This window comes from Camarhynchus parvulus, chromosome 8 (genome assembly GCF_901933205.1).
Source record: "Camarhynchus parvulus chromosome 8, STF_HiC, whole genome shotgun sequence".
Lineage (NCBI taxonomy): Eukaryota > Metazoa > Chordata > Aves > Passeriformes > Thraupidae > Camarhynchus > Camarhynchus parvulus.
In genome coordinates, this window is record NC_044578.1 from 29,955,494 (window position 1) to 30,067,784 (window position 112,291).

Genomic DNA, 112,291 nt, shown 5'->3' on the forward strand with positions numbered 1-112,291 from the left:
TTGGGCTCAGCTCTAGGATGGGCTTTAGGATGGGCCTGTTTGGGCTCAACTCTAGGATGGGCTTTAGGATGGGCCTGTTTGGGCTCAGCTCTAGGATGGGCCTGTTCAGGCTCAGCTCTAGGATGGGCTTTAGGATGGGCCTGTTCTAGAGGGTGCTTGCTCAGCTCTAGGATGGGCTTTAGGATGGGCCTGCTTTGTGCTCAGCTCTAGGATGGGCTTTAGGATGGGCCTGTTCAGGCTCAGCTCTAGGATGGGCCTGCTTCGGCCTCAGCTTTAGGATGGGCTTTAGGATGGGTCTGTTCGGGCTCAGCTCTAGGATGGGCCTGTTCAGGCTCAGCTCTAGGATGGGCCTGTTCGGGCTCAGCTTTAGGATGGGTCTGTTCAGGCTCAGCTCTAGGATGGGTCTGTTCAGGCTCAGCTCTAGGATGGGTCTGCTCAGGCTCAGCTCTAGGATGGGTCTGCTCAGGCTCAGCTCTAGGATGGGCCTGCTCGGGCTCAGCTCTAGGATGGGCCTGTCTGGGCTCAGCTCTAGGATGGGCCTGTTCGGGCTCAGCTCTAGGATGGGCCTGTTCGGGCTCAGCTCTAGGATGGGCCTGCTCAGGCTCAGCTCTAGGATGGGTCTGTCTAGGGTGTCGGGCTCAGCTCTAGGATGGGCCTGTTCAGGCTCAGCTCTAGGATGGGCCTGCTGGGCTCAGCTCTAGGATGGGCCTGTTTGGGCTCAGCTCTAGGATGGGCCTGTTTGGGCTCAGCTCTAGGATGGGCCTGTTAGTTTTCTAGGATGGGCCTGTTGGGGCTCAGCTCTAGGATGGGCCTGTTTGGGCTCAGCTCTATGGGCTGGGCTATCTAGGATGGCCTTCGGCTCAGCTCTAGGATGGGCCTGCTCGGGCTCAGCTCTAGGATTGGGCCTGTTGGTCTGTCTGGGCTCAGCTCTAGGTTGGGCCTGTTCGGGCTCAGCTCTAGGATGGGCCTGCTCGGGCTCAGCTCTAGGATGGGCCTGTTCGGGCTCAGCTCTAGGATGGCCTGCTCGGGCTCAGCTCTAGGATGGGCCTGTTTGGGCTCAGCTCTAGGTTGGGCCTGTTTGGGCTCAGCTCTAGGTTGGGCCTGTTTGGGCTCAGCTCTAGGTTGGGCCTGCTCGGGCTCAGCTCTAGGATGGGCCTGTTCGGGCTCAGCTCTAGGTTGGCCTGCTCGGGCTCAGCTCTAGGTTGGGCCTGCTCGGGCTCACTGCATGCGCTGTTAGGGTCAGGGATGGGCTGCTATGGATGTGGCCTGCGGCTCAGCCTAGGATGGGCCTGTTAGCCAGCCTAGGATGGGCCGGTTAGGAAGCCCGCTAGGATGGGTTTTTAGGATGGTTGTCTGGGTATAAGGTTGGCGCCTCGCACAGGGCCCCGCAGCCTGGGTTGGGCCTGTTGGGACTGGGGGTACGCAGGTTGGGTCATTGTGGTTGGCTGTGGGCCAGTGGGGGTTGCCCTATGTGGGCGACTCTATTCTGCTGCCCTCCGCCACTCATGTTCACCTATGGCCGCAGGAAAATGGGTCACCTCCCGCCGCTGGGGACACGGCCCCCTCGGCCAGGACACCCCCGGGCACTGCTGCAGGGGGCGGACTGCTGCCAGGAAATCCGGGCGCAGGAAGGTCACCTCGCGGGGGGGCGCGGGGGGGGGGGCGCGCCGGGGGGGGGGCGGGGGGGGGGGGCGGGGCCCTGGCCGCTGAAAGGCGCCTTTGTCACCCGCTGCCAGGGAAACTCCAGCTCAGCCCTCGGGCAGGGACGGGCCCCTCCAGTTTCTGACGGAAAATGCATCCTTTGGTGAAAATTATTAATGTGCTCTCTGGGGAGAGGCACAGCGGGGCTCGGGGTGTCCCTCATGTGCCACCACCCCCCTGCCAGCATCCTGTGTCCCCTCGGCAGCGGGCTGTCCCCCCGGCACTGGCCGAGCTGTCCCCACAGCCGCTCGGCCATCCCTGCTGGCTCCGCCTGTGCCGCCCGAGTCACCTGTCACATCCCTGCCCTCCGTGCAGGAGCATGCCCAGCCTAAATCGGGGGAGATTAAGACACGGCCAGCTAAAGCCACTTTGCTCCTGACCAGCATATCCGTTTGGGATTTAGCGCATTTGCAGGCAGGGATTCACACCTTTAGGTGATTTGTCTTAATTCCCCCCAGCCTCTACGTGTGAAAAGCCCTTGGCCGGCACCTTCTGGGTGCTGATTCTGCAGCGTGGCAGTGCCCAGGCTTTCTCCTGGGCCCTCCCCAAACGAGCCACAGAGTGAATACAGCCTTCCTCCTCCTCCTCTTGCACCCCTCAGCCCCCAGGGCTGGAACAGCAGCTGAGGCCGCCTCACAATGGGGGGATTTAGGCAGGAGACCCTTTTCAGGCTGTCCCCTCAGTGTGTGAGCCTGCTTGCAGGCACAGGGATGCTGTGCTGGCTCTGCCCGCTGCCCTGGGGTGCTTTAGGGCGGCAGCCACACCGGGTACACAGGGGCACCCACAGGAGTGCTCTGGGACTGTTCTGGAGCCGGCAGCCGCTCTTCTGGAAATCAGAAGCTCCACAAATCCCCAGCTCCTGCCCTCCCCGGTGGCTGCAGGCCTGGGCTGGGACACGCTGGCTCCGCGGTGGGGCACGCAGGGCTGAGCCCCTGCCGGGGGCCGTGGGGGCAGCGCTGCCACCTGCCCCGCAGGGACCCCGCGGCCACAAAGCCACGCATTGTTGTGACAGCAGCTGGCCAGGGAGTGACAGGGATGCCTGGGCCTTCCAGCGCCGCGGGGTGCAGGGGATGAGGAGGAACCGCTGTCGGGCACCCCCGGCCCCCGTGCTGCCGGCAGGGTCACCGTGTCCCGTCGCGGAGCCCCGGGTTCCCTTCCCAAGGCTGCGCCGGGGCCGGGCGGGCGCTTGGCAGCTGCAGCAGCTGCCGGCAGGGAAAGGAATTCTGTGACAATGGCGGCGAGCAGGGCCAGGCTGCCGCTGATGAATAATGCAGGGCTGCGCTGGCGGCCGGCAGATGTCCTGTTTACCAACACGGCAGCTCCCCGGCCGCGGGGGCTGCGCCCCTGTCACCATCCCTGTCACCACCCCTGTCACCACCCCTGTCACCCCCTGCCCTGCGCCCACCGCAGCCCCGCCGCGGGGCACCATCCGGGCACAGAGGGGCATCCTGGTTCCTCGGGTATCCTCGGCGTGGCTTCACGGCTCCCTGAGCATCCCTTCGCAGCCGGAGGGGTTTTTGAGATGGGAGTTTCCATGGCAACGGAGCGGAATGGCGCCGGGAGTCGGGGGATGCGGGCGCTGGAGCCGGGCAGCGAGCGGGGCTGGGGCGGGCACGGGCTGCGCGCTCCCGCGGGCGGTGGGAGATGCCCGAGCCCCTCTGCGGCGGCTGCCCGGGACCGCCACCCCCCACTCATGTCCCGGACTCAGCCGGGGAGGCTCCCGGCCGGTGCCTTTGGGGCCGGTAAAACCCCACAAGTCGCGTCGCTCAACTACAACCTGTTTATTATGGAGGTTTTTTCCCAGGCAAGGGAAGGCGGGAGCACTCGTGTCCCGACTTTGGTCTTTGGGGATGGGAGACAGGGCAGGGGGTGTTCTCTCGGCCGCCGGGGCCGGGCACCTGCTGCGCTGGGCTGGAGCCGGGCCGTGCCGAGCCGTACCGAGCCCGGCGCCGCTCGGCGGCAGCCCCGCCCCGGCTCCCCCCGGGCGGCGGTGGGCGGGGGCCGGGCGGAGCGGGGCGCACGGCGCGGCACATCACAGCACGGCTCGGCACGGCACGGCTCGGCTCTGCTCCGCTCTCCCGCCATGGCATCCAAGTGCCCCAAGTGCGACAAGACCGTGTACTTCGGTGAGCGCATCCCCGGGGCCCGGCCCCGCATCCCCTTCCCCGCGCCCAGACTCATCCCCGGGACCTCAAACCGGTCCCCCAGCCCAGAGCGGGCGCTCATCGCTGCCTTCCCCCTCCCCGAGCCCCGGTGCATCCCCCTTTGCCCCACGGGGATGTACCGCCCCGGTGTCCGCTCCGCCGCGCTGCCCGCGGGGCTCGCCCGGGGACCGGCCCGGCGGCGGCTCCTTCTCCCCGCGGGGCGGCCGCGGCCCCTCCGCGTCCCGGCTGTGCTGAGGGGGCTGCCGGCCCGCCCTGGGGCAGGGGCACAGAGCGTCTGGGTGATCCCGGCCTTGCTGGGCTGGGGGGGAGCAGGCGGTGAGGAGCCCTGGCTGGGCTGTGTGCCCGCACCTGGGGTGCTGAGAGGGGCTGGCTCCTGTCCCCAGGTGCTGCTGCCTTGGGTCAGGGGGACCCAGCCCACCCCACACGGCCGGTACCGGGATGGGGCTCCCGTGATCCGGAGGATCTCTTGGGGCGGGGAAGTTGGCAGTGGCAGGTGCAAACAAAACCTCGCAGCCGGTTTCTTTGATTCCCTACAAACCTGGCCCCAGGTGTGCCCTTCACCCCTCCCTGTCTGGCCGCGCAGCCAGCCCCCAGCGGGCTGTTCCCAGCTGGGCGAGCTAACGAAGGGTTTGGGGTTTCTACGGGACTTTTTCAAAGGCAGCTCCTGGGCTCGGAGGTCCATCTCAGCACGCCTGGGCTGGGTTAGGGCAGCAGCGAGTCCCCGCAGGTCTCCGAGGGCCCTGCGGGGGTTGTGGCCGGTCAGGATCTCTGGGCAGCGGGGCTGGCGTGTCTCGGTCAGGCAGCGCGGGCTGAGCGCCGCCGCCCGGCCCGGCTCGTCTCGGCTCGGCTCGCAGCGAGCTTGGGGCAGCGGCTGATCCTCCTCGGCCTTGGTGTCCCCGAGGAGCTGCCCCAGCCCGGAGCCCCCGGCGGGGACTCTGCCCGGGTGAGCACCCTCGGGCCTGCTCTGTGAGCTCGGGATGGCCTGGGGATGGATCCAGGACTCCAGCCCGAGCTGACCGCGGGGCGCAGCTGGCCTGGCACTGCCTCCCTACAGCCCTCCCTGCCCATCTCCCGCCCTGCTCCGGGGTCCAGCCCCTGTTGCCTCAGTGTGTTTGTTTGGTGGAGAAATACCAAAGGGTCCTGATGATTGAGCATTGGAGGCATTGGTGCTTTCATTCTTTTCCGGCCATCTCCAAGTAAACACAGGGAAATAGGAATTTGCTGTCTTCCTCCTTTAAATAAACCTATTTGTGTGTGGGTGGGAAGGGCTTGGCCCCTTGGATGTCGTTCTTTGTATGAATCTTTTCCTTTTTAAGCAAAAAATAGTGCCTCCCCAGCCAGCTGGGCACTGACCCGGGGGCAGAGTTGCTCCTCTCGCTCCAGGGATGAGCCTGCCCTGCGTGGGGGGGTCGGGGCTGGGCTCAGGGACCCGAGGAGGAGGCCAGGCTGTGCCAGGAGAAGCACCAGCCCCCAGCAGTGTCCCTGCTCTTTTTCTCTCCCGTGTCCCGGGGCACTTGTGGGTCCCCCGAGGACGTGGTCTGGGGTGGAACAGGGCTGTACCCCTGCCCCAGCTGCTCTCCCCGGAGGGTTTCTCTGGGTGCCGTGTCCCTGCCCGGGCTCTGCTGCTCCCTGCCCTGGAGGCAGGTGCCTGGCAGCGGGGCAGTGCCAGCCCCCATCCCACACCTTCCCGCAGGGAACGCTGCCCCTGAGGGAGACCTGGGGAGAGGGGGTGGTGCTGAGCTGAAACGGGAGCAAAAAACTTCTCTGTGCTTAGAGCTGAGATGGGCAGGAGCATGTCCCTGTTGATGCCTTGAGCTTTCCCTTGAGGAACCGCCCAGGCTCTGGAAGAATAAACCTGAGTCCGTTTATTCAATGCATGGAAGCTCCATGCAAATCCTGAGCCGTCTTTCCGGGTGCGGATCCCGGCGTGTGCTCCGATGGGAAGGCGATGGGAGCTCCGCGTCCGGGCTTTGCTGTCGCTCCTGAATTCCTGGGCCGGCCCGAAGCTTAGCGGGGAGGTGATTCATAAAGCCCCGCTTGTTCGGGAGCCTCCCTGTGCTGAATGAGCGCTGGCAGCTCGGGCTGCCCGAATGCCGGGGATTGCAGCCGCGGTCATGTGTGAGGAGCTCCCGCTCCCGGCCCGCGCAGCGTCGAGCGGCTCCCAGCCCCGCACTCCCGGGTACCCATGGAAATCTCATTTCCAGCGTGCCTGTTGCTTCATGCTCCCTGGAAAAATCCAGTGGGCTCCTCCCTGCGCAGTCAGGAGGATGTGGGCGTTTCCTGAGCTGCAGAATGAGCTTTTTTCCTTTAAAAAGCATGGGGAAATATAAAAATAGTTTTTTGGCTTTTTCCCCCCTTTTTTTTTCCCTTATTTTTGAAAGGAGGTTGAGGTCTGTGACATTGTTTCCAGGAACGGCTGGGGCTAACTTTCCTGCTTTGGGAGGCTGGCTGGATGCAGTGAATGTGTGAGCGCCGGAGCGGGGCCAGCTCCCGTCCCGTCCCCGCGGGCAGGTGCCAGCGCTGGGCTCGGGGCTGCCTTCGGGCTCTCACTGCTGCCAGGAAGCTCCGGAGGAACCAGAGTCTCCCGCAGCCAAACCGCCACACATTTCCCCAGCTCCATTTCGCATTGCTGAGCCTTAAATGAGTTTTGCAGGGTCACCGGGAGCCCTGGCCAAGCCTGTCCGCCTCCCATCCTTTCTTCCCAGAGCAGCGGGGGATTGCGGCAGCAGGGGGTTTCCTGTTTTCCCGTCCCGAGCACGGGGCAGGCACAAGCCCCAGGGATGCAGCGAGCACACGTGCGGCGCCTCCGGCCGCGGGCGGCTCTTGGGGAGCTCGCTGCCCGGGCTGGGGGGCTCTGGGGGGAGGATGATGCTCTGTTTGTTCCGAAAGGGGCATCGCCAAAGCAGGCGCGAGTCACTCAGCAGCCCCCCAGGCGTAAAGCTGCTCTCCAGTGCTGGTTTGCGGGTGGGGTTCCAGAGGGGCACTGAGGACACGGACACATCCAGCTGGGAAATGAGGGGCCCGCAGCAGGTGCCTGGGCACACCGGGGGCACACGGGGTGCAGCCAGGTCCGGTGAGCTCTCCCTGCCGAGCACGGCACCGCCGCGGCCGCCCGGCGAAATTCAAGCTGCAGAAGCCACTCTGCAATTAATGAGTAACCGCTGTGCTTGGCTCCGGGCAGGGAGACGGTGGGGCAGGAGCGGCAGGAGGGCTGGATTCCCATTACAGTGTCCCTACCAAAGGAAGCGGCTCTCCAGGCCGTGTGGGCACAGCCCTGCAGCGCGGAGCGGGATGGGCTCCTCGGAACTGCCTCCTGCCTGGCCTGGGAGCGCCAGGGCACCTCGCAGAGCGGTAACTAAGGATGCTCCGCTTCCCTGCTCCCCGCGCAGAGCCCTGCCCATGGGAGGGATGCCTCTGTGGGAAGCTGAGGAACAGGCTGATTAGCGTTCGTTTTTCCCTCAGGAAAAAAGCACGGGCTACAGAAAATGGTCTGTGGGAGGGTGGAACAGGGCGGTGTGAGGGCTGGGTCCCCTTGCTTCTGTGTCCTGGGCTTTGCTGGGGCTCCTGGCAGGGTGGTGCTGGCAGTGGGAGCGGTGCTGCCCCAGGGCTGTGGTGCTGGGGGCAGCCCTGTGCAACCCAGGGCTGGTCCTGGGTGACTCCGTTGGTGTCTGGATTATGGAGTCCTGCAGCCATGTCCCAGCTTCCAGGCAGACGGAGATCCCCATGTTCCCATCCTCCCTTCCTGCCTGGCAGGAGCACAGGGATGGGGAGAGGTGAGCTGATGGGACTGGAAAGGAAAGGCAGGGAAAGGCGGAGCAGGAACGCCCAAGCAAGGAGTAATGGAAAATCTGTCACAGCAGTGTTGCAATCAAACACAGAGCCTGGAGCATGAGCCATGCTGCCACTCCTGGTTGTGGTGGTGCCCATTGCTCCTGCCAAGGGCCCTGGTGCTGCCAAGGAGGTGATGGTGGGAGATGTGTCCTGGCATGAGGATGGGGAGAGCTGTCCCACCATCCTGCTGTGCACTTGCTGCTGGGGAGCTGCTGTGCTGTGGCCCCTGAGCATCCTCAGTCCTGGGCTGAGCCCTGCTTGGAGCTGTGGGGGGCCAGCAGAGTGGGGAAGTGAGGAGCCATGGGGCAGGAGGGGTGCTTTGACAAGTTTGGCTGCTCCAGCATGTCCCAGAATCCTGCTCTTGCTGAAACAGGCCAGGAAACTGTCTTATTCTCCTGGCACTGCCTGCCAGAGATGACATCTCAGAGTGCAGAAGGAAGGAACAGTGTGCCCTGAGCCAGCAGCTACCCAGGGAGTGTTTGGTGTGTGCCTGCCTGTGCCCTGCCTGTGTGGTGGGTGAGGGCAGGGCTGCAGGTGGGCCTCTGAGTGTTGTGGTTGTGTCCCTTGGCAGTGTGGGCTGCATCCCCTGCCCCCCCTGGGGTCCTGCCTGCCATGCCTCACGTGCAGGGCTGCTATGGAAAGCAGCTGGCTCCTTGGGCTCAGCCCTGGCTGAACCCAGTGCCTGGCTGGAAGCACTGCTGATCCTCCCCCAGCACAGACACAGCCTGCTGCCCGACCTCACACACATCCCATTCAGAGGCTGCTTGATGAAGCCCTGTTGAAAATGGTGGGGGACTTGCTGGAGGCTGCCCTGCGAACCAGAGCAGGAGATTCCTCCTGGCCAGGGAAGTGCCTGCAGTAGGTGAGGCTGTGGCAGAGGAGAGGCAGGGAGCAGCAGGGGCTGGGAGCAGTGCTGAGCACCTAGGCTGGAACTCAAACAACCTCCCCTTGCAGCCGAGTGGCTCAGCTACACAGGGGCTCAAGCGCTTGTCTCTCGCCTTGGCTGGAAGTGGGAGCCCCCTGGGATAGTCCCTGTTCCCCCCAGCTGTGCTCTGCAGCAAGGCCGTACTGAGCTGGCTTTGTTGCACACTTGGAGGGAGCCCAGCGAGCTGGAGGGCTGCCTTGCCTTGCCTTGCTGCAGGGAAGCTAAATATATATGTTTGGCCACAAATCAGGGTGCGGTGTGAGCGTCAGCACCGGCTGTGCATGGGGGAGAGGAGCTATGCCACGGCTGTGCCAGGGCTGGGGGCACGGGAGGGCACTGCAGACCCCAGGCAGGGCAGCGTGCCTGGGATATGGCCTGGCATGGCAAGGGCAGGAAAGCCTCAACCTGTCCTTCCACCTTTACCATCTCCTGGCCACTTTGTGAGGAACTGGGGAAGGGATGAGGCTGCTGGCTCATGGCTCTTGGCTTTGTTTCCTGCCGTTTACCAGGCTGCTTTCCTTGCACTTTTCTTTCTCCATTCCTTTGTGTCTGCAACTGCTCTGAAGTGAATCTACAGTCAGTCTGACAGCATCCCTCTCTGCCAGGGATGCCTGTCTCTGGATCCCTGTGGGGATTTGGCATCCTTGCTGCCAGACTGGCCTTTGTCAGCCTCCCCCGTGCCCTGCCAGGGCTGTGGTGGATGGACGGGGCACAGCCCAGCCCTTGCAGAGACGCAGCTGCAGTTGTGGCTCCTTTCGCTGAATAAGGCTCCGCCTGGGAGCAGCACTGACGTCAGGCTGTGGAAATACCTGTGCCAGGGCCTGGGGCCGGCTCGGTGCGGCCGGCGGCACAGAAACTGGGAGGAGGGATGCTCTCTTCCCACCCTGAGAAGATGCACCCACCTCTGGCCTGTGCCAGCTGCTTTGTCTGGGCACGGCGGGTAATTAAGGGCTGAGCCGCGTTGTCTCTGGGGCGGGGCTGCTGTGGAGCCATGGGATCAGTGCGCCTTGACAGCCCCCTCGGCTGCTTGCCTGCTCCTGCTGTCCCTCGCAGCGTGGGTGCATCCCCTGCACAGAGCAAACCCCCCACAGCCTGCACAGAGCAAACCCACCCCACAGCCTGCACAAACCCACCCCACAGCCTGCACAGAGCAAACCCCCCCACAGCCTGCACAAACCCACCCCACAGCCTGCACAGAGCAAACCCCCACAGCCTGCACAGAGCAAACCCTGCACAGAGCAAACCCACCCAACGAACAAAGCCCACCCCAACTGCACAGAGCAAACCCACCACTGCACAAACCCACCCCACAGCCTGCACAGAGCAAACCCACCCCACAGCCTGCACAAACCCACCCCACAGCCTGCACAGAGCAAACCCACCCCACAGCCTGCGTGTCCTGCAGCCAGCCGTGTCCCCGGCTGTGCCTCCACCTCTCCTCGAGGTGTTTCCTCTCAGGAGGGATTCATCATCCATGGGCACCCCGTGCCCACCCACACAGGGCTGGCAAACCCCCGAGCCACACACTTGTGGCAGAGGCCAAATTCCTGCAGTCAGGCACCCTTAACCCTGCCGAGCTGGTTTAGATTGGCCTGGCTGCAGGGCTGGGTGTGCAGGGGGCATTCGGGGGCCAGAGCAGGATGTGCTGGGCGGGCAGGGGGATCAGCACGGCCTTTGGTGGCAGAGCTGGCTGCAGGGACACGTGTGCCCCGTGCCATCATCCCCTGCTCCCTGCGCGGAGCTGGCACGGCCCGCACTGCCAGCCGGGCTGCTCTGCGGGGCTGCCCCGGCAGCAGGAGGATGTGGCCAGAGCCTTTTCCTCTGGAGCTGATGCAACAGCGGAGCAGCTGTGGCCCAGTGACAGGAAATCTGGGCGCTGGTCCCTTCCCTCGGCGGTGATTTATGGGATGGTGTGGCCGCAGGCTGCTGCCCTGGAAATGGGCCGGAGCGGCTCCAAGCTGCTTCCTCTGCTCGGTGCAAACAATGCCTTCTGGAAAGCCATCGCGGCTGTGCCGGTCCCGGATGCATCCCCCGGGAATCCTTGTTTGCAGCCAGAGGATGCCCGAGCGGCCCCTGGGCGGCATTTCCATCATTTCCATCTGGAGGCGAGGGCAGCCCCCGTGGTTCCCGGGCTGTCCCTGTGCCCGGGCTGCTCCGGGTGCTCTCCCCTCCCTCCTGCCCCGCTGGGATCCCTCTGGCTCTGCGTGCCTCAGGGATGCATCGGCAGAGGGGTGCATCTGGCAGGGAGGAGCCAGGATTTCCATCTGCTGAAATGTTTTTTTTTTTTTTTTTTGGGGGGGGGCCGGTCATTGGGGGAGCATTTTGTATGGCGGGAGCAGGAAGGAGCTGCTGGGGGCTGTGGCCAGCTATAATTGCCATGGCCTCTGGAAAACATCCGCCGGGAGCTTCCTCCCTGCTTTGTGCCCGTGGCGGCGCTGGGTCGGGGCCGGGGGAGCCTGGCTGTGTGTGCATCCACCGTGACACAGCCCAGCGGCTCCTTGGCCCCGAGCCCCTGGCTCGGCTTTCAGCCCATCACGCTCGGTTTCCCGCCCTGGTCAGCCGGGGAGGAACCTTCCTGCTGGAGGGCTGGGAGGATGCAGGGCTCCTGCAATGGCCCCAGGGCAGTGGGCTGCTGGGACCTCCGTATTCCCCTAGTTTTGGGGAATCCCTGGGGTCTGGGGGCTGTTCACCCTGCAGCTGGTTCTCTGCTCCCAGAGACAGATGAGGGCTGCAGAGGAAAAGGAGGGCAGCTCTGGCCCCTTCCTCGTGTGCTGCCTTCTGTGAGGGGCTGGGGAGACATGGGCCCTCCCTGCCCCTGGGCTTGGAGCCAGCAGGGAATAGCCCTGGCAACTTTGGGCAGGCAGGCCCTGGTGGGCCATCCCTTGGCCCTGCTGTCTGCTCCTGCCTGGGTTTGGTTCTACAGCCTGTGTGTCATCAGCAGGAGGTGGATTTGGAGGTTCTTCCAACGATGCGAGTCCCCAAAGTCCATCTCTCATGTGCTTGCTTGGGGTGCTCTCAGGAGTCTCCTGTGCACCCTGGTGCAATGGCTCTGGCTCTGCCCTGTCACACTGCCCCTCCCTCCCGCCCGGCTTTGCACTGGAATGGAATTTTTGGGTGATGATGGCATTTTTTCGGCTTATCTTGGCCCTGTGACGTGCCCTGGCTGCAGCTGTTTGCCTTGGGAGGAGGGTGGCTCTAGAGGCCAGGACCTGCCCTTTGGGGAGCTCTTGACCCCCATCTCAACTGGATGCAAACAGGTGACATTTGCTGAGGTCCTGGGGGGAAACCCGACATCGCGGAGGAGGTCTTCTCATGGAGTGCAGCCAGCTCTGGTTGCACTTTTATTTGCTTGTTAAATATTTTATTTGGCTCTCCTGATTTAGTTTTACGGTGGCTTTAACGGGCTCACAGTGTTTTCCAGCTGTCTCTGCACATGTGCAGGGCCGAGGGAGGGTTAGCAGGAATCTGTGGGGGGCACAAGGCAGCCTGTGGCCGCCCAGGAGCTGGGAGGGAGAGGGGACGGTGCAAGGCTGGGGATGCAAGAGGAGCACTGGCAGCCTGTGCTGCCTCCCAGGGTGCTCCTGGACACCTACAGCTCAGGGCCAGATGGAAGGATTGTATTTGTATTCATACAACCCGTCTCAAAGCGTTTGCCTTGCCTGAATTTGCCCACTGGTGCTTTGTCACTGTTTTCAATGCTGGCAGCCAGTTGCTCTGCGGGTTTGTGGCAGTGCAAGGATAGTGGCTGTGTGCCCATCCACACATTGTGCTGGGGGCAAGGGGCAGGTGTTTTCCAGGCCACATGTCCATCCTGGGTGACAGTGGATCCATCTGCCATCCCCTCCTCCTGCGAGCATCTCTGGAGCTGTGGCTGAGGCTCCGCGGGGAGAGGCTGGCTGTGCGTGGGGGGAGTGTGGCTGCAGGGGCGGGGTGGGCATGGAAACGCCAAATATTTGAATGGGAGTGAAGTCATTCCGGGTAACGTGGCGGGTAAAAATAGCCACGGGGAGCAGGGAAGAAAACGCTACCGTTGCTGGACTGGTGCGTGGGAAAGCACGGCTGTGGGACAGCATGGGGGGTGTCCTGCTTCCAGCTGGGACAGGGTTCATGTTCTTCTTAATAGCTGGTGCTGGGACAGGGTTAATGTTCTTCCTAATAGCTGGTGCTGGGACAGGGTTAATGTTCTTCCTAATAGCTGTGAGGGGTCAGAGACCCGGGGCTGTGCCTACATCCCACAGGGCTGTGGAGGCCCTGGGGGCTGCAGTACCGTGGCTCCTGTTCCCTGCAGCGTGGCTGACGTGCACAGTGTGAGCAGCCCCCCTTGAGCAGCCCCTCTGCGGTGCAGCCCCCCTGGTTCCCCCGGGGCTTCAGCGGGTGCTGGGCAGTGGCTCACCCCTCTCTGTGTCCCCTGCAGCTGAGAAGGTCTCTTCCCTGGGCAAGGACTGGCACAAGTTCTGCCTGAAGTGTGAGCGCTGCAACAAGACCCTGACCCCGGGTGGGCACGCCGAGGTAAGAGCTGCCAGGGCGGGCAGGGTGGGAGCCGTGCTGGCACTCGGGGGGGCCTGCTGGGATGAAAATCCCAAAGCCAGGGCTGGGGCAGATATCTGATGCCATGTGGAGGCGCTGTCCCTGCGGCATGCAAGCCCAGGAGAACACACTGGCTCCAAACGCGGCTGCTGCAACTCGCAGTGCTCTTGTGCACAGCCCTGGGCGAGCCACAGAGTGGTGCTGGCACCGCGTGTGCTGACACTGCTCTGTCACACAGGCAGCTGTGCTGGGGCCTGGCGTGCCCCAGTAAGCCCTTGAAGCTCCATGCACTGGGCAGACTTGTTTGGGCATCACAGAGCTTTGGAGAGGTGTGTGCTGGGAGCCTGCACTGACCTGTGCTTAAAAACACCAAGAACGGGGAATGCCTGGGTTGCCATGGCAACGAGAGCTCGGCGCTGGTGCTCTCTGTGCCGGAGCCCGTGCTGGAGCGTGATGCCCCTGCCCTGCACGGGGGGTGTGAGGCGCCATGCTGCTGCCTGCAGCTGCTCGGGCTCAGGAGCCGCTGTATTTGCTGGGCAGTGTCCCCGTGTGACACCCTGGGTTTGCACAGCACCTGCCATCCCACAGTGTCACCAGCTCCTTAGCTTGGCTCTGGCAGGCAGCAGAGCTGGGCAGCAGCAGGGACAGCCGTGCTGGCGGCCCCCAGCCCCTGGGGAAGCGGGTGTCCTGCCAGCGAGGTGGATCTGTGCTCCACACCGGGTTAAGCCCAGAAGATTTGCTGCTTTTTTTTCTCCATATAAGGTTGGATTCTGTTCCCATAGGGGATGGCAGCCAAGCCCCACACGACAGATTTGGCCCTTCCCTGCTTTTTCTCCCTCCTTTTGAGGAGGCTGGGGTGGAAAGGTGTCGCGGGGAGACCAGTTAAATGTTTACCCTCCCCTCTGGCATGGCAACGCTGTGAGCACGCTCATATTTATGCCTTGCAATATTTTGCAGCTGCCTTTGGCCAGCCCAGAGCCTTCTCCCTCCCTCAGCCTTACCTCTGGCTGTCCTGGCCCCTGCCTTTGGCACGGTCCCTCTGCTCAGCTGTCACCCTGCCCTGTGTAGGCAGCACTCCTTGCCTTGCCGCAGAGGCATGGAGGGCAGGAGCAGGGCTGAGTGGGCTGAGCAGGCCATGGGGTGGGATCCTGCCTGAGCACGGGCTCCCAGTGAGTTTTCTACCCAGGGCAGTGTGTGTGGCAGCCCTGCTGGCCCCCTGGTCCAGCCACAAACACTCTTTCTTTTCCCTTGGACTGGGTTCCAGCTGGCCCATGAGAAACGGGGAGCTCTGGGGCTTATCGCCTGCCTCCTGCCTTCCTGTGATAATCACCCCAGACGATAGCGGGGTCGATAGCAGCTGGGCTGGGACCAGAGCCCATGCGGGGCCTCTGATCTTGGGCCAAGGCGAGGGAAGGGCGAAACTGAGCTCCCACGGTGCTCTGAGCATGGAGAGTGGCCTGGCTGTGCACAGCATGCTGAGGGGCTGAGGCCATGCCTTGCTGGCTCCAGTGCCACGTGGCTGGGCCGGGGCATGGAGGTGCCCATGGCTGAGCTGCCATGGCCACTGGTGCTCCAGCCCCAGGGCATGACCTGTGCACAGCAGCCCGAGTGCTTGATGCAGGTGAAACCCCCGAGTGCTCGATGCAGGTGAAACCCTCGAGTGCTTGATGCAGGTGAAACCCTCGAGTGTTTGATGCAGGTGAAACCCTCGAGTGCTTGATGCAGGTGAAAGCCCTGAGTGCTTGATGCAGGTGAAACCCTCGAGTGCTTGATGCAGGTGAAACCCTCGAGTGCTTGATGCAGGTGAAACCCCTGAGTGCTTGATGCAGGTGAAAGCCCTGAGTGCTCGATGCAGGTGAAACCCCTGAGTGTTTGATGCAGGTGAAAGCCCCGAGTGCTCAGGCTGGGTTAGGCTGGCGCTGCACACCCAGAGCTGGGTGCATTCTAGGGTGCTGGCATGGCCATGGAGGTCTCTGAGCAGCAGAGGATGAAGGTGCTCCTGAGGGAGCCGTGGTCCTGCTCCTAACACTGCCCTCTCTCCCCAGCACGATGGGAAGCCCTTCTGCCACAAGCCCTGTTACGCCACGCTGTTCGGCCCCAAAGGTACGTCCCTGCGTGTCCCCCCTGCCTGGGGTGCTGGGCTCGGGGCTGCAGGAGGGGCCAGGTCCCCTCATCCCTACTGGTGGCCCCAGCAACATCCCAGAAGTCAGGCTAGCCAGGGCTGAGCTTTGAGCCAGCAAATTGCAGTCCCAGGCCAGCTGTCTGCTTGTGCAGAGGGAGAGAAGAGATGCTGGAGGGAAGGAAGGAGGGAGGGAGGGAGGAATCTATTCTGAGAGCTGCCTTTTTTTTTTTAATATTTAAAAAAAACAAATTCCCATTCAAACAGAAGGTGGAGTTAGTCTCCTATCCCAGAGGTGGCTGGAGGAAGCCTGGGTGAGGAGAAAGCAAGCTGGGGCTGAAGTGCAGCAGTGGCCCCTGGCTCAGCGGGGCTGGGAGAGGAGGGACAGGGGGCTGGGGGGACGGTGGAGACCCCGAGGGCTCCCAGGCCACCACTGCAGGCTCTCTGTGCCCCTCTGCAGGGGTGAACATCGGCGGGGCCGGTTCCTACATCTACGACAAGCCGCAGATCGAGGGGCAGACTGCCCCGGGACCCATCGAGCACCCCGTGAAGGTGGAGGAGAGGAAGGTGAACGCTGCACCTCCCAAGGGACCCAGCAAAGGTGAGGGGCAGGGCAGGACAGGCAGCCTGGCCCTTTGCCATGGGGCAGCCATTGCAGAGCCACCGTGTTTGGTGACGGTGTGAGCTGCAGGGTTTGTGTGTGGGTCCACCCCACCCCGCTGTGTCCTGGCTGAGATGTCCCCCCACTTCCCAGGCACATGTCCTCTTCTCTTCCAGCCTCCAGTGTCACCACCTTCACCGGGGAGCCCAACATGTGCCCGAGCTGCGGCAAGAGGGTCTACTTTGGTAAGGTGAAAGTGGGCAGCGTGTGCTTGCCTCGGGGTGACACGGCCCTGCAGGGTGACATGGCCCCGCAGGATGGCATGGCCCTGCAGAGTGACATGGCCCCACAGGGTGACATGGCCCTGCAGAGTGACATGGCCCCACAGGGTGACATGGCCCCACGGGGTGGCATGGCCCCGCAGGGTGACATGGCCCTGCAGGGTAACATGGTCCCGCAGGGTGACACGGCCCTGCAGGGTGACATGGCCCCGCAGGGATGGCATGGCCCCGCAGGATGGCATGGCCCTGCAGAGTGACATGGCCCCACAGGGTGACATGGCCCCACAGGGTGACATGGCCCTGCAGGGTGACATGGCCCCGCAGGATGGCATGGCCCCGCAGGATGGCATGGCCCTGCAGGGTGGCATGGCCCTGCAGGGTGGCATGGCCCTGCAGGGTGGCATGGCCCTGCAGGGTGACATGGCCCCGCAGGGTGACACGGCCCCGCAGGATGGCATGGCCCTGCAGGCTTTATCTGCATTGAATCCCCTCCTGTGTCACCTCCCATGTGGTAGCAGCTGTGCGCAGCCGTCCCCTGTCACCTGTGAGGCACCAGAGGGGTGGGAGGGATGTGGGAGGCTGGAGATCCTGAGGGTTCTCCTGGGATTTTGTGATATCCCTGTGGGGAATGCTCCCCCTCAGCATGTTGCAGGGGGCTGGTGTGACCCTCTCTCCTTGTCCCACTCCAGCTGAGAAGGTGACTTCTCTGGGGAAGGACTGGCACCGTCCCTGCCTACGCTGTGAGCGCTGCAGCAAGACGCTGACCCCGGGGGGACATGCCGAGGTAAGGGGGTGCCAGCCTCAGAGCCCTGGCCTGCACACCTGGGGATGCCAGCAGGGCATGGCTGAGGTGTCCCATGCCACCCTGATGGCACCCACTGCCTTTGCAGGAGGGCAGGGCTGGGAGGAGCAGCCCCTCAGCCTGGGGAAGTGCTGGGGTTGTTGGGGTGTCTGCAGGGGAGGAGCACGAGAGGTGGGTGGGTGGATTTTCCCCAGTCCCCAGCCCAGGTGACAGGTTTTTCTCTCTGCCCCCACAGCACGATGGACAGCCCTACTGCCACAAGCCCTGCTACGGGATCCTCTTCGGGCCAAAGGGTGAGTGAGAGCCTGGGGACACAAGGGGGGACCCAGACCAGGGACATGTGCCCCTGTTGACGCTCGTGCCACCATCCAGAGGGGACATCTCCCTGGAGCATGCCTGTTAGAGTAACCTCCTCGAGCCGGGTCTAATAAACTCTCAGAGGCCTATAACACACCCAAAATAGCTCAGCTACCCTTGGAGGCATAAAAATCAGCAGGATGGCTTCTGTTGCAGCGTTGGAAACAAAAAGGTTTAATAAAAGGCAAAATAACAAACAGAAAAACCGAGCCAGGTGCTAGACGTTCTTGCTCCTGGTAAAAGGCTTTACAAAAGCCTTTAGTTTCTTTGTTCATGTCCTTTTCTAGTTAATTGCCCAGGTGGGACTTTTTGGCTTCTGTCCAGTTTGCTATCCTTAAGTTTGAGGTGAAGTCCCCCAAGTCCTATGAAGTGTCTTTTCACTTAATCGAGAAGAGAAACTTCTGGGCTTCTTTCCTTTTAAGGGGACAAAAGATAGTTTTGTCACTCTGTCAACAAAGAACACACTCCTACAGCTGCCACTTTCCTGCCCTGTCCTCACCCTGCTGTTTCTTACCCCGTGCAGGTGTCAACACCGGAGCTGTGGGCAGCTACATCTACGACAAAGACCCCGAGGCGAAGAACCAGCCCTAGGCAGCGTCCCTGCCCTGCCGCACGCTCTGTGCCCCTCCTGTACTAACCTGCTGCTCCCAGCCCGAGCAGCGCCTCGCCAGGCTGCCCACGGAGCTGTGCCCTCTCTGCTGTCCCTACTCCTGGCAGGACAGCCCTGCCCCTGGTTATTATCATGTCTCTAATATAAGCTTCAGTGTTTTAAGGCTAAGGTAGAAGGGATCTCTGGTGGTTCCCAATGCGCTCTGGCCTCCCCAGCCCTCCCACAGCCCCCGAGTGTGGGAGGCAGCAGGGCAGCTCTGGGGGTGTCCCCGTGGGCAGGGGCTGGCGGGGGGCACCCAAAGGGCCGAGGGTGGGGAAGGTGGTGGCAGAAGTCCCACCACGGGAGGGTGCTCCAGGCTGTCCCTCAGTGCTTGGGGTTGGGGTCAGGGTGCCCAGCCCTCTTCCTCACCAGCTGCTGGAGATGTGTGACACCTGGCAGCACTGCCCTTCTCCTGGCCCTTCCCAGGCTCCATGCCCTGGCTCTCACTGTCCCTGGGTCCCACAGCTGGCCCTGTCCCCTGTTGGGTCTGGCAGCTCCCTACGTCCCTGTCTTTGAATCCCTGAGGGGCACCCAGGCAGGTGCCCCAGCCTGCTCTGTGGGCTGCTTTAGGTTGGTGCCTCAGCCTGGTCCCCCTGCAGGCCCAGCCTGTGCTGGGGGCTCCAGGCAGCTGCAGCCCTGGGGTGGGGAGGGGGCTCTCCTCTCCCCACCTTTGGAGGACAGAGCGCATTGGGCTGCTGGCCTGGGCAGCAGGACCCCCCTGCTTCCCGGTGCCAGAGGTTTCTCGTTGTTGTTGTTTATTTATAAGCAGTTGTAAATGTGCTCCTTGCTTTGGAGAATGACACGTGCCCCCTCTCACCTGTCCCCCGTGCACGCCCAGCCCTGCTGCTGCCCAGGAGAGCAGGGGGGGCCAGCACCCGCTCTCTTCAGGCTCCCTGTGCTGCTGCAGGGCTGACTTTTGTTATTTGCTGACAATAAAGGTTTTGAGAGATGTGCTGTGCAGCTCAGCTCCAGGGGGAGGTGGGGGAGGCTGCGCACACCACACAGCATCCCTCGGGTCCCACGAGCAGGTGGGACCCTGCTGCCCCATCCCAGCCGGCTCCTCCTGGGACCAGCCTGAGCAGCTCCAGCGGAGCCTGAGCTCCTCCCGGGGAGCTCTTCCTGTGCTCTGAGCACAACAGCCTTGTAGGCAGCTGTGCTGGCCCTGCAGACAGGATGGGGTGCGGTGGGATGGGTCCTTCCCACCTTTGGGGAGTGGGAAACCAGTGGAGAGAAGTTAAAGAGCACATGCCATTGCTCCCCCCAGCCCGAGCCTGGTGAGCAGGCACAGAGCCTGAGTGGGGCTGCCCTCGGCACAGCTCAGCCTGGCAGCAGCAGGGCAGGAATGCAGTGTGGGGCATTGCCCAGCCCCTGGGGGCTGCCCTGTCCCCAGCCAGATCGCAGCCCTGCTGCCAGGCCTGGTTTTAGACATCCAGCTGCTCCCCCCGGCACGGAGCTGGGGCTGCCAAGCCAAACAGCGGCTCTGGGAACTGCCGCTGAGCTCGTCCCTCGTGTCACGTTCCTGCAAGAGCCCCGTGGGGCTGCCTGCTGGCCGTGCCCCCTGGGGATGCCACGGGCCCGTGTGCCGGGGCAGGCAGAGCCGCGGTGCCCGCCACGGCCGGAGCCAGCCGCAGCCCCGGAGCCGCTCCGTGCCGTGCAGAAGGCTTGGTTGGCAGCCCCGGGCAGGGCACAGCTGGGGACGGGGCCGGCGGGGAGCAGCGGCTTTTCCCCGCTGGCAGCAATCCCAGGGCACGGAGCCTTTCCCAGGCACGGAGGGCTCGGCAGCGCCGCTCCCGGCCCGGGAACGGGCTCAAACTCGTGTTTTGGTGCGGTTTCCATGGCGACCTGACCCCGGGATGCTTTAGGGACAAGGCTGCCGTGTAAATCGGAGCGGTGTCGCTCTCGGCTCCTCCCCTGACCCGCAGCTGGGCCCTCGCAGCCACAATTTGCCACCGTGCAGCAGCAGCGGTGCTGAGCGGGGGGTGCCCATCGCTCCTCCGGGGCCCAGCAGAGCTGCCAGCAACGCCCTCGGCACCAATCCGCCTCCCCTTGCAACTCTTATTTCCCATCATTAATTAACGAGCTTAATATGCCAGCCTCTCTGCGAGCCTGTGGCCATGGCCTGCAGCAGGGAGCTCCCCTGATGTCCTGCCAGGCTGATTCTCCTCCCCATGCTGTGCACCAGCCAGGCTCAGCAATGCCAGCAGGATCCCACCACGGACTGGCTTCTCCCTCGATTCCTTTCTCTCTCTCTCTTTTTTTTTTTTTTAATCCTTACATTTTCTTTTCCCCATGAGAGTTTTGCTGAAGGAATGCAATGAAATCAAAAATAGACAAAATTCAGCTCTGCTGCACCATGGAGTACTGGGAAGCCTGCAAATATCGCAGCATCCTGCTATGCCACAGGGCACAACCTGGCTGCTCAGGCTCTGGGTGGGCAATGTCCCCCACCCGCAGGTAGGTGGAGGCACTGGGTGCCTCTCGGGACACAAAGTGTCCCCAGGTACAGCAGGGGCCCCGGGGTGGGTGTTGAGAGCAGGAACCTGAAGGCGGTAGGAGGGCTTTGGGGTTCTGTACGGGATTATCTGTGAGTGCTGAGGGGCTGGGGCTGTCCCTGTGCCCATGGGTCAGTGTGGGGAGCAGGGCACAGACACAGCAGAGGGGCACTTTGCTCAAGCAGGGAAGGCAGCTCTGGCCTCTGATCCTTGATGCATTTTTGTATTTATTTTTGGGAGGCCTATGTGAGCTTAAAGCGCTCCTTTACTTGAGGCTTGGAAAACATCCTTCCCCTCAGGGATGTCAAATATTTTATTTTTTTTTCAGCTTGGACTTGCTAGTGGGATAAAAAAGTCGAAGGGCCCTGGTGATTACAGACAAGCTCTCCAGGGTACAGATGAAAACAGAGAACAAAGTGGATGCAGCTTTGCTTGGAAATCCCCCAAGCCCTGTGAATTTGTCCTGGGCCATTTCACTTGCTGGCTCCCAGGTTTCCCGGGAGCCAGCAGAGCTCAGCAGAGAACTCAGCAGCTGGTCAAACTATTCTGAGGGCAGAGTGGGTGATGGGTGCCAGCCTGGGTGTCCCCAGGCTGCAGGAGGAGCAGGATTGTCACCTACTTGTGCTTCTCAACACAAGGCTGAGGGTGCCTGTGCCGCCAGAAACGGGGCTGCACAGCTTGTGCTGTCCTTTATGGCCCAGAAAAGGGATGGAGAGTGCACAAAGGCTGCTCCCAGAGAGGCACAGCACACAGGGGAAACACCAGGAAAGGAGCTGGTGGGGGTGGGAATGATGAGGGCAGCCCTGGGTACCTCTGAGGCAGTCCATGCAGGGAAGGGGATGCAGCCATCACGCTGTGGAGGGCTCCTGAGATGCAGGGAGACAGCAGGACAGGATGGCTCGGGGACAGCGGGGGCCAGAGCAGCACAGCCAGGCAGGGAAGCCAGACAGATTGAAAGCATTTGCTGGGAAGTCAATAAACAGGAGCCAAAGGGATGAAGTGCTGGAAGATGTGATTTAAGATGGGATATTGAAAGTGCCCCAGTAAGAACAGCTTGTTTCCACACGGCCCAGGGCTGGCTCAGCTGCTCCCTGCAGTCAGCAGAGGGGCTCTCCTGGCCCGGCTGAGCTCTGCCTTGGCCCCAGGGGGAGGTCAAAGAACTGGGTGTAAATACTGGAGAGGGTGTGGGTGGGCAGGCAGGCATGAAGAAGAAGGAATGGCACAAAACCAAGCAGAGGAGAAGGACTTGGGCTGTAAATGCCCCTGCCAGTGCAGTGCCCTGGAGTGTCACACAGGCAGAGCTGCAGGTGCAGGCTCTGGCTGTGGCCCTGCTGAGGGTGCTGCTGGCTCCCCCTCACCAGTGTTGCTGCCTGGGGGCACCCACGAGGGAACACCCCAGGATGCAGGTGGAGCTCTGCATCAGCCTTTAGGTTTTCAGCAGGGTGAGCAGCTGGGAACCACCCTGGGGAGCTCGAGGGGCTCCTGGAGTGCCCAGGGACAGGCTGCTGGGGGAACAATACCTGTGCTGGGATGGAGGAGTGCAGGCTGCTAATGCGAGCAAACCTGTGACTCCTCCTCCTCTCTCCTGCTCTGGCCTGGCCCTCTCTCGTGCCTGGGGATGTCAGAGCACAGTAATCACATCCTTTTCACCTTCCTGCTCCACTGCCACGGCGTGACCACGCCAAGCTGCGTGCTCACAGAGAGAGCAAACACTTCTGCACCCCTTTGCCTCACCTACAGTGAATTTTTAACCAGGAATAAAAGGTGTGGCGTCAACAGCCTGGAGCCAGCCCAGGGCAAGTGTGCTGCCAGGGAGGCTGGGGAGGTGATCCCTGGCACAGATCCCCTGAGAGTAGCCCCTGAGTGCTGTCCACAGTCCCTGCCAGCCCCAGCACCCATGTGCATCTCCCCGGCAGGCAGAGAAAACCCCTCCTGGACACTGGGCGGCTTTCCAAAGCAGCAGGCTTTGCTTCCTTGACAATCCTGGCCCCATTTGATAGCCACAATAGAAACAGCCAGGCCATGCCAGGAAAATGTACCAAATCCTCCCCCAGAAGGATTTAGCCAGGAGGTTTCCTTGGGCTGCCACTAATGGAAACTTGCAGAAAAGAGCAGATGGCAGCGGAGACTTTGGCCAGACTGTGCTCAGGAGACTGGAGGAGCCTGGGTGGAATTGGAGGAGATTTTCCACATCTTGGCAGGGTTGGAAAGGCGGACAAGGGCTGCCACACCCTTTTGTCCCAGGGATGGAAGCTGCACCATGTCCCTGTTGTCCCCACATGGGCAGCCCTGCGCGCTCCATCCGCGCTGAGGTGGGAGCAGCTCCGTGTTTGTTATTGCTCGAGCAGTGTAACATTAACCCGTGGTGATAACTCACACCCTGCCTCTGAGGGTGAGAGCTGACCTGACAAGGGGCTGTGGGGGCAGCCAGCTGCCTGAGCTGGCCTGGAAGCGTTTTTACAGCTTCAGCTGGAAGCAGACATGTGATTGCCCGTGCCCGAGGCAGGATGGCTCTGCACTATGTCCCCAAGGGCACAGAGCACAGATTTTGGCGTGGCAGCGAGCATATTTGACAGGCTCAAGCTATTTGGGGCTTTACAGCACAGTGGCAGTGTGCTGGTGTGCTGGTGGGTGTGCCACAAACCCGCAGAGTGCCCCTCTCCCAGCCCCTTCCCCAAGCCCCCCAAGGCCTTTCCTGCTGCTGCCTTGCTCACAGTTAACTGCCTGTCAGCTCTATGAAGATGTATCCCAGAGGTTTTCCTTCGGCTGTAATTTGCCCTGACAGCCGCCTCGGTGCCGTTGTTTTCCTGTCTGTCTGGTAATGGGATTAGCCGCGTGCAGATCCGGGGGGATGGAGGGCAGTGGGGGCAGAGCCTGCCAGCCCCCGTTGCAGGGCACACCGAGAGCTCCTCTCGATGGCATCACGCGCCCGGCAGCTCCCCCAGCTTCTGCCAGGCTTGTTTTAAGCCATCCTGTAATTTTCTTGTCAAATTAGAGTTCCACGCTGGGTTGTGTGGTGCATATTTTACAACAAATATTCTTGGATGAGAGGGCCTTTGACATGCACAAGTGTGGGCTGAACCATGGCCAGGGAGGGAGATTTTGCAGGACTCGCAGTTGTGAGAGTGCTGGGACAATGCTGGACCGGGGTGCCGCTGGCCCTGGGTCACCCCCTCAGTGGTGCATCCTCTCCCCTCTGTGCAAGTGTGCTGGGGGCTGGGAGAACCGTGGAAGCCCCCGCCCCACTCCAGCAAGGTGGGGCAGGAGGGGGAGCCTGGAGCTGCTGCCTGGGCAGATGGGCTGGTCTGCTACATAGCTGGGTTTTTTTCTTGCTGTGTTAGCAAAACAAATCCAAATTGGCTTATGTCACTGCCCTGCCTGCAAAAATGCCAGTGGCTTTCCCAGTTGTTACTGCAGTAGTCACCAGTGGCCAAGATGCTTGAGGCAGGCAGCTCTGGCACACCCTGGAGCTCTTGACTCGCAACTCTGCCCAAGGAGCCCAAGAAACTCTTGGGGGCTGGAGGAGCCTTTCACAAAACAGGGCACAGATGGAGCTGGGGAGCTGGTGCTGGCTCTTGCCAAGGGAGGGGATAGCCCTGGCCATAACAACACCACCCAAACAAACAAATGAGACAGCCCAGGTTTCCCGAGGGCTGTTGCCATGCCATCGGGGAGCGCTGGCGCCTGATGCTTCAGGATAGAGCCTCACCCACAGATTCCTATCAGAGGCCATTGACAGCTGAGGCGTGCTCAGTCTAATGGTTAAATTAGCTGGAACAAGGTCTGCAGATAAGATAAAGCTGTGCTTTCCTGAAGAGGCTGCTCTCCTTGGCGCTGGCTGGGTTGTTTCGCTGTCAGGCTATGAACCTTGATTTGAAATTATGCTTTGGGTGGGACCTGGCTTTGCTGAAAATACCACCCCTGCCCTTCTCCTGCTGCTCCTTGGTGCTGTCTCTGCCCAGCACTGGAGCTGCCCACTGGATGACCTTGTCTGTATGCATGGGCACGGCACCATGGGCAGCACCCCAGTGAAGAGGGATGAGCTGGCTGCTGCCCACTGCCACTCCAAGAATGCTCCCACACAGTTGGTTTTGTGTCCTGGGGGGACCCTGGATGGCAGAAGGAGCAGTGATCCCAAATGTCAGCCTCTGCAGTGTTTCCAGCCAGCTCCCTCCAGCACAGTGGGACTGCTCCATCGCAGAGCGCTGAGGACTTTTGCACACCAGCATTCCAAGTGTTTGTGGACCTGCTCCCTGTAAAATGGGCAAGAGGCTGTATCCCCTGGGCTCCCGAGATGCTACCGTGCTCCAGGAGCAGCTGTAACCCTTCCTCCTTCCCTGCTGGGGCCCTCTGCAAGATGGCTTTGCTGTGCTGCCCCAGCCCTGTGCATGCCTGCTGATCAGGGGACAGCAGTGGGCAGGGTGCAGGCACAGCTCCCATGGGGTGCAGGAGCCAGGGCTGTGTCCCACAGCAGCCTTCCCATCGAGACTGGCCTGCTGGGATTCATGTAGGTTTGCAGGGCACACAGCTCCATGCTTGGGCTCCCTCCTGGTGAAGCAGGCTGGGTGTAGCCCAAGGTCCATGGGCTCTGGTAGCCCAGCAGGGCCAGCCAGGACAACCGAGAGCCACGAGGGGCCAGCAGGCACACAGCCCCGTGCAGGCAGGGTTGGCAGAGAGCACCACGTGGCTTGGTGCTGCCTTCTTTGTGAGAGTGGCCCACGTCCTGTGCCTGCTCTCTTGAGTGAGCAGAACAATCTCCAGAAGGTCCATGGGGACACGGAGAGGAGGGGACAGCCAGGCTGTGCTCCAGCCGGGTCACTCGGTGTGCGGTGCCATGCACAGGCGCCTGCTGTCCCAGCCGGGATGGGAGCATTCCTGACACAGGAGGAGCTGGGCCAAGTGGTCCATGGGGACTGGCCACAGGGCTGGCCAGCTGGAGGGACTCGCAGGAGGGCAGTTTCCAGCTGCTGGCCTGCACAAAACCTGCCTTAAAAGGGATTGCAGCTGGAGGCGTCTGTCCGAGGCAGTCAGTGGCCCCAAAGCAGCCTGGCACCATCTAGGAGGGGGAGCAGGGCCACCAGAGCGGGGAAAGGACATGTCTTGTCCCCTGTATTTCACCAGGGTGCCAGCTGCACCCCTCGTGGTGTGGGGAAGAGTCCTGGCCTGGGTAACCCAGCTGGGTGCTCAGCAGGTGCTGTGCCTGGGTACAGGGGGATGTGATGTGGCTGAAATACGGGTGCCAGCATGTACTGGTGCCGCAGGGCAGGGAGAATGGGGAGGAGGCAGGGTGGAGGCCCTTGCAGGACACTCTGCCTCCCCTCCCATACTGTAAGACACTGTCTCAGCACCTCAGCATGACTCACGCCTCACTGCTCCCGGTGACATCCTGGCCGTGTGGGCGCTGCCCGCCCTGCCGAGCCCAGCGCTGCCCTCGGGGCAGGAAGGTGCCCCCCAGCCTGCAGTGGGGCTGCCAACTGTGGGCTCACAGGCCGGGAGCACTGGCAGCAGCAGGGAGCATCAGCAGGGGGATTGTGCTGGAAGGGAGGCTCCCGGAGCCAGACTGGCTCGTAAAGCAGTCCCAGCTGAACATGAACTTCGCCTCTGGGCACAGCTTGCCGCCTCTCCTCCTGCACCCACGGCTGGGATCCGGTGTCAGCAGGGCCCTGTTTGTGGCGGGAGGGATGCCTCGCATTTCGGGAGGCAGTCACTAGGCGTCCTGGCGCTGGGTTTCACAAGCCCTCATGACCTTTCCAGCACAGCAACGTGCCCTGGGGAGGATTGTTTCATACAAAACAGACCTTTGGATAGGCTTTTCATTTCCTTCACAGCCAAGCACAAAGGAACAACAAGTCCTCCCTCCTAATAAAATGACAAAGTCAGTGACACAGCTGGGCTGGCTCTCCACAGTGAGCGGAGCCGTGCGCCGCACCCACGCCATTCCCAATGTCCTGCAGGAGCGGGGTTACAGTCCTGAAGCTCCCGCCTGCTTCACCCCGCACCCCTAAATTCCCCATGGGCAGGAGACCCTGCCTGAGCCTCGACTTTTACACTCCCTTGGGAGAAAAACTTGTCTGTGCTGGGAGGGGGTGAGCCCTGGTGGGCAGCGCCCCGCGAATCTCTGTCTGGGAGTGGGGTTAATGAGAGATGCCAAAAAACCGCAGCTCCGGCTCGGAGCGGGGCTGCCCCCGCCGCCCACGCGTGGGCAGGGCCGGGCTGCGGAGGGGACAGGGCTGGCCCTGGGGCAGCGGGGCTCGGGGCGCCAGGGCTGCGGGGCTGTGCCCTGCAGAGGGAGCGCAGCTGGAGGGGCGCAGGGGGTGCAGGGCTGGAGGGGGCTCAGGACCCCGTCTCGGGAGCCCCCGCAGGGCCGTGCCCCGGGCTGTCCCCTCCAGCTGCGGGCGGGGCGCACATCTGGGCGGGGCGGGGCGCACATCTGGGCGGTGCTGGCGGGGCGGGGCGGGCGAGCAGTGACTTCGGCGGGGCCGGCGTGGAGCATCCCACAGGCGGTGCGAGCGGAGCCCCGAGCCCAGGCGAGCCGACACCATGCCCAAGTGCCCCCGCTGCCAGAAGGAGGTCTACTTCGGTAAGGGCTTCCTGCCCCGCGCCAGCCGCCCCCACCTCGGGGCACCTGCCGGGCACGGATGCTGGGCTGGGGACCCTCTGGGCACCCCGGCTTCTGGCCCCTGTGCTGCGCAGCCCATCTCTGCAGATTCCTGGGGTGTCCCAGAATTGCTCAGCCCTGCGCTGTGGGTCCCGGGGTGCCCCGGGTGGGGGATCCTGTAGATGCACCCCAAGGAGATCCTGGCTGCAGAGCACGGGCTGCACTGGGTGCTTCCAGAGCAGAAGGGAGCCCAGCCCCACTTCCTTCCCAGCACAGCCCGCAGCCCTGAGCCGCTCTGGAGCCCAAAGGGCCGGCTGGTAAAGCCCGCTGCTCTGAAAGCCGGGGCAGGTGAAGCAAGCACCTTCCCAATGGCAAATCATGCCTTCGGGCAAGTGCCTGGGTCAGTGGGTCGCCCACACGTCGCTCTGTGTGGTTGAGCACAGCAGGATGACACCTCTGGGTGCTATTTTTAAGCTGTTGCAGGGTAGGTGTGAGCTGTTGCAGGGTAGGTGTGAGCCTTGTCGGGCTGCTGTCTGCTGCTGGGCTTCCCGCAGATGTCTTCCCTCCAAACTGGGGCCCAAAGCTCCTGCCCCTTCTGGGGCTGTGGACCTGCTGTCCTGTCTGAGAGTATTTGTGGGGTTTGAGCTTCTCACTTCGCTATCACCTTTTGGAAGGGGCAAGTTCCTCTGCCAGACCTCTCCACTTGCCTGGCATAGCTGAACTCGAGGGGGTTTGCTGCGAGCAGCTTAGAGACACTCCCTGCTCTCTGATTTACTCAAGATGAGGGATCTGGAGCCCAGGTGCCATCATTGACTTCTTCCTCTGCTTTATTTCTGCTCTGCTTGTGCCTGTGCCCCAGCTATTTGTGCTCAGCCAAGGAGTTGGAGGCTCAAACACAGGAGCTGCTCTGTGTGTGTGTCAGCGATGCCCACCCTGGGCAGCTGTGCTGGGGCTGCCATGGGCGCTGCCCAGAGAGCTGCTGGGCTGTGGTTCCTGCGGCTGGGCAGCGCTGCCTTGCCTTGAACTCACTGCTTGCAGCCAGGCTGTGGGATGGCAGTTCAGGCACAATGGAGTTTGTGGCTTGATATCAGATATCAGGAGGCACCGAGGCGCTGGTGTGTGCCTTCCCTTGGTGTGGGTCAGTCAGTCAGAGCTGGGTTTGCTGTGACCGCAGGTGTGGCCATGGAGCAGCTGGGACGGCACCGTTTGACCAAGGAGGGGTTTGACCTTGCACTTATCACGCTTGCACTTATTACGAAATGTCTCTGTTGATGAGAGGCTGAGGAGGGTTCAAAAGCTGTTGGAGGACCAAGCTGGATGCATGGTTTCTGTGCCTGCAGACTATCTAGAGCGCTGGCAGAGGAGGCACAGCAAGCCTGGCTCTGGGGCCCCCTGAGGCTTTTGGTGCCTGGCGGTCCTGCTTGGGCGTGCCTCAGGCTCTGGGCTAAATCGTGTCTGTAGAGAGCAGGGCTGGGGAGGAGGTGATGCTGAGAGGACCAGGGATGGGGTTTGCAGGAATTTTGCCTTCATGCCTGAGTGCTGTACCGAGCCTTAGCAGAGCTCCTGCCCAAGTGCTGGTGCAAGTGCATGTGCAAGAGGTGGAGAGGCTGTACTCCTTGCAGAAACCCTGCAGTGATAGGAGGGTCCTGCCTCGGGCCAGGCTCAGGCTCCTAGGGGCACCCGGGGGAGGACACTTGCTGCTGCCAGGCTGCAGGCACAGGAGGCCCTTTGTGCCACTGGGGAATGGCAGCAGGGCAGCCTTGTAACATTTGGGCTCTGCCCCCGCTCCCACCTCTGCAGCCATCAGCTTGCTCCTTGCACAGGCTGTTGTGGACATATTTGGACTGCAAGAGGTGCTTCAGGCTGCCCAGGGCCCCCCAGGGCATGCACTACCCACACTGGCTTGGTCCCATTTGCAGGCACGGGGAGAGTGCTCAGACCTGGCTTTGACATGATTCCTGCGGACAGCTCTGTTTAATCACTTAATAAATTCCCAGGAGCTCGGCTGCCAATATGAAGAGCACACATGCCTGCAGAAAATACCCTTCTCCCCTGCTGTGCTCCAATTAAAAGGCCCCCTGTGCTCCCCCCTCTCTCCACAAACGTGTCCTGGCTCCCATGTTGTCCCTCCCATGGCTGCCTGAACCCCTGCCAGGCTCCAGCTCTGCTCTGGTTTGCCATGGTGCCAGCAGAATCCGAGCTGTGGCTGGAAGGGACTGGTTTGTGTTGGCAGGGTGTGGCAATGGCTTTGCCTCCCCAGTCCTCGCCAACATCCCCTTTCACCCCTGCCAGCTCTAGTGATTTCTTAGGGTCCAGCTCTCTGGGGAGGAATTAATGCCCTTGCAGGCTGATGTTGGAAGGAGGGAGGTCCTCAGGTCTTTGGAAGATGGGGTAGAAGTCATTCCATCCTCATGGATGCAGCCCTGGTCACCCTGGGTGTGGCACCACTGCTGCAGATCCATGTTCCTGCATGTGCACACTTGGGTCTGAACACAGTGCCCTCTGTCCTGGACTGACAGACTTGAGAAAATGCCCAAGAATGTCCTCCCTAGGGCTGACGGCAAGGCAACCCATCTGCCAAAACTAACTTGTGCCTGTTCAGTGCCTGAACTCACCCACCTCCTTTCCTTTCCATGGCAGCCGAGAAGGTGACTTCTCTGGGGAAGGACTGGCACCGGCCCTGCTTGAGATGTGAGAAGTGCAACAAGACCCTGACATCTGGAGGCCATGCAGAGGTGAGGTTTGCTGCCCAGCAGGTCTGGCTTTGCTGCACCTGGGGGCTGGGACAAGCAGAGGTGGGGCTGATGATCTTTCTCTCTCCCTGCAGCACGATGGCAAACCCTACTGCAACCACCCCTGCTACGCTGCCTTGTTCGGGCCCAAAGGTGGGTGCCTGTGGTGGAGTCATGGAGGGAGTTTGGAGGTTAGAGGCTCCTGTCTGGCTCGGGGATCCTGTCTGGCTCGGAGCTCCTGTCTCCTGGCGGGGTCAGGGAGGGAGTGAGGGGGTTTGGGGCTGCTGTCTGGCTCGGAGCTCCTGTCTCCTGGCGGGGTCAGGGAGGGAGTGAGGGGGTTTGGGGCTGCTGTCTGGCTCAGAGCTCCTGTCTCCTGGCGAGCTGCAGCCTCGGTGTGCTCACCCTGCCATGGCAGTGCTGACCCCGCTCTGTCTCTTCCAGGGTTCGGCCGGGGAGGAGCTGAGAGCCACACGTTCAAATAAACTTCAGGTTGGTCCTTCCCTCGGAGCTGCCCTCCTGTCTCTGCTCCATGGGCTGCCTGGGGCTGTCCTCCCTCAGGCCAGTGGGGAAGGCAGGCCTGCCACAGCATCCCTCTGGGCTGGCTGTGACTCCCAGCCCTTACACCAGGGCTCAGGAGCTGGGTGCCAGCTGCTCCTCTCCTCCAGCCCCAGCTGACTGTCAGCACCCGCTTGGCTCCGGCACCGGGTGCCAAAGGCTATTGCTTGGTGACCCCTTGGCAAAGACAGGATCTGTCCTGGAGCACTGCTGTCCCTGGGACATCTCTGCTCCCAGCCCAGCCTGACTTCATCCACTGCTCTCTTCCATCCCTCTCCAGGTCTGACGTCCAGGGTTCCCAGCACAACCTGAGGACAGCACAAACACACCGCAGCAGACATGCATTTTTGTTTTTAATTCACCCTGTACTAGACTAGCACGTTCAAAGCAATAAGTAACCAAGGCTGGGCTGGTGTGGAGAGAGGCTGTGCTCCAGATGGAGTGCAGCCAGGGTGGGGACGTTGGGCTGCCCTGCCGGGTAGGAAATTTGGCTGAAAATGCTGAAGGCCGCCTGGAGAGGAGACCGCAGCCCTTCCAGCCAAAACCTAGCTCTGCTTCAGGCATCCAGCTCTCGTGGCTGGGCCCACAGTTGTATTCTCAGTCTTTAATAAATGAAAAGATGCTTCCCTCCTGTAGCAGCTGTGTTCTCTGTAATGGGAGTCCCACGGGACCTGCTCGTGAAGTGCTGGCCACTGCTTGATGCCCCTGGCCTTTGGATTGAGCCCCACGCTGTGTGGTGGCCCCACGTGCCCTCAGCTGGGGCAGAGAGGTGTCTTGCTGGGAGGGGAATGACTGTCACATCAGGACAACCTGGTATTCGCTGCTCCTGCTCTGAGCAGCCACCTGAAAAGGCCAAGGGAAGCGGGAGGTTACTGCTGAGGCAGAGGCAGCCTCCCCCGGCAGGGACAGCAGAGCTGTGGTGTTAGAAAGCAAGAGCTGGCTCCAGAGCTTTGCTCTTTCTTGTTTCAACGTTTTTGCCCTACTGGAAACATGGCATTGACAGATGTCCAAGATGTCAGCTTGAGGAATGTTTCTAAAATGATTTCTTAACCATGTCTTTCCCTAACCTGAACAACTCCATTTACATATTCAGAGATATCTCATCACTCACTGGGATATTTTTGTCTACAGTTTATGCATGCATTTCCTTAGAGGCTGCTCTGCCTTTTACTGTGACATCAGCCTTCCTGGGCCTTGGCCAAAACCCTCAGGGGTTAGAGACACATGTCCAGTGTCAAAATCCTTGGTGTCAGAAACAGCCTGATCTGATAAGCATCTTAAAACTTCCAATTAAAACTTGCTTGATGCTGCAAGGCGCTGCCTCGCCTCCCACCCCGATAGCACAACAAACACAGGCGTCTGTGTCAAAGGCAAACCCTGGCTATTGCTGCTCAGTGTCATCAGGCTTCCCAGCAGCCAGGGCTCGTGGGGACCTCCTGCTCCCGCTGCTGCCTTTGCCAGCAGCCTCCCGGGGATGCCAGCAGCCTCCCGGGGGTGCCAGCAGCCTCCCGGGGGTGCCAGCACCCATGGACCCGCGGCTCCTGGCCATCCGCACCCGTCCCTCTCTGCCAGCCTGCCTCTGGACACTGGGACATGGCTTTCCCCTGCCAGCTGAGCTTCAAAGCAAACTAGTTATAGAATCTCAGCAGCCTGACTGTGCCACTGAGGTAGTGTTTTCCCTCAGGCATTTACAGTAATGGCAAACACAATCCCTGTCATCCTCAGGGTTGCATAAGTGTGTCCAGCTGGGCAAAGGACCTGTGGATTTGGCTCAGGGTCCTTCCCAGCAGGGCCCTGCACTAAAATTTCAGAAGCAGGTTATTCCAAGTACAAGGGGCCAGGCCAGCAGGGATAAGGAAGGAACCAGGGGAAGGTATGGAAAAGTAGGGGCTGCACAGGGCTGGGCTGGGCTGATCCAGCCCTTTTCAGTGGCAGTGGCTGCAGCTGGGGCAGGAGGCAGTGTTCTGCTGTTGGGTGTGTGCTGCTGTTTGCAATGTGTGCTGCCCAGGGCTCCCTTTTGCTTCTGTCCCTGGTTATGGATTTGCAGTGTACTTGTGGTGGCTGGGGACATCTCTCCATGTCCTGGGAGCATGCAGGGATGCAGGAACTGAGCTGTGCCAGGACTGTGCAGCTGCAGCTAAGCCTGATCCTGTGGGTGCCTCACTCTGTGCTGCAGAGGGGAATATATGTGTGCATTAAAAAACAGGGGTCCCTCAAACATGGGCTGCAGACAAACCCCTTGGTATTGATTGCCAAAACCTCCTTCTTAGAGTCCTGTTTTTCTGCTTGCCCAGCAGTAAGAGCTCCCACTGAGATGGCTTTTAGCCCCAGGACTTTCTGCTGGGATATTCTTTTCCAAGAGCCGTGCTTGTACAAGCCACACTCTCTGCCTGATCCAGCCTCGATGCTGTGAGGTCAGGCAGTTCAGGCACAGGCCACATCCACAAGGAGCCTTGGTCAAAGAAAATATATGAGAAATTGATTTTTTTATAAACTCACTTTGGTCTTTGGAGAGGAAGCAGGAACAGCTGTATCTCATTTGATGGGAAATCCACTGCTGAGCCAGGCCCCCCTGGATGCTCAGTGAGGCTCAGCAGCGGCCGGCGCGCCGGGGAGGTGGGCTGTCAGCAGACACAAACCTTTCTCCTTTTGAACTGTAAATCTCTGTGGCCCGAGTGTGACTGCACAGACAGGCAGCAGTGTGGTTTCCAGAGCCTCTCATCTGGGATGTTTTTGGTTCTGAGCCTTGGCAAGAGCTTGGACAGGCAGGGACGGTCCCTTCCTTCCCAGTGTGGTGATGCCCTGGCTGTGCTGCTCCTGCAGCAAGGAGAGCAAGATGCTGAGGGCAAATCCCAGCTTTCTGCCCATATGGGACAGCAAAAGTTGTTGGGTGATTTACAGCATGGTTATGTGCAGGAGTGGCTTGGGGTCTCCTGCACGGTCGGGATGGACGGCGACAGATCTCTGAGGCTAGGTCGTGGACATGCAATTTATTGCAAGGGCGTGGGTGCAGAGCCCTGCTGGGAGCTGCCAGCTGCAGCTCAGAGCGGGGCCGAGAGAGAGTGAAGAAGAGCAGGAAAAAGAGAGCAAGAGTAAGAGAAGCTTAGAGCATAGAAGAGTGAGCAAGTGAGAGCAAGAGAAGAGTAAGAGAGCGAAGTTCCCGTTACAATAGATTAAATCATCTTCTGTGTTGAATATTCTGATTCTCACTAACCAATCTAGGACAAGATACAAATCCTATAGCATTTACATACAGCCTATAAGAATCACTACATTACCATATTGTGTTACATTTTAAACCCTAAAAACTCCTCTTTGGACCTCTCCTGCCAAGCAGTCAGGGTCTTCTTCTGACCCTTGGACCTGCTTGCTTGGAGAGGGTGTTGTTTCATCAAGAAGGGGATTACCTGCTCAGTCACACTATTGTTTTCCCGTTGTTCATTAGCTAGGGGATCTCAAAGGTTGCCTTCATTTCAATCTCTTCTACCTTTCTATATTCTCAAAATCTTTCACCAGGCAATCATATTTATAAGGCTTCCTTGTTCCTTCCTCACCAACAGTTATGCCCAGCACAAAACTTCCCTGCTTTGGTGACCCGAAACGCCACTGTTGGTGACTCTGAAGAGAGGGGCCGTGCTTCCTCTGCCGTTATTTCCTAAGCTTGGGCTGAGATCAGTCTGTGGGTTGTGGAGTGATAGTTGCTATAAACACTTCATCACTGTGACAAAAAAACAAACAACATCACAGTTCCTCTGGCAGCTGGGTGTGGGCGAGCCCCAACGCCCTGGGTAGGGAAGCAGAAGAGATTTTGGCAAAGACAGAAAACAGGATGGGTTCAGAAACTTAACTGCTGCTGCTCCCCATCCCAGCTTTGTGACTTTCTGTACAGAAGAGAAAAGGAGAGGGGAGAAGAAAGAGAGCTGGGGGGCCCTTCAGCCGTGGGGGCACAGTGCAGGCAGGAGAGGCCAGTGAGGGTGATCTGACCCTGTGTCCTTCTCTCAGCACAGACTGACAGACCTTAATCTGAAGCAGGGGACAGATGTTTCCCTGTGCCTGCAGCTGGCAAGGGAGGTAGCTCAGGCTGGAAGCCCTGCAGCAGGGTTCTCCTCAGGGTCATGCTAAGGAGGGCAGCAGGCTCAGCCCCTGGACAGGGCTGTGTTCTGGCAGTGTGGCTGCAGCCTTCAGCTCACATCTGGACTAACATGTGCTGGGTGCCCAGGTCAGCACTGCCTCGCTGGGGCACCAATGGGGCCACTCACCCTCTCCTGCCAGTGCTGATGGGGACACTGATGTGACATTTCTACCACTTCCCTTGAGGCGGTTTGTGCAGCCTCTGGCTGGGGGAGGCTGGCACAGGGGCTGTGGCTGCAGGAGCTTCCTGCTCTGTGCTGTGCAGAGCTCATGGCAATGAAGCCGGGCTGGAGCTGGGTGGTATCCAGTGCACCACTGCTTCGGGGATTTTTAAGGCTGATTTTTGTTAAGCTCAAAGAGCTCTGATATCTTTTAGGTCAAAAAAGTGTCTGCCCATCACCTAACGCCTCAGAAATCTGCCCTCTTATGCAGACAGTGTGGTAAGAAGGGCCGTGCAGCGGATGTCACGCAGCAGGAACTCTGAGGGGGGAGATGGGACTTCCCATCCAGCTCTGCAAATCTGTGGTTTGGGGAACCCCCATCTCAGCAACGGAAACAGCTCTGCAGAGGTGAAAAAGGGGGGGTCAAACCTTCTTCCTGATGGGGAACAACACCTCCAGCAAACACTGAAGTTACTGAAGGCAGAGGGACTCTGGGTATGACAACCGGGGGTGTAACTAGAAGTGAATGGGACCATGAACTGAAGTACTGGAACCTGAGCTCTAGCTAGGGAGCAAGGAGAGGAGGGCACAGGCTGCTCTACTCTCACCCCTTCCTGCTGCTGGAGAGCAGCTGGGGGCAGAAAGCCCTGCGGGTGTTTATCAGGTCCTGGGTGGCTTGCCCAAGCAGGGAGTGGAAGCAGAAATGTTGACATCAGGCACCAAGAGCTGAATTTTACTTTCACATCTTTTGTGTTATGTTCAACAAAAGAGGGAGAGTTTCCAAGAGGGAAGGGTGCAAGGACTTCCCACTGAAGCCTCTGTCTTCTTTTGGTGAGTCTTGTGTTAAAGGCCCTGGGGGAGGAGATCACAGGGAGTTTCCCTCTGTGCAGAGGAACTTGGCTATTAGAGTAAAAAGGCTGAAACTCCCAAGAAGAGAGTGCTGTGACCTCAGACCTCTTTTCTAATCTTTCCCAATTCACTTATCATACTGAAAGCCCTGCATCAGAGGGCCTGAAACACCAACACCTTTCTTAACCATCCAACTGCTGGGAGCTGACCTTGAATTTTGGTGCTACAGTCCACACACAGGCCTGCTGTGACTGACTGCCTGTGTCCAGGAACAGCTGCACCAGAGCATTTGTGGGCTCATGACAGCATTGCTGTAGGCCATCTATGCAGGCAATGCATGTCCACAGCCCTGTGCTCGCTTGGTTCCTTTCTGCCAGCACCATGGCCATGCTGCCAGGTCACGCCTTTTCCCACTCTGCTTAACCTGATGTCCCAGAGAGGGAAGAGGAAGTGTGTAGGAAAGGGCCAGGAGGGCATGGGGAAGGAGCTGGAAATGTTTGCAGAGGAAAGCAGTGCAGCCTGCCTGATCTGCTCAGGGTGTGAAACGCTCCGGCCACCCAAGGCCTCCCTCGAGCAGGCAGGGAGGGAAGCTGTGCTCTGCTCCGACAGCTGCTCAGCAGATACCACACTGCAGGAAGGAGAGGGAAAGGAGAGGGGAAGGAGAGAGGTGAGGAACTCTGGCCACCCGAGCTGGCGGCGGAGCGTGGGAAGCGCTGATGCCTGGCTTGGGGGCCTGGCCAGGAGACAGGCTGGCTCCCGCCCACGCCTTCACGGGGATAAAAGCATTAAGAAAAAATCCCCAAAAGACCAAAGAAGTTGTTTTTGCAGGAGGAGAGCTCCCACCTTGCCCTTGGCAGAGCGGGCTGAGGTGACATCAGGGAGCGGGCAGGGATGGCTGCTATCGCATACAATCGGCATGAGGCAATGGGACAGGGCCGCCGTCACCACCTCCGGCAGCCCTGTGCACGCAGCAGGGCCGTGTGTGGTGGCGAGTTGCCATGGCACGGGTGCAAACAGGCGCCCTCGGCCCCGCTGAGTCACCCGGCTCGGCAATGGCCGCGGCTGACACATGGCACTGAAATGGGCGGCTGTGGGGCTGTGTGGCACCACGTGGGCCCGGGAACCCAGAGAGGGCAAAGTCCAGTGGCCTCTCCCAGCTAAAGCATCCCTGGCCACTCAGTATGTGCCTGGACTTTCCCTTCCCATTGTTGTCCCCACTGCACTGTTGCCCTGAATCTGTCTCAGTGCCTGGGAGCCAGGCACCAGCTGATAAGCCAGCTCTGTCCTGCTTCCTTTCTATAGAGAGGGTCCTGGGGGCTTCCAACCTCCACAGTGACATCAGGGCTGTGTGCTGATGTCAGCCAGCCATGGCTGGCTTCCATCTGCCAGCATGCTATTGCTTGGGAGAGGGGAGGTGAGGGTGGCCTGGATGAGCAGGGCTCTGCTGCCAGCAGGGTGCCATTGCCACAGCACGCTGCGGCTGTCACACTGTTGCCTGTCCATAGCACAGGGTCCATGCCTGCAACAGGAAACCATCACTTTCCCTTCGGCCTCTCCCGCGCTGGAACCAGGCCCAGGCAGAGCAGATAAGTGGGGCCTGGCGGGCCGGCAGCGAGCACCCGCTGTGCTGCTGGGCTGCTGGGAGCCTGGGATGCTCTGCCTGGCCTCCAAGCCGCCCGTGGCCTGGCGCCAGCCCTGCACAGCGCCAGTGTCCTGTGTCAGCTGTGCCCACGGGGCTGTGTGCTGGGGGAGCCATGGCGCAGGGCGACGCTGGCCAGCAGGGCAGCCAGCCCTGTGCTGGGGCTGGTTTGGCCAGCGGGATGGAGGGTGGCACGGGGCCCTTGGTGTGAATCCCAGCTGCTGAGTGGTGATGTTGGCTGGCCTGGGGGTTGGCTGGGGGACAGGAGCCCACAGGAGGGGTGATGGACAGAACCACTCCCTGTGCGTGCACCGGGCCGTGCAGGAGAGCCCTTGTCTCGGCAGCTGCCCTGGGGAGGAAAGGCCTAGACAGAGGAATGTGTGTGGGGACAGGGAAAGCTTTGAGCTGGGTTTACAGAGTGGTCAAGAAAACACAGGAAATTGGCTGCAGCTGAAGGTCCTCCTGCCTGCAGACTGCAGCAGGGACGGGAAAATAGACAAGCGATGTGTCACGGAGGGAGCAGACAGCGCCCGATAGCAGCAAGGCATGGAAAGCCAAGAAGGATGCCAAAGACAGCAGAGGATTGTCCCGGTTCGATAAGGCTCTGGGCAATAAAAAGGGACTTTATGGGCTGTTGGAAACCAAAGGCAAGGAACCATGTGGAAATGCCAAGCCTGTTAGGAAGGAGAGCAAAGAAGTGGATAAAGATTGCTGAGCTAGAACTGGACAAGGGATAAGGAAAATGCTTTCCAGGCCATTAGGAAAGGAGGATGTGAGACAACAGCTGCTAGAGAAGATATTTTAAAAATCTTTAAGCCTGGATAACTCACACCCAGGGGTCCTTTCAGGGCTGGCTGGAGCAGGAGCCAGGATCCACAGGATGGGGAGAGCTCTAAAGCAGCGCTCAGCACTGGAAAGGGCTGCGCTCCCCAGCACAGGGGTGGGAGGCAGGAGAGGAGCAACCAGAGGGAAGGAGTGCAAACAGAGTTCATGTTGGCTGGAGGACCCTTTGGACCACTGTAATTTCTCTCCTCGTTGCAAGCAGCCATTTGGCTGCAAGAGCCTGCTCTGTAGCGGGAAGGAATTTCACATGTTGTTTCATGTTGTTCAGATACTGGAGGAAAAAAAGTAAAGGCATCACGCTAGATGCACAGTGAGCACATTAAATGGGCTATGAGCTGGGGAACTGGCCAAGAAACCATCAGTGGGGGCTTCCAGCAGATCTCATGCCCAGGCACAGGCAGGATCCCCACGGCGCTGGCGGAGCAGACCCGTGTCCCTGGCACAGACCAGCTGTGCTCCCTCTGTGAACCCACAGCAGGAATCCACCTCTGCGCCAGGTTCTGGTTCTGTAAACCCTGGTCACGGCCAGACTTCTCCCATAGAGCAGCTCCGTTTCTCCTCCCCCACGGCCCCCAAGGATTAACCCCTGGGGTCGCTTCATGTCGGGGGTTGAACGCCTGGAGACCGGGGCTGGCCGCACCTCACCCCGCTGAGCAAGAGGCGGGCAGGAATATCGCAGGGATATCGCAGGAATATCGCAGGAACATCGCAAAGCTCCTGCTGCCGCCCAGGGCTGCTCTCCGCGTCCCCGGATCTGTTTGGACTGCAGCAGAGCTGTGCTTTTGCCATAGCTCGGCCGGTTTCTGCAGCAGGCAAGGGTGGGGGGAGCTCGCAGGGCTTCCCCAGGCGTTTTCTGCCGGGGCAGGAGGCGCGTCCATGGCTCGGGGGGGTGACACGTGTGGGTCACAGCCCGGGAGCGTTCTGTGCCCCGAGTCATGAGCGCAGGCCGAGTGAGCGTCGGGACCACCGGCCGTCCGGGAGGTGCGGGGAGGGGCGGGGACATCCAGGGGGATGCAGACACATCCAGGGAGGTGCAGACACACCCAGGGAGATGCAGGGCGGTGCAGGGACATGCAGGGAGATGCAGACACATCCAGGGAGATGCAGGGACATCCAGGGCAATGCAGAGGCATGCAGAGAGATCCAGGGAGATGCAGGGCGGTGCAGGGAGATGCAGGGCGGTGCAGGGACATGCAGGGACATCCAGGGAGATGCAGGGAAATGCAGACACATCCAGGGAGGTGCAGACACACCCAGGGAGATGCAGGGCGGTGCAGGGACATGCAGGGCGGTGCAGGGACATGCAGGGGGATGCAGACACATCCAGGGAGATGCAGACACATCCAGGGAGTTGCAGACACTTCCAGGGCGAGGCAGGGCTGGCGCGCCCGCAGTGCCCCCTCCCCGCGGCCAGGGGGCGCTGCTGCGGGCGGGCAGCCCGGAAGGGCGCTCCCGCAGGGGCCGCCGGCGGCGGGAGCGGCGCCATGCGCGGGCGGCAGCGGGAGCAGCACGGGGAGCAGCAGCGGCAGCGGGGCCCGGCGCTGCCCGCCGCCGTCGGGGCGCTGTGCCGGGCCCTGCCGCCCCGCGCCCGGCCCGCCCCCGACACCCTGCGCCGCGCCAGGTTCGACCGGCCGCAGGCGGTGAGCGCCACCCGGAGACCCTGCGGGGCACAGGGCAGCGGGGACCAGCGGGACACCCGAGTGCGGCGGGGCCGGGGACACGCTCCGCTCTGCACGGCAGCGCCACGGGCACTGAGCCTCGGGCAGGCCCTGCGTGAGGGGCCGCGGTGTGGCCCCGGCTCGCTGTTCGCCCAGATGACACGTGTTAGGGAATCTCAGCAAACTCGCCGCTCTGCGAAGGACTGTGCCTCACTGTGGTTGTAACTTGAGGCTTGGTGTTTCAGCCTGGTCTGCGACACCTCCTCGGTGTCGCCTGGGTTTGCTGCCCTTTGCCGTACCCAGCTTGGGTCTTGCTGCTTTGCCTCCGAGGCTTCCAGCTCGCACACAGGGTACCTCCCTTCCTCGGCTATTTTAAGGGTTTTACGAGTGTTGACTGAGATTCCAGCTGTAAGAATCACTATTTGCGTTTGTCAGCATGCTGTCCTTGTGCAGCCAAGGATCGATTCCCAGTTCCAGCTCATTCTGTTGTGCCTCTGTGAGTTTGGCACTGTCGTGGTCAGATGTGTTCAGGTGCCTGTTTGACTGTGGGTGAGCTGTGCCATATGTGGCTGTATCAGAGCAGATTTTGGAATGCTCCTCCACACGTGGGTCTCGCTGTAGAAGTGCTGGGTGTTGCTGTACAGCCAGCATTAGCCCTTTTCTTTCTGGGTGCTCCTTTCTATAGATTCTGTGTTCACCAGGCAGGAACGTGAGCGTACATGAACAGTAGCACTGACATACATGAACCTGCCTGATCAGATGGTGTTGGCTGGGTCAGCAGGTGTGCTGTTCCATGTGTGATGTTCAGATATGGGCTTAATTGCCTAATTACGACTAAATAACATGGCAGATATTTTTCCTGCTGATGTCCCCTTCCACCCCTCTCTTTTGCAGAGCCTGGACTTCTGGAAGCTGCTGTATGTGCTGCTGAAGCAGATCCACGGGGGCAGCTGGACAGAGTCTGATGCCATAGGTAAATAACATCATTCTGGCTGACTGCAGTTTCCATCTGCCCTGGGACTGGTTTTGTAACACCTTTGGCTCCTTTCTCCCTGTAGTGAGTGCTCTGTTTTGCACACCTGTGCCACCAACTTACCAGGCCTCAGGTTTAGTGATGAGGAAACTTTCTGTGAGGCAGGTTTGCTACTCTTTGATGTGCTTTGTCCTGGAAGCTGGGATGTTCCACAGGCTCTTGCATCCCTGTGACATTTTATTGCAGGTAAATCTCTGCAGTGATGTTATGCATTTTCAGTATCTGCAAAGACAGAAGTAGATTTGTTTTTTTCCTTTGATTCCTTCTTTTCCCATTCATACCATGATTCCGTTGGTCCTTTTCTATCCAGTCCTGTGTCAGAGCCAGGAACTGCAGTGTGAGAACCATGAAGGCAGTGTTTTGGATTGAAGTTCTAGACAAAACAAGAAATGGACTGTATGTGATTATTTTAGGGGGACTGTGAATAATGTCTTTAAGGACAAGGCCACTTCTCCAGAGAGGAGCTGAATGCAGATTGGCTTCTCAAAACAGCAGAAGACTGTTTACTTCTTAAATGTACCACTACTTCCCATCTTCTCTCTTGAAACATGTCTGTCTAGGGCCTTTTCACTGTATGAGAATTGTATTGTGATGAATCAAGGTCTCCTCATACCAACTCCATTTAATATTCACTTTTGCCCTTGAAAGCAAAACACCCTAAAAAGCACTGTATGAGCCCCTGGTTGGCTGTGAGCCTGGTGGCTCTGTAAATGGAATTAAGAAAGGTTCAGCATTGTGGAATGCAGAGCAAAACCACCAGCATAGTTTAGCTGGTAGCTCAGCAGGAAGTCCTGTTACTCGCAGGACTGCTATTTTTCATTTGGCTGTTTTTATTTTTCCACTCATCCACAGTCTGCTGTGTATGGCAAGTCTATTTATTGACTGTCTCCCACAGCATTGTGGATGTGGTCCTGCACATTGCAACCTTATTGGATCCTGGCTGCTCCCATACTGATTGCCTGTAGCATTTGGGGGCAGAATTTCCAAGTGCATGTGGCAGGTTCCTGGCTCTGGAGACAGCAAACACAGCCTCCACTGCTATATTGTGAGGTAGCAATGTGTGGTTCTGCTGAGAACTGCTCAGCTGGTTTCTGAGAAAGCTTTTTAGTCACAACTTGGTGATTAAAGCTGAAATTCGGGCTGGAGAGCTGTACTGTTTTTCAAATGACACTAATTACTTTTGCTTGGCAAGTGAATGAGTTGTCTGCTCTGAACACAATCGATATTTTACTGCTTTTCTTCTCTGCCCCAGCTCTGGTCTCTTGTGTATTTCATGCAAATGAAATAAGCCTTGGGCATAGGCACTAAATAACTTTCTCAGGTTTGTGTAGGATCCTGTTACGCAATAGAGAATTGAAACAGATTCCTCTAATCCGAGTCTGGTGCCTTAGTCCACAGATCAAGCTTTGCTTTTCTTTGCTCTTTTTGTACAACCTCTTAATTACCTTGGTTAAAATAAGGAGGGCAGCAGCTGCCAGATCCCTGAGGAAGGCTGTGAAGACTCCTTTGGTCTAGGGGTTACTGTGAGCATAGAAACAGCTTTCTGGAAAAGAGAAGCCATTCTCTAGTGATCTTGTATATTTTATTTTTTGAAAGGAAACACTGACCTTTGGCCAGTTCAGGAATCCCACTGAAGCCTACCAGTCAGTGGTTATAAAATTCTACAGCTGCCTCCTGGTTTCTTGTTCTGTGAGAATTTTTTCTTCCCACAGTGAAAAGCACTTAACTGTAAACTTTGGTGTAAACTTACTGTAAAATCCAGCCCCTTAAACATGTCAGAGTAGTGGGCCACTGGACAGTGGAGAGTCAGAGTAAGCTGTGTGAATACTCTGAGCATAACCTTGCTGATGAAATCATGATGGTTTCATGCTGCTTGTTCTTCCCAGAGGCTGATGAACTTGGTTAACAACCTCACAGCCACGCCAGGTAGCAGTGCAATGTGCATTTGGATAGTTGGAAGATACATTTATTTTCTGGGATTGCTGTTCAGTTTTTATAGCATGGGAAAGAGATCTGCAGCTGCAATAGATTTTGTTTGTTTGACAAAAGTAGCAGAAAATGTTTTTCTGAAGCAGTAGTTTCCCATAATACCACTACCTATGCAGGTGTTCCTTGTCTGAGTGCATGAAGTAATGTGTCTGTGTCTGTGCTTGTACTTGGTTTGTAGTTCCTTTCCATTTTAGCCTGCCAGGCTGGTGCATAGCTCTCATTTGAATATCATCTTGTAAATCACTGAAAATATTTGTCAGGAGTGGAAGAGCACAGCTCGAGTATATTTTAAGTGAGCTGAACCCTGAGGTTCATCCCCAGCTTGGTCTTACTTGCTGAATATAGTTTTATAAATAATATCTGTGGAGAAGGGGATTAGGTGGGAGCCTTGTGAAGGTCCTTCAGTATAAATTTCCCAATCCTAGTGCCATAAGAAGATGTTAGAGAGGTGTCTGGTGTATCTCTTCTATTTGAGTGATGATGTTTCCTGACTCTTGGTCACACGTTATGGAAGGATCCATCTTGGTCCTGGGTGCTCACATAACCTTCGCTGCCGTTTATACCTTTGCATTTTAACTTGAGCACTCTGGAGATGGGGAGAAATAAGGGATTTGTCTAAGGTCAAAGGAAGGCTCCTGAGCCCCAGTTCCAGATCCATGCCCTGAGTGCTCACTCCCAACTCCTGCCTGGCACACCAGCTGCACCCTCTCCTGTGAGGGCAGCATGTTGCAGAGGGAGGCATGAAAGAGGGGGAGATACAGGACCAGAAGAACACTGAAATTCAGGTGGTGAATTGCCTTGGTGGATCTGGCCTGAGTGATATATCAGAGCAGGGAAATGGTGATAAAAGAAAAAAAAAAAAAAACCCTGACCTGCTCTCCTTTCGTCCACTTAGATGTGTGATTTTTAAGGAGCTGCTTGAACTGCAGATGGCAGCATGTGATGCTCATTTGCTTTGAAAGAGGCGGAAAGCATTTACTGACCATCCTTCCTTTTGGAGGATTTCTTCCTTTATCTGTTATGGCAGTTCCTTTCTCGACAAATGCACACAGAAAAGGAAAGGATGACATGAAAACACTGCTCATGTAAGAATGTTCACAAGTGATCAAAATAAAATCTGAAATATCTCCATGCTCCTCTTGTGCTTGAGGGATTGGAGAGCACATCTACAGCAAGATTATTAGCAAGCCATAGGCATTTCTGCCACCCTGACATGGGGAAGGGAAGCTGCTTGTTTCATTTACAAGGTCTGTGGAAAGAGGAAATGGAGTGATTTAGGTCTTTGTAGGAATGCCTGAACTGCATGAAACTGTAGATTCCTCTAGCTCCACCCAGCTGTGACAGCTGTCAAAGGGAAAGAAAAGAGCAAATCTAGAAGGATGCTTTCATGACATGGGGGATATTCCTTCAGCCTCCAGCAGTTTACATCTCAGACTTTGCAATCCAGAGAGGATATGTTTGTGTTTCATAAGTTTCCATGAACTGCTGTTCTGTAAATCCAGTTTCTCCTTGAGCCTGAGTGACTCTTAGGAGTCCATAGAGTCCTACAGTGAGCAATTTCAGAATTTTGCTGCGTGTGTGAAGAGCATCTCTTTTATCATGTTTTGACTCACATGCTTGCTAACTTTGTTGGCTCACAGTTCTTGTGTTGAGTGTTGTGCAAACAAATCATCCACTCTTCACCCATTGCACAGCACTCAGGATTTTGAAGAGTTTTGCCATATCCATTCTTGCTCTTCTTGGCCTACTTCATCGCTTCTTACAATGCAGCTGTTCTGTTCTTGTGATTGTACTTGTCCTTTCTCTTCATTTCTTTCCAAATTTTCTGTAGCCTTAATGGGAGAGAAGAAATAAGGGTCACGGTGGGTATTTGTGTTCTGTTCAGTGTCCTTGCTAGGTTTCTCACACTGAGTTTGCCTTTGGATGCCTGTCAGAACCAATTGTGATACTGTCATTAAAAACCTTATCATCTGAGATGGTGTTCCTGAGCCCACGGAGCGGTTCCAGGTCCAGTCTCATGTTGTAAGTCAGTAAAGTTAGGAACATTTCTTTCTTTGTGCACATAATTTTTCATTTTTTGCTAAAAATACTTTTATCTGTCTTTTTAAAGCTTGGGCTCAAGGTTCTGCAGTCCTTCATGATCTGCCTGCATTCTTTACTACTAATATCACATCAGCACCAAGTTTTCTGTCACTGTCACGTTGTCTAAGTGTCATTTTGAGTTGTTTGAACAGCAGCTGTTTAGCACAGAGCCCTCATGTGAAACCACTATTTGTTCCTGCCCTCTGGTTCTTGTCTGCTGGGTACTTGTCATTGATCCAAGGCTTTTGCTGTCCCCCCACTGCAGGGCCTTGGTTTCTTTGTGCAAGCTGAATCCCAGTGGGAAGTCTAAATGTCTTGCACTGGTTGAATCTTCCTTAATCACTTGCTTCTTGTAGCCCTCTGAGAACTCCAGAAACTTTCTGAGCAGGTCTTCCTTTTACAGCTGTTGGTTCTTAGCCAGTCTGTGTTGTTTTCACTGTCCCCCTAATTATGTTCTTTATTCTGTTTTTGACTTAGTACAGAGTCAAGGTTTATTGGGCAGAACCTTTTTTAATAATAACTTTCTCTGTGTTTCCTCAGTATTTTACAGCCCTGCAGTGCCTGTCTTGTAGCTGTCAGGTAACATTTGCTGGTGTGAAGGAATATGGATCAGAGCATTCCTGAGAATTTAATAGCCCGTGTGCTGTGCTGCATTATCTCTGCTCTCTGGCGCTCAGAGATTTGCAGCAGGCTGTGAAACTCCTATCTCTAAATTCCAGTTTAGTTCAGGAGTAGAGTGGTTCAGAGTGTTTACTAATTCATAGCATGCTTGGTGACTCATAAAAAATGAATAGGTGAATTGGAGTCCCATTGTAGTGGGGATGGCTAGTTGCCTTTGTTGCCTTTGTTAATTTCCAAGAGGCCATTACCGGTCTTGATCCCAAGTTTGAATTTCTTCTTCTCCCTGAGCAGTAGTTCCTGCAATCACAATGGGGCGTATAAAGAAGGCTTTTATCCTTTCCCTCCTGTCCTTCACCAGTTGTTGATTGTTACATATAGATAAAACCTTATAAAAGAAAAGCCTTATAAAACATGGTTTAAATCTTACTATTCTGGCTAAACTAACCTGTTAAATTCCCATGAGAAAAAAAAAAATCAGTTTACATAACAATCTATTCTTATGAGAAAGGAGTTCGCAGCTACAAAAATAAGTCTGTCCTGTGAGTCTATGAAGAAAAAATAGAAACTATCTGGAAAGAAAAAAATTTGATCGACATGTACATTAGCCATTACCAGCCAATCAACTGAGTTTCAGTAATTTGCTAACCTATGAAATTCAAACAGGGTACTTCTAATACCATATAAAAGTAAGCTATGTACAATAAAGATTCAGCCATTCTACACAAAAACCCAAACACCTCATCCATCTCATTTCTATCTTCAGCTCAAGGCTACAATGACCCTTGATAAAGACCAAGTCCCCACTGCCTTCCTGAGGCTGGGTTGAAAGTGCTGCCCTCCGAGGAGGCAGCCCTGTGGGGCTCAGTGGGTGGATGCAGTGCTGCAGGGTGTCACACTCTGGTGTTTTTCTCTTCCAGGTGCCCAGGTGAGGTTTGTGAAGTGGGCTCTGTGGTACCACGGCTACGGGCGGCCCCAGCTCCAGCGGCTCCCGGCCGACGGCTCGGCGGGCAGCCGGGAGCTGCTGCTGGCCTTCTCCTGGCTGCTGCACTGCCCCGGCCTCCTGGAGCAGCTCCTGGCTCGGAACAGAGTGCAGACTGGGGATGGGACCTCTGTGTGCACGGTGAGCATGCTGTGTCCTTCCACCCCACCCTGTCCACGAGTCACCTGTGACAGCAGCTGTGTCACCACCAGTGTGTGACGGGTACTGTCCTGGTGCCTTGGCAGGTAAGTGACTGCAGCTTCAAACAAGGCCAGTGTCTATTTTCTTTCCCTTCTCTAAGCTTTCTGTGTGTAAAGCTTAGGGGTTCTTTGTCACAGACATATTTTATGAAAAATCCTTTTGCCAGGATTTTTTTTTCTGAGAAGCTGAGAAGCCTCAGAGGAAAAGAAAAACAATAATTATCTGCTGCTTTGGAATGCAGCAGGTGCATCTTTGATTGGCCCATGTGGTTGTTTTTAATTAATGGCCAATCAAAGTCCAGCTGTCTCGGACTCTCTGGTCAGTCACAAGATTTTATTATCAGTCCATTCCTTTCCTTTCTAGCTTTCTGATGAAATCCTTTCTTCTATTCTTTTAGTATATAATTTTCTTTTAATATAATATAGATCATAAAATAATAAATCAGCCTTCTGAGATATGGAGTCAAGATTCTCCTCTCTTCCCTCATCCTGGTGACCCCTGTGAGCACCACCACAGTTCTTTCTCTTTATCAAGCTCCCACCCCTGCCTGAATTCCCTGATTTCTATTTCCAGTACAGTTGAGACCACTGTGGAGTTAAGTGAATCTCTTCAGTCTCTCTGCTTCTGGGTCTTGGGCTCCCAGACTGAGCTGTGAGTGGTTCTGCAGGGCAGGCAAACAGGTTAGCAGTGAATGCTCCCTGTGTTGGCACTGTTGAGTAGAGCAGGTAAGGCAAATAATACTTTTTGCAAACAACAAGGTCTCGAATGGCAGCTCCTGCCCTTGAGGTAACTAATGACCTTTGAGAACACACTAGAGTATTGTTTTTTCTGTTAGTAAAACTGTTAGTACATAGAAAGTCTGTTCTGAAGTAGCCGTCATCTAGTCAGACCTAATTACTGCTCAGTCTCCTTCAAGCTGACAGGCTCACGGAATTTCTTAGCTTTTTGGCAAAGGACTTTGTAGGTCAGAAGCCCTACCTGCTGATTATCTTGTGGTGTCTAAGGTCTGTGGTCTTTCTTGATCCCATATATGTTTTTTCCCTGGTTTTCTGGAGCCTTTTTAGGGGGCAGCAAAGCAGGAAAGTGAAAGTTTGGAAAGCTGCAATTAGAAACAGTGTCTTCAGAAGGAAAACACTTGTACAAATGGAATACAGTTCAAGGGAAGGAATCCTTTTTGTAACAACATTACAAGAAGTATTTTGAGGAAAGGGACCACTCTTGCTGCACTACAATTATTTGCTGCACAGAAGAGGGAGCGCAAGAGGCTGAGCTGTGAGTGGCAGTGCCATCTACTTATGTGAAGGGTGCCTTGAGATTTCAGAGAAAACATACTACTGGACAACTTTTTACTTTCAACTTCTCTTTTACCTTTTGCTTGTTTTTCATCTGCCGTAGCAGGTTTGTTTTTTTAAAATTTTTTTTGTCAAAATTTTTCTTAATTTCTGTTACAAAAGAGTGACAAGTGAAATGTGACATGAATTCAGGGAATAACACAGGGGCAGCAGCTGTGTTATTTTCTCTGAAGGCTTTAAGTTTTGCATTTCCCAAAAAGGGATGAAAGAACTATGGTAATACAATGTTATCTCTTATGACCACACATACTGGTGTGTCTTTCACTGCAATTCTCACCTGCTGTACTCGTGTTTCTCAAAAAGCATGGAATGCATATTAAATGTTTTTACTCCATAACTGTCCCAAACAGTGTTTGGAAACGCTTGAGAGTCTGATTTTTTTTTTTTAATAGACCAGACAAAAATTGTATAGACTGGAAGTTGGAGTTAGCTTGTGTATGTAAAGCTCATTGTATTAATGGAAACACTTCTTGTATGGTGTTCATTCAGCAGTTTTCATGCTCCAATAAAAATAGATATTTACAAGGAAAAAAAGAATATAGTTACAGCATGACTGGTGGGTTTTGTGATTCTCTATCACAAGAAAGCTAAAGCAAATGGAATTTTGAGGGAGAGGTCTTATCTTTTATTTGATCAACTAGGCATTGCAAGACCAGTGAATTCAACCTTTAGGTGCCAACCAAATGAAGTTCTAGGAGTGCACTGGCAAGGATGCAAGGAGGCAGTGGTGGGTGAGGAGGAGATGGGTGGGTCACACACCTCATTTTGGTCAGTGAATCAGCTCCTTGTAAACCACTCATGAAAACCTGCTGTTTGTTTGTTTCATAAAAGTGTTAAGTTTTATTGTTGTTAGATATTATTTGCTGGCTGTTGTTATTTTGTGAGGCTGTTGTTATTTTGTTATTTTTGTTATTTTTATTCATGTGGCAAAGCCTGCTCATCAGCCAGTGTTCAGCAATAAAACCCCAAAATCTCAGTAAGAGAGGGGGAGGGTGAGGTTGTCACTTTGCTACCTGACATCTTGTAAGTTAACACACCAGACGTGCAGTCTCTGCAGTCTTAACTCTCTTCTATTACAGTAAAGTGAAGGAAAAAGGTAAAAGAAGAGGAAAAAACCTTCGCTTAGGAAAGATCTCTCTCAAAAAATAGGAGAAAGAGAAGGGAATGCTCTTTAAAACAATTGAAATTCTTAGTTGAGAACTTGAAAAATCTTCCACTGAATGAAATCTTTAATGATTACAAACAATTTTCCTGAAGTGAAAATGTTGCAAAACAAAAATCCATGAAATACATTTGGTTTTGTGCATGGCTGAGATCTCTGCCAAAATGAGCAAAGTGTGAAAGCCAGTACTTGCTGGAAAAGTACATCTGTTGGTCTACCAGTGAGAATAAATTTGGAGAGAATCCTTACTCTTTGTCTTCATTTAAAAGGAAAGGAGTTTCAATAACAGTAGGCATAGCTTTAGTTCAAACTGATATTCATGTGGTTTGCTTTTAAAATTTTGTCTGAAATCCACAAAGATGAACAGGGTCTGTTGTGTGAGAAGAGAGAATGGAGCTAATCCCTAAATTAAGTGTACAATCATGTTCTGACTGTTCTTTCAGCCCAAGTTTAAAACAAAGCCTACTGAATTGCTGATAATGTGCCAAATACCCAACATATCAACGGCCAATTAATTTAAATAATTTCATTTCAGGCTACCACACTCTGGCCTTTTTTCCTTTGCAGTTCCTTAGCAACACCGTTTTCTTTCCCTGCAAATTGAACACTTCCATCAGCTCTAAAGGATTTTCAGAGGTACAAGGGTATTCATGACATATGATGGACAGGGAGCTCAAGCTCTACGTGGAATTCTTAATCTTTTGAACCTGAGCTGGGAAAAGCTTCCACAAGCTGACTTTTGCATGTACTTACATTTTCAGAACCAAGAGTTAAATAATTCCTGAAATTATAAACTCAGAGATGATGAAAGGTGGTAAGAGGTAGTGCTAATGTAGTCAGAACTCACTGTGAGGGGGTTGTGGCAAGGACAGGCATGGTTGGTAGCCTGGGGTGGTTCTGGGGGTTGGCTGCTTTTGTGTGTTAGGTAAGAGATTCCTTCAGGGCAGCTCCAGCTCGTGTTTTTTGGCAGGGCAGAGCTGCAGTGTCTCCTGAGCCAGGATCCTGGGGCCTGTGGCACGTCCTTCCCTGGCCAGGCTCTCTTCTAGCCTGTGAAGTTTATAAACTGGGAGGGGAAACAGTTAAAGGAGCAAACTGTGTTGCTGTGCAGGAGGAGCAGGAGAAGGAGGAGGGGATCCATAATCCATGATAAACTGGGATCCATAATCCATGATAAACTTTAGAGCTGGGCTGCAGCAGTTCAGGTTCTCTGAATTTACTGTGCCCATCTGTCAGCAGGTTGGTGACTCCAGAGGCAGTAAGTGATAGTTCAAACCTTGCACTGGCCAACTCTTTAGAAGAAGTAATCACAAACTCTGTTAGATCTATAAAGACTTAAGAACAATTTGAATTGGAGGCTCGCATCGATGCACTGAAGTGTCTGCTTGGGAATTCTCGCCTGTTAATTGCATTAAAGCACCTGGGCCAGTAACTGATGGACAAGGTTTTCAAAGGCTTTTGACACCCCTTGTGAATTTCCATCTCAGATATTCACTGCTGTGATGTCTCAACGTCTTCTGTTGCTTTGGTGATCATGTACTGGCAGATTATTCTCAAGTGCCATTTATTGATTCCTATTCACACAGAACAAATCCAAGTGTACAAGACACAGCTGAAAACCTGTAGTTGAAACTGTCTCCTTCACTGAACTTGGGAGGCACACCTGGGGAGTTCTCATTCTCTCTGAGAAGCATATAATTGATATGAACTTGCCTTTTTAGCACATTCAATATTTGAGTAATTCTTATTTACCTCGCATTTTAAATTTCAGTGATGCCGCCCCAGCTTTCTCCAAATCTCTGATGGTTTGGGCAGGTAATAGCAGTACTTTGTGAGCACATATTCTTCCTCTTTCCAGGGAGGAATACTGTCTGTGCTTCTTTTATTTCTACAGCTGAAATTAATCTGTGTGCCCTGTAATTTGATTATGTGTGGAGGCTGTTGAGCTCTTTAAATGGGTGTAGTGATGTTATATCCCTCATGATCATCAGGAGATGTTGTACAAACACTGGTTCTTGTTTCCACTAATTCCCCCTGTCTGCTTCTGGGCCTCTGAGTGAAATTGGATGCCCCTCCCTTTTTGTGAATTTGTAGTAATCAACAAATAGAGCTATTATGTCTCTTGTGCTTGGAATTCATGCACGTGTCTCTAGCATGCCAAAGTGAACTCAGTTTAATTACTTCTGGTGGGCAAAAATGAAGATAAACATGCCTTCTGACCCTTAGGTTTGCAATTTGATTAATCTTTTGTTTGTCATGGTCTAGTTTGGCTCACTGGCTATTTCCAGTATAGTGTAAGGGTTATGCTTGGTTTAATCTTGTTGCAATGCCTTTCTTTTACAGAAAACCTGACAGTCACTGCTGTTCCATAAACCATGTTATTAGAGGAAAGTGTTAAAGTAGCAGCCCAGCTTGATGTTCCCCCTAGCAGAAAACCAGGAAACCTTGGGCACTAGTTTCAGTGAAAAGTAGTTTTCTGCAGTTTTTCCATGTCTTCATCAATTCCAGTGAGGACAGAGGAGGGAATTTTATTAACCTTATTGATTCTGACTCAGAGGCGTAATTACTTTCCAGATCTTTATGGGCTATATTAGTCTGTCAGCTTTCATTTTTTGGTTTTCCTCCCTTATTCCCTCAGCTTACACTTCTATTCTCTTTGTCCTCCTGTCTTCCTAGTAACTCTCACCATTTATGTTTTTGCCCTTTTTCTGCTATTACTGTTGCTGGATTCAGTAGCTGCTAAGGAACACTTTTTTTAAAAGCCATCTGTGAAACCTGAGCAGAGGGTGCAGCATCCCTGAGGTTTCTCCTGCAGAATTTTCCTCACCTCAGTGTGGCTGACAAGTCTGTTGTAGCATACTTTGAACTTGTCATGGTGCCTTCTTCCTGTGCTACACTGGAAGATGTGCAGTTACCAACATTTGTCTTTGCTTGACACAGTGAATGCACAATTAAGAAGTGGTTTGTTGTTTTTTTTTTTTTTTTTCTAGACAGCATGTCAAAGTAAAACACTGTAAAAGACAAGTCTGAACTGATCAGAAAGGCTTATAATTTATTGAATCTGCTGTGTCTCTGGTAATGTCTGAATTGCAGAATTTCTTGAGCTTGACATTACAGCTGACGTGTTCTGGATGGGGTTCAGCAGACAGGCGCTTGAGCTGTGTGAGGAGCAAATGGTGAGGACTGGTGTGCTGGTAGGAAGGTTTACCATGGTCACACTGGTACTTTGCTGAAATCCAGCACAGGGAGCTCCTTCCTGGGCTGTTCGGGAAACAGGAGGGATTTTGAGATGTTCCAGTGCCTCTCCTGCCCTCCAGTGCCAGGGAGCAGCCAGTGCCTTTGGTATGTTCTGATTGTCTTTGCAGCCTTTGCAGTTAAATGTCAGCATCTGTTTGTGGTGTCCCACTGTCAGCAACCTGGGTCTGAGGTTGAGAGGATCCTCTGAAATAAAGCACTTTTCCCTCAGGAGGACTTTTCCCTCAGGAATGTGTGGAGAAGGGGCATGGCAGGCCCTCACCCACGGCAGAGCTCTGTCTCCTCTCTCCTGGAGGGCAGGTGCTGTTCCCCTGTGTTCCCCTAGCTCCAGGTGTGTTGTTGCTGCAGGGAGCTCCATCTTTCTGCCTCCAAGGGCTCCTCTCTTGCCACCGTGGAGCAAATGGCCATGGGCAAGGGGAACTACAGCTGCAGGCAGGGGGAAAAAGCAGTGCAAGGCATTATCTGTGTGTTGCATTTCATGAGCCTTGCAGAACACTCTCCCAGTTAAGGTCTGCCCTGTCACGTGTTGGTCTTGGATGTTGAGTTTCCATGTTCTGTCTGAATATATAATGCAGTGGGCATTGGGATTTTAGTGTTCTTTTAAAACCTTGCAGCTCCAAAGATTAGGCAGCGCTGCCGAGCTCATTTAAAGGCCTCATGCTTTTGCTGTATTGCAGAGCTCTTAAACAGCCTCCCAAATGAGTGGGGAGGGATGGGATAAAGGACTGATGTGCTCTAGTGCCTCAGGCCCGTGGCTACTGCCAGAGAGGCTTGTTTGAACAAGGCAGGCATGGGTAAGAGCTGTGTTCACATTTTCTGTCTTCCCTCAGCACCTTCTCTTTTTCACTCTTTGCCAAGAGTAAGCTCTTGGGAGTGCTGTTGTGAGTAGTAATTCTTACAAGAGGCATAGAAATTTAAAAGCTAAAAGGCCTTGAGGAAACACAGGACTTCACTTTTTTTATTTTAATTGCTGAATGTGATACGAGCATAACTTCAACATTGAGAGCACTTATGTTTGTGGAAAACTTACTCTTCTATGCAAATATCTGGAGATTTAATTGGTATGTGCACCATTTGGGAATGGGTTTTTACACCATCTATCTTTCCCTACATAAATCTAATCTGGATCCTGCCTTGTCTATGAGGAAATCCATTTAGTGTTGTTTATGGGTGCTATTAATGGAAATAGTGCTGTCCCTTTTGCATTCATCTGTTCAGATTGTTCCTTTTCACATTTTCCCTCCTGCAGATAGATATATGGCTGTATTAATTAGGGAAGCATGTCTGATACTGTTATTTCTGGCTATGGTGTTTAATTAGAAAAAAAACCAACAAAAAGCTCTGTTCTGTTTAAAGATGTGTAATTACAGAAGTTAACATATGTTATGTCACATCAAAACCAATGTCTGAATTATGAGTGGCTCGGAACGAGCGCTCAGTAAAAGCTGCAGAAGCACTTTATTGGCTTGATTTATGTGACTGCCTTGCCTTTCCTGAGCCCTGCAGTGAGGATCTAAATGTGCTCCTACCCACCTTTGTGATACCAGGCTGTGGGCTGAGAGTAGTCAAGATCTGAGTGGTAAGTGAGTAAATATTTTCTGTCTAGACCTGGAGTCAGTCCCGTGCAGGTGAGCAGTGGGCTGGGAATGGGCACTGGAGGCTTCAGCTGGCAGTTGCTTTGTGTTGCTCTGCTCAAAGATTACGTGTCAGGGAGTTGACCTAGTGCATCTATCCATGGGTTAAACATCTTATCCATGTTCCAGCAGGCTTGTTTCTCCATGGGTAGCGTGAGCAGCAGATTGTTTGCTGGTTGTCCAGGTGTGGAGGCAGGGAGCTGGTGCTTGCAGGGATTTGGAAGATGCCTGGGAAAAGGCAGAGCTCGGTGGGGATGAGCTGGGCTCTGTCCTGGGCCGACAGGTGGCAGCTCACAGTCAGAAAAGAGCATCTCTGGGGGAGCCAGCCCTGCCATGGCTGTGTTTTACAGCAGTGCAGGCAGCACGGCCTTTTCTATTCCAGTGCCTGCTCAGGGCACAGTGAATTTATTGAGGTAAGGATTTATAAGCCTTAAAGATTCCTATATCAGTAGGAGTAGTGTAGAAAGTCTAGATGAATTTGCACAGCAGAGTGTTTCCTCTGCAGTCCTGCTAATGGCATATCGCTGGATCTGCAAGGAATTTTTCATTAAATCAGTTTTTGGAGTTTTAGTAAATCAAAATGTATGAGCAGAGCAAAATCTATTCCATACCAAGTCACTAAAATCCTCAAATAAAGCAAGTAGTGGAAAAAATGCTCCCTTCTCATATGTCTGTAAACACACTGGTGCCTGTGTTGTTCTTTGATGAAGTATTTATGTGATGAAGTACTTGTTTAATTTATCTCCATCCACTGTTGGTACACCTGCTCTCTGATTTCTGATAACATGGGATTGCTTTGTATTTCAAACCAAAAAGAACAGCTTCATTTCTGCTGTTGAAGTTGAAACTTCTTAATCTTTAATTTCTCTCTAAGCACACTGCATGCAAGTTGTTTCCTCAGATGTATGGAATGTGGCTGAAAATTGATAAAGCACCATGTCTTTTTCACACCCTCCTTTCTCCCACCCCTTATTCTTTTCCTCTGAGTGCTTTCATATCTGATGGCTTTTTTCAGCTCACTGTATTTCATGACTCTGACTTGTCTGCTCTGAACAATTCTGCCAGAAGGACTTCGGCAGTGTTGGGGGTTTTTTAATGCACTTGCTGTATTGTCTAACCACAAACCTATTCACACTTTTTGGGAATGATCTGACACCTTTTTTTTAATAATTTGACTTGAAATAGATTGGGATGGAATGTTTAGGGCAAAATTTGTGTGTTAAAGACTGAATTTTAGGCTGCCTTGCAAAAATTGTTAAATATATGCTTTTGGGACATAAACCATGTTTAGGTCTGACTAAGCCAGAGGTGTCTTTGTGAGCCTGGGGTAGGTTTTGTAGTTTGTGAGCTACCTTAACTGGGATGGTGATGGGTGGTGTCTTGGAAGGTGTATTTGTTCTGGGGCTTAGCTGTTTGTTTCTCCTGGGTCTTTTACCACAGGAGAGGTGGTTCTGCTGAAGTGTGGGCAGGGTGATAGTTCAGAAACTGGCTTGGAGGGAGCTCGTGTAAATATATGCTTGTCACTTTGATCAGGCTTGTGCTTGCTTTTCTTAGTCTTGCCAATGAGTGGATACAGAAAACTTCTAACAGCAGTACTTGGAGCTTTTAGGATAGAAAGCTCCTTTGGGGTGAGTTATGGTGGGAGTGAAATGAGCAGCTTCATTCTATCTTCTGCTTAATCAGCTTTCCTAAGTTACACTGCTCGGGGTGCTCTGGCAGGTCCACATCCCCCAGTTTGACCAGACCAGCTCAGACATCACCAGTGATGGGAAAAAGCCTCAACGTGGTGATGAGGGCATTGATATTTACTCATGTGACTTTTGAACTGCAAGGCTGTGCCACCAATTCCTCGAGCTGATCCAAGCACATCCCTTCTCTGAAATGGAATCAGAGAGAAGCATTAATTGCAGCAAACAGTTTGCAAGCAAAATGCTTCTCTGGGAAGTGGCTGTGGAATGATCTCTTCCAAAAGTGGTGTGGAGCATTCCAAGTGTGGGAAGGCCCTTGGGGTCTCTGGGTAGTTGCCTTGGCTGCTCTCTCTGTGAGCTGGACTAAAAAAATATGCACTTCTGTATCTCAGAGTGAGTGTAGGTGTGTACCTGGACTGCTGCATAGATTGGATAAATTCACACTGATACTCGAAGCAAAGCCTGTAGCTTGGGCTGGTGTTTTAGTGATTTTTCACCCCCTGGGAGAGCAGTAAATAGTCTTAGATTGTAAAGATGGGGCTGGAAATTGAGGTCACAGTATAATATGCAAGACTTTTTTTTTTTACCTTGTTTACTTTATGCCGGGCTAAGTATTTCATAGCAAAAGTAAATTTTTTGTGCAGTTTGTGAAATAAATAATGGAGAGATCCTGTTAAAAATGCATTGGCTGGCTTCCTTATTTTAATATTAATAAGGCAGGTTGCTACAATAAAATTAACTCTGCATGGTGTTTGTCACTGTACTGCCAAAGCAATCGAGTCTAATGCCAGTCCTTCCTGAAATAAATCCCCAGGAGAGCAGTATTTGTGCTGTTCTGAAACCTCTAACCAGGGAAGTTGCAGTAGGACTGTAAATTATGGACACTGCAGATTTTAATCTGGGATTCCCAAGTCTGTCTTTGGCCTTGTGGCTTTCTAGCTGCTTATGTGAGGTGTTTTAATGTTCTTTACACGTGGGTTTTCTCTGTTGCCATGACTAATATCCAGCTGCTTGGCTACCATGCTAATGGGCAGCTTGGTGATCATATCTGCATGGTGTCCTGGTCCTGAAACCTTCCTGGCTGGGGCAAAACAGTCTGAGCTGTGGAGGTATTGGCTTGGACTGCAGTGTCCTAGGACACAGTGCCTTGGTTTAGGAGCCTGGAGACAAAGGAGCGGAGGAAGAAGAGGGATGCTGGAGTTGACACAAACTCTTTTTTCTTTTTTTTTTTTTTTTTTTTGTTAAAGATGAATCTGTGCCGTTAAAGTAGAAGCCCTTTACCAGCCCTGCACCTCTGTGATTTATAGCATTTGTTTATCTGAGCCAGAGAACAAAAGGGAACAGACCTGTAATACTGATACAGTTTGGTATGTGACCAGAACAGCATTTCTGTGCTTATAAATAATAGGGACACTCATTGTAATAGAGGCCCTGTCAGCTGGAGATATTTAGGTTAAAACAAGTGTTAGGGGGTTATTTGATCATGGTTGTAGACACACTTCTGTTGAAATCTGCATTTTAGGCAAGATTAAATCTCTTCATTTTACAGTTTGCATTGTTAGTTTAGGATCCAAATTGGAACTGCATTCAAGCTTTGCCTGCCAACTGGATCTTTTGAAGATTTTACTGAACGTGGAAGTCTGTGAAGCAGGGAAGCACATATGCTTAAATACCATCAAGGTCTGTGGGTCCAAATATCTGCCTAAGTGTTTTCTTGCAAACAGTCATGTTTCAAATAGGCTTTTAAAATTTCTGCTTGAAAGAAATGTCTTGAGAGTCTAAGAGCTGGGAGACACTTTGTTTCAGAATGGCAAACATCCATTCTGAATAACCAGGTCTTTGCAGTTCTGTGTTATTTCTACTTCTTATGACATGTTGTGGTAAAAATAAACCAACGATGGGTTGTGTTTATTGTGTGTAATTCCTATAGACTGCATGAAATGGAAAGCTCTACTTTAAATGGTATTACTGGCATCAGAAGTAAAACTAGCCATGTCTTCTTCCCCTTTTAATTTGCAATCTGCAGGAGTGTTAGCTGAAAACGGAGAGATCTGTCTGTACATGTGAATGATCTCTTTGTGCAAGGGGCTGGGGGAGGTGGAATTCCTCGTGTTCCTGGGAAAGAGATACAACAAATGTGCTGCAGGAATTTCATGCAGAAGATGAAGGTGTTGGCTGTTGTTGGGTTTTCATCTGCAGCAGAGGGAAAATGGGACAAGATGAACAAATGGAAACTCTTTGCTTCTCTGTTCTTGCTTCCAAATTACTCTAGAAAAAGGCAAAACAAGCAAGACAGATGATACAACTGTAGCTGAGAGTGCCTCTGTGGAGTCCTGCTCTCTGCCAGCTGCAGGATTTTTTCTTTTCCTCAATCCTACCAGACGGGAAATGCTGGATGGAGAAAAGAAAATAGCTGGGCAAGCCGAGGCCCACGATTTTGCCCCTATAGAAGTTATTGATTTACAAAATGGGGTCTCAGGAAGACACTGCAGGAGCTAAACCTGTTTTTTATATTCTTTGACATATTAGAATGCAGTCAAAATACATTTTTTCCCATCTGGGTAAAGAACATGCTTGCTGTCTCAGGAACACTGTGTCTTCCTGGGTATGGAAAATGAAAGATGGGAGGGGAGACAGCTCACCACATCACAGCTGAGAAGCTGATATGTATTCCACACTTCTCTACTTGTTTAGGCTGTTCCCAGTCCTGCGTTCTAATTTCTCTGTGCTGCTGGAATTGACTTCATTTTAGGGCAATTTCCTTCCTCTTTGGCCTGAATATCTTGTATGTTCAGTACTGAATGACTGGGAAATATTGAAACTCATTAAAACCAGTTTGGTATCCTTTCCTGCTTTCAGTGTGAAGATGATGTGCCTGAGAGCCAGGAAGGCACAGGTGAAGCAGGACCTGAAGGCAGAGTGGATGTTCGATACCTGCAGTGGTTGCACGGGAGGCTGAGGTTGCAGTGGTGCAGTTTGCATGCTCAGCACCAAGAGCAATGCAAACTTTTGCACAAGGTAAATGATTCTTCTAACTCACTACGACATAGTTGATTATTTAAAAGCCTTGTCAACTAGAGCTAAATGTACAAATTATTCTTGTTTGCTAGTTCTGCATTTTCTGTAGGTAAGAGTGAATCACTCTGAATATAAGCACCTCTGTCTTTCCCCAGTGTGGCAGAACCATGAGAAAATGTACTATGTTCAGTGTTGGTAAGGCTGTAATTGTATAAAAGTCTCTTTTGCAGGTTGGCACATTAGTCACTTCTGCAACCAAAGGCTGCTGCTGTTTTTCTCAGAAAATGCCTGGTAGAAACAAGACAGAGCATTCTGGCTCCCCAGACAAGAAGCAGCAATGCAGAACTATTAAGTTCACTGGAAATGTGGATTCAAAATGTTAAGCATAAATATTGAAAGTGATAGCAAAATAAAATGCAAAATCTCTCTCCAAAGTACTAGGGGACATCTCAGCAGAACCCAAAATTTACCTGCTTTTAAATCAGGAATCAGTAATGGTCCCTACACTGCTAAGGTTCCAGTTCTCTTCCCATTTATGAGTGCTTAAGTGCCTGTCTAATCACAGATATCTAGGAGCATTGTATCTGTTTAGGATGGAACCAGCCTTCAGCCCCAAAGTCTACAGTGGTGGTGACTCCAGAAACAAATAAGAAAATTCTTATCTTAAGTTCTTAAGATAGTCCTAAAAGTTATTATATATTGCTTTCCCTAGGTCCCCCTTTTCCATTTATATCGCTTTAAATAACTTAAATGGAGACAGCTATTACTGTACTTAAAACCTTCAGAGAAAACCTTTTTTTGAGACTAAAAACGGTTTGGGGAAATTTCTTCCCAAAGGTCACATCAGAAAGTTGTCAGAACCATCTTCATCTTTGAATGAAGATGCTTTCTTCACAGGTTTTAATCCTGTGTCCGACAGAGCAGTGCTAAAAACTATAATGAGGTTACATTTTGTTCTTTCCATGAGCTGATGGCTAGGGCAGATGTCGGATGGACAGCCCTAGTGCTGTGTGTGCAGCATCCAAAATAACCTTTTGCTTCTCACTGACCACTGCTGATGTGCTTCCCAGGTCTGGGAACAAAGGGGGCAATTCCCTCCGAGTGCCCGTGCAGTCCTTGGCTTTGTGCACTGTGATCACAGACCCTGGTGGGGCTGGGAGAGGTGAATCTCACATGAAGTGATTGGCATCTCCTCCCCTTGATAAACTACCTCTATTTAAGGTATGCTGGTTTTTCTAGTAGGTGAGGCAAATGCCTCCATAACTCATCATCAGTGCTCTGATTTATGTGAGACTTGACAGTAACAAATCATTAGGCAGCTCCAGTGCCTCAGTCTGCAGTTAATGAGGCCGAGGAAGAATTAAGAGCAGGTCAGACCTGGGGCTCGAGTACAAACAGAGATATTCTCAGCAGTCCAAATGAGGCTCTGAGGTAATGAGAGATGTGCTGATGGGGCAACATGCTAAAACCTTGTTGGCGGGGGAGATGAGAGATGATGACCCTCCTGTGGAAGTGGTACTTTGAAAGAAACTTGGACTTTTTTCCCCCCCTTTTTGGCTATCTAAGGCAAAATGTGTGTTAAAGTTAGCACAGTCAGACAACTACAAGAGGCGGGTTAGTTGTGCTGCAGGTCCCTGGACCATGATTTCCAGAATCTGGAGGAATAAGCAGGAGGGAGGTCTGTGTCTCTGTTCATCCAGTTTCCCAAAGCTGTCATTACTGCCTTCTCCAGCTGTCACTGCTGGGTGAAGCTGAAGGCAGCAGTGGTGCTGGTGGTGATTGTCACAGTCAGAGTGCCACCATGGGGGTGCACAAAGGAGGATGGAACTGAGCCCAACTCCTCCACATGTGAACCCACACTGGCATTATGTGTGCAGCTGTGGGAGTTCTGTTCAGAGCTGTAATAAAGTGCAGTGCTCTGATTCATATTTTAGTTTGAATTAAAATCAGGAGAATAGAATGGTAAACGTGGCTTTGGAAGGACATCATTACAGTGCCACATTAATGTTAGCATTTAGGGTAACACAAAATCTAAGATACTTGCACAATTTAACAGCTGTATAAACAAGAATTGATATTTCCTGACTCTTTCTAGAGAAATTGCTTTTACCACTGCATTAATTTCAAAACTTTTAAACTATTCTATGTGTTAGAAGACTGAACCGACCCAGTATGACCTCTATATGAGCTGCTGCTTTCCTCTAATAAACCACAAACACAGTATGCAAAAGGCTAATGAGTGTTATGTTTTTTAATTATGTTGGCAGATTTACAGAGGGCTTTCTCTACAAAATGATAATTAGGCTTTTACTCTCTCTGTTTAATAACGTAGCAGGTTATGTGTCTCAGCTGTGGAACAATCTTATTTACTGCTCATCAGGAGCTAGAATTTTTGTCAACTGGCGGCGACTCTTCTGCAGATTTCATTCTGTGACTCACACAGGCTCTAAAATGCCATTTTCTCTATTTGGGCCTTTCTGAGAAGAACACAACACAGTTGGAAAAAGTGTTCTTACTCAGAAGATGACTGCTCTTCCTTCCACTCTGTATTTTTTAGTATGACTATTGCTGTGTCCTCTGTCTACTCCGTCCTGCCTGCAGCCACCTGAGGTTGATGGGCTGAAGTTCTGCAGTCCCCAAGAGAGGGAAGCCTCCCTGGAGCTGCAGCTGCTCCTGTGCTGGGAATTGCTTGTTAGGTGGCCTGCCTGGCTGTTCCTCTTTGCTGCTGCTCAGTGACTTCAGCTCCCACAAGGCATGTTGAAGCTCACAGAAGCACACATGTCCTGCTGTAGGAGGAAGACTTCCTGAGGGAAATCTTCACCTCTCTGTTTCTGAGGAGGTTTGCAGCCTGAGGCAATGAGCTGTTGAATAACATTTTAATGGCTTCTCAACATGGACAGGTTGGCTCACTTTGAAAGTATAATGTAGTAATACCATTCTAATTCCCTGGAAATTCTCAGTGGTACATATTTACCTGGTGTGCCTTCAAATACATGGGAACGTGGAGAATAAATTACTGTGTTCAGGCACGTCTCTTGGTTCCTTCTGTTCTCTTTCTTCTTTCTGTCAAATGCCAGAAGAATCTGTCTGCCTGAGTTTTGATCCCTCTTGAATTCATAGGAGAGAGTAGTTGTTTTTATTTAGTCTTTGAGTTACCATTTTCCCTTAGAAAATGTGAATAAGAAGCCTTGCACGGTTTCAGCAAAACAAGAAGGAACCTGTATAGTTTAAAACTTTCATTTTTGAGGGGCTCGGTTAAATGCACTCTGCCACAATTGGCATATTATAAAAAAACAGGTGAGTTTCTACAAAACTGATGGATATCCTAGGGGTGTTTTCCATCCTGAAGTAGTGGAGGGTTAGATCAGGCTCAGAGATTTTTTTTTAAGGAGGTGGATATCTGATTGTGAGCTGTGGATATGGGTTAGTAAGAATAAAATAATGTTAGAATGGAATGGAATTCTCAATGATAGAAGAGTTTAACATAACTGGAATTATCAGATCATGGCAAAGCAACAAAAATGGTTTCAATCTGCTTGGAAACTAAGAGCAAGAATTGTATTGTCAGTAAGAATGCAGAGCAGCACTGGGAATTACTATCTACAAATGGAGTGGTTTCTTGTGCCCCTCTAAGGTATTAAAAATATAAAATAATTTATCTGTTAACAATATAAAATAATATGTAGTGCAGTAGATTGAATGGGTTGTATCTGTGTATCTGAGGTAGAAAGAGTAAAGGACAAGGACAAAGTCTTGATCTCTGAATAATAGAGGGCAGGGACTGGTGCTGGGTAATTACCTCATTGTCAGTAATTTATGAGTGAGCTAAACTGCAATTGTTAGATGCATCTGTATCTTGACATGAAAAATCTACCACATTGCTCTGGGAATTGCTACCTTGTTTATTTATATATTTTTTGTCTATTTGGTTTGAAAATCTTTGCTTTTTTCCCCTAAGGTGAATTTGCCATTAGATCTCAGAAGCACATTCTTTAATGCAATAGAATTAGAATTTTTTTCTCTCATGCAAATGTGTGTGAACCATGAGCAAGCCCCCTTTTCATCTTCTCTAGGTGAATTAGGCACCCTGCAGGGAGAGCAGCTTGGGTGAGCTCAAGGGCATTCAGGAGTTGGTGCTGGAAACTCCCCAGAGTGGTGCTGAGTGTGGGGGCTGTGCCTGTGCTCTCTTGCAGAGGTTAGTGTGAGGTTAAATCAGGGCTGCCTCCACCTCGGGGGATTCCAGTGCCAAGGAGCAGCAGCTGGGCATGTTCTGCCTCTCACCCTCTCACCTCTGCTTCTGCTTTGCTGCTCTTTCCCTCTTTAAGCCTTGTTTATCTTCTGTTAGCCATCAGTTAGAGAGCAAAAATATAAATACTGGATTATTTCGGTCTCCATCCAGTGTGGTCTCAGGGGAGCACCTTATTCCTCTGTTGTTACAGCTTTACTGTGTTTGCTTTGGGCTTTACCCAGGGGTGCTGCTGCCACCTGCCTTGGAGAAGGGGCTGAAATTCCCTACTGGGGCTGGGGCCCAAAGGTTTGGCAGCCAGAGTTACACAAGAATGCAGCAGGGAGAGAGGAGTGGCAGTGGAAAGGAAGAACATTGTGTGGGGAGGTGCTCTTTTATTTTTAAACTCGCATAGCTCTGCACATGTGACAGATGGTTGTCACCAGCAGTGAGTTTTGGGAAAGGAATGCTAAAATATTCTGAAGTTTCATGGAAGGGTTGATAATTACCCAGTGCCTGTCAACTTTAATAGTTGTCAATACCCAAGTGTGTGATAAAGTTCGTATTAGAATAAAGGAAGAAAAGCAGGAAACATTCTCTGTCTTCTGGCAGAAATATTAATGAAATATGAGTGATTGTCTGACAAATGTGCACTGCTATCTTGTTTGGCAGCTGCAGTTATTACAGTTACAAAGGGATCAGCTCTGAATAGGAGGAATTGCTTTTTATTGTTCCCTTGACTAACTTGGGAAGCTTCTTCATCAAGTAATTGATGATACTATCACCAGTGCAGCTGGGACAAGGTCTTGGTAAGCAAAAGCCAACAGTATAGAGCAGCAAAAGAGAACCTTACTGTAACTAGGTAGCATTTTCTACTTAAAGAAATAAAAATTATTCTGAGAGTATACTTTAGCTCAGTTAAGACTGCTGCTCTCTGTGTAAATGGTTTCTCCTTTCATGCCGTGCACCCAGCCGTGTGTGCTGTAAGGAAAAAGACTTCAAGACAGGATGAAGAGAGAAACCTTCAGTTTTCCTGTGGCAACAGTGGTTGCAATTCCTGCATGTGGTTCTGGCAGTGCTACCAGATGGGCCATTTTGAGAGGTGGTTGTGGTGCCTGCTTCTCCTTTCCATTCTGGCTGTTGTGTTGGTGGTGGCACGCACACTTGCCCATGTCCATGGGAAAGGCTTTGTGAGCGCTGGTCACATCACCCTGCCAACCCACACAGCTGTTGGGTGGTAGTTAATGACCTTAATGATCTGCTCCTTGCACTGACAACTGTCTTTTAAATCAATCTGTTCCAGATCCATTTATTCACCAGGGGCTCCCACATGGACCAGAACCTCGGACATTTCTCTGTCACAGAAGCAGATCTCATTAGACATCCAGAGAACTACAAGCAGGTAATGCTTCTCCCGTAATTCTTGGATGCTCAGTATGCTTTACACAAACATTGTAAAGACTGCATTCCTTTTAGCATTTTTTGAACTTAGTTTCCAGCAGAAATAAGGGCTAATATATTGAATTTTCAGTTTCTTCACTTATTTGTATTCACCAAAGTTGGTTTGATAGAATATAAGCCCAAAGGTATCAGGGTAAGTTTTATAAAACCTGATAGACAAGAAGTGGGAAGAGACCTGACTGAAAGTGCCAAGGGAGAAAAAGCTTGTAGAGTAAAGCACTCCAGATAAGTTGGCTGACTTGCTGTATCCTGCAGTAACCACATCTGGGCCAGTCAGACACAGTGTCTGCCTGAGGCCCTGCCTGAGCAAGACAGAACCTCTTAGGAAAACACCATTTTCCCCATGTACTGTTTTACCCTGAAGGATAAATTCCTACTGCTCTCAATTACTCAATTATCATAGGTGTTTCAGTTCATTATCTGAAGTAGTTTAATTCACCTCTTTTAATGCAGTATAATACATTTGTTTTAAAAAATCACTTTCTAAAAGTTCATTCAGTATGAAACTGAAACAAGATGGAAATTTCAAGCTCATCCCTAACAAAATCAATATTTGGCAAATTTCTGCAGTCTGTCCACACCTGTTTGCTCAAAGAGGATATTCTTTCTGCTGTTTGCTTAAGAATGAAAGTGGGCATTGTAAATATTCTGCACAAAGAAATTCAGGAAAGTAGATTTGAAGGTGGGAGGATAGTTTTATGTTCAAAGCCCCTAAAGTAAAGTGCACGTTAATCTTTCATTGCTGACTATTTCTTGGATGAACAGTTCATATCCAGCCTCTTGGTAAGATTCATCTGTTTAGAGCATTTTCCTGAAAAACTACTGTTTTTCTGGAGCAAATATCCTTAAGTCAGCTTGAGATTTCTTTTTCTCTTGTGCTTCACAGTGCCCCTCCTGTGGCTGGCTCAGCACACACAGCAGCACTGTCTTGCTCTGAAGTCTTCCAGATCTTAGCAAATACCTGTAAAGGTCTGGCAGGCTGGTATTAGAAACTTCCAGCTCTGCAGAGGGACTTTGCAATGACCTTTTTCCCTAAAGCCTTACCCTGAGTGTGTCACTGATCAGTTGCAATAAAGCTTAATGGTACTCTTGGTATTTGGTTTTGACTGCTTTGGTAATGAATCAGTCCAGGAGTTTTTCCTTGCATTCTGCTCCCTTTCCTGGATGCCTGCTCCAGGTGTTCTGTTCAGGGGAGGCTCAGGATAAAATGGAAGGAGTTTTTCTGTGTTGTAAGCGTTGTGGTTAGGTAGAGTGCTGTAGTCAAGAAGGTTTAGTGGGCAGCTGTGTTGTTTAATTAAAATGAACAAAGTCTTCATTCCACCTTTCCCAGGCTTAAACAACAAATACGTGAAACAGAACCAGGGCGATGACTGAGAGGCAGGGTGACAGAAGATGTTTTCTTTAAATAAACTACAAGTGGCCACAGTCTGTCTCCAGTTTCTGGGCTCTGACAGGTGCAATCCCAAACAGCTTCAGCTCCAGTGCACGTGTGTTGGAAATTCCTTTCTTATGTCGCTTATTGCTTGGGCTGATCCAAAATTGGAATTATTTGTCAGTATAATCAGCTGTGAAATTCTTAACCTCTTAAAGCTCTCAAACCTATTCAAGAAAGGTGTTCTAAACTGCTCCTTTGAGCCTGATTTTAAAATAAACAGGAGAAATTGCAGGAAGTCATCACAACACTTGAGTGTAGATGCTTTTGAGAGCCTTATAATTGTTATGGTCACCATTTGAACATTTTTTGTAGATTTTGTCTCCCCTTCCCCTTGTTTCCCAAAAGCAGCTTCTGGAAGTCATGTGCTCAGTATGTATGAAGAGCCTGGTACAGCAAGGTGGTATGGGCTTGAAAAGGCATTGTTGTTTTGAGTGTCACTTTTCCAGATGGATCTAATACTCCATATGCAAAGTGATGCTGCTTTTGTTGGAAAATGTACTAAAAAGCCTCTAATTTTCAAATATCTTGCAAAGATTAAGTAAATTATGAGTGTTTGAATGGCTTGGTTTTCAAATATTGGTGCAGATGGCAGCACTCTGCCAAATGTTTTCTCCAAAAACTGTGAAATTGTTTTTTTTTCCTTTTCAAGTAAATGAGACCTTTCTCTTAATGTTGCCTCAAGTAAGAACCTGCTGCATGGACGAACAAAAAGAGTCAGGATGCTTTACTGTAATGCACCCCTCCTGGTGGAGGGGGTTATGAATTCCTTCTCATCCTGGGCATCCTTCAAAGCCCAGCAGTGCAAAGTGGATTGCAGCATCAGAAATTTCCTATCACAGGAGGACTTGGGCTCTTCTTTTTTAAGCCTCGAGTTCATTTTAATCAAAAATACCCTGCGAGAGAAGTTGCTCTGTTTGCATCAAAACAAGAGATGTTTAGTCTGACAGGAAAAGTGTGATAGGATACAGATAGCTGTGAAGTCAAGCTTCACTTTATGAAATGTAAAAGTCACGCTGCTCCTTTTCTATAGAAGATGCATATTAACTTACTTAAAATGTTCTTTCCTTGGATTTTTGACTGTAAAACACTTTTAGTGCTTTTATGTACGGGGATTTTACTGGACATTATTATTCCTCTATCATCATAAATGTCTTTGTCAGATTCATAGGGCTGGAAGTTTTCCAAACCTAATGGTTTTAATTATGTTTTTCTCCAGTGAGGCATGATCAAACTCCAGCTTCTCCTGTGGTTTGGCTGTGGTTATGTGCATGTGTGTGGCTGTGAGCTGCAGGTCACTGCACTGTTTGGTTCCTGTGCTGCCTGGGGCTGTCACAGGAGGGGAGGTGCTGTTATTTCAGCTGGAGCTCAGTTTCCAGTGGAAGCTCAGAAGCTCCTTGGTCAGTGGGGATGGTTTTGGAGCTGTTGGCGTGAGCTTGTGCTGGAGCACACAAACTGGGGAGCTTGGGGGGGGTCATTGCATCTTCTTGTGAAAATCTCCTGCACTTATCACTTAGTCCAGAGCACCCTGAGTCTCTTGTGCTCTGATGCATTTTCCAGGCTGATGGGTACTGCTTGTGTTCAAATGGCTCCCCCCAGCTGGGGTGAGCAGGGGGCTGCTGCTGTTTGCCAGCCTGAAATATCTCCAGGGCAGGAATGGAGTTCTGGTCTCCGGCACTGCTGCTGATATGGCTGGGAAGCACACTTGGGAGAGCACACAGGTGATGTAACCACATCTGCCCCAAACTTTCCAGGGCACTAATCCTTCCCAAGGATGTGGTCTCATTCTTCTTTCTTGTCTATCAAGTCCACCTGTCTTAACTCTGCACAGCAGTGTTGCCAGTTCTGAAGTTTACCTTGGGCTCAGAAAAGCGTGTGTTGCACTTGAGTCATTAAATTAACTTTCTCACCCTATTGTTACTGTATAGAGATAGATCAATGAACTTTAAATCAAAGCACCTTAGTCCTTCAGTTTCCTCTGTCTCTTCATATACTGCTTTGCATGTGGAATTCAATCTTAGGAGAGATTAGAAGTTGAAACTCAGGTCATTGGTGCAATGTTGGCAGCGCTGGAGTGATCACTGAAATTGTAATGAGTAAAGATGACATCTTTAAATGCCAGTAAATCAATTTACTGATTGTGACAGCAAATAAATAATGCAGATGTCTGCCAGATGGACATGCAGTGAAATTTATAGAACTTGGATGTGAATAGCTAATAATTTTGCTTCAGAATTTTATGAAGAATGTTTATGTTTGTTGATCATTAACATGTTTTAAAGGTGATTTATTTGGCATAAGAAGCTAAGGTTCTTGGTAGCAAGTAAATGGGAGCAAACAAATAGTCTGTCTGACTTTGCATACATAATGTATGGTCAATTCCATGCCCATAAAAGATTCAAGTGAGCTTTAACTCTCCAAGCAGCAGGGATTGGGTGGGATGGGGTAGGATGTGCAGGCACAGCACTGATCTGCTTTCTGGGCTGTTGATTTATCAGGAAAGGACACCAGTGTGAAGTATCTGAATTGCTTCCTTCAGTCAGGTGGGATCCATAATTTCTTATGGGTCATTTGAGGGATAACTGATCAAGATGTAAGGTAGGTTGTCAGTGAAGCCTAAATCTTGTTGCAGTTTCCATTTAAAACATCTGTCCCAGATGGCTGTTACAGATGGGTGACACAACAGGTTTATTCTCTGTGAGTAATAGGCCATGGTTTGAATTCATGCAAAGCACTACAGAGCTGCTGTTCTTGCCAGAACAAGTGCATTCACATTGGAAGCATGAGGAGCTGATCGTCTTGGAATTCTCAGAAATGTTGAATGTGCATTTAACAGTTACTTTTTCATGAAAAAGTTGAGTCTTCAGTTGTTGTCATGGACTCTGCACTTGCACGAAGTGCCCCTTATCTGCTGCAGTTTTTCTCTGCCAAGACAAAGCAGTGATTTCAGTGCATGCAAGGGACAGCACCACCTCCTGGAAGGCCTGTGGGGGCAGAGCTGCCAAATCAGCTGTCTGCTAACACAAGGTATTTGTCTGGCTGCTGAATAATCACTGTGCTACTGCATTATCTCCAGAAATGGACCCCAGGTTGTTCATCCCCTTGGATGAAAATGGAATAACTGTGGCAGGACGGTTCCAGCTGCTGTGTCCCAGGCTATATTTGGTGTTCTTGTGTTGGCTGCTTGGGACTTCCTGGAATGTTCCTGGTGGTGACAGGCACTGCAGGCAGGTGCCAAATGAAAATAAACAGTTCAGCCCCTCTGATAAGCTTGACACCGTGTCACGTTATTGATTTGACACAGACCTGTGCTAGTATTTCTGTAATCAGCCCTGTTGTGGTCTTGTATGGTGAGGTGAAGGATATGTAACCTTATTTGAATTTCAAAGAGCCTGTTAGGGAGCCATCTGATATTTTAGAATGTCCTTCCATCTGTTGTACAAGAAGCAGTTCAAGCAACACATTTCTCAGGGTGTAGATACCAATGGGAAAAAATGGCATTCGTTCTATAGACTGTGATGCTGCTGGGCAGAAGATTTAAGTCAGGAAATGAAGGCTTGTACTGCATGTAAATTCCAGAAAAAAGGTTTGGTGTTTAGTGAAAAAATGTCCTTGAGCTCCAAGGGCAAGCTGCCTCCACTGGTATAAATTGTCATAGATTCATGATCTTCTGTGGTGCTCTGGCAACTAATTCTGTTTGGTCTGGCCCTCAGCTGTTTGTGTGTTTATTGTTTCATTCCCTTGGTAAAAGCCATAGTTCTGTCCTTTCTGTCCTTGAATGGGATCAGTATTTTGTGTTGTAGCTCCTGGTCTAATTAAGGGCAGCTTTGCCTATTTGAAAAGTAAAATCATGTTTTACATTCCTGGAAGAAAAAAAAAAATAACCTGAAATTTCTCAATTGGCTCCTGCATAAAAAATAAGATAGCATAAGAGTAGCTGCACTGGGGCTTGTGAGTGTTTGTGAAAACCTGGGGTTTTCCTGTTTTGGTTTTCTTTTTGGGCCTGTTCTGTCCAAAATCCCTCCTTGGCCAGTCCTGATGTCTCAGAAATCTTCATGGAGTTTCATTTCACTAGGAGTTGTGCCAGGCTCTGGGTGAGCTTTTCTCACAAAGAACCAGTTTTGGAGGTGGGCAGAGACTGTGTTGCTGCAAATGAGATTCTAAGGGTGGAGAACAGTTTCCCCCAAAGGAGCACAAAGATCTGTGACAGTTCTTGGAGCAGTAGCTCAGAAGAGACAGCCAAGCCCTGGAGAGTCTAAACACAATGAGATTTTAGACTTACTCTATACACTGCTGCAATTAACTTAGTTTGAATCAGTAGTGACTTCTGATCTGTTTCCAGGGCTTCAGATGGACCTGAACCCTTGGATTTTGGCATTGTTAAATTTTCAGAACAACAACTAAACTGCTAGGTTCTGTAGCAAGAATGTTTTTAAAATTTTCTTTCACAGCTTTTTAAAGCTACAGGTTTTGCTGGTCCAATGCATCAAAATTTTTACCTGTTTCTAGGCAAGTTTGTTTTTCCTTGATGATTAGTGATGGCTGCATGTTAAACAAGTTCTTCAATGATTAAATGAAATTAAGTTTTAGAGCTGCTGACCTTTAATAAATTTCAAGGTTCACCAAACAATTGTATCTTAGGCCCATGGACACACATGTTTTGAAAAGGTCAATTATGACAAGTTTTTTGAATTTGCATAATTATGCTCACCAGGACACTTGGAATAAAAATAGCAAATGCTTTCTCCTTTTAAAGTATTTTCCTCTCTTCCTATCTTTACCTTGCTTTTACTAAGCCATTCCAACATCATTCATTGAAGGACACAGGGAATGTGGACTGTGTTGGGAGCTGGAGCAGGACTCTGGGGAGGGATAGGATGGAGAGTGAAGAACCTTTTTGCTCTGGCCCTTGTCCAGTGAAGTCAGGAGCTGGGAGAGACACATTCCTGGACAGGAAGCCTTGAATGAGGCATTTTGGAAGCAGGGTGGCTCTGATGTGAAAGAATTCAGATGATAGGGGTGAAGAGAAACCAAGTGAGGCATAAGGGGCTGAATATAAACAGGAAGACCAAGATTGGAGAGGAAAATTAGGACAGGGAAATTACCCTTGCTGCTGCTCTATGAATGGGGAGGATCTGTCTAAAGACTTGGCTCAGAGTCTTGCTCCTTGTGGGAGTCTGAGAAGTCACCCTCTTGCAGGAAATGTCATCCCCCTCCTGTGATGCTCTGAGTGTTCTGCCTCCTCCTGATGCTGCAGGAGGAGTCTTCAAAAGTGTCTTTCTAAAAACATCAAAGCTATCAGTGATCTGAAGGGGAGCACAGTTTTGGAGTGTAAGGTATGTTTATTTGGAGCCATGGTGTATGCAGAGGGCAGGACAAATGCCTTGTTTGTGCTCACAGCTGAGCTGAAGAAAGGAAAGGGGTTGAAGAAGGTGGAGAAGGGTGGGAGAACCTTTGGGAGAGGAGGGAAGCCTCAGCAGCTGAGGCAGTTCTCCTTTGTCCTGGAGTGCTGCCAGACTCCTGTGCCTTTGGATTCTCACGTTAACTAAACTTTCCATGGTTTTGGGACCCAGGACATTCCTCTGGCTGCCCTGGAGGACTCGAGACCCTGGCAAGGGGCTCACAGACCTTGGCACGGAGTCACAGACGCCTGTGCCTTTGATTTTAGCCCATGGAAACAATTACCAACCTTGTGTGAGGAGTTACAAGCCACAAGGGTTTGAGCAGAATGATAGTGAATTTGTCACAGGGTGAAAAAATAGAATTTTGGGGATTTAGAATGGGGGTTCAAGAGGCAAAATGGAGGAATATGGGTGTGTCCTGTCCGTCTTCTTCTTCTCGTCCTCCATCTTCTGCTGTAATGGTGGCACTGTTTGATTGGTTTAGAGTAGAGACAGAGTGTCTAACATAGGTGATAGGTACTGGAAAATTATTGTAAATAATGTACACGTAGTTCTTAGTATAAAAAGCCAGCACCACCCCAAGGGCAGGGACTGTGCCACAACCCGACCTGCTGGACAGATCTCAGCAGGGCAGAGAGAGAATGGAACAGATCAGAGAAAATAAACAACCTTGAAAAGCAGAGCTGAGGAATCTCAACTTCTTCTTCAGTCACGGGGCTGGGAAAAAAGAGACTTTTCAATACCTCAGGTGCCATTCCAACCACAGAAACCCGAGACCACGGAGGGCTGTGCCCAGGGTTGCAAATTGTTGAGCTGTGCTGGGTAGATGTATCCATGAAGTGCTTTATAGTAACTTCTAAATTTCCTGAAAATCATGTCTTGGAAGTCTCAGTTAAGGCATCCAAAAGCAATGGAAGCATTTTACTTACATCTCCTTGTTTTCATTTCCCATTTGCGGCCCAGCAGCGATGCTATTATCTTGTCTCACATGGGTCATTAGGGAAGATAACTTGTTTATCTTCAAGATAAAAATTCTGCCTTTAGAATGGGATTTGAATGATGTGTGACAAATAAGGCTATGGTTTCCCTCTGAAGAACAAACAGAATAATATGCCATTTGAAAGGAAAAGGAATAGCATGTGGAGTGAGCACCAGCCAATCTGCGCCCTTGGTGAGACAGATTATGAAGGGAAACATTTTGGTTGCATAATGCTAGACCTTATTCACATGGGAGGGTCAAATTAGTGTTGTTCAGGCAGCTTGAATTCTGGCACTTTTTAACTTTGAATGCTAGAGTTTCCAACTTTAGCATTTATCCTGCTGGGCTGTGCATTAGAGGTGTAAAACACGCTTCCTGCCATGTGCTCTGAGCAGCACTGCCAGCGAAAGGCAATGCTTTTTTCCCCCCTGTTAAATGACTTAATGTTTTGTGTTGCTCTTCCAACAACAGTTACTTTAGACATTTTACATGCATGGCAGTCAGGCTGGTGAGAAATAACATGGGAGCTGGCATTAATATTGCAGGGGAGAGCAGATCTGATGATGTATTGCATTATATATGGGACTCCAGCACCTAAATGCAGGAGGCCTGGAGGCTCACACAGGAAAGCTTGAGGGAGCTGAATGATCCAGAGTGCTGGAATTGTGATGGTGGTTGTTCAGAGGAGGTTGAAAGGATGGGTTTAATATGAAGTATACCCTTGATGCTGCTCTGTGATGAGCAGGGTCAGGTGTGTAGGCAGCCCTTTTCTGAGCTGACCTTCTGCCCCTGCCAGAGACTCCTGGACTGCTGCTTTCCCCTTGGTGCCCTGCCATCACCCAGATGGATGGTGGAGCAAGAATGGGCTGTACACCTCCCTGGGTTCTGGTGCCTGAAAGGTTTATTCTCTCTCTCTAGCTGTCTCTGGTGTTTTGGTGGTGTCATGTCAGGAGCAGAGTGGCTGCTGTGGTGCTGTGCACCAGAATTGCTGTGCTGCAGTGTTGTTGTGAGGGTTCCCAGGAGGAGGTGAGAGATGAGAATTGACTCCCAAGTTCTCAGAAGGCTGATATTATATATTATATTATATTATATTATATTATATTATATTATATTATATTATATTATATTATATTATATTATATTATATTATATTATATTATATTATATTATATTATATTATATTATATTATATTATATTATATTATATTATATCATATCATATCATATCATATCATACAATATAATATAATATCATATCAATATACTAAAACTATACTAAAGAAAGAGAAAGGAGATGTCAGAAGGCCAGACAAGAATGATAATAAAAACCCGTGGCTGACCAGAGAGTCCAACACAGCTGGCTGGGGTTGGTCATTAATTAAAAACAATTCACATGGAACCAATCAAAGATGCACCTGTTGGTGAGCAACCTCCAGAGCCCATTCCAAGCAATCAAATAATTATTGTTTGCATTTCTTTTCTGAGGTTTCTCAGCTTCTCAGGAGAAAAAATCCCGGCAAAGGGATATTTCAGAAAATGTCATGGTGACATTGCTGTGCTGGGATGGATGGAGTTGCAGAGCCCCCAGGGAGGGGAAGTTCTCTTGGAAATCCACATTTACATGTGTGTGAAGATGCTCAACACAATCCCTTGAAGTGCTGTGTCTTCCTAGTGGGACTGCTTTGATCACCTTTAAAATTCAGGATAGTTATTACTGGTTGCTTTTCTGTGAGAAGGCTCTGTTGGTTTCAAGCTTGGTGCACAGAAGGTTGTTGGGATTGGAAAAAGCTCTGGTGGGTTTTGTTCCTCCTGCCTGTGTACCTGGGAACCCCTCCCCACCCTCCTGGAGCAGCAGTGGGTGCTGTTTTACAAGAGGTGATTTGGTGGTTGTTATGTATTTCCTGCAGAACAGGAGAGTGGCCACTGAGAAAACAATTTAAAGCAGAAATCCAAAGAATGCTGGGCAATTCAGACATAATTTTTCTTCCTCACATTTCATTGCAAGGCAAGAGAAAGTGCTAAGAAAGCAAAGGAGCTGTCAGTGACAGCATGTGCTGCCCACCCTGTGCTACATGGCAGGAACAAAGAATATTTTTCCTGCCTTTTATAATGATTCACTTTACAGGAGGAGAGGGTAGGCTGCCATGTCATTTTCCTTCCGAAATGCTGTGGGCAAATGGTTTTCAGTTCCTTTCCTGACATTTTTACATAAAACATGGTTTGCTGTAGGAGTTATTAAAACCTCTTAGAAACAGTGGATCGAGGTACTCATTTGCAAAATGGAGGCAGAACAGATTCCAGCCTTGTTATCCGTGTAAATTCAGGAAGAATTACAGGGGTCAAATGGCTTCAAAGCTGCTTTTAGGCAGTGTCTGCTTGTAGCCCAGTTCCTGATCCTTCTTAAGAAAGGGAGATCTTTGGAAATCTCTGCCCTGCTGTGCACTGTGGAAGCAAGAGCAGTCAAATTGTGTGAGATAATTTATATTGGGAGTTTCTAAGGCAGACTGAAGTCGATTTTAGAAGAGAAGGCTGAAAAAACGTTTAATATAAATGACTTGCCTTTGAATAGTTTGTGTAGTCTCCTCTTGGGCAGGCAGTGGACCAGTTGCCTTGGGTGAGGAATTCTCTCCTAAGTTCCCTGTTGATCCCTGTGGTGCTGCTGCTGGAGGTTTAACTCACCCCCCAGAAGCAGGGGGGCTTGGCTTCCACATCCTGTCTGGAAAATGGACAGGCACTTTCCAGAGCCATGGAGTAGGTGGAGGTCAGAGTGGAAGTTCAGGCTTGACAGGAGAAGGGAGAGTTAATTGAGGGAGAGTGAAGAGGCTAGAAATGTATGAATGACTCTTCCTCATGCTGTAGGAAGAAAGAAGCCTCTGCAGGAGCTAAACTGCTCTAAATCTTAAAAGGTGAATATGATCAAAACAATTCTCTTTCCCTGCAGCTGGCTGTGGCATCAGATGGTTTCTGCTCCTCTGATGCCTGCTGTTCCCAGCTGGTTCAGTTCCACCTGCTCTGGGACAGGCACTTTCCACCTCTGCAGTGCCTCAGATGCTGCTGCTGGTTCTCTTTCAAAGGAGTGTGGAGTGTCCCATCCCAGGAGGGGGCAGGGACAGGTCATTAAGGAGCTTTGAGGAAGGCAGGAGGCACAGAGAATGAGCCTGTGTTTGTGTAGCACTGAAGGAAAATCTCGACATCCTAGTGGCCAAATTGGTTACAGGGGGGGCCATAAGGGAGTAGTGGGAAATTGTTTGGGCCACTGAGCTCAAATTGATGTCTGGCTGTTAGTGGGGTCCCTCTGGGCTCAGCTGGTGGTCCAGTACCCTTTACCAATAGCTGGGGGCTCAGGGGGGCAGAGGGTTGCCCAGGAGTCAGCAGTGGCTGTATCCTGAGCACTGCCAGCTGGAATGCTGGGAGGGCAAGGCAGGAATCCTGCCCCTGTGCCCATCCCTGGCAGGGCAATGCAGGAATTCTGTCCCTCTGCCCAACTCTGTGAGGGCAAGGCAGGAATCCTGCCCCTCTGCCCATCCCTGGCAGGGCAATGCAGGAATTCTGTCCCTCTGTCCATCCCTGGCAGGGCAAGGCAGGAATCCTGCCCCTCTGCCCAACTCTGTGAGGGCAAGGCAGGAATCCTGCCCCTGTGCCCATCCTGCCCCTCTGCCCATCCCTGGCAGGGCAAGGCAGGAATTCTGTCCCTCTGCCCATCCCTAGCAGGGCAAGGCAGGAATCCTGCCCCTCTGCCCATCCTGCCCCTCTGCCCATCCCTGGCAGGGCAAGGCAGGAATCCTGCCCCTCTGCCCATCCTGCCCCTCTGCCCATCCCTGGCAGGGCAAGGCAGGAATCCTGCCCCTCTGCCCATCCTGCCCCTCTGCCCATCCCTGGCAGGGCAAGGCAGGAATCCTGCCCCTCTGCCCATCCTGCCCCTCTGCCCATCCCTGGCAGGGCAAGGCAGGAATCCTGCCAGCCTGAGTGCTCGGTGTCCCTGTCCTAGCACAAGGACCAGGAGCAAATCCAGTAAGCTCTCTGAGGTGGTCAGAGCTGGAGCATGGAGCAAGCCCTTCTAGAGGTGCACTGGGACAGGAGAAGAGGCAGCAGGCACAAGTTGGAACATGAGAAAATTGCTGTGAATTGATCAAACTCTGGAACCAGATCCTGGAGAAGGGGTGACATCTGTGCTGATGGTGTTCTGGACTTGCTGGGCAGAGCCCTGAGCCCCTTGCTTTGAGCAGCAGATTGGATTAGAGACCTCCAGAGGTTCCTTCCCACCTGTGTGGTTCAGCAGTGCTGGCATGGAACCAGCTCCCTCAGCTCCCAGGCTCTAGCTTATCATCAGCCATGAATCACTTAGTTGTTGAACTTTTTACCCAACTTCACTTTCCCACTGCCCCTTTTTGGGAAGGATGCTCTGGTTTTTTTTTGGTGGTTTTTTTTTTTTTTTTTTTTTATTACTCCAGACAGGTTTAGTGCTAAAATATTTCTTTAGATATTTTTTTAAGCAAGGTGGCCTCTGGCTACAGTTAGTGTCCAGTTGGAGGGAACTGGCAGCATTATATAGCAACACTAAAGCAAATCATTCTACCTCATAGCATTATTACCTTGATCTGAAAATATCCCCAGACTGCAATTTGTCACTAATATTGCTTTCAGCTAAACTTATCCATACAAAAAGAAAGGAGTTAATAGAGCTGCAGTTCTGTAGCTGCCATCACCATTTTTTTGGGGATGAGTTATTGCTTAGCACATTTTACTGACCAAGCTTATAGAGTTCTTGGACCTTGAAAAATGATGCAGTGGTTTATCACAGACTCCATAAATTGCTGGACTATGTAGCAGCAATATGTTAGACTCCTCCACCACAGGAAAGGAAGGTGTCTCTGAAGCACATGAAGCACAGGATATCCACGCTACACTGGTGTGAACACGTGGTTGTGATTGCCAGCAGCAGAACTGATGGAATGGTACTGAGCTTCACTGCTGCTTCTGTGCTTTTGCTTGTTTTATGCCATACTTAACATAATTTGAATGCTGTGACAGTGACAATGACAGTGATATACTAGAATGTAATTCCACCTGAGACAATGCAGCTGGAATTAATAAGCTGGAGAGACAAGGCTGAGGTATTTTGTCATCACTTTTTTTCATTCATTTTTTTTCTTTTCCTGGTGGATGTGCTGGCAAACCCAGTGGGGCGAGCAAGCTGTCCAGCACAGGGAATGCTTTGGGTCAGCACAGGGAGGACAGGCAGGCACTGTGGTCCCACAGTGCTACAGCAAAGGCTGGAGCAGCATCATCCCTGATGCCTGTAAGGTGAAGATGGGGCTGCCATGAGCAGCTGAAGCTGCTGTGGTGAGAGGAGTGTCCTATATACACATCCACATCCCCTGGTCATGCTGTGCTGCCTCTTGCCTTCCTGGCAGAGGAGGCTCAGAGTGAGAGTGCCTTACTTGCTGATAGTTTTTGGTGATGGAGTCAGAAGGGATCTTGCTGGTGCAGCCTAGTGGATCTTATCTGGGGTATTGGACCCTGAAGGAGCAAATTCAATATCGGGGAAAAAAGTCTGGGTGAGGAGCTTTAAAACTCCTGACTCATCTCTTGAATTGTGCCTTGAAGCTCACAGTAGTCACTAGAAAAGGCAGAGCTACCCTGTTGTTGTTTTCATGCCAAAGAGAAATGAGTTATAAGCTTCTGACAGAAAAGAAGCTTCCCACTCTCCTTTTGTGCCAAAGCACAGCTATTGATGAGGGCTGATCCTGAAGTGCCCCAGAACTGTGATGATCTTGTGATCCCTAACTGGAGCCTTGTGCCTGCATCCACCTCTGAATCAAAAATACACTTACCCCATGCAGAGAGTCAAGGAGGACAGGACCACTCCTCTCTCCAGCCTCACTGCTCATTGAAGAAGCAGACCACAGTTAAATTCACATATTGTAATGGCACTGGCCACAGCTGAACTGTTGCTGGAAAGCTGAACTGAACTGTGCTGCTTTTCTGCATGTGAGAATGCAGCTCAGATTGTGAGGAGACTGGTAGAGCTGTTTTTACAGCCTTGTAAAATTAAACTTTCTGTGCAATTGGCCCATAATGTTAACTCAGTTCTCCTGGCAGGTATTTTTGTTTTTTTAAATAGCCAAGGAAATAGAGCTATAAAATCAGCTGTTACTCATGTTTTGCGAGAGATTTGGATTTGTGGTTCTTTTTAAAGTTTGTTGCTTAATTTAAAGGAGTATGAAAGAGACTAGCAAGAGAAATTAATTGACATGAGGAACTCTAGCAGACTTTAAATTAGTAGTTTCTCTAGTCAGTAACACATTTTAAAATGTGTGAAAATACCTGCATGCACAAACAGTCTATGATGGCTTGTCAAAGAGCTAGGCTGGGAGAAACTGTACTCATATCAAGTGGCAATCTTAGACTAATCCACATATTGAACACGTTTTTAAATTAATTGTCTGTGGCCTGTTAAAAATACTGAGAAATGGGCAAGTATATGGGGAGGAGGAAAGGAAAAAAATGAGTGTGGATAGATAATGCTTTGTTCTGTGTACAGAAACAGTCTGAATAAAAGCAGAAGAAAAATGGTCTTTTTTTGACATCAGCTGCATGGGGGTTTTGGTTGGCAGTACAATAATAACAGCTGTCAGGCTGTACTGTGATACAATTTGATGCTTTTCTTTGAAATCCTCTAGCTGAGATTTCTCTAAAGTAAATTGTGATTTTTGGTATCTACTGGATGTGCTTTAACTGAGCTACAGGTACTTGGTACTGCCTGAAAATTTGGCTTTTCAGGGATGCCAGGTTAGGCACCCAAAGCCATCGGTACCTTTAGGGAAGAAAATATGTACCTTTTTCATTCTTACATTATTGATCTTGGCTGTTGAAGTGTAAAACTTCAGGCTTCTTTTTCCTGGTATTTTTCCCACATTTTAATAAGTTTCCGTGGGGAAAATGCCAAGTGGTCCCTTCATTGACCCGTTCCTCTGCCAATGAATGTCATTAATACATCCCAGTTCACTGCCTATCAATGTGAAAGCTGTAATACAATTTTTATCTGCCAAATGCCTCATTCTGTTTGTTTTAAATATCATTTTCTCTCAGTTGCATTTTAAACAGCTGTTTTCTGAATCCCTCCACAAATAGCAGTTACATTTTATAATGATGGTCTTTGCTGTTTAAGTTTTTAACTAGTGGTTTGATTTCCTGTTTTCTGAGATAGCTTAACTGGAGTTTGAGCTGTGGTGATGTGAAACTGGTGTTGGTGGCTGGAAAGGTCCCATATTTTGGTTTAGGTGTCAGGGATTTTGCACATATCCAGGCATCTGGAATTATACTCAGGCACCCAAAACTGCTGTGTTTCGTATTTTATGTATTGTGTCTTCTGCAAAAGATTGAAGTCCTGCTTCTCATCCACTTCTATCCTCCAAGAGCCTTTCAGATCCACTGCCTCGTGGTGGTTGGGCTGCAGTGCTCCTCCTGCTCTGTCTTGGCTTACAATGGTATTTCACAGGCAGAGAAATTAGAGAAGGTCTTTATTTGCCTTGTGCCTAGAGGCTGCTTGTTGTTCTGTGGGTTTGTGCTCTTCAGCTGCTTGTATTTCACACTACTCTAGCGTGACTTTCTAGTTTTCAGGCCTATTTATTTTTGTTTTAGCCTTCAAGGGATATGTGGCAATGTCTTAAACCAGCTTTGCATCTGGAAAAATCAGTGTGGAGCTGAAACTTGGAACACTGAGTGTGTCCACCTACAGTGTTGTTTGTTTATCCCAGCCTGAGATGGTTGTGATACTGAGATTTGCTCAGTTTCTTTGGTGAAACTTAGCCATGCCAAAGTTCAGTTTGTGTTGTGTGTGTAATTTTAAACCAAATTTAAACCTGAAAACCTGCCTGCTAAGAGGCTCTAATTTGTCAAGGTTTGCAGGTTTTTTCAGTTAAGGTAGTTTTGTATTGGTAGAGGAGAAGATGTGTGGAATTCTTTTTGTTTCATCTGATGCTTGGTTGGGTCTCTGAAGCCTTAATCCTAGTTTTGGTTTATTTCTGGTACCATAAATGGTATAACTTCCATGAATATTTACCCTTTTTCTTTGCATTTTTTTTGGGGAATGGACTTCTCCACTTAGCTTCTCTCCTGTGCTTGTGAGATATTCAGAACTGGAATTCAGATTACCCAACTGCACATTGAATAAAGCCATTCCCTATTAAACAATTATTGAATAGTCTAGGTAGCTTCCCCATACAAGCTTTCCTGCTAAGCCAACCCCGTCTCAAGCCTTGAGTAATTCTCCAGAGATGCTGGCATTTGGGTGAGGTTTGCAGGGCTCAGGAGTCCAGTGCAAGTTTTCTGTCTACAGACATATATGAACAGTGATGAATTAGCAGTGTTCTGTCTCTGAGCCAAGAAACAGAATTTATTGCTGAAAAACCATTTTTTTTGTCTGTCTAACAATAAAATGATTTTCTGAACATTTAGGCAGAGCAATTTTTGATTAAAAATAGTTTTGCTGGTGCTATGGATGTTGAATTATGAGCTGTGGGCATTGGAGATTAAATACTTGTTGCGGGGAGCTCTCTGGAACTGAGCCTGTGAAAAGGGTGCATTATGCTGCAAATTTATTAAATATTGATTTCCATAACAGTCTACAGGCACTAATGATTTTTCTAATATGGTGGTAAATAATATGAAAGAGATTAATCTCTCTACAGAAAAAGTAATTGCAAATATGTTTAAACAACATACGAATTACACTTGGGGGTGCTGAGGAAGATTCAGCTTTGGCCTCTTGTTGAGTATCACAGGATGGGCAGGGTTGGAAAGGACCTCTGGAGGCCACCTAGTCCAACCTCCCTGTTCAAGGAGGGACCACATTAGAGGCCTGGGTGCAGATGGCTTTTGAACATTTTCAGGGAAGTGTCCGAAACCACCCTGGCCATCCTGTCACCTTCTGCTGCTGAAGCTCCCCCTGTTTGCTGAGGTCTGTGATCTGTGCTGAGGGCTGGATGTTTGCCTTTGGAGGTCACAGCCATGTGCTGGAGGAAGCAAGGCATGCTCTTCACAGAGTTAGCATCCTTCTGCACCACACTGGGGTTTCCTGGCAGCCTGCTCTGAGCCAGCTCAGCTAGGCACAGTTCACCCTCTGTAGCAAAGCTGTTGCTTGCACCAGGGGTGGTTTCTTTACAAAGGCTCAAAGAAGTTGTTCCTGCAAAGCTTTTGCTCTCAGCATTCATTATAGAATTGCCTCTCCACAGAGATTAGCAATTTGAATTTGTTGTTACTTTTTCAGTCAATGTAAATATTTTAGAGCAATAACTTCCTCCAGAAGAATGAAGGAAATGGGTTGGGTTGTCTTAATTTTGTGTACAGGGAAACACAATTTTCAGGCATTATCCTTAAGCATCACTTAGATACCCACGAGGCACTTTTTTGACTCACTGCTTCACTTTTTTTCATGAAACAAAATTGATGCTCTTCTACAGGCTTCAGTCTTTAAATTTCATTAGGAGGTGTGACATCGGGTCCTCAGTTCACTGAAAATGGGCTGGCAGCTTTAGTTACAGCTTGGGAATTTGTTTTATGTTTTGAGAGGTTGGTGTAGCATCAGAGGTGGAACTGCTCATGGCATGTGAACTCCTGTTGGTAGTAAATGAACAAGAAGTGGTGCTGTGTTTGGGGGTAAATGAACAAGAAGTGGTGCTGTGTTTGGGGGGTATATGAACAAGAAGTGGTGCTGTGTTTGGGGGGTAAATGAACAAGAAGTGGTGCTGTGTTTGGGGGGGTATATGAACAAGAAGTGGTGCTGTGTTTGGGGGTAAATGAACAAGAAGTGGTGCTGTGTTTGGGGGTAAATGAACAAGAAGTGGTGCTGTGTTTGGGGGGTAAATGAACAAGAAGTGGTGCTGTGTTTGGGGGGTATATGAACAAGAAGTGGTGCTGTGTTTGGGGGGGATGCAGAGGCACGATTTGGGCTTTGGTTTCTGAAATGCCAGCTCTGGGATGTGTGACCTAAGAAAACGTGCACAATTGTGGCCTCGAAGTCTCAAAAGGCAGAGTTTGTTAAAGAACACAAAATGCTTGTGAGAAGCTCTTGCAAAGGATGAGGCTGGGGGAAGGAAGCTGCCTGACAAAAATGTTCATTCCTGAGGGTAGGCACGTCTGAGTGAAAACCTGTCACCCCTGGGGCATGTGGACCACGTCTTTGTGACCAAATTCAGGGCACATGGACATACAATTCATTGTCCCTTCCCAACCTTGAACATTTGTTTGTTTTTATGATTTTTGCTAAGGTATCGCAAGGATATTTGTAATACATTATTTTTTTATTGCGTTCTGCTTTATTCTCCATGCTGCAATAACATCAAAGCCTTGCAAGGCCTGTAAAAAAAGGATGGCAGAGGATATTGGCATTCAGGAGCAGTGCCTAAAGTCCCTCAGGGTGGAAACTCAAATGTTGGCTATTGCAGGCCTGCCTGAGGCTGCCACGGTGCATTGCAGCTCTGCTGGAAACTGTCCTCCAAGGACTGCTGGAGTCACCCCATTACTGATTTATGGCTGAAGCTTTCCAGCACACAGTTGCTGGCCTGCTGTTTCTGAGGGTGTTAATACCTGAGTGAAAGGTGAGCTTGCTGTAAGTGGGTGAGTCAGATGAAAGCTTTCACACAAGCTGCTCAAGTTTTGTATAACTAATGAAGTAGTTTAAAGAAAAAAAAAAGGCAACCACAGCACCCAAATACAAAAGATCCCAAAGGGTTTGAGATTATGAGACTGCTCAGGAAGCTTTGATTGTTGTTAAGGTCAGTTAACTGCAGCAGATCCTGTAGAGGCTTGGTGAAGTTTCAGAACCATATCCTTTCAGTTGTGCTGTGAAAGCAAGTGGCATATGGTGCTTCTAACATTCTGGTGAGAATAAAGATGATGACTGTGTTTTTATTAAGATCGCTCTTTTTTTGAAGGCTCAGAATGAAAAACTCCCCATCCCAACCTTCAGCCCTCTTTAGCTGCAGTAAGAGTATTCATACTGCAATCACACACAGCTCGTGACCACATTACAGAGCTACTTTAAAGTCAAGTAACTTTGCTGTTGCCTGAATATTTAATCAACTTTTTGGCTGGGTTTTCTTGCAAGCCTCAGATTCCATAATGTAAGCCATTTGTGCTGTAGATGTACCTATGAAAAAAAAAGGAGAAAAGAAAAAAGGAGACAGAAAGCCATTCTTCCACCTTTTATATCCCAGCTGAGCTTGAAACTGGCAGAATCATTTAGCGTAATGCCAAGTGTCTGGTGTGTGAGCAAATGTGTAATAATTGTATTTTGGATCCAGCAGTGTTTTAGGGCAAACTGCATACAATTTCCAGCAGTTACTCTTGCAAAGTGGTTTCCTTTCTTTGGTTCCTTTATCTTCAAGTAATATCTGCATAATAAAATTGCAAACTCAACTCATGCTTTGCACTTACTTAAATTATGTTATGTACTAAGTAACTAAAGCAAACAAAGCTAGTAGAAGATAGTTGTCTGTATAAAATGTAATCCATAAAATGGATTTAGCTGGTACTGGTCTGGTCTTTATCATTCTCCTCAAAGCTCTACACTCTTTGTGGTCATCTTAAGAAGTTGCCCTTGGTGTCAGATTGGTGTTAAAATTGTTCATTTCAAAAGTATGGTCAGCACCAAAATTGTTAAAGCTGGTGAGCTCTGATTTATAGCAAATTTGTTCACCTTACCATTCTGTACAAGAGCTTTTTTTTACTGATACGTAAATATTTAGTCTTGGAACGTCTCTTTCACCATATATGTGTGTGCATACATGTGTATCATGCATATATTTGTGAAAAAATCATAATTTGTGTACCTATAATGCAGCATCTCTCCTTTGAGTGCTCTCAGACAAAGGGAGGGATTCCTCATGCAGCAGATGATGCAGTTTATGAAATATATAACATTTTACAGGGAGTTCTTCCATGCTGTTTCAGAGTGAAGGGATGGACAGGTAAAAATACTTTTGGAGAAACAGCTTATTTTGGTGGTCAAGAAGTGTAGAAGTTTTGAAGCTGGTCATTCACTAAGCATGTCTATCAGAACTGTGTCTCTTTGTTCCCTCAAAACAATAGGAAGCTCACATTTATGTGTGGAAAAGCTGATGAAGTTGGTACATTTGGGGTGAGGGATAAATCAGTGCTACTGGGAGAAGTGTTTTACTTCACCTTTCCCCATCTGTTTTTAAAATGTTCTTGTAAAGCCACCCAGTGTTGTCCCACGTAGCACCCACACTCTTTTTTATATCTTTTTCAGGCTAAGCACACATTTCATGCAGTTCTCAAGTGGCCAAGGTTACCTGATTTCCTCTCTTTTGTCTCCTCTCCTGTAGCTGTTGCAGCTCCTGGAGTCTGAGACCACGCAGCTGGAAGCCTTTCTGGAATGGAAGCAACTGGAACCAGTTTACTGGCAGTGGATGGTAACAAATCAAACTGATTTTGAGGGGTGCATCTTTCTTGACTTTAACATAGCTGGCTACTCCCAAAGGCCCTTAAGTCCCACAAAATTAGATGTTGCAAACCATCTGTTCAACTGCACTTGAGAGAAAGGAAAATAAAATCTTGGTAAAGTAAGGAATGTTTTCATAGTTCTGTGATAGATGAGTAATGTGATGATTGACTCTCACAATTAACAGACAAATATCATGTATAGATGTTAAGAAAAGTTTTATAGACTTATAGTTCTGTTTTACCCCCTTGCATTGTTATCAGGGGACAGCCTGGGTTTGGGATATCTGGGAGGGTCAGCTTGTCACTGTGGCAGCACCTGACCTCCAGCCAGGATCTGAGGAAGTAAACTGCACAGTTCTCTTTCATTCCTGTTTTCTTCAGTGGGACTCACCCAGCTAAGTTGAGGATTTGCAGGGCAGAATGACAATTTCATATAGTTAACACAAATGAAAAGGTCGGAGCTTCACGTTTTTTAATAGTTTTTAAACATAGCAGTTGCACAGTTTTGTAAAATTAAATGGCTTTTCAGAAGAGGGCCTCTAAGCTTTATTGCAGTCTTGAGAACAACTAAATTTGCAGGCAGCTGATATTGAAAACAACTTCATTTTTCCCCAGCCAAATAGTGTGTTGACATTGCTGATTTCCCCTTGAACTGTGTTGAATGATCATAAGAAAATCAATAACCCTTTCTCTGTGCATCTTAGGATTTCTCAAGTGAGTGCAAACGATGCCATCCATCTCACTTCTCTCTACCCCTTTTGCCCATTCAGTGTTGCTGAAATAATTCTTTAGCACACCACATTAGCTCTATGAGCTTACAGAATTTTGGGAATCAGTTGAGCTGACTGCTAATTGCCCATGTGCCTTTTTCTATGCTAAAAGCAAGGCAAAGGGCAATGTGAAATTGCCTCACCTGTCTTGAAGAGTACTTCCAATTTCCATTAGTTCTGTAATGGTTTTTGCTTTACATGTTTACCATCTTAGGGTTTTTTGGAAAGCATCAACATTAGCACAGGCCTGACTCCCAGGAGATAAAATATAACTGCAATTATTTCTGTGTATCCACCAGAACATTTGCCTTTGATGTGTTGAAGAGTGTTAACCTGCTTCCTGGAGTTAAGTTCTAAAGAAACACTTGAAAACTGACCAGCAGCATCTTTTTAAACTACTCAGTGTGCTGGATGGTGAATTTGCCTTTTTCTTTTGTTTCTCTGCTGATGGTGGTTGTTCCTGTATGCAGTGGGATGTATGGGGATGAGATGTGCTTAGGAAAGACAGAAGTTTTCTCTTTGTACCAAACTTGTGTTTTGCTTTGCTGCTCTGATGGATGGGGTGGTTCCTGCTCAGCTGCTGCCAGCTCTGCCTGCTGCTGGTGGGCAGGAGCACCACAGAGCATGGCATGACTGCAGTATTCACAGAATATCCTCAGCTGGAAGGGATCCACAAGGACCACTGAGTCCAGCTCCTGGCCCTGCACAAAGACAGCCCAAAAATCCCACCACGTGCCTGAGAACATTGTTGAATGTTAAAGTTACTTTACAATTCTGTCACTTATTCAATTACAAAATAAGGCATACACAGAAGAGCCCCAAACCCCAAAGCCCTTTGCTTTATCTCTTTGCACTTTGTTATCCCGTCCATGTCCTTGCCATGTCTGTGTTCTCAGGAGCTGGGCCATGGTGCTGCTTTGTGCCAATTCCCAGTGCTTGCCTAGAAAGGAGATTTGCAGGGTGTCCTGTGCCATTCTTAGCTGTTTTATGAAGCTTTTTCTTGCATGAGTCTAAGAATCTCTTGCTCTGAATTAAGCCAGTTTTTAACCTACCTTCTGAGAAAAGAGAGAAAGAGGAGAAAAAAATAAAATTTCCCATCCTCCTTATAGCAATCTTTTATATAAGTGTCGGTTGTTAGCATGTCACTGCCTTCCCAGTCCCTGTTTCTAGGCTAAGCTAAAGTTTTGATGTCTTTATGTGTCCTTGTAGGCCATACATTTGAGCTTTTGATGTTTGTTGCTGCTCTCATCTGGGACTTTCCCTCCTGTTTGTCTGTATTTAACTTCAAGTGCCTCACCTGTATGTCAGCATTACAGTCAGCACTCTTCTATCCCTGGGACTTGTGGCTATGGTTTGTGACACGGTGCTTGACTTGAGCAATGTGACATGGGTGACTTTGGCTCTCTGACATCTCCTCCAGCAGTGCTGCTGCTGTGCAGTAATGATGCACTTGGCTTTTCCTTGCTCCTGTATAGACCACGCTGCTCAGCTGCTGAATTTCCTGCCAGTGTTTCTAAATGACTTCTTCAATTGCTAAAGATAATTTTGGATGCAAATTATGTCCTTAAAAGAGATTATGACCTCTCCTATTGAATGTCTTCTTGATAACAGTATGGAAATAAATATTTAATATTCTGTGAGCGAGGCCTATGTCCTTTAGTTATGCTGTGCTATTCAGGCTTGAAAAATGTGTGTTTCTGCACAGTCTGTGCACCAGAGTGTATAGATGGGCTCTGAATGTTTTGTTTAAATGCTTTTGGGTTTTTTTTCTGGGTTTTTTTTCCCCCTTGAGTATTTGAAATAGCAGTTGCTACCTTGGAAGGCAATTGCACAGTTAATTATCAAACCAGCTAGATGGTCATGGTCAAGCAGAGCTGTCAGCTGCTGACCAGTCTGGAGCAGGGATCCCTGGATGTTTCTCAGCTCGTGGAGTTTTCCATGGGCACAAGTGACCCTGTGGGTGTTAGAGCAGGGGGGGCTCTCCTGGGCAGTGTGAGCATGTACCTCCCTGGTCATCACTTTGTTACCAAAAGCCCTAGAAGTGCATCCAAGCTCAGAATTTGAGAGGGAGGCTTATCTAGAGCTGCTTCAGTGCTGATCACCTCCATCTCAGGAGTGTTACTTTATGCTTTAGTGCAGTGCAGAGTAGCTGACTGTGCAGTGCTTTCTAAAATAAGCTAGGTTAGCAACATAAGTTTTCTGTTAACTTGGAAATATGTTATAGTGAATTGAGGGGGTTCTCTCTTAAAATAACTCTGAAATTGTGGAGCAACTGTAGATTGAGATGGCAGCAGTGAATTCCTAGCTATGAATTAGCACAAGGATGGGGGGAACCATTTTAGCTCCTGCTGAAAAGTAACTTTTATTGTTTTTTGTTTAGGAAACTGTGTTGGATGATATGGCTGAGGAGGGAAATATGTGTGAGTGCCAGGACGCTCATGTGGAGAAAAGAAGGCTGCCAGAGGTGACCTCCTGCTGCCCCTGGGCTGCCAAGCTGGCTGGGCAAATGGACAGGTTATCCAGGGACCTGCTGGCTCTCCAGGAGCAGCTGCATCAGCTTGTGGCTCAGAGAAAGGCTGCCTGGTGGGAGAAGGTAAGGCCTGGGGTGCTGCTCATCACCCCTGCAGATGTTTGGGATTCTGCACTTTTCAGCTCTCTGTCCTGGGCAGGGCCCTGTGGCTGCCCTGTGCCACCCGTGCTGCAGTCACGGTGCCAGGGCTGCAGCTCCCTGGCGCTCTGTGCCCACTGCCTGCCCAGTGCTCTTCCAAGCACAAAGCATCTGTCCCAGAGGGGACAAACAAAACCAGTGTTCTCCTGGAAGGGCAGGCTTCAAAGCACAGGCACTGCAGAGGAGAGGAGAAAAGAGAAAGAAAAGAGGAGGAGTCATGGCAGCCCCCAGAGGGGATGGATGCAGCAGGCTGAAAGCAGTGGTAATGGTCACAGTGAGAAGATGAAGTATTTACAGGGAAAGAGGCCAGAGCTTGTCATCTTTCATTGAATTAGGAGTCTTTGAAATGTCTGATGGGGAAGGAAGAAGAGGAATTTGAAACGTGTGAAGTGAGGGAAGAGACTGAGCACAAGATTTGATGGCAGAACAGACTGGCTGTGGGAGGCTGGCTGTGGAGGAAAGCAGGTGATATGAAGGAAGTGTGCCTGGTATTTGCTGTGCAAGGCTGGGGAGACACTGGGAAGCACCCAGAGCGGTGGTGGGGCATAAATAAAAGAGGTTTAGTTAATGTAGATGTGGAAGGTGAATCTGAGTATCAACATCCTGGCACAAGGAGAACAATGAAGATGCAGGCATAAAAAACTAGTGATTCTTTCCAGGCAGCAAGTGGAGAGAAGGCTACCAGAGAATCCACAATACCTGTGGATGGAGAAAAAATAAAAGAAACTGTTGGGATGACAGAGCAATAATAAAATTGCTGTATCACCACTTTGTGTCTGTCTTAACTCAGGAGAGGGTTTTTTAGAGTATTTGATTTTTTTTTCTTTTCAGGACAGAGGGGAGTATGTGGTTTTAGATGGGGGTGTTGGTAGACAGGATTGCAGATCAGCTGACAAAATGGAAAATGGCAGGTTGTCAGATCAAAAAGTATCTGCCCAAGAGTTCAAAAGGTGGCTGGCTTGGAAAAAGTGTGTGCAGAGCTAATTGCTCTCTTCCACCTTAAGCATAAGGAGCTAATTAGGATCGGTTGGACAGGGAAGGCACCAGGAGCTGCTGCTTCACACAGAGTACAAAACTTCTTCCCACAGGGCACTGTGGGTATAAGCAGTGTACACGGGTTTGAAATCTGCTGTACACGTTCTTGGGAGTTGAAATCCATCAAAGACTATAAAATATGCAGATACAAATTGCAACCTTATGAGTTAGTGGGAGAACAAATCATTGCAGGCTGGGGGAATATCCTGAGGAAGCATATCCATGTATTTGCATTTGTCTCAGAGCCTTCTCTGGGCACTTGCTGTCACTCACTGCCAGTGATGGGGTACTGGACTAGGCAGATCTCTAGAATCATCAGATTTGGTTGTTCCTGGGCAAAATGGACATGACTGTTGTGTGACCACTCAGACCTCGAATTCTAAAAATAAAATTTCCAGTGCATGATTTCTAAAGCAAGATATGCTCTGACTTCTCTTATATGTTACAATATATATGATGTTAGGTGTTACATAATATCACACAGATTTTTTTTTTTTTAAAATAATTAAATTCAGGGTTTAAGTCCAGAAAGATTTAACTGATGATTTCTTCTTTGAAATAGATGCACTGATTGGATTTGAATAATGGTTGGTCTTGTTCCAATGTTTCTGAGATCCTCTGGACGTCATATGAGTTTGTGACTGTGATAAATGGAGTGCATCTTAAGTGTGTTGTTAAAAGGCTGGTTTACCACAAATGCCTTCTCTTCTACATATGCCCCGAAACAGAATTGTTTTGTAATGCTACATGACAGCATTTTTTGGAATGCTTGGGGTCAGATGACTCTCCATCAATCCTCTTTAGATCAAGCCTTGCTTTGCATAGTGCTGCTGTTTTTGTGATGCTTTCTTCCTGTTGTCTGTCTTTTTTTCCCACAGCCAGGATGCTTGCTAAATGCAGGCTCCTCTATCAAGTGTATGATTCTGACCCCTTCTTTTCCCTGGAGAAATAAGCTTATCAAATCTTTCCTTCTATATTATTTTTTAATCAAACAAAGAGAAGGCACAGCGGTAGCTGAAGCCATTATCACTAACTTTGTATCTTGCAGTACTGAGACATCTGGAAATTGTCTTGGCTCCTACAGGCATGCCCAGCTGAGGGCCAGCACAGCTTATTACAGCTCTTATGTCCACTAGCTTGTACTTGACAAAGAACCTGATAATCCACAGAGTGTTTGTGTCTGTTGTTGCCAGTAGGCCTGATGTCTGTGCCAGGGGACTGGGCAGGAACTGTTCTGAGCAGCAGAATTGAGTGCTGAAATGTGATGGACTGGGGGAGAGACAGCAGAGTTCCTGCAAAAAGGAATGATGGCTGGGATCTGCTGAGTTCCTGCAAAAAGGAATGATGGCTGGGATCTGCCGAGTTCCTGCAGGGAGGAATGATGGCTGGGACCTGCTGAGTTCCTGCAGAGGGGAATGATGGCTGGGATCTGCTGAGTTCCTGCAGAGGGGAATGATGGCTGGGATCTGCTGAGTTCCTGCAAAGGGAATGATGGCTGGGATCTGCTGAGTTCCTGCAGAGGGGAATGATGGCTGGGATCTGCTGAGTTCCTGCAAAAGGAATGATGGCTGGGATCTGCTGAGTTCCTGCAGGGAGAATTGGCTGGGATCTGCTGAGTTCCTGCAAAAGGAATGATGGCTGGGATCTGCTGAGTTCCTGCAAAAGGAATGATGGCTGGGATCTGCTGAGTTCCTGCAAAAAGGAATGATGGCTGGGATCTGCTGAGTTCCTGCAGGGAGGAATGATGGCTGGGATCTGCTGAGTTCCTGCAAAAAGGAATGATGGCTGGGACCTGCAGAGGGGAATGATGGCTGGGATCTGCTGAGTTCCTGCAGGGAGGAATGATGGCTGGGATCTGCTGAGTTCCTGCAGGGAGGAATGATGGCTGGGATCTAATGAGTTCCTGCAGGGAGGAATGATGGCTGGGATCTGCTGAGTTCCTGCAGGGAGGAATGATGGCTGGGATCTGCTGAGTTCCTGCAAAAAGGAATGATGGCTGGGATCTGCTGAGTTCCTGCAAAAAGGAATGATGGCTGGGATCTGCTGAGTTCCTGCAGGGACCAGTGAGCGTGTGGGCAGGGGTGGCTGCATTGGTGCTGCTTAATCACATTTGCAAATGGCATTTGATGAAGGCCCTGTGTCCTGGGTTGACTATATGATGCTTTTGTCCCCAGTCATCTGTTCTGCTTATGCTGAATAATAAGTTCTTCCTTTAAGACTTGTTCCAAAGAGTGAAGGGGTTGAAGACTTGTTCCAAAGAGTGAAGGGGTTGAAGACTTGTTCCAAAGAGTGAAGAAGCATGCAGTTTGTTTTCAGACACTGCTCTCACCCCTCCACATTCCTGCTCCTGGACTGTGTTGTCTGCAAATGGACAGACAGCAGGCCAGAGCTCTCCTTTGCTTTAGTTAGTTTTAGCTAGCTGAGGCAAAGAAGTTCCCTGGACTGTGTTTTTTTTTTTTTTCTTTTTTCCCTTTTCTCTGGCCCTGTTTAAACCTGCTCTGCACTGAACACCCAGGGGAGCACCAGCAGCTGCACCTGTGGCCCACCGGGCCGGGCCTGGCCTGAGACATTTCCAGCACTGAGGGACTGATCAGAGACTGAGTGAGCTGAGCTGCAACCTGGGGAGGGACTTTCTCAGTTTGTCATCTCTTTTGGAGTGGCAAGGGGTTTGATTGTTTAATAAACAGCTTTTTTTCCACTTTTTTGCAAGGAGGTATTTTCTCCCGGACCGGTTGTGAGAAGGGGCCAAATGAATCTGCTTTCCTAGAGGAGCCCCTTTGGGAGTTCTCTCCCAAATTTGCCCTGAACGAGGACACCCTGAAAAGCTGTTGAGCAAAAATAAACTGCCCACGGGGCTGTGTTCCCTGTCCCCCTTGAGCAAACAGCAGCAGGAAGCCAGGAGGAGGCGGCTGGGATGGGTTGGTGGAGGTGGTGCAGCCAAAAGCCAGGCCAGGCAAAACCAATACAGGGCAGCATGGCGAGGTGCCCACGTGGAGAGAGGAGACTGAATCCCTAGAAACAACAGCAAAGGGTTAGTGAGGGTCCTTGTGCTGAGTAGGGAAGTGGTAAAACATGAGAAAAACTGCATGGAGATAAATCCAGATAACACATCTGAAGGAAGCATGGTAATTTTACACGTGTTTCTTTGGATTGTCACGGCACGTGAGCGAGCTCTGTGGAAAGGTCAGCGGTCAGAAACACAAAACTGTATCCTAAAACTGTTAGGGAAGCAGAAAAAAAGCAAAACTTAAAACATTCCCATCTCTTTCTGGAATGTGATGTGTGGTGCTGGTCCCATTCATAAATGAAAATAAAAGGTGTTTGAGCTGGAAAGGAACAAGGAGGGGATGCAGTGATGACCCAGGTTGTGCAAGGGTTCCTCTGAGGAAACTTACTGGGCTCCTTGCATAAGAAGAGGAGAGAATGGAGAGGGGTATCACAATGGAGCAGGAGGAAGCATTTTTTATGTTCTTCTGATGCTCCTTGGTTTTCATGATGGGTGAACCTAGAGGAAATTATTCCACCTGCTCCAAGGCTGTGGATTGGGCTTGAAAACCTGTTGAAGTGTCTTTCATTTAGGAAAGCCTGCAGTTGATGAATCTATTTATTTTGGACTGTGCAGAGGTATTTCAGATGGGTTAAAGTCATTGCTATGCCACGATGCCTGGTTTGCACCACTGAATGTAATTTATGATTCAGGATGTGGTTTCAGGGGGAATGAATCTATTTGTTGGAAGTTTGATCACTTGCACACTGTGATTCTGGTAGTTAAAACTATCAATCTTAAGTGTCTTAAAATTAAGAAAATTATTTTGCTTCTTTTATTTTGTTTCATTTTTCATTTCCTTGTTTTCTTTTGTTTGTTTCTGCCTACCCCCAGATGTTTCTTTGGTTATGTGCTTGGAATGACCCTGAAATGATTTAACCTTTCAGGGACATTCACTAGAAGACATTTGAATGCTGCCATGGGATTTGGGTGATTTGTGAAACCCTGATTAATAGGACATTTTAACTGATACCCATCTCTAGGCAGCAGTGTTCAGTACCTTGGAGGAGAAAAGGCATATGACAGAGGTGTGATCTGAATATGGGGCTTGCTTTCTGTTAGCTTTGCTCTTTTCTGTGCAGTACTGGGCAAATAATCATTTCTTTGGTGACATTTTGGGGATCTGGAAATGATCAAAAAGGGGAGGGAAATGGTTAAGCTTTAAGAACATTTCTTCTCTCAGAAACAAACTTAACTCTAAGCGATGCAATCTCCTAATCCCAGAAGAGAACTTGTTTGTTTGCTTTTTCCTTTCTGAATATTCTGTTACCTGCTCCTCTATTACAGGGGAGGATTTGATTTCAGTCTGTGTTAAAACATTTGGCATCCACAAGCTGAAATGCAGAGTGGTTGACTCCAAGTGGTAATTGTTTCAGTTTTTGTCACATAAATGCTGCTATCATTCCCAGCTTTTGCTGAGACTTGGGATATTGTATCCTGGGAGCCTCTGTGTTCTCTTGCATTTAAAAGCAAGGCAGACTCCTTTGAGATGCTGGTATGACTGGGATGGAGCTTGCTCATGCATGCATCTCTGAGGCACAGAGCAGGAAGCCTTGGAGCCATTAATCTGAGCTAGAACAGGCTCTTTCCACACCAGAATTCCCCCCAGAAGTTCTGGTGGCTGTGCTTGCAGTCCGTGACCTGGACCAGACTTCATAATCGCAGTGGGAGGGCACTGGGCCCTACATTTTGTCTTTGTTTCTCTATTTTTCTCCTGATCCATCTCCTGCCCTCCATTCAGTAATCTCCAGCCCTCCCAAACCCTTTCAGCTGTCTCCTGGGTAGGGATGGGAGGATGCAGGGCTGCCCCATGTTGGAAGAGACGCCCTTTGAACTCTCAGTGGGCTGGGGAGGGGCTGGACAGGACAGGGATGTTTTGTTTTCTCTTCCTGGGGATAGGGTGGGATGCAAGGGTGGCAGGAATGGCCTGGGGCACCCAGTCAGGTGAAGGTGGTGGGGTCTGAAACACAGAGGCACTTTCACTTCATCCCAAGAGTTCTGTGGTTCACATCAATGTTTTGCCATTGCCAGCTCATCCCAGCACACTGCCAGAGACCTTGTAGAGTCTACAAAGGAGAGATCTTTCTTCTAAGGTTCTTACATTTATAAAAGACTAAATGGTTTTTGATTCATTTTGATTTAAGGCTTTAGTATTTGGAGTAGGGAAGCAGCTGCAGAAGCTGATGCTGGAACATGATCCTACTTCTTTTTGTGGTTGGGTTTTTTTGTTTCTCTTACCAAGACTGAGTTGAGTTTTATCAACTCAGAAAAATGCACTTCCAAAGTTTTTCTTTATGCCTCATAATGATTGGAGAGGGGGGTGAGGAGCTGTGGGTCCCTAGTAGCCACTGCTAGGAAAAGATGAAGTCTTGTTGCTGTCTGCAGCATGGGAATGGTGAGGGGCACAGGTGGGGCTGGGCTGGCTCTCTGGGCTGAGTTCCTTCCTGCCCTGCTGCAGGGCTGGGTTCTGTTTCCCCTGCCTTAAACCTGGGATTTGTGGCAAAGCTACAGCTGAGCTCTCGCTGAAGAACTCTCTGAGGCTTGTCAAAACCTCCTTTTTTTTGGTGTGGGAGTTTTTTTCTGTTGTTTTTTTTTTTTGTGAGCACACTGTTCCCATTTCATCTTTGCTGTTGCTGCTGTTGATTCTGGTTCCCTGGGCTTTTTGCTAATATGAAGATGTTAGTGTAGTGAGCAGTTAATTATCCATGCTGTCTGGGGTGCAGGAAGTGGAGGAGTGGTGGGGAATGGTTCAGTGCTGGTGGATTTCCTCAGTCAGCATATTCCCTTTCCTGCTCCCAGAACGTTTCTGTGCTCCACTTTGTGTTTGCAAGCCTCCATCTGGAGCCCTGAGCAGCTGTCAGTGGAGCTCCTCATGCGAAAAGGAATTGAAGAACTAGCAAGACCACAAGAGCAGCTTTTGGAAGTGCATGGTTGGCTGGGCCCAGATGCCTGGGTAGGAGGGGAACCCACAGAGATCAACCCAAACATCCATCAAAGGCAGCAGTGGGGGACACAGACGGGAGGAGGCAGGGAGGGACAAGTCTGCTGGCTCTTATGCGCAGTTCTTAGTTAAATGTAGGATTAAATCTGCTGCTGGTGGAATTGCTGTGGCTCTAGCAGATTTAGGCCTTTAGAAAACATGAAGCTGCTGTAAACAGTAGGAAGTAAATACCGATCTTTACATTTGCTCTTCGCTCTTGGGTTTCCTTGCATTGGTTTGTTCCTCACTCATCAACATTCCTGGCAGGAGATCCGAGGCTGCTTGTCTGTGCTAAGTGCCTGCAGAGATCCAGGTGGAAGGCAGAGTGCTCTCTCTCCTGATGGAAGGAGAAAGGGAATCACACCTGTGCACCTGGTTCTCCTTTTGACAGCAGGATCTAAAACCTGCTTTAGACCTGAAGTTCCAGGTTGGCCTGGTTTAGGGCTGGGGTGCATGGGAAAAGTTACTGTACAGAAGCAGAGCTGGAAGATTGTTTGAAGGACTCTTGCTCACTTCTGAGAACTCTGTGTAGGCTGGCCAGGCTTGAATAGTCAATGTTAAGCTTGCAGCGTACAAAGGGTTGGAAAGAGAAGTGTTTATTCTTCGTTTGCAGATGCAACTTTTTGTGCAGATTGCTGAAAGAGTGACGAGCTCTGAGTGTGAGACACAGAGGCACTCTGTGTACCGGCGGCTAAATCAGCAAGCTGATTTCAAACAAACACACACAAAAACCATAACTGGAAATAAATTACCTAGCCTGACATTTTTCATGGGGCTTATGTAGGCTAAAAGACTGCAGCTCCTTGGGGAGGAGGGGAACATGAAAAACTCAAGTGCTGTCTCCTGTTCTGTGTGCAGAACTCTGGGGTTTGAAGGAAGCAAAGTGGGTGAAGGTTTTTCTTGCTTCCCAGAAGATGCTGCTTTCCTTTCCTTGCCAAAATGCAGAATGTTTGCTCAGGTGACAGGATCACTTAAGGTATAATAAATAACCAGGGTTAATATTTTACTTGCATTATTTACGAAGGTGTTGGCTACTGACCAAGGCAATGAAACATGTAATAAATGCAGCTGGAGAATTATACTCCAGTAAATTTCAGATGAGCTTTATTTAATGATACAGTGTAAAAAACCCCATTGCAATGAGAGAAGCCACTGTTTTGTAGCCACTGTAAATGTTTTAGTGCATTTTTAAGAAATAAGTATAGCACTTAGGCTCTCACAGCTAAAGCACACAATAAAACAAGGATGAAGACTAGGAATGGCTGCAGGGCTCAGATGCACAAGATATGGAAGCACAGCTCCCAGCACTGGTATTTTTTGAAAAGCTTCAAGGCTGATGGGTGGGATTTGAGGCACCAGAAAGCACAGAGTTACTGGATTTTGTCTTGCGAGTGGTGAGCCACAAGAGCACACATCCTCCACAAGGGCAGCACCTGGGGGTCACAGCTAATTCTGGCTGGCAGAGGCTGTGTTAAACCCCCAGCCAGAGGCTCATTGTAGCCAGCTCCACCTGCAGCTCTGTCAGGGTGTTTTACTGCACCTTTAGGGGGGGATCTGGGGACAGGAACTTGCAGGAGGTTCCTGGCTGCCTTTGCAGCTCCAGGCAGGCAGTGGGGATGGGTTCCCCTCTGCCAGCAGGGGCTGGGGTCACTGATGCCTTGCAGCACTGCTGATGTTGGTTTTGGGGTTTTGTTTTTGGTGAGTTGACAGAGGTGCTTTTAGAAGGATTCTTTGCATCCAGGCATTCAAAGCTTAACTTTGTTTCCTTTGTTCTTGAAACCTTGGCCTTGTTCTCTCAGTTGCCTGCCTGAAATCAAGGGTACTTGATCGTTAGAGAAGAAAGTATCCACCTTGTTTCTGTCTTTGTCCCTTGTGCTTGTGGAAAAGCTGACATAAAAGTACATCTGTAATTTAGTGTTGTCACATATCTTCTCTCCAGCCAGAAATGGATCTAAATAAAGCCTGTACTCTTCTGAGCTCCAAACTCACCATTTCCCTCCAATTTACTGTCTCTCTCAGCCCTGAGAGCTGTTTGATTGTCTCCCTTTGCAGGCTGGCTGTAGGGCCTGGCCTTCAGCTGCTCTAGGAGTCACAGGGGCCATCCAGGCAGCCTCCCATCCTCCTGCAGCTGCTCCTCACCCTCAGCTGGGAGATAACGCACCCTGTGAATGCATTGTGAGGGCAGTGGCTGTAGAAAATACGCACTGAACCTCTGAAAGTGTTTTCTGTAGAAAATCTCCACCTGGGAGTTGAAGTTCCTTTTCCTCATGCCATAGCTGTGGGTAGGCTGTATTCTGGAATGACCTTTACTGCTCTGGATCCCAAAAGTTGGGATAGGAGCTGCAGGGCTGGCTGCTGGGGGAGGTTCTGCAGTGCTCATGCAAAGCCCCTGGAAGGGACAAGGGAGTATTTTCTAACTGGGAACAAAACCAGTTTGGGGGTGAACAAATTCCCTGTAAGTCAAGGTGGTTTTGGGGGCTTTGTTTTTGTTTGTAATTCTTGGTAAGAAAAACCCTTTTCTGAAAATTTGTATGACTAGGTGGTGATAGCTTCCTCTCATCTCTGTATTTTAGGAGTGCTTTGTATGAACATTGCTTTTGTTGGCTGTCCTTACAAGGACCCCATTGCTTGGATTTCAAGTTTCACATCCTGTTCTCTCGAAGCAGGATGATTCAGACAAGTGCAGGGCACAAGCAGCACTCTTTCTGAAGTGGCTACTTCCATGCTGTGCAGTGATAAAAGTATTCTAAAAGCAAAGTGGGACCCTCCAAGCCTCTGCAGGCCACTTGGATCTGAGATGATCTATCATCAGTGTTTGTCTCTGCTGCCCAAGATAAAAGTTTGGTAGAACAAATTGAAAAGTAAGTGAGCAATTTATTATCCAAAGCAATACTTGTCTGTTGCCTTCCTTTGTAATTTGTAGCTGTCAGGGTCTTTTTCAGAGTAGCACAGCAGCCTTTTTGCAAGTGTCTAAATTACTTACACTGACATATTCTGGTTTTCATATCATATATTTTCAGTATGTGCCTATTCCTACTTTAATTTCTGTGATCTTCTAATGGAATTCAAGGGTTGGGGAAAGTCTAGAGATAAAACTGTAGTTAAAAAGAAATGCATTTTGAAAGGCCGGAATGGTAGAATGGAACTTTTTAAATTACTGTAAAATGCTCAAGATTTCTAATTCGGAGAAGAAAATAGGGGGGTTTTTTTCTCTTATTTCCTGTGGGGTGCATTCAGAATTGTGTGGGACATGGGACTTTCACAGGTCTGGGCTGTGTTTCCTTGCAGTTGCTGGTGAGGAGTCTGCAGGTTTGCTGGTGCTGCTTGGAGCTGTCCCAGTTCTCAGGGCAGAGGCTGTCCTGAGTGGCAGGCATGCACAGCTTGGGAAGGAGCTGAGGAGCTTTAGGTGAGCTCCTGCCTCCAGAGCACAGGGATTCTGGTCAGCTTGGATGCTCTGGCTGAAGTTTTGTGTCTGCTCTCTTTGTGCTGGCATCTTCTTCAGGTGAGCAGAGGTGGTGCAGAAATTTCTTTGAAGACCATTTATTATTTTAAGACCTGTCCTTGTCTGGATCTGCAGAGTTGCTGCAGTAATATAATTACATTTTTGACTCCTCTTTGGTTTTTTCCTTTGTTTTCAGTTGTTCTCCTCAAAAGTTAACCACTGGGAAGCAAAGTATATATGCCAAAAAACAGAAACTGAGAGTACAGAAAATATTATGGAACAGAATCATGGAATCATAGAATCATTTAGATTGGAAAAAACTGCCAAGATCATGGAGTCAAAGCCAGCACTGACAAATCCAACACTAAACTATGTCACTTAGTGCCACATCTACATATGTTTTTAAATTCCTTGGGGATGGTGACTCAGCCATTTCCCTGGGCAGCCTGTTCTAGCATTTGTCAACCTTTTTAGTGAAGAAATTTTTCCTGATATCCAACCTGGACGTCCCCTGGCACAGCTTGAGGCCGTTTTCTCTTGTCCTATTGCTTCTTCCCTGGGAGAAGAGGCTGATCCCCCCTGCTACCCCCTCCTTTTGGGGAGTTCTAGAGAGTGAGAAGGTCTCCCCTGAGCCAGGACAGCTTTCTGTGGCTCTGTGGAAGAGGGATGGGTGTATGAGGCTCTCAGCATGGCTCACTCTGGGCTGTTTGCCTCAGGCCTGGCCCCCAGGGATCCGTCCCAGGGCTCTCTGGAGGAGGACAGGGGAGAGCTGGGGCAGCCCTGCCCCTGAGCAGCTCTGCCCCACGGGCTCACAGAGCTCTCACCGAGCTCAGCTGCTCTCAGGCCCCAGAGGATTCATCTCCCCTGGGCTCTGCCTGTGCTGCAGCTCTTTGCAGGCTGAGCACACAGGCAGGGCTTTTATCAGCTGTGTGCCTTGTATTGATTTTGGGGGGGTATTTCTAATCTTCTGGTAAAGACCCTGAACAATATTAATGTTGTTCTCTTTTCTTAATCCTGGATCCTTTTCCTTTACCTTAAGCTAAATTAACTTTTCTGACTCCAATTTAGAGACATGAGTCTTAAGTACAGAGCCATTGGATTATCTTAAAGAAAAACCAAAGTGAAAAGCTCCCAAAACAAGCCAAGCAAACCCCAAGAAAAAGCTGTTATCCACCCTGACAAGATCAGGTCACTCCTTGTTATGAAATTATCTGAGTCAAATGGTTTAATTGGCATCTAGCTTCCCATTGCTGTGCTTCCTCACCACCTTTCCTGGAGAGAACAGTGTGGATGCTGATCTGAAGGCTTTGGAAGTGCTCTGCAGTATCTGATGTTTAATTGAAGCAGGGAGCAGCAGTGCCAGCTCTTCTCCTCAGATGCAGCTAAGGGTGTTCTGGGTATTAAAACTGTATTTTTGGTTATCAGATCTGTTCCTAGGTAAGATAGGTAACTAGCTTCTCCCTGGCTTCCCTCTCAGTATGTTTTGGAATGACAATAGGTGCACCAGGAGCCAGCATGCTGATGGTGAATGTCTTGCTTCAAAATGCATAAGATTGGAGATGCATACATTCCACATTCCTCCCTAATTGCAGGAAATTGCAGATCCCAGCAAAATTTGGAATGCAGCTGCTTATATAATTACATCTTCTGTCAGTTGCTATAGCTCAGCTTTACAGCCCTTCTAAAATATCTTCATAGTTTATGGGACAAATAATGCCCCTGTTAATGTTACTTTGGGATCACCCCTTTCATTTATTCATCACCAGTTCCAAAGGACTGAGATTTTTCCTCATGCTGAACTAACAACAAGTGTTAAAAATTAGTGATTATATTAAGGTGAGGTTTTGCTTTAGCTGCTGTGATTACTGTTAAGCCAAAAGACATCATTTCAGTTTCTTCCTGTTGCTGGGGTTGGGTTTGTAAGAAGTACCAATTCCTGTAGCTCAGGTCAGTTTGATTTTGGTTACGTGCAAACCTTTCCATTTTATGGCCTTTGGAAATAGAGGGTAATGGGTCATGGAAAGGCTGTTAGGTTACTGACAGCTAAGTGTTGCTATCTGCCACTGGTCATTGAAGGACAGGTAAGATATAGATCACAATTCAGAGTTTAATGAAATGTGTTGGCACCACTTACACCACCATCACAGCTGGGAGATGGTTGAAAGGTTGGAAAGGATTAATGGAAAGGCAGTAAAGGAATGAATTTGGTCTGGCTTTGTGAGAAGTGAGAAAAGTGTAATTTAACCAAGGCAAAGTTCATAGCTGGACCATGTTCTGCAAATTCCTAGGCAGAAGTGGAATTTTGAGGGTGTTAGACTTTGGATGGAAGATGGTATGAGCAGAGCCAGTGGCTGAGGGGGAGCCTCCTGGAAAGGGGCATGTTTTGAACCATAACTGCATTTCACTGCTGGGGTAGTGCAGTGATAGGGGAGTATTTTAATCTGCTGGAGTCTGTGTTTAGAAACCCAAAGCTATATGTTTCTAGTTTACCAAAATGTAGCAGAACATTGCAGAAATTACCAGGTGAGAGACTGTAGCCTGTGCTTTGTGATAGATTAGACTATTCAAACACTTTATTATGACTTTAATCCTCCAGTGCATGAAAACTGGCATTAAATGGGCTATTTAAAGTCTCTTTGTGTACAATCAGTGCTCTCACAAGAAGAAAGAAACCTCATTTAGGCAGGACAGTGTGGGAAGTCTTCAGCTATTAAAATAGAAAGTGATGGTTTCTAGCTTTTTAAACTGGTTAGTCTTGAATGTGTAGAAATTGCAGCTGAAAATTAAAACCCTTGAAAGCTGACAGCAGAGAAGCTTGATTCAACGAGACAAGGTTTATAGAGCTGCAGTACTAACTCTGTAACTTCCTTACAGCTTGAAATTACATTTGGGCAAGTTACTATAAGACATGAATTTGAAATTAGGGTAAGGTGTTTTTTATAGTAGAACACCTGCTTACTCAGTGTTGTGGTGTTTCCAGAACAGCTGATTTCAGATATTGCTTTTGCTTTAACTTGTGGGCTTTTGTATATAAGCAGCAAATGCCTGTAGATTATTTTCTGGAAGTTGGGGGCCTGATTTTCCTTCTCAGCAAATGTCTGAACTTCATGGGCTCTGCAGGCTCCTGTCCCCCCTGCTCTATTACTTTTCCCAGCAGTAGGAGCTGCAGGATTTGATTTTCCATCAATTATGCATTCACAGCATCCCTTGAAATGGTGCTTTTCTCTGCCCCTCTGAGCCTGAATGGGTCACTGTCTGCAGCTAGGGAAGGAAAGCATTTGTCATACCCTCAACCATCATTGTTAAAAAAAAACCCAAACATTTTTGTTAAAAGAAACTGGTGCCCCCACCAAATTATTGTTTATTGTTAAAGAAGGCTAAAGCCCTCACCCTATTTATGTGTGAAAAAAGCTTTGTTTCTATGGCTTTGGGGTCACACAGGCCTCTTGGGTTATTGATTTTTGTTCTGTACATAGAGAAGCAGTGCTGGCATGTTCAGTTCCTGCTATCTCTGATGATATTTGAGACAAACTCTGCTTGGGCATCCCCTTTGGGTGCTGCCTTCATGGCCACTCTGTGTGCAGCAAGGTACAGAATGCATGTTGAACAGTGAGGAAATCCTTGCACAGGAGCACAAAGGGCTTGTGGGTGGGAGTTGTGGGATCCCTCTGGCTCTTTTGGTTATATTCTACTTTCTTTTCATATCTAGTGGTATTTCTCATGTGCTTAGAGGGGACTCTGCTCTTCCCCCTACTATGTTGTTGATACTTCTGCTTATTATTTCCTTTTGCTCATTTCTTTTGTACTTGGTGCTGTTTTTTAAGTGCCAACAAGGAAGACTTTCTTAAAAGTAGTCTGCAAATCCTTGTTTATCCCTTTTTCTGTGTCCTGTTTTCTGTATCCCAGATAGACTGTCAGCTGGGATTGCAGCTCTGCAAGGCATTTCTTGGGGGGTGGTAGTGAAAAAACCACTAAACTGGGTATAAATAATGATCCTTTCTAAAGTGTTTGTACTGATTAAAGACAAGTGCTTGTAAGGCTCAGCCCCTGGACTGATTTGGATGCCACTCTGGAAAGGGAGAGCTCCTAAAGCAGTGTTAATTTGCCATTCCTGGTTTCCAGTGCCCAGCTGTCAGGATTTCTGCTCCATCCCAGTGATATCTCCATGCTTATCCTGCTTTCATTCCTCACAGATCTTTATCGAAAATTGATTCTTGTCTGTTGAATTAGAGTCTGCTCAGTTTGCAGGGAGGCTGGGAGCCCTGGGCAGCTCTCCAGGCTGCTGAAGCCATTGCTGGAGATGTTGTGATGTGCTGGGGAGCTGTTTGCAGCCAGGGTGGATGGAGAGTGCACTGGCTGGCCTGGCAGCTCTCCTCTGTTCTGCAGTCTGACCCTTCACTGATCTTGTATTGCCCAGCATGGAATATTTCACTTCATCCTTTTCAACTGCCCAGCACAGGGGCCTTCTTAGGCACGATGGGTTTAAAATAAAACTCGGAAATGAACAGCCTTTAGGAATACAAAATTCTGCAAGACAGATGCTGTTTGGTGTTTTCAGAGTTTATGAAATGTGTTGGGTTATTATGCCCTGATGGCAAAGGAGCATGACTTGGTGGCTTGGATATTGTGTCTGTTTATATTTCCTAATTTCCTTTCACTCCTCAACCCCAAAAGACAAGATCTGAGATTTTTCTGTTTGTTCCTTGTGTCTGGGAGCACAAAAGAGGCTCATTGTGTTTTCTGGCAAAGGCAGTCAGCACAGTTTGTAGTATCTGTGCAGCTTGGCAAGGATAATTTGTATTTCATCCTCTGTGCATATGGGGTCTTCTCCCCGTTCATAAGGGAAATATAGGAGGAGGAGTGGACAGATAGGACTGGAGACAGAAAATGTGCCATTCCCAGGCTTGTGCAGTGTGGTTTTTCTGAACAATACTGTTCTAGATGTTTCTGCAAAACTCCTAGAATAATGTGAAGAGATTGTGATTTAAAAGCAATGACATGATTCTGGTCTTTATCATCCACTTCAAAAGAAATTCCAGACATTTGTTTGCTGTTCCTTCTTTGAAGCTGGCAGCAATACAATCAAAAACTGGAAATGCTCCTATGATTCCCCCTCCTCTCCTGGAAGTAGATGTTTGGACCTTTCCTTGCTGCTGCTTTTTAAACCTGCATCTCTATCTAATGGCTTCCTTCAAGGGTGCAACTGTGAGGCTCTCAGGTTGCCATGTGAAGTTTCAACAAGCTGAAATGTTGACTTCCAGCATTTGGGAGATTGTCACTTCAGCTAGGCCATTACTGGGAATGATTTAAGTTACATGATGTGGTGATCTAGATCTCTCAGCATCTCTTTGGGATGTCTTGCGTGTTGGTTACATTCTCTCCAAATAAATTCACATTCAGCTTGCTTTTCAGCAGAAAAACAAATAATTTGTGTGTAATCTTTCCTGCATTTTTTATTAGTGAGTTATTAAAAATAGGAGAGAGATCAGCCTCTCTGGCATGGTTCCAGACCCTGTGGAATGAAACAGAGAGCTCTGGGAAGCTCTTTACCAGAAAGGTGCAGGCAAATGTGAGGGAGCTGAGGGGTGGAAAGTCTCCTTTTGAGGGGGGATCAAGTGAGCTGAGTGTGGGGGGCATCCAAGCAGGAGATGGAAGCAGAGCTTCACGAGCAGGAAGGCTGGGGCTGTCCACAAGGCACATTGCCACATGGTCAGGGGAGGTGAATGTGGGTAACACTGTTGTGGCCTGAAAGCTGTGGAACATGCAAAGAAACTGGAAGGCAGCTTACTCAAAATATGCAATGTTACCTTTGCCACGACTTGCCCACTGAAGTCATCGTTAGAAGATTTATTCAAAGCCAGAGGATTCCCAGGACTGAAAATAGGTGAGATAGTACTGGCTGTTCTCTTCATTCAGCCAGCTGCCTTTGGGTAGGAGACATTTCAGAGGAGGTTGTGCTGAGGAGGTGCTGGAGGAGTTAATCATGTGTCTAGGTGTTTGCAGGCTCAAAGCCTCTCCTGTGCATTGGTGCAAGAGTTAATCCAGCACGGTGGATTAGCCAAGCTGCCTGCTCAGCCTGGTGTTTGGATGTGCCTCCCCTTTGGCTATTCCCCTTTCCAGCTCTGTACTGGGCCCATCCTTTTCTGCTTTGGCCATTTTCCTCAGTCTGATCAGCCTGGGTGCTTTTGTGAAGGCAGCATCCCAGTGATGTCCCAGGGAGGTGGTCAATCCTTCCCACACCTGCTGGATGTCCTGCCCTTGGTGCCACCAGCTGTGTGCCCACCCTCCAGCCCACGTTGCAGAGGTCTGTTTGATCACAGTGCTGATTCCTGTGCACATTCCTGCTTGTGGACATGCCAGCAGGACCTGTGCCCATGCACCCTGCAGCCCTTAGCACCCTGGCAGCTTTGGGGAGCACAGCCCAGGCTGGCTGTCCCTGTGGTCCCTGCTCAGTCTGGTCCCAGATGCAGTACTGCTCCCTGCAACTCCACTGGTTTGTTTAAACATCTTCTTCTTAGAACATCTAAGTTTTTACAGTTTTCCTGATAGTTTTTAGTTCCTAATACCTTTTGAAGACTGAAGTTATGTAAAGGAGAACATGTGGGCACTCTCAGGGCAGTTTGGCCACTGTCCTGTGCCAAAGAGCAGCCTTGAAATGAAGAGCTGGGGAAGGAGAAGCCAAGACACTGCAGAGCAGGAGATGTGTCAGGTTGGAGATGCTGATTCTTCATCAGCTGATTCCCTCTGTGTTTGCAGTGGAATTTCTCCAAGTGCACCGGGTCCCTTTGGGATGAGGATGGTTCTGTACAAGTGAAAAGATGATTATCATGTTGTTGTATTTATTTGGAGAGGATGTGCAGCAGTTTTCAGACAGCACCACGCACCTAATTGGGAATTCAAATTCCAGCTGGTAGATTGAGGCTGAAAGGCAGAGCTGTGGGATGGAAACGGGCAGGCACAAAATGCTGAGGCTCCTAATCTTTTACAATATGTTTGTTTAATACAAAGTGGTCTATTGAGATTGTTTTGCAGAGTAGAATAATCATTGTGTGCTGACTAATGGGAGACAGCAAGCTGTTAAAGAGCATCAATTAACCATACAGGAGGAGATTATTGAGTATTTTCACAAGCATTCAGGATGTGAAGAGTAAAGGATATTGTTTGAAGGTAACCCTTGGAGATTTTTAGCAGTTGAAATCTATAAACTGCAACAAGAGTATCTGTGGCCATACATATGTTTGCAGAGCCTTCCAAGAACAGAACTGGAGTTAGCTTTGCAGTTCCAGATTGTGCTGATAGGAAATAAATAGTGCTTTGCTGAACTTGTTATGTTATTTAATATTGATAATTTAAAAAATTTCCCCTCTTAAGTTTATCTAATTTATCTCAGGAAACAGTGGTCCTCTTTATAGAAGCTAGCGTGTGCAACGTCCTTCTGATGCTTGGGTGCAGGTGCTGTTACACTTCTGTTCCCTGGCTCTAGGGTTGCTGTCCTGGTCCTTAGAGCTGCTCCTGCTTGCCTGCAGTAATTCCCATCCCTGCTGCTGCTGTGGGTCAGAGCTGGATGCACTCAGTGCTCAGAGGAGCACGCTGCTCCTCCATCATGTGCCTTGTTTAATGGATAATAAAATTCTCCAGTTTTGACTGGTGGAGGGTATGAAAACCTATGTTTCATTAAGAATGCTTTTATACAGCCTTACTGTGCTTCTGCTGGAGTTTAATGTGAAAAATAAATAACATCTTGTGGGCTCTGTTTGCTGAGTGATGTTGTTGTTTGTAACTGATGGGAAATTTTTCCCATCCTGGATTCCAGTGTTAAATCCACTTTGTGCAAACATCATTTCCCATTTATTCATTGGCTGTGGGGAGACCAGATAACACTGAATTTATTTTTTCAGTTTTGTTCCTTCTGAAGTGGTGTTAGAGGATTGCACCTCAGTTATTCTTACAGCCAACAGCAAGAGATGTCCCTGGGATTCCTCGGGCATTATGATAAAGAGGGACCCCTGGTTCTTGGACAAGGACAAAGATAGACTTCTCTCAGCTGCAATTCTCTGTTCAAATGCCTTAATCAACAGAGGTCTCCTTTAACAGATGGTTCTGCATCGATAAAGCCTTTAATGTGTTAGTAAAAATTCAGAGACATGTACTCCTTTTCTGATTTGATTGATTCTCTTAATCTTCTGTAAGCCGAGGCTGAGGGGTGAGAATAACTCATCAGAAGACTATGGAGAGGATTAATTACTTGGCTGCAGAACTCCTGAAGATATTCTGCAGGAAGATGTGGGATGAGCGAGCGAAGCCCTGGTGAAGTTGGTGTCTGGAGGAATTCAGCTGTGACTGCAGCTGTCACAGCTGCAGTGTTTCACTGTCTGAGAGTGCACACTGATCCCCTGCATGCCATCCCCTTCTCAGCTTGGTTCAGTAATGAAACCTTCCCTCCTGATCTGGGGGCTAAAATTCCTTTTCTTCTCGCAGACAGCAGCTGCTCTGAGCCTGAGCAGCTGCAGCTCCACAGGGGAAATGCTGCAGGTGCTTCACTACCTCAGGACCCTTGTCCTTGCAGCTGGGGCTGCTTTGAGCTCTGCCTGATCTCTGGTGCTTCAGAGAGCTGCCAAAATATCCCTGACTTTACAGGGAACTTGTCAGAGCTGTGATGTCTGAGGTACAGATATCTTAATGCAGATCTGCAGATCTAAAACCCTGAGGAGTTGTTCAGCTTCACCCACGGGCAGGAGGGGGAGGGGTTGCAGAGCAATGTCAAGGCTGGAAGGGGTATCATTAGCACTGAGCTTGACCTGAGCTGAGCTTTGGCCAAAGGCTTTGTCCCTGGAGCTGCACTGAAGCATTTCATGGTTCATTATCCTCACAGTAGGAAACAGTGTCTTACTCTGAAGCTGAATATCTTAACTCGAATTTTGATCTTCTTATGGCTTTGTCAGCAAAGTCTGATCTTTACCACTTTTTTCCCCCACTTCCTTTTAGGAAGTAAAACAAACTCTGTGTGTGTCTCCACGAATGGAATATTTTGACCTCTCTAAGTTTCATATTCTAAGGTTTGTTTTCTGGGCTGTGGGTCCCTGGATGCCCTGCCTGTGACTCCTGCTCTCTGTTTCCCTGTGGTTTTTTGAGGCACAAACTCCAGAACTGTGCACAAGTCTCAGGAGAGCTCTGGGATTTGTGCAGGTTGCAGAGGCAGCATTGCTCTGGGGAAACTTTGCTGCTTTTTGACTGAGTTGATTTGGCAGCTTTTTGCCATAGCAGAAACAGAAAATCCCATTGGGCCAAGAGCCATTTCCCTGAAGGCCTTAGCAGGGTGCCTCTTTTACAGATGTTTCCCCACTGACAAGTGCATTTTGAGATGAGTCACTGAATTCATATTTAATCCACGAGTAAAATTGGCAGGGCAATTACCATCTTGCAAGTTCTTCAAATCAAATTGTTGGAGAACATTAAATCAAATGCTTTGGAAAAATCCCAGTATATACAATTGCTTTTATAATCCAGACTGTGATGCTGTCACAAGAGAAGCTTTTATTTTATTGGGCCTTGTCTTCAGTGAAAGTGTGCTGCCTGGTACTCATTTTGGTCTTGGCCTCTCCTTGACTCTGCTCCATTATTTTCCTTTTCCTAATTGTTACCCCATAACGAGAACTGAGAATTAAGGAATTGCTTGCTTACAGTTGTCACCCCTACTTTTCAGCATTGCCAAGTGCAGGAAACATTTGCAAACCAAAATAATGCTGTTGTTCACGAGGCAATTGATCTGTTATGAGACCCTGGTGGCTCAAAGCACAGCAGGGATGCAGGTGACTCTGCTGGCTCTCCCTTTTTGCTGCGTGTGTTTTGCTCTGGAGCCCACCCCCTCCCCAGGGAGAGGGAAGCACGCAGAGACCTTGTGTGTAAATCATCACTGAGGGGCTGCTGGACAGGGAATGTGCAAACAAGTGACTGCAGGCAGCTCTCTGGGTCCTGAGGCTGCTGCCTGGCTGAAGGCACAGCCCAGCTTCATTCACTTTGCTCTGCCACGTGCTTTAGTTTACACTCACAGCTGGCTCCTCTTTTTGGTTTGTCCTGGTCCAAACATGATGATTGGTGTTGTTTCCTGGGGGGAGGATTTCTTTCACACAAATGTACCCTGCTCTTCCCTTCCTCTTTCTTCCCTCTACAGGTGGCAACAAGAGAAGAACTGCAGAAGGAGAGGTTCTCTGCCGCTGCTAGAAAAGCACAGGAAAGCACTGAACTGAAACTGAGAGGTCTCACAGCCCTCTGTGCTCCACAGAAAACCAGAAGGCATGGTTTGTGCAGGCTGGTGCTGAGGGACAAGCAGCCTGCCAGCAAGATGGCCTTTGGCCAGTGTGTGTCCAGGGAGGCTGCTGCAGCTGTCAGTGCTGCAGAGGTGATCAGAGAGCTGCAGCTGAGGGAGGCCAGCCTGCAGAGAGAGCTGCAGCAGCTGCAGCAGCAGTGCAGGACCAGGCTGGATGGGATTGCAGAAGGCTTGGAGGGAGTGATTTGTATCTCCCCTTGAAGAGAGAAACCTGGGCTGGGAGAAGCAAAGAAATAGAGTGGCTTGGTCACATTTTGCAGCCTGGCACGGGGGAGTGTGAGCTGAGGAACCAAATGGAATTTCTAATTCTGCAGCCTGGGAATCATAACTTGTTACTGCTTTGTGAGCTGTGCTGGGGCCACAACCCCGGTGCTCTCTCTGCAGCCCCTTTATTGCTAACCCTGCCAATTAAATCCTGCATTAGGCCTTGGTGGGAGTGTGCATAAATCTCCCTTTTATCTTCTGGATTTCTGGTTCTTCTGCTGAGCCCTGGGCTCTTTACAGTGCTCAGCTGTGAGGCACGGTGTACACTGAGGCTGTGCATTGAAGTACTAATTGCATTCAATATTTCCCAGCAATTGGAAGAGTTCATTAGTCAGAAAAATCCAAGTATTGGAGAACATGAAAAATACCAAGGCTTAGAGGGATTGGAAATATTCAAGAGTGTGTTGTTTTAATTCAGCTGCTCAGAGTATTTGTGGCAGCTATAATGTAGTCACAATAAAGAAAAACAAATGCCTAATAATAAATAAAGCACTGCACTGATTTCATTTACTGGTGTGATGCACTTGAAGTAATTGGGTTCTCAAAGAGAACAAACTAGAAACCATTCCATCAGGTCCTGAGTCCCAGTGAGATGGATAACTTCTGGAGCTGCTACAGAAGTGTCTGTGATACAGAAATACAGCCCAAACTTCCAAGCGTGAGGAGTCTCCAAGTTCTGTCTCTGAAGGCTTCTTCCCTTGGAACAGTGAAATGCTTTTCCTTTGGCCTTAATTTCCTACCCCTTCTGGTTTGCTTTCACCAAGGAATATTTTTATGTTCTAGTTGTACACTCTGAGGAATAAATAATATTTAAAAGAAACCTGTCTGCTTTTCATTTGTGAATTGCTGTGAGCAGTGGGATTTCTTTTGTCTGGGGAAGCAGCCCCAGGGAGCAGGGTGTTTGTGTGTTCTGTGCAAGGCTGTCAGTCACAGCCAGTGTTCCTGCTGGCAGCTGGCACTGGGAGTGACACACAGTCCTGGAGCAGAAACACCCTGTGGGACTGGCAAGGTCCGTGTCTGGGGCAGGTGGCCCCAGGCTGCTGCTCCTGGAAGAATCTCCATGGCTTTGAAAAGCCAATCCACACCACTCTGCTTTCCAAACCGTCTCTGTAGGTGCAGGGCACCTGTTCCAGGCTGGTACAACTGTGGGCAGGTGTTGCCTCCAGGACTGCTGACATTTAATGCATGAGAGGGCTCATTCAGACAGATCTCACAGAAAATTATTAATGAATGGGAGTGAAGCAGTATATCCCAGAACTAACAAGTGTGGCAGCACCAGTCTCTCTCTCTTTGACTATTTTATATCCTCCTTTAGCTTTTATACAAGGAAATTTTCATACTGCATCACATTTAGATTTAAAATGCTGCCCTCAAAAGATCTTTTCTTCTCCTGGGATACTCAGCAGAGAAGAGTGGGCAAATATTCTTGAGTGTGGCAAGAGCCCTCAGATTCAAGTGCAGATCTAGCTCATGGCCTGCTGTGGCTTCTCAGGGCTGGATGCCAGGATTTAGTGCCCTGCTGTGCACTGACCCTGGCAGGAGTCCCCTGGGGGTGACATTGCCTGGGTCAGCCCTTTGCCACCACACACTCAGTGCCCTGTGCCTCTGTCCAGCCAAGGGCCCCTTCAGCAGAGCCTGCAACTGGCAGCACCTTGGCCCTGCTTGACCCTGGAGAAGTGGTTTTTCCTCAGGGTGAGAAAGGCAGTGCTCAGTGTGTCTGTGCAATGTGTGTGATGTGCTCAGTGTGTCTGTGCAGTGTGTGTGTGTGATGTGCTCTGTGCGTCTGTGCAATGTGTGTGTGTGATGTGCTCAGTGTGTCTGTGCAAGTGTGTGTGTGTGTGTGATGTGCTCAGTGTGTGCAGTGTGTGTGATGTGCTCAGTGTGTGCAGTGTGTGTGTGATGTGCTCAGTGTGTGCAGTGTGTGTGTGTGATGTGCTCAGTGTGTGCAGTGTGTGTGTGATGTGCTCAGTGTGTCTGTGCAGTGTGTGTGTGTGTGTGCTCAGTGTGTCTGTGCAGTGTGTGTGTGTGTGTGTGTGTGTGATGTGCTCAGTGTGTGCAGTGTGTGTGTGTGTGATGTGCTCAGTGTGTGCAGTGTGTGTGTGTGTGATGTGCTCAGTGTGTCTGTGCAGTGTGTGTGTGTGTGATGTGCTCAGTGTGTGCAGTGTGTGTGTGTGATGTGCTCAGTGTGTGTGTGTGCAGTGTGTGTGTGTGATGTGCTCATGTGTGTGCAGTGTGTGTGTGTGATGTGCTCAGTGTGTCTGTGCAGTGTGTGTGTGTGATGTGCTGTTGTGTGTGTGTGTGTGTGCAGTGTGTGTGTGTGTGATGTGCTCAGTGTGTTGTGTAGTTGTGTGTGTGTGTGATGTGCTGTGTTTGTGTGTCATGTGTGTGTGATGTGCAGTGTGTGTGTGTGTGTGTGCTCAGTGTGTGCAGTGTGTGTGTGTGATGTGCTCAGTGTGTTGTGCAGTGTGTGTGATGTGCTCAGTGTGTCTGTGCAGTGTGTGTTGTGTGTGCTCAGTGTGTGCAGTGTGTGTGTGTGATGTGCTCATGTGTGTGTGTGTGTGTGCAGTGTGTGTGTGTGATGTGCTCAGTGTGTGCAGTGTGTGTGTGTGTGTGTGTCTGTGCAGTGTGTGTGTGTGTGATGTGCTCAGTGTGTGCAGTGTGTGTGTGTGATGTGCTCAGTGTGTCTGTGCAGTGTGTGTGTGTGTGATGTGCTCAGTGTGTGTGCAGTGTGTGTGTGTGATGTGCTCAGTGTGTCTGTGCAGTGTGTGTGTGTGTGTGATGTGCTCAGTGTGTGTGTGTGTGTGCAGTGTGTGTGTGTGATGTGCTCAGTGTGTGTGTGTGCAGTGTGTGTGTGTGATGTGCTCAGTGTGTCTGTGCAGTGTGTGTGTGTGATGTGCTCAGTGTGTCTGTGCAGTGTGTGTGTGTGTGTGTCCAGTGTGTCGTCAGTGTGTGTGTGTGTGTGCTCAGTGTGCAGTGTGTGTGTGTGTGTGTCAGTGTGTGTGTGATGTGCTCAGTGTGTCTGTGCAGTGTGTGTGTGTGTGATGTGCTCAGTGTGTGCAGTGTGTGTGTGTGATGTGCTCAGTGTGTCTGTGCAGTGTGTGTGTGTGATGTGTGTGTGTGCGCGTGTGTGTCAGTGTGTGCAGTGTGTGTGTGTGATGTGCTCAG

At 50.1% G+C, this 112,291-nt stretch overlaps 3 protein-coding genes across 3 annotated transcripts; all 3 read left to right on the forward strand.

The window, feature by feature from the left end:
* The first annotated feature begins 3,657 nt into the window (after positions 1-3,657).
* On the forward strand, positions 3,658-18,918 carry CRIP2 (cysteine rich protein 2). Its single transcript, XM_030953751.1, has 8 exons — positions 3,658-3,827; positions 13,037-13,131; positions 15,195-15,252; positions 15,729-15,869; positions 16,046-16,114; positions 16,840-16,934; positions 17,188-17,245; positions 17,833-18,918. Exons 1-8 carry the CDS (start codon positions 3,785-3,787, stop codon positions 17,898-17,900), a joined length of 627 nt encoding a protein of 208 aa, XP_030809611.1. The 5' UTR covers positions 3,658-3,784; the 3' UTR covers positions 17,901-18,918.
* Positions 18,919-26,899: 7,981 nt separating this feature from the next.
* CRIP1 (cysteine rich protein 1) lies at positions 26,900-30,970 on the forward strand. The gene is made up of 5 exons (XM_030953752.1): positions 26,900-27,030; positions 29,689-29,783; positions 29,876-29,933; positions 30,222-30,269; positions 30,616-30,970. Exons 1-4 carry the CDS (start codon positions 26,991-26,993, stop codon positions 30,260-30,262), a joined length of 234 nt encoding a protein of 77 aa, XP_030809612.1. The 5' UTR covers positions 26,900-26,990; the 3' UTR covers positions 30,263-30,269; positions 30,616-30,970.
* Positions 30,971-39,442: 8,472 nt separating this feature from the next.
* Positions 39,443-109,918, forward strand: TEDC1 (tubulin epsilon and delta complex 1). The gene is made up of 8 exons (XM_030952977.1): positions 39,443-39,598; positions 40,511-40,589; positions 46,259-46,461; positions 58,469-58,627; positions 64,156-64,254; positions 84,477-84,563; positions 87,745-87,957; positions 108,707-109,918. The coding sequence occupies exons 1-8, from the start codon at positions 39,443-39,445 to the stop codon at positions 109,061-109,063; spliced, it is 1,353 nt and encodes a 450-aa protein (XP_030808837.1). The 3' UTR covers positions 109,064-109,918.
* The last annotated feature ends 2,373 nt before the right edge of the window (positions 109,919-112,291 follow it).

Coding starts and splice junctions, on each gene's coding strand:
- CRIP2 (XM_030953751.1), top strand. CDS start 3,785: ATGGCATCCAAGTGCCCCAAGTGCGACAAGACCGTGTACTTCG. Junction 13,132..15,194: donor CCCCGGGTGGGCACGCCGAG/GTAAGAGCTGCC, acceptor CTCTCTCCCCAG/CACGATGGGAAGCCCTTCTG. Junction 16,115..16,839: donor CGGCAAGAGGGTCTACTTTG/GTAAGGTGAAAG, acceptor GTCCCACTCCAG/CTGAGAAGGTGACTTCTCTG.
- CRIP1 (XM_030953752.1), top strand. CDS start 26,991: ATGCCCAAGTGCCCCCGCTGCCAGAAGGAGGTCTACTTCG. Junction 27,031..29,688: donor CCAGAAGGAGGTCTACTTCG/GTAAGGGCTTCC, acceptor TTTCCATGGCAG/CCGAGAAGGTGACTTCTCTG. Junction 29,784..29,875: donor CATCTGGAGGCCATGCAGAG/GTGAGGTTTGCT, acceptor CTCTCCCTGCAG/CACGATGGCAAACCCTACTG.
- TEDC1 (XM_030952977.1), top strand. CDS start 39,443: ATGCGCGGGCGGCAGCGGGAGCAGCACGGGGAGCAGCAGCGGCAGCGG. Junction 39,599..40,510: donor GGTTCGACCGGCCGCAGGCG/GTGAGCGCCACC, acceptor TCTCTTTTGCAG/AGCCTGGACTTCTGGAAGCT. Junction 58,628..64,155: donor AATGCAAACTTTTGCACAAG/GTAAATGATTCT, acceptor AATCTGTTCCAG/ATCCATTTATTCACCAGGGG.